Here is a 144179-nt window from a genome sequence, read left to right on the forward strand (position 1 = left end):
AGTGAAACACAATAAAATAATTTTTGGTCTCTCTATTTATCCATTGAAATGAACAAAAATTTTTGTAGTCTTTGGAATTGGGCTTGAATATATTTATTTTATTGGCATTAATAAAAACCCCCACTCATATCTAGGTGTGAACACTGTATTTCTTGTACAAAAAAAGGCTAAAGCAAAAAGGAGTGGAATTCTGCAATCTAAATATCCATGCATGCACGTATTCTGATAACTGTTCTGCTCATGTAAATCCAAAGTAATTCAATATATTGATGAGAGAGAGGCCAGAATTTGCTCTGTGCTGTGTTGATTCTTTGCCTACGTGTGTTTGAAGCCTCACATAAAAGGCTCAACATTACTTTTAGCACCCGCAGACCCCACTGAAGTCAATGAATTGGTGTCTGTCCACATCAGGTCTGAATCTGGATATCACAATCAACTTTTATTAGGCTCTTGACTGTGCATTTAGGTGATCCTGTTGGTTAGTATGAGGACTAATGCATATAATAGACACATTCCAAACCACGTGCTCTATTTACCGTACAGCATGAAATATGCAGTCCAGGGTTGTACAATATAGATAATTTAAGCCACATGTAGCTCAGTGAATGTAAAGTTTGACGTATTTGATCTCAAAACCCAATTAGAGCAGTTTGTTTGCTTTGATCTGTGTGGAATGCTGTAATATACACATTATAAAATGACTTCCAAAAGTTATTGGGGTAATAAACACTAATAATCTGGATATTTTGTATTATTGAGTTCCAAAAAGAAATTGCGCATAGAGTTGCAATAGATTATTGAGGGTGTGACTTTTAAAAATTAATGTAATTCTCACAGAATCCCCTGAGGAGGGAAAATGATTGGAGCGAGGAAGATGTAAGCACTCACGGCACTGACGCCTTTGGAGCTGAGCCTGCTTCTCCTGGAATTCCTCTGTGACTGTCAGGACGTCCAGTCTGCAGTTTTACTTACTTATTAATACACTTCATAAGAATCTGCGTTCTGAGCCTATACTGATGTAGAGCAATAAGGAGCTTGACTTTGAGGATATTTGAAAGAGGGGGAAACAGAGGCAGGCAGGTGGCTTAATCAGGCTGACCTAGGAATCTACATCTACATCACTCAGAAGTCTAGTTTTGGGGCTTGGGCTGTAAGACCACCTCTCCCCCAAAAGGAGGAAAGCTTCTTTTGGTTCTCAAAAAACAAGTTTGAATTGCCAAATTATCTCACAGAAAGCATTGAAAAAGGTAGCCCTCAGCTCCTTCTGAATCAAGGCATCTTTCAGGGCTGCTGCTGGTAATGCGGCAGCTCTAGCACAGGGAAAAGAAGACAACCTCCTGTCTCCTCACTTGACCCCGGGAGACAGCATGCTGGCTGGGTGAACTGGAGAAGATTCAGTGGAGCTGCTGTTAATGGCCTAATAGGTACCATCAATCTCCCAATCTATGCAGATTATTTCCTCAGTCCCACTGTTATAAAAATAAAATAATAAAAAATGACAGCAACAGGCCAGTACTCTTACGTGATCCCTTTTCTTGTGGTTTTGTTTTTTTTTTTTCACTAGGAATGGCTTCCCTCCAGAAAAAACCAAAAACCTAATGTACATAATTCTAGATGAAGCAGCTTGGGGAGCACAGATATAACTGAGATGCAGATCTGCTTAAAGTACTGTCATAAAAATGATGACAGTTAAATGCAACAGCCTCCACAATTTTTGGAGGGGTGTGTTATGCAGAGAAAGATTTACAAATCCATGTGGTAGCAAGCACTCTTCGTAATTTTTTTGTAGCTGATTCATGTAGTACTTACATACCTGTGATATCTATATTATAAAAATGGTTCTGTGTATATGCTTGGCACTTACAAATTGTAATGGAGAAAAGATGATTAATTGCACAGCAGAACTCTTTGACAATTTGCTGAACCTGCGTATCACTGACATAAATCTTTCTCCCAAGTGCCTTGACTATCATTAACTTGAAAAATCAGCCAAGCAAAAGCCTTTACGAGTGGGTTCATGGAAATAGAGACACATATTTTGTAGCTATGGTATGCAGCAGTGATCTGGGAATGGGAGAATACCTGCAGCAGGATAATATGTCTTGCATTTTTTTCAGTAATGCTCTGTTTCTTAGGGCTGGTATTTATCTGGACCCTCGTAGTACACTTAGTATGTCTTGTTTTGCTGGGCTGTGGTGGACTGCTATGTGGAATTTTTTTTTCTCTCATTTGCAAGTACCCTCAAATAAAGCAGATGAATTCATTTCCTTCTGTGGCCTCAAAGAGGCCTGTGCTCTCTCTGCTGCTCCTCAGGAATTCAGCATCCACAAGCTGCATTCACTTAACTACACTTCCATCTGAATAGCAAATGCTAATTGCATTTGTTTCTAGCCTTTTCCTCACTTGAGATGCTCTGTTACACAAGGGGTTGGGAACCTTCCGCCTGAGAGCTGAAATATACATTGAAGAGTCTTGAAGGAGGGGTTCTTGTTTTATGTTTTAAACCCATGTAAGTACTGGAATACAGCTTGTTCTCTAAAAAACGGCCAATTCAATAATGGATGGCTTAGTATTGAAACCCCTGATTGTCTGGGCCAAATCTGACCGAAATCAAAAGGACATTTGACATTGATAATCTTTGCATGAAAATTGACTAATTCAAATGAGCTAAATTATATTAATAATTCAGGTAAAAAAAAAAATCTAGCTGTCATTGCAGCGTGTGCACCATTCGGAGACTCAGTATGGTTTATTCATTGCATTTCTCCATTTTTTATGTTCATGTGCAAGGACACTAGTATTCACTAGAATCGTCTAAATCTTGATTCATTTCTATCTTCCCTTCTCCTCCTGAACAACCTTACTTCAGAACAGAAAATAATTTATGTGAAAAATGAAGTGGTTTGCTGAGATGTAGAACAGAAATTAGAGTATGTTTGAGATGTTTCAAGTATTTCAAGAAAACACTGACTTTTTTTGGAAACACCTAAAATGAACTTTCATCCAATCTGCTTGAGCTGAAAACTCAAGATTAGGAGCCAAGTCTTCTTTTGGCATTGATGCATTGCTTGCTTACTTTTGATACAGCTCCATTAATGTTCTTCCATAACACCATATTTCACTTTATTATGCTCAGATCAGTTTCTTGAGCAAAGATTGCTCAGTGTACAGCTGCTTGTGGAGGGCAAACATTTGCACAAAGGTCAGTGCAAGTCCACTAAAATATCTACATATGCAGATGGAAAAACTGAAAGCTAACACGTTTTCGCTTTTCCATATAAATCCCCTGGATTCAAGACCACTTGCTTCCAGGGTGAGAGGAGACTGTCATTTACAACAACCAGCGTGTGTAGCTAGTACAGAACGTCAATATACTGTTGCCAAGGCTTAAGAATGTCATTGTTTTCAGACAGCATCCTTCCATCATTAAAGCCCATTAAAAAGCGAATGACTTCTAAGTCTGGGTATTACAGAGTTTATTCACTTCTCATATACACTGAACAGTTGAGGTTTACTTATTTTTATATTTACTGGCATATCATGAGCAGAAACCTGGTGAAGGGGTTGGGTATCATTTTTGTAATAAAGAGCATTAAGTAATTAGGGGTATCTGATGGAAAAAAATAGCATTACTTCAATGAATTTCACTTTATAATAAGTGAGAGATTAATTACATGCTTTTATTTTTTATTAGGCATATTTCCTGCCACTATGGATTAGATTTAAAAAATCAAATGTAGTGGAAAAGTATTATGAACGTGAATACACTTCCATTATTTCCACTGAAATCATCTGTAAAACTAAAATGTTCAGGCAACTGCACCAGTTTATCATCAGAGGCAGTCATGTACCACAACTATCTTAGTGTAGAAGTTATTTAACATTTTGTCAAGATTCAGGCAGCAATTTTGTACTCTTTTTACATCTGATCATGAACTGCGAACATTTACTTCAGTATTCAGCCAGTTCCACTTATGAGTCCCTGGTTTGTAATCAGCAATAGTCTGATTTTATAGTGAGAGGGGCCCTTTGTGTGGATGTACAGGCGTGCAAGGATTGAAAACCTCCCATGGGAACCAGCCTCCTAACCTTCTTTCTACTAGCTCGCGCCTATCATTTCCTAATGTGTGATATCAGTTTTACTTGCATCTGAGGTTGGTCTGCTCTGAGCTCCAGCATCCCACTGCAAGTCACAACATGCTTATAGGTTGTAGTCACAAACTCACTATTTACTCTGTAGGATGAGAACTTCGGGTTCATGACAGGCAGGTCCTGCTTGACCAACCTGATCTCCTTCTATGACCAGGGGACCCGCCTAGTGGAGGAGGGAAAGGCTGTGGATGTGGTCTACCTGGACTTCAGCAAGGCCTTTGACACTGTCTCCCACAGCATTCTCCTCGAGAAGCTGGCGGCTCACGGCTTAGACAGGTGTACTCTGCGCTGGGTCAAAAACTGGCTGGACGGCCGGGCCCAGAGAGCTGTGGTGAATGGAGTTCAATCCAGTTGGCGGCCGGTCACGAGCGGTGTTTCCCAGGGCTCAGTTTTGGGGCCGGTCTTGTTCAACATCCTTCTCAATGATCTGGATGAGGGGATCGAGTGCACCCTCAGTAAGTTTGCAGACGACACCAAGTTGGGCGGGAGTGTTGATCTGCTCGAGGGTGGAAAGGCTCTGCAGAGGGACCTGGACAGGCTGGATCGATGGGCCCAGGCCAACTGTATGAGATTCAACAAGGCCAAGTGCCAGGTCCTGCACTTGGGCCACAACAACCCCATGCAGCGCTACAGGCTTGGGGAAGAGTGGCTGGAAAGCTGCCTGTCGGAAAAGGACCTGGGGGTGCTGGTTGACAGCCGGCTGAACATGAGCCAGCAGTGTGCCCAGGCGGCCAAGAAGGCCAATGGCATCCTGGCCTGTATCAGAAATAGTGTGGCCAGCAGGAGTAGGGAGGTGATCGTGCCCCTGTACTCGGCACTGGTGAGGCCGCACCTTGAATACTGTGTTCACTTTTGGGCCCCTCACTACAAGAAGGACGTTGAGGTGCTGGAGCGTGTCCAGAGAAGGGCAACGAGGCTGGTGAGGGGTCTGGAGAACAAGTCTTCTGAGGAGCGGCTGAGGGAACTGGGGTTGTTTAGCCTGGAGAAAAGGAGGCTGAGGGGAGACCTCATCGCTCTCTACAACTACCTGAGAGGAGGTTGTAGCGAGGTGGGTGTCGGTCTCTTCTCCCAAGTAACAAGCGATAGGACGAGAGGAAATGGTCTCAAGTTGCGCCAGGGGAGGTTTAGATTGGACATGAGGAAAAATTTCTTTACTGAAAGAGTGGTTAAACATTGGAAGAGGCTGCCCAGGGAGGTGGTTGAGTCTCCATCCCTGGAGGTATTTAAAAGACGAGTAGATGAGGCGCTTAGGGACATGGTTTAGTGGTCATGGTGGTGTTGGGTTGACGGTTGGACTCGATGATCTTAGAGGTCTTTTCCAACCTTAATGATTCTATGATTCTATGATAAAATATTGAGACCCATCAGAGAAATACTGCTGCACATAAGCCATTACTAAAGGTTAGGTATCATCTCATGTGCATCTTCAAGGTCATAGCTGAGACATTTTAGAGCCTGGGAGGTATTGGCTTTTCTTCCCAGCTTTTTTCTTACACCACACACTAGGACCTCTTTCCAGTACACAGTAGAGAACTCCTAGGTGACTTCATGGTCCATGCACGCAGAGCCTGGTGACTAACAGGAGGGGGGATGAGACACCAGCCTCACCTTTTGATTTGGTGAGGGTGCCTCTCCAGTGAGGCACCCTTTTCACCCCATCTGCCATGTGTCTTGAGCTTCTGTGCCTATAAATTGTCTCTCAGTTTTGAGGCACCTTCTCTAAATAAGTACTAGACAGTAAAAGTGTGTTTTGGGTGCAACTCACCTGACCAGAGGTAGACATCAGTATCTGGTGAGAGAAACTGTGGCCTAGGGATGCTCACACAATTCACTGCATTTCATTGCATAGAAGGGGAGCCTACATTGTCTACCTCAGGTACAGATGTTGACAATGCAGATGTCTAAACTTCCCCACCTGATGCAACCATTCACAGAGGTGTTAAATCACAAGCCCAGATTTACTGAGGAAATTCAGTAAGTTGAGATGCTTTGCTTTCCTCTAACACCTTTAGTATCAACATTGATGTGTCACATACTCCTCTATCCGTGTCTTAGCCAGTCACATCTGGGCTGTGCCTGTACAGAGTAGCAGGTAATAAAAAAAAAATTCCTCATTCCACATCTGTGCTTCTGCCAGAGGCATACGCTTGCTCAGGAAAGCAAATTCCAAGTGTATTCAAGCCTGCCTACTCTGATGGAGACAAGAAACATTTGTTTTACCCTTAACTACTCATCCCCCTCCTCTGCCTGTCTAAGAGTCTTCTCCTTTTGTTGCTGCTGAGACTGAGAACAGGATGTGCAGCACAGTAGTTGCTACTGTATGGGGTGGCTGTCAGCAGCATCACTAGCACTCAAGGCCTCCTTTCCTCTTCTCAACATAAGTAGTGGAAAAAAGCCTTGCTTTTCAAGGATTTCCTCTGGCTCTTCATCCCTGTGACAGTAAGAAAACCCAAGCTTTCCCTCCAGCATACAGGCACATTGGAGCTGGCTATCTATATGTGAAAAATAGATGTAGAAGGGAAAATGAAGTTATTTCCCTGAGGATAGCCAGAGTGCAGTGCAGCTGCTCATTCCCAAGTACAGTTTACCATGTACAGATATGTGTAGAGACATAAACCTAAAAAATACCAAAGCATACACTTAACTTCAGGCATAGCAGTAGTTCCACCGCTGTATATCTGGCCCTAAACATGCCATAGTCTTAAGTCAGGTCTCTAAATCATGCGACTGGCTCATGTACTGGGTGACTAAGAAAGGCAAGAGCTCAGAGATGCTGTTTGATTTTATTTTGTGTTGGTTTGGGGATTCTAACATTCACAGGAAATATTTTGGTCATGGTGTATGCCTTTGCAGCTTTGTATCAGAAACAAAAGCTAAAATGCCTGTGTAGTCCTTTGATTCCAGGAGCTGGGACTTTGAGAAGAACATATGCTGTCAAGAAACTTTTTTATATACACATGTGTATAAATATGTGTGTGTGTGTATGTATACAAAATACAAGATGGTAGTCATGATGCCACAATTCATGTGGGGCTGCTCCTTCTTTACAGATTAAATATGGGATTGTTTTCAGAAATTTCATTACCTAAGTTATACAGCTAAGGTCTATGATGTTAAGAAAGGTCCTTGGAATAGCATTTTGTGATGCATAAATAATGATGTGAATGATTATGATTGATAAAATAACACCATCATACTATTGGACTCATCACAAAATAGATCCAGCAACCTGCCAGTGCTGGTTTACTAACAGCTAGAATACAGGAGGTCAGCATTCATCTCTGTGTTTCTAACTCTTAGAGAAAAGCAGAGAGACAGACAAAAAAAAAATTATTACATAGAGGATAGAGAAAGAATGAGCCTGATGAAAATGCCCACATGCAATGTAATAATAGATATCTGTAGCATCTGTTCTTTCGTTTTTAGAGGTCAAGGAACATAGACTAGAATATGCAAGAAGGTCTGTTAAAAGCTATTGATTTTGGAAAGCACCTAGGACTTAAGAGTGACTTCAGACAGACAGGTTTGGAGCAACTGAGTTCAGGAGAGGAGGCAAATTCCAGGTTGTAGGAAACTGGAATTTCTGAAGAAAAGCAGCTAAGCATCTAGAGAAATCAGGCTTTTAATATGATGAGAAAAGCAGATGATGAAGAAAATGCTTGAGTTTTTCTTTCCATAATAAAAATGTTCTCTTTGGAATCACTTGCTAGACAGTTACCAAAAAAATATTATTTGGAACGTACACACACACACAAATTTATACATATACACACATATAAAGTCCTTGTTTGACTAGAATATATTGGCATCTTGAAGAGTGAATAATACACAAACCATTTACCCCATTGAAGTCCTTTAAGACTTCAGGAAAGCAAACACCTGAACAAAGTAAGCAAATTAGAAAACAGAAGGCAACCTTGTTCTTTTGATCTAAGCTACAATTTATTGACAGAAAAGCCTGTGGTAATGAAATAAAGCAGTTTGTTTCAATATAGTTGATGCACAATGCAAGTGCACTTTTAACACAGATAACTAGAAATAGATATCGTTATTGGTATCTGCATGTATTTCAGCATAAAGACAGAAGAAGAAAGCAGAAGGATGCTGCATGTTTAAGCTCATAATCCTCTTTACCCACAGGACAGGTGCAGCTAAACCTCACACAGTACAGATCACCGAGTGACTTAGCATGCAATCACCATTACCACATGGGACAGCAAACACACTTTAACTGAAGATTTCCCTGTGTCTTTAATATCCCCCTGCAAGTACCCTCAACACGTACGTGCATTTACCAGTTAGAGGCCATACATGACACTGGCGTGGCCTGAGGCATCGTGTGCCAATTTAAACTTTGTCAGTTCTCTGTAAAAAGTTCAAACACTTCCAACACATGTTACTGTACACCAGGTACAAAGGGCCTAATGTCCCAGGTAAATTATTAATCCTCATCTTTCATAAACAAAAATGTTCTGTAGTTTTGGTAAACAGATCTGTAAAATGCAGAGGTAGTAGGGTCAAAAGGCTTATGAACCCTTCGAACTTTGTCATCTCGGGTGTGGTATTTCCTCTCTCTGCCCAATGTCCTCATGTGCAAAATGGAGGCAGTAATACTTAACATAATTGGTTAATGCTTCCACAGTGTTTTGAGCATCGTAATCTCTGTGTAGGCGCTTATCTCTTACTGATACTTTGCAATTAAATAGTTCTCACTATGCAAAAGTTTTTTCTGTTTACTACAAATTTGATATCTGGAGAAAAAGAACCAGCCCTCTGAACAGATCAGCCTGCGGTCCCAGGGAGCAATCTGGAAAGCAGAGCAAGAAACTTTTAGTTATTTGAATCACCTAAATCTGATAGTGGATTTAAAATAATTCCTTGAAACTTGGCCAGTCACTTTTTTCTTCTTCTTTTTTTTTTAAACTTTCTGAGTGTTAATTACTTAAATAAAAGCAGTATCCCTCACTCCCAGCTCCGTTCCACTCTCTCATGGCCGGCTCATCTCCATAGTCCCCTGATCTTTCTGTTTTTTTCTGTTGCACGTTTTATCTCCCCTGCCTTTTTTCCTTTCTTTCTCTTTCCAGGCTGGTCCCTTCAAAGGGGAGCTGCTGCTGTTCCTCAGGCTACTGGAGCACCAGTGGGTTGTATTCAGGTCACTTAACACGGCAGCAGTCGTGTGGCCTGTCTGTGTCTAACCATCTTCTGTCTCTCAGTGTTGTCTGTTCCTGCTACCACAGGTACCCTAGGCCCGGACATACCCCCGATGTATCGTGATATTTATAACCATTTCAGTGAAAGGGATTCTGCAGCTCAGCTGTGCGTTTGCTTTTTTTGATTGATATGTTAAAGAGGTTTCCAGTGACCGATTCATAGCCATACCTAGGTCTCTTCCTAGAGCAGTTCTCATTAATTCAGGTTCAGGTGCAAATATCTGAAGTTTGGGATTTTTCACATTCAGAATGTCAGTTAGTTTCTTTCCTGAGAAGCAGTTCACGGATAGAGTCGTGAAGTTAGTTTCTGCTGAATTATAACTTCTCAGAAGTATTTTCTTTAACCTGTTTAGTTTTCCATTTGCAAAGGCCGTGCAAAGCTAGGCCAAATAAACCATTAATTAAGAGATTACTGGAAGAGAGAGAAAACATGGAAAAGAATAAAAGCTGAGATCATTAGAACTGTTTCCTTGAAATAGTATAAAATACGACAGAGTTCAGAATCTTGCTTTTTCTTAACAATGTCTCAAAAAAATTGAATTTAGTGCCAATGAAAACTGCTGCTTTGGCAATACGGTATGTCATTCAGTGGCTAACAAACTCCGCTAGGTAGAAACCAGTAATCCAGCTGTCAAAGGATACATCTACCTCTCCTTAGCAATCATCCCTTCTAAACCTGTTTGTTGATTCAGGCATAGGGAGTTTGCCTGGGAACTAGTGAATAGATATTCTTTGCCAGGATAATATCTGCAAAGAGAGAGGTTTCAGTTTCATAATTAAATGAGAAAGCTGAAAAGACTCTATTGAAAGATAAATTACTTCATTTTTTGTGAAGGAGAGGTTTCTAGAATGAATTATTCAATACTAACAATGTAGACTTTGGAAACAGGATAATTTCCACAAATGTCATGCCTATCTAAATCTATCTACACACACACAGAGAAATACACACATGTAGATGCAGATGCGCAATCGTGCATGCGCACACATATGTAAGTGCTTTTGTAAAGGTATCTTCATATATTACATATTTTGGCCCTCTAAAAAATAAAGTGGTCATTCTTAGGTGTATAACAAAAGGGAAAGATTCCAAAACACTCAGTGAGATTCTGTGTAATCTTAACATGGCTTTTAACCTTTGCTTGGTGTTTTCTTATGCCTCCTATGTATTACAATTTGTCAAGATTACTGTGCAGGTAAATAGTAAATTTAAATGAATCTGCTTTGGCATGAAATATACAAACAAACTTGCACAAAGTAGTTGTAAGGACAAAATGGTCTCCTCTGGTTCTAAAATGGAATGACATGCATATGCAGAGTCATGCTGCAGAGAAAGGTATTATCAGTTTTAATTAAAAATGGGTCAAGAAGGCCAAGTTTTTCTTTTGGCCGACCTCACTTGCCTTTTCCCTGGCAAAATCAAAGCCACCCCAGTTTCTTCTAGGATGCAGTATGGTCTGCTTTGCATTTCCCAACTCCCTCTTATGCGTTTGTAACCATTTCAGACAAAATTATCAGTCCCTTTCCCCTTCTTTTCCCAGATAATCTCACTCTATTTGTAGGAATACATGTCGGAAAGACATGCTGACAAGCAGGCAAACAAATGAGCAGAAGGACCGCCCAGACCCTGGGGTCAGCAGAGCTTGCCTGTGTACTGTCAGCTGCTTGCAGAGTGAGCAGCAAGGGTGGGAGATGTCTGTGATGCCTCACTCAGGGAAGAAGCTGAATGTTTCATGAGTGGGGAGAGGGTGAGAGGAGGAAATAGGCACCTGTGAGGTCAGTTAAGTGGCTTAAAGGAGGTGGGTGGTGTCAAGTAAGAGTTTTTTGGGGAAGGGAAAAGGTAAGTAGCTGAGAGAGATTTTAAGGGTGGAGCGAATAACAGGGAAGGACGATACAGGAGACATGAGGAAAGAAGTGAAGCACAATGGTGGTGGGTGGGAACTGGGATGACAACTGCTGCAGGGGCAGAATGAAAAAATTGTAAGGTGTTTGATGCAGTTTCCTTACCTTAGGTCCTTGCTGAATTTTAACAGCATCTTACCATAAAATCAGAGCAAGGCATAAAGCTGAGCTGGACTGTGCTCTATGCTCTAGACCCAAACATCCTCTAATGTGAGGGCAGGCATTGCTTTTGAATTTGGAGCTTCAATTGGACCCACAGCCTGTACTACTCCTGCTATTTTAACTGTCCTACTTGTTTTTAACTGCGTAATTGAGAAAGGGCTTAAGAAGCAGTTTGTCTAGCCCATTACCAATTTGTCTGGCATAAGATACTTCTTCTGGATTCAGATCCTGACTTACCTTTATGACCTGGGCAAATGGCTTATCCTTTTATGTCCTGGCTTCCATATCTTTTGAAATAGGGTTAATTATACTTGCCTACCTCATGGGAATGTTGCAAGGATTAGCTTGTACAGAGCTTTGAGAATGCTAAGTACGGTAGTTATATTCTTTTCATGGAATAAAAGCAAAGCAGAAACAAAGCAGTTTCCTTGCTACAATCCCACACTTGAAACCACCACCCATCAACAAAGAGTGACTCACAAGCACCATGAGCCAAGGATATGGTGTTTATCCTGCAGGTTTGTTTGCACAGAAAGAACGATCTATGCTTCCAAGTACGCCTGGCTAACCACCCTCCCAGAACAGCTGAGCGAGAAATGGCAGAGTCCAGAGGTGTGGCCCATGGCTGATAGGTAACCCATATTGCATTGAGTCCTTTCACTAGGGAGCAGAGCTGAGCAGGAAACTGAACCATGGCAAATCATAGTAGGCAATTGCGGCAATGCCATTTGGAGACCACCTTCAGTGAGCTGTGCTGAGGTTCAAGAGTCACAAAAGAATACGATTATTTAAGTCTTGAAAGTGAAATAGTTATAGCTGAAAGATGATGTACCTCAACTATTGTACACACATGTATTGGTGGACTAGAGTAGACATCAGAGATCCCAGACTACTGTTCATAAACCAGAAGAGAAGTTTCCAAACATTGTAAGATGCAGTCCTGGCAACCATGGTCTGGGCAAGCCTCATGACTGACATGCCAGCAGGGTCAGCTACTATCATGAGCAGCGGAGGGCAGGCACCGTTGCTGGGAATGGCTGCTGGAGAATGTGCTGCTGTTGGGGGCTGGGGGAAGGTATCTGATCACTGTAGCAGCCTCATCTCTTTGCACAGGCTGTGTGCACACCCAGGCTTCCACTGAGTCTCTGATCATCGTCCCTCTTTTATAGACTCTCACCCACATCCAGATCTTTGGCCTTGGGTCATCTGCCTCCTCTGTACCTGCCCACCTCTACAACTAAGACCTCAGCCTCCTAGTAATGAACTCCATAGTGCTCATAAAAACTAGCACCTCAGCACCATTTACACTACCTAATAAGCTCCCTTACCCCCAGTACTCCATTCCTTTTCCTCTTTGCCCCATTTCTGAATACTGAGATGGTGCCAGAGCCTGGTGTGGCCTTGGCTTGAGCACACACTGGGGAACAAACACGGGAACTAAGACCTCTATTGTATTCAGCAAGAAGACATTGCTATTGCATCTTCTCCAAACCCATACCGTCCAGATACAGAGGTGCTTACCTTGGCACAGGTGAGATCCTGTACCCGTATCTGCATATCTGGCACCAAAAGTGTCCAGACAGACTCAGGTCTCCAAGCAGCTCCCCCCCCAAGCAGAAATGACAGCTGGCGCTGCTTACTTCAGTGGTATACATACAGCCAAGTACGTTTGAACTAGAGGTTTGCTCTAATGCCCTTGGTCAAAATATTCCTACTGCATTCTCATCCACATTAGTTAAGGCTTAAAAGAGTCAGCAAAATCATATGTTCTGGCTTAAAGGAGTCAGCAAAATCATATGTTCTGGCCTCCTGCTTAATGCAGGTCACAGACAGACTGTTTTTTTTTGTTGTTTGCTGATCCCTTGAAGAAATTGTGCCTGCATGAGACTTGCTTGTTTTAGTAGCTAAATTCAAGCTGCTCAGGGCTTCGCATGTGCCCTTGAGGAGCACAATGAGCTCTGATCTTGTGAGTCTGTTAAAGGTATAACTCTCCACAAGAATGACACCTCTCCTTTCTGTATTATAACCCGGACATACTGATACCGCACAAAAAAATTGCTACCACCAAAGTATAGGGGCTAATCAAATGAACTATTTTTTTATTGCCAGCATAATACTACCCACTATGGTAAAATTGGTATCTTATACACATATTTATGTGTATAAGATCTTTTTATATAAAATTATATATTTTATATAAAATACATATTTTTAGTAAACTTGTAGATTAAGATAACTAAGCAAATATAAAAGATCAATAGTAATTTTTAATGAGTACTCTCTGTTCTTGAATATCCTTCAGTCAGGACATGGGAGGCAAGAGTCAGTGCCCTCACCCTGCTCTGCTACCAACATCCCCCTTCAACACTTTGCTTGTTTTTTCTAATCCTCTTACTCCTTAGTTTCTTGAGGCCCACAGATAGAGATACTTTACGAAGCTTCCTTCAAAAGAAAGTTTTTGTCTCCAGATGGAGAATTATCACATTATCTATGGGTATGCCCACTTCTCCCATTTAAAACCACATTTTCCACATAATTTTTACAGTTTTCCAGCAGAATATAGGTAAGTTATAAAGCCTAGTCTCTCCTGTACTGATCTTTACTAGGTCTAAACTAATCTGATTGCCTTGAAAAGCAAGGCTGTGTTTGCTAGCTGGAGCCTTTATGCAGAGGTTGCACATCAGAATGTTTCCTTCAATCTTACTGTGTGCACTTTTGCAGTACCTGCATGTGTGAATAGAAAACTCATCATGCAGATGTTTGAACTTAATACCTGTGTTTTGGTCCAAGCCTCCTCTTCTTTTAAATGAAAAACTAGTAAAAATGCCATATTTAGGTTTAATTGCCAAAAGGTGATTTGTTTCTTAACCAAAACAAAGCTTTCTCAAGTCGTCTTCTACTTATACTATTCTATTTATCTTCTATTTATATTGCGGTTTTTGTTGTTGTTGTTGTTTGTTTGTTTTGTAGTTGAACTGCAGTGGCAGTATCAATCTATAATGATTTTACATTATTGAGAAGTATAACATACAAAATATAACCCCACAGTTTACAGTACAGTTCTCTTAATCAGTGAACTGACAAAAAGCCCCTTTTGATGTAGACCAGAAAATGCAGTGCATCATAATAGAAGGCCGCATAATTTTACTAGCAAGACAAAGTTAGTATAAGTGCTGGAATGGGGTTTTTTGCAACCTTAAATCTTACAGGAGTTCTATTTGGATGTTCTGTTTACATGCAAACATAGAAATATGCTCTCAAGGCCTGTGGTGACCTCATTGTAACGTTATACTAGATAATAGTACAACTCTTGTGTGACTTCAGCATCAGCCTTGTCCTATACAAGCTGGATATTTATAAATATGATTTTACGTCCAAATTAATGAAAAGAATTGCTAATTACAGTTATTAAGGATCTGGGCCTTATAACTTGTAATACACTTATTCCTGAAAGAAAAAAAGTGGCCCTAGGGAAAATGGCAAATCTTGGAGTTCTAGGAAAAGAAATTATTCTTCTGAGTACTCTTTCCTTGCTGCCTTCTGAGAATGAGAAGTAAAATGGGAGAACATTTACATGCTGCTTAATGGACTATGCGGTGTCACTAGATAAACACTCGCTGTTCTAAAAAAGGGTGAGCTAGTGCACTGAAAATGGATTATCTTTCACCCTCGCTATTTAAAAAGAGGACAGTGCTTTCTAATTAAGGTTTGCACTATGAAAAACACAAAATTATAAATGAATAGTGAAAAGAAAGTCAAAGCAGTGCGCTGCTTTGTAGCCCATGTTGAAGGAAAGGAAGGAGAAAGACACTCCAGGCAGTCAATACAACAGAAACTATAAAGACAATGGCAAAAAGGGAAATAATAATAGTACTCCCCTAGCCTAGGGAAATATGAGAGGAAAGGGGGAAATAATAATAGGATCTTTATTATGCATAAGTAAAGAGGATTTTATGTAGGCTGCACAACCTAGGGACATTTGGTTGTGATTAGCTGCTGCTCACAGTCAGCACATGACTGCAGGTTTCATAAGACAGGATTTCAGCTTAACCTCTTTTTCCATCGAGGTTGTTCACTGCAGTCCGCAAAAGCAACTTGTCCTGAATTAAAACCTGTATGCCTCCTGTCACGAGGAGAGGACATTCATCAGAAATCATCAAACCCTTTGTTTTTCAGGCCAACCTCACATTCCTTTTCAGCAATATTTTGATCATTTTCTCCCTTGTCACTATTACTGATGAGCAATACCTCATGGGGAAAGGGTAATTTGCATTAATCCATTTGCAAGAAGGAAACTTTAGCTTATCAGGTGAGGTAAAAAGAAGCCCACTGAGCGGAAAAAAAACCCCAAACAACCCCCCCCAAACTATACTGGTTATGCAGAGAACTGTAACTGAAGAACATCCTCTGCCTTTTAATTCTACCTGTGCCGTACATGAGGATGAGGGTATTCATTAGTTGAATAAGATGCTTTCCAATTTAAAAGTACATTCTCATTCAATGGGTGGCCATCAATTTTCAACAAAGCAGAAAAAGTGACATCTCTGGTCTTCCAAAGACTAGTTGTTATACATAAAGAATATATCATTTGCCAGGTGGTATTTTTTAGTGTTCTCTGTCTGGACACAGCTGTTCTATGTCAAGTCAGTGACATGCAACACATTTTTTAAAAAGCCTATTAACACAGTTGTCAGTTGGGTGTAGATGGCTGTGTACTATTGTCTGCCAAGTCTCCCCCCTCCCGCCAAATTAACTTTCTTATTGAGAAGATGATGGAAATAAAAATACAGAATCATTATGCAAAACATGTTTTAGTGTTTACCTGGAAGTATAGGGGCTGGATATTCTCAAAGATGGATGCAGTCCTAGAAACTAATCAAAAATAGTTAAATTATGCAGTCTCATACAAACATGACACACAGTAAGACCAGCATTACAGAGGAATTGTGTTCCCTGAAATAAATGAAGTTTTTTGAAAACAGGTGGGAAGTAGGGTGTTACTTAGAGGCAGTCTTCACCACTTCTCAGGAACCCTGTGTAAACGATTTTAGCAACCTTCATTTCGAATAGTGTCAAACACAACAGGAAGCAGAAAGACAAAATGGGTTTACATATTTAATGTTTATTGACTTTTTTGTTGGGTTGTTTTTTAAGATTAAGTGCTTCAAGGTGAACCTACAGATTTGAAAGAATTACTTGAGAACCCCACTTATGTCACTTTAGGTTGTGCTTTTATCCATTAGGCTGTGCACCCCCTAATTTTAAACAAATGTCTGAAGAGCAGCTTCATCTGAAACTAAAATGCCATAGATATAGCTGATGCAGTAATGAGCAGATTTTTCATAAACAAACCTGTTTATCCACAAGTCTCTCTGGAAGAGATCTGAGGATCCAAGTGAATATAAAAACAAACAGCTTAGCTGTTGCTTTCTTTGGGCAAGTCTTTGTTTTTATTTAACATGAAAATACAAGGAACTACATTTTATTGATTTGAAATGGCAATTGCCTCCTTTAGTTCAACGTTATTATTTTTTCACAGAATGTGCTGTCTTTGATTATTTATTTGTTACTGGAAAATGACTGCAGATTTAGCAAATGTAATCACTGCCTGGCTTCTTGGAAAGGCATAATTTTTCCGTGTACATTTAACACCTTCTTACATAACTGGGTTAGCTTTTGTCTGAACAGGAAGTTTCTGACAGACACAGATTTTTAAATCTCACAGAGCCTTCTTGTAACACGAGCAGAGCATGTTCTGAACACCGGGGTCTGTGCCTGCCCATGCCGGTGCCCCGAGCTGTCCCCTTGACCCTCCCAACTAACCTGAAATGCACCTTGGGGCTAACGTGGTCCAAAATGCAAAGTGATTTCTCTGTTTTCACGCAGGAACCTGTGAGACAGTCAGGCCTGGCAGGTTTAAAAGGGGGCAGCGAGACTCTCTGCTGAATGCCTAAAAGGAGGTCATGGGTGTGAGAAGAGACAGGACTTGCTAGCTCTTCCCTCAGGAGGGGGGCCAGGCCTGTTGTGCAAAGGGATGTAGTCTGAAGGGGAGAATCACTCTTGATAGGTTTTGGATAAACTTTCAGATATTTGAATACTTACCTGAATTGAATACAAAGGCCAGAGAGAAGATGGTTTTGTGGTTAAATTCCAGACTATGACTTAACAAATTTGCATCCCATCCCTGGCTCTTTGCCATAGACTTTCTACATGGCCACGTGCAAGTTATTTTCCATTTATATAGCTTGATTTCCCATCCATCAAATATGAATAATAAAGCTTTTGACTAATACCGTTTATTTCTCCTAGTGTATTTACTGTATCAAAGGAGTACAGAAGTCAAAATGATCTCAATGAGTCTTTTAGCCTCCCCCTTTGGAGCAACAAATACCCAAATACTCCCTGAAAGATGTTTGTCTAACTAGTCATTAAAATCAGAATAAGAGCTGTCTTCTCTGCAAAAGTAATAAATTTGATTTATGAATAACTTTTTTTTTTCTTTTTACAGCATGGCAATTAAACATATTTCTTATTTTGTATTTGTAGAACGGAGTCATGTTTCCTCAGGGTAATCTGTACACTTGTGTTTATTGAATTTACCTAGTGATTTGAAGTAATTTCTGTAATTAATTTAGATCATTCAAGTTCTATTCCTCCAACTGCTTTGTAACTCTCACTTCTGAAAATATCTAAGAAATCTAAACGCATACTCAATTTCATTATCAAGGGATTGAATCCAGCTTTCCTGATTTAAACATCTGCAATTTAGATGCTTTGTAAAGTTGTCCTCCTAAAATAAGTGCCTATATTTCCACTAGTCAATGATGAAAAATAGCCGCCTTTGAAAGTATCTGGAGGAAGATTCTCTGTGCCTAACTGGCCAAGGTCTTGTTCTTGAGACCTTTCAAGCAGCTGACCTCTTTTTTTTTTTTTTTTTTTTTTTTGGTGAGACAGCGTATACATTAGAACTACTTTACTAGACAATAAAAATGATGACACAAGAAACTCGTGCACCTGCCCAAAGCAGTACATGAAAATACTGAATGTAACTAGGCTCAGAACATGTGGAGGAGGGCACTATTTCAATGTCCTCCAGACAATTGTTTGACTAGGAAGCAATTTTTAACTACCCGAAATTCTGTTTTCTCCCCGAGCAGTGTGCTCCAATCTTATGACATGGGTTTAATCAAAGCCATATTTCCCAGTTTTCTTCATGTAGGATTGTTTGAAATTAAAGACAAGATAAATCACATATAATGCCTTCTCTAATTAATTCTGAATTAATTCCTTATCCAATAGGCCAGGTGTCCTGGTAAAGAAGAAAATTCGACTAGTGTGTTACAGTTTGTACTGACAAATCGATATTGGATTATCACTTCATTATTTTTCAATCCCTACAAATAAATTGACCGATAATGTGTTCTGATATTTCAGAAGTATTAAAGCAATTTGACAATTTTTCCTCCAAATTCCTTTAACTTTTCCTCAGCAGTTCATTCTCTGCTTGCCTTTCTTCACTTCTTTGGAGTGTCTTCTGCTCCCTGTGAAATCTTAGGGACTTTGCTAACAGTTCAGAGATCACTTTGCCTAGTTTCTTCACCATTCTTGGGTGAATTTCATCAGGCTCTGTAACCATGAATACATCCAGTGTATTTGGCAACTTGTTATTTCTCTGTTCCAGCTTCTGCTTGTTTACTATCTCCCCTTTTTTGTGATAAGGGATGAAATCAGCTGCTATTTGCTCCATTAGTGGAGTGATCTGTTCCTCTGTCTACTCAAGATTCTAACGGAACTCTTTTCCTCGCCTCTTATATTTCCTGCTGCTTGTTGTGCCCTCAACTTCAGTAAGGGCTTCCCTTAAGACTGTATATTTATACCCCTACTATTCCTTTATACTGATCTTCAGTCATATCTTCTTTTTCACTTATATTTTATTTCTGTAAAAGTCCTCAAAGAGCTCTTAATGCACCCCTAACAGCACGTTATGTGACTTTACTTCATCTCAGATTATCAGTATTTTAGGACGGGAAACAATTCCCCTTGTGATTTGCAATTTCTAGATGTTACCATAATATAAACAACAACCTTGTGAAGTTTACGCATCTCTACCTGAATCTTTGCCAAGAGAAATCTATTGGGTTTTTTTCCAATCAAGATTCTTTTGACTCCTCTGGAAGTATCATAAGGAATTTGCAGTTTAGCAGGGTTCAACTTCTCCGATTTCCTAGTCTGGATTTCAGTCTTCTGTACATCCTCACTTATCTTCTCCTGTACCCAGTCTCTCTGAGTGAGTGGATATTGCTCATTAAAACGTTATATGGCAGGGAAGAGAACATAGGCCCAAAGACATGGCAGAGGGAGAATGAATACAACAAAGGACTAATCTGAATTAAAGAAGGGTATACAGATTTACAGGACACCTTGATGCAAACCTGAGGCTTTCTTTATATAGTAGGTACGAAATTGGAGATAAACGGATGTTTAAATTTCTTTTGAAACTTTGGTAAGCTGTACAGGCTCCTTAAACTAGAAACCTCTGAGGAAAAAATAATGTCTTGAATTCTTGGCCCTTCTTATTCTTTTCCCTGAATCAACTCAAAGTTGTAGTCATGCTTTCAGTTCAGATCAGGTTTCAGGATTTAAAAATAAAAACAAAACTCAAAAATCCCCACAACACTTTCTCTCTGTTACACAGTTTAATATTAAATTCAGCTACTAAACCTTCATTTATATCAGGCTGTGTTTCTTCAGCACAGAAGACAGTTAACTTGAAAAGCCTCACTGAAAGATCACCTGACCCCTCCCTTACATATTTATGTGCATTTATTATATAGTTAAAAGGCATAAACAAGGACGTGCTGTGTGTGCGAGTTTCTGAAATCTCTTGTTTTCCTTCCGTAGTACACAAACAAGTCATTTAGGTGAACAAAGTCTGAAAGTGAATCATAAACTTGTGTTGTTGTTTTTCTAAGAGAACTTTCTCTGGTGGCTGTGAGAACAGAGATACGCTGTGTCAGGCCAAAGCACTGGCTTAGCCCCTAGAATTCAATGGTATTGCAGAGCTAATCTTTGTGGGCAGGCTGACAAAATTTTCTAGTAGTTCTGTGCCAAGGATAATGACATTATGGCTTGGAGTATACCAGAAAGCAACATTAGACTCTGTTTTGAGGGGCATAAATAAACAGCTTTATTTATCGCTACATTAAGAAATTTGATATAAGCAAACACCTACACTCTACCTAAAAGCCATACCAATGAAACCTTGGGTAAACTGGTGGCTTGTCTTAACACAAATGAACTATTAACATTACAAAATATAATTTTTTTGTTTAAAAAAAAAAGTTTTGATCATATTTCAATGATTAGATTGTCACAGACCAAGTCCTTGAGAACTTTGTACTCTTCAGAGACAGTTCTTGGACAACCTGAGCTTTGACGCTCACTCTATATGATTACATCTATATTACACCCCTCAGCTTGTGGGGCTGGGTGTTGTGCCTCAGCCATGATGTAAGCAAGACTGAAGGAAAGAAAAGCCAGGCATATGAGTCAGACAGGCACTGAGGCATGCCCCACCTGGTAAGTCTAGACACAGCCCATGTGCCTAATAGTGCTAAGATGAAACTAGCAGATAAAAACAGCCCTGTGATTGGAGCTGTTTTCATTTGGACTCAAACTTAGATCTGATGTTTAAAATATATTCTTCAAATAAGACTTCTTTTATGAGTCTGTTGAGTCATAGAGACCTGAAATCAATTCACCTTTCTGCCACAGAATTTCTGTGTGACCTTGGACAAATCACTTAATCTCCCCGTCCTTATCTACAGTTACCAAATATTAAGCCTTCTTCTTGCTCAGCATCTTTTTAATGAGGATAAATAAGGAGTGGAAAAAAGATGGCAGCTTAAAACAGATACAAAAGACAGGAAGATGAAGAAGGGAAGCAAATGGAAGAGACAGAAGCATGTGTGGGATATAGGAAGTGGACAAGGATGAAAACATACAGTAGGAAGAAGTGGACAGGCAGAGAGCCTTGGAGGTGGCTAGCTCACACTGAGCAGATGTGGTTCTGCAAGTCATTTGAGAAGGAAAGTGGCAGATGCACTAGCTAACATCTGCTTGGAATAAACTGTACATATGTGAGGGGGAATGTGGGAGAGGGGGAGGATGGCCAGCAGTGCCTGAGAAAAACAACGCTCAAGTGATCAAAGGGTATCGACTTTCTCAGAGTACAATGACCCTTTGATCTGTGACTCTTCCCATAGGTAACTACTTGGATGGAAGATTGAGGGGTTAAAAGCGAATGAAGTGACAGAACAGCACCAGAGTGTCCTAAGGCTTCAGTGTTTTCAGACTAGTCCAGAAAATCTAGATACAAATCTCCCATGTAAATTAATAGCAAAAGGAGGAATTTTGCCAAGGTAACCCAGAGACAAAAAACCAGTTGAGACTGAATGTGTATAAATGCAGTGCCTAAGTAACTTCTGATATTCAAAACTCTGGTTTTGAAAATAAGTGTTACTAATTGTGTAAGTTAAAAATCATGAGTCACTCTTGCAAAAGTAATAGGGAGGATTAAATATCTTAAGATTTGAACAAATGAATGCCTTATTCTTTGCATTTCCTTCTGTTTTCATAAGTCCTGAGAAGTAACATGGTTCCAGTTTCACAATTTTTCTGTAATCGTGATTTCTAGGAACTCACTTATTTAAAATGAAAGGTGAGATTCTTATGCATTCCTATAATTCGCCATTCCAGCAGCTGGGACTTTGGGAAAAAATGTCATTTACTGTGAACCTTGCAATAAAAAATCCTGGGAGTTAGCCTCCTTGGAAAATTCTCCCCAAAATCCATTGCTCTTCTCCAAGTGGCCCCAGCCTAGATTCCTTATATATTGTGAAAACTGTGATGAAACCATGTCCCTAAAAGCAAGAAAAAGTTCTTTCCATGTGTATTCCTAAGCTGAATTGTTTATGGTCATAAAAATCCCATAATGGTCAATAGGAGAGTTAGAAAGTACACTAGACTACTTGGTCATCTAAGAATCTTACTCAAATGATTCAAACATGGATCCTCACCCATATTTAAGCACAAGAATCACTTTAGCCTTGCAAATGGTCTGAAAGTTGAAATACCAAACTTTTTGATGAGATTTCTAGAACTTAGCTACATCTCCAGAGCACCATTGATTGGACTGTAACTCCATCGTACAAATTAAATGATAACAGCAATAAAACCTGGAACTGTTGAGAAGAAAGCAGTCTCTATTAGCTTGTAAAGGCTTGAATTAAGGTAATAGAAATAAACATATATTTAAACAAAAGTCACTACCACAAGACATGTCGTCTAGGTATGGGAAGCACTAATAAACACCCTTTCCTGGAATGTCATATTCACTCTTCTGAGGATGGTGATGACAATCCAGAGGCCAGCTTCTGCTTTCAAACAAGCAGTTCCTTGCCTCAGACCTCGTTGCTTTCCATTGTTGTTGAGTGTGTGAGCATTAGAGTTCTTGGCACAAAGAATTACGCTAGTGCCTGGTCCCTGAGATTGTCTCTTACCCTTGAGAACATAACCTTTTAGAAGTCTTCTGCTGCTTGGCAGTCTTCGGAATTCCTCATGTTGTAAAAAGGAGCATTTGAGTTAGAACTCGGGAAAATGGCATTGGCTATCATGCAAAATCCCACAGACATGAATTCTGTCAACTTCCATAAATCAGGTACTATCCCTCCTTCTCTGGGGTCATGAAGCCTCTGGTGAGTTCACAAAGGGCATCCCTTTTGAGGGAATATACAGGAAAGGTTAATAGAACTGCAAGAGCAGCATTTTTTTTTGTCCTCAAACTCCCACAAAACTAAGGAAATGACAAACAGAAGGGCTCAGAAAAAGAGTTAATCAATCATATTCAAACTTAAGTGGATTCAGGAAACATTCAATTATTTTATTGGTAGAATTTACCAACTTGACAGCTCTATGGAATTTAATTTCCTATTTATCTGAAGACAAACTAATACTCTGGAGAAGTAAGTCAAATTTTCAGTGCTTCTATCTTATCATGCGTCAAGCTTGACTTGCAAATATGATCACTAGAAGATGGGAGAGAGGACGTGAGTTACCATATTCAAGAAGTCCTTAATCTAAAAAGTCCAGACATTGCCAACAACAAACAGAAGCAATTCTTACTGATTAAAGTGCTGGCTTTTTTTCCTTGCTTATTTCTGGTTGTGTACACTAGGGATGCCTACAACAATAGAGAAACGATTGATGCCATTTGTTCTGAAAGCCAATGAGAGGTTAAGGGTAGACACAGCTTTGGTCCCAAGGCAATCTGAAGCTGTTCTGAAGGAGAGAAGCCTGACTAGCAAACAAATCAAGTGATTTTCGAGCACGTGTGTAACATGAGACAGTGCTTATGGGGGACCACAGCCCCTTTACTTCCCTTCTCGGAAATGCACATTTGGGATAGTACAGATGAAATAGTTTGAGATGGTGGGGAACTTGGTTGGACCATCTGGTAAGTTACATCTGGTATTATGTCCCCACCATAAGCAGAAGATAATAAATACCTGTAATATGGTCAAAATTTTTAAAGGCATTCCTCATTCAGATACAAAGCATTGATCAAATGCTAATAGTAAGTGATAGAATGGAAATGCCATTAACTGCATTAATGTTGTTTTACTGTCATCAGCTTTTCCAAAATTTAGGGGGTGGTATGTGTCTGAAGGATTCTGGTAGCATCAGAGAGGTATGTGATGCTTGCAAGTGCTTCTGGAGAATGGGCCACTTTTTACATTTCATAACTGAAATAAATGAAGTAATTTTAATTGTTCAATGTGTGTGGCCTGGCTTCAAATGTTATCTTCTTTTCATACACAAGCTGAGAGTAGGAAACCAGACATCAACGGATTGGTGCATATGTCATGTTGTCATGTTTGAGCTCAGGATTTTTTGAGGAAAATTTAGAGGATTTTTTTTCTTGAAATTTTCTATCTCAGTTGAAAAGGAATGCTCTGGGAAGAAATACTCAGTGGTTTCTGTGTGTATGAAGGGAGTTCTACAAGAGTTTATAAACCTGCCTGACACTTGAGCCATAGATGGATCGCCAAATTAAGCATTCTCCTTCCTGTGTTGCCTCTAGGACATGAGACAGATGGTGTTTTTATGATACGCTTACCAAATTAAACTTCATTCAAAGAAGCAGTACCTTCATTGGATTTCCCATCTTGCATGTTCCTTAGACCGCTAGTTTCATTCTCCAAACTGGGAGATGACTTTAAAATCTGCGGTGAAACGATGAGAAGCTAAGTGTTGCCCCCAGGTAATCACCTGTGACAGCCAGACATACAGTTCAAATAGTGCCGCTCTTAAAGTGTTTTAAGCACACATGTTCTCACCACTCAGCTCTTGACGCGAGTCTCTGCTGTAAAGGTATTTACCATAAAAATATGGCCATGGTTTCTTATCACCCCTTGATTTTGTTTGTTTCCCTGTAAATTCTTTGTGGACTAGCTTGCCCCCTGTGACCTTAAATGGCACTTCAATTAAATCCAGTTTTTGTTACAAAAATCTGCCCGTTACTTTTTCTTTCCTGCCCAGTTTTGAACTTCGCTTTAGTTTTTGTCTAGCTCAGTGGATCTCTTAAATATCCTCATTTCAACACTTTGAGGAAAGAGCTTCCTGTTCCAAAGTTATTTGTCTCTCAGTAGATCACCATTAAAGATTTAACATCCATCTTTCATTTCCAGTCTGTAGTGTATGTGCTGAATCTCCATCAACAAAGTGGAAAGCGTGTTAAAGGAGGCAGAATTTCAGAACTACAACCCCACAACTCTTATTATCAGATACAATTCTGAAGTCGCACTCACAGCTCCCTCAGTTGTCATGTTTGATTCTTTTGCTCTCCCTGCAAATGTAACACCCCTGCCATGATGTCTTGAAATACTGAGGCTAAGTCCTTTTTGTGGATTCAGTGACTGTTGACTTTGTAAACCATGTATTTGTTACCAGAAATAATACATTTATTCTCCTTTTTTTTTTAAAAAGAAAGAATTACTACTTCTTACTGGCAAAATATAGCATACTAGTATAAACAGATCTGGAAATAGGGAATCAATCTAAACTGACTTGTCTACAAACTGAAAATAAGTTTGTCCTATAAAAGAGTACATTGGTTTAAAATACTAAATTTCTTTCCCTAACATTTGTGTACACTCATGTAATAAACTAAAAAGAAGTATTTCAAGAGGACTTTCAGAAAATAAGTTACTCTACAAAAATGTTTACTTAACTGAAGCACCACACATACAATGATTTGTAATATTTGGTAATCAGGTATAAAATTCAATATTTCCGTTTTCCACAGTCAAAGACAAGTTAATGAGAATTCTTGATGAGCAGTAAGCGATTTCTTAAAGTTTAAAATTCCAGAATACCTAATGATGTAGGGCCAGAGTCATGTCTGACTAACAGCAGTGCATTACAGTGGGAATAATTATACTGAAGTAAATGGGGTTTGGCTTACTGTCAGTTCTTCTTCTCGTTCAATTTATTCCAGCATCATCAGTAATAGTGGGACCGAGATCTCCGCCACAGAATCATAGAATCATTCAGGTTGGAAAAGACCTCTAAGATCATCGAGTCCAACCGTCAACCCAACACCACCATGACCACTAAACCATGTCCCTAAGCGCTTCATCTACACGTCTTTTAAATACCTCTAGGGATGGGGACTCAACCACCTCCCTGGGCAGCCTCTTCCAATGTTTAACCACTCTTGCAGTAAAGACATTTTTCCTCATGTCCAATCTAAACCTCCCCTGGCGCAACTTGAGGCCATTTCCTCTCGTCCTATCGCTTGTTACTTGGGAGAAGAGACCGACCCCCACCTCACTACAACCTCCTTTCAGGTAGCTGTAGAGAGCGATGAGGTCTCCCCTCAGCCTCCTCTTCTCCAGGCTAAACAACCCCAGTTCCCTCAGCCGCTCCTCAGAAGACTTGTTCTCCAGACCCTTCACCAGCTTCGTTGCCCTTCTCTGGACACGCTCCAGCACCTCAACGTCCTTCTTGTAGTGAGGGGCCCAAAACTGAACACAGTATTCGAGGTGCGGCCTCACCAGTGCTGAGTACAGAGGCACGATCACTTCCCTACTCCTGCTGGCCACACGATTTCTGATACAGGCCAGGATGCCATTGGCCTTCTTGGCCGCCTGGGCACACTGCCGGCTCATGTTCAGCCGGCTGTCAACCAGCACCCCCAGGTCCTTTTCCGACAGGCAGCTTCCCAGCCACTCTTCCCCAAGCCTGTAGCGCTGCATGGGGTTGTTGTGGCCGAAATGCAGGACCCGGCACTTGGCCTTGTTGAACCTCATACGGTTGGCCTGGGCCCATCGATCCAGCCTGTCCAGGTCCCTCTGCAGAGCCTTCCTACCCTCGAGCAGATCAACACTCCCGCCCAACTTGGTGTCGTCTGCAAACTTACTGAGGGTGCACTCGATCCCCTCATCCAGATCATTGAGAAGGATGTTGAACAAGACCGGCCCCAAAACTGAGCCCTGGGGAACACCGCTCGTGACCGGCCGCCAACTGGATTGAACTCCATTCACCACAACTCTCTGGGCCTGGCCATCCAGCCAGTTTTTGACCCAGCGCAGAGTACACCTGTCTAAGCCGTGAGCCGCCAGCTTCTCGAGGAGAATGCTGTGGGAGACGGTGTCAAAGGCCTTACTGAAGTCCAGGCAGACCACATCCACAGCCTTTCCCTCCTCCACTAGGCGGGTCACCTGGTCATAGAAGGAGATGAGGTTGGTCAAGCAGGACCTGCCTCTCATGAACCTGTGCTGGCTGGGCCTGATCCCCTGGTTGTCCCTCACATGCCTTGTGAGCGCCCTCAAGATGAACCGCTCCATAATCTTCCCCAGCACCGAGGTCAGGCTGACAGGCCTGTAGTTCCCCGGATCCTCCTTCCGGCCCTTCTTGTAGATGGGCGTCACGTTGGCAAGCCTCCAGTCGTGCGGGACCTCCCCCATTAACCAGGACTGCTGATAAATGATGGAGAGTGGCTTGGCGAGCTCCTCTGCCAGCTCCCTCAGCACTCTTGGGTGGATCCCATCCGGCCCCATAGACTTGTGAGCGTCCAGGTGGCGTAGCAGGTCGTTGACTGCTTCCTCTTGGATTATGGGGGGTTCATCCTGCTCGCCGTCTCTGTCTTCCAGCTCGGGGGGCCGAGTACCCTGAGGATAACTGGTCTGCCTGTTAAAGACTGAGGCAAAGAAGGCATTGAGTACCTCAGCCTTTTCCTCATCCTCAGTGACAATGTTCCCCCCCGCATCCAATAAAGGATGGAGATTCTCCTTGGCTCTCTTCTTGTCGTTAATATATTTGTAAAAACTTTTTTTGTTGTCTCTAATGACAGCGGCCAGATTGCGTTCTAGCTGGGCTTTTGCCTTTCTCATTTCTTCTCTGCACGACCTAACAAGATCCCTGTACTCTTCTTGAGTTGCCTGCCCCTTCTTCCACAAGTGGTAAACTCTCCTTTTTTTCCTGAGTCCCAGCAAGAGCTCCCCATTCAGCCAGGCCGGTCGTCTTCCCTACCCGTTCTTCTTACGGCGTATGGGGACAGCCTGCTCCTGCGCCTTTAAGACTTACTTCTTGAAGAATGTCCAGCTTTCTTGGACCCCTTTGCCCTTCAGGACCGTCTCCCAAGGGACTCTCTCAACCAGCGTCCTGAACAGGCCCAAGTCCGCCCTTCGGAAGTCCATGGTTGTGGTTTTGCTGCCCCCCCTCCTTACTTCACCGAGAACTGAGACTTCTACCATTTCATGGTCGCTAAGCCCAAGACGGCCTCCGACCACCACATCTCCTACCCGTCCTTCTCTGTTTGTAAACAGCAGGTGGAGAGAGGCACCTCCCCTGGTAGGCTCACTTACCAGCTGTGTCAGGAAGTTGTCTTCCACACACCCCAGGAACCTCCTAGACTGTTTCCTCTCTGCCGTGTTGTATTTCCAGCAGACGTCCAACCAAAACAAGGATGAAGAGCTTTTCAGGTTGTTACTCAAAAGAGAATGAAAGTTCAAGACGTGGAGGGAGACACAGGGGAAAATTAAGAGGGGATCAACAGTCTAGGTGGGTGGAAGTATTATTACAGAAAAAAAACTACTTTGAGACCTAGTGCAGGTGGCGATTAGATGGATGGCCTCATATCTTGGGCAAGGGTGAAGAAACACATTTCAGACCATCTTCTTCCTTTGTTATTGGTAATTTATTGCACACATGAATTTTTTCTTTTTTAATAGTGTAGTGTGCTGGGTCTGGCTGGGATGGAGTTAGTTTTCCTCACAGCAGCCAGTATGGTGCTGTGTTTTGGATTTGTGACTAAAAAGTATGGATAATACACCAGCATTTTAGCTGTTGCTGAGCAGTACGTGCACAGCATCAAGACTTTCTCTTTTTCCCACTCTGCCCCCGCAGCGAGTCGGCTGGGAATGTGCATGAATTGGGAGGAACACAGCCAGGGCAGCTGACCTGAATTGACCAAAGGGGTACTCCATACTATATAACCCTGTGCTCAGCAATAAAAACTGGGGAGAGGAGGGTGGTTGGTGTGGGAGGTAGCCATTGCTCAGAGACTGCCTGAGCATTGATCTACTTGGGGAAGGCAGTGAGTGATTGCCTTTGCATCACTTATTTTTTCCCCTCTTTCCTTCACTAATTTTTCATCTTGACCCACAAGCTTTCTTGCTTTTGTTCTTCCTGTTCTCTCCTCCATCCCACTGGGGACAAGGATGAGTGAATGAGTGGCTGTGTGGGGCTTAGCTGCTGTCTGTGGTCAACTCACCACAGAGTTTAAAACTAATCTTGATCCTGCATGGAGAGAAATCTCCTACTTATTTCTGTGACAGTTTTGCATTTGCAAACACATAGGGTGCTAGGTTTGTTACAAGCTCCATGCATATATGAGGAGTGATTCTCCATCGCAAGAAATCGCCATGCGGAGTCTGATCATACCATGCACGTGTTGCATCATCAGTCACAGTGGGTGGGCTTGGGTGTTAGCTGACACCTTAAGATGGCTCTGAACAGAGGGCCAGGCTAATACTTGTGCTATAGCGATGATACAAGCTGAACTGACTTGTCATCCCTTCCCTTGCTGAAGCAGTAGCTTTTTATGACATGGTGAATCTATTCATTTACAAAGGAAAGAGCTGTGAAGGAAATAGTGTTGCATTTTCAAAAGCTGCTGGCTTTGACGTGTGCACCAGGCCAGCTGAAATCATCGTGCTTAAGGGGAAACTGGGGATTGTGCTCACAGCTGATAGATGATGTTTCCACAACTAGCTTAGTGCAAGCTTTGGTCCTGCACTTCTATCACTGTCCATTTAATATAGATGTGTTACTAAGCTTAATGCCTCAGTGGCAAACCAGTACATAATACATAGGCGAGCATGATTAGAAAATTACTCTGTCTTCATGTCTTCAGGCTGACAAGAGCTGTGATTCTTATGTGAATGATGCTGTTGGTAGCCAGAGAGAGGTCACAGGCTTTTGCTGCTGCTAAGGCATCTTTAGATGCTCTGGATACCATGTGGGAGGTAACAGAAAATAGGGGAAGAATGCAGATGTCATGTATAGAGATGGTGGAAGTTAGGCCTAAAAGAAAGACATTAAAACCAATTCCTCGACTGTATTTCTTTGGGGCTGCTTCTCATCTGTTCATGTGTGGTATTCTCGTGTGCATAGTAAGGGAGCACACCAATGTCTGTTGTTTAAATATAGAGAAGAGAAACATGAAAATACAGAATGCCTTTTTACTGCTTCTTAAACCACATCTACTGGCAACAAAGACACCCATTCCATTTCTGAGCTCAAGAGAGAAAGTGATATATCACATCAATCAATAAACCCAAATCCGCTGTAACCTTCAATAGATGACAAATAACAGTAGCAGTAATCCTTACTCGATAGACTTGTTGTGAAGTATCATCCATTAGTCTTCATAAAGTGCACGGAGATCCTCAAATTTAAATGTACTACATGCTGTGTGTGCAAAACATACGTTTGAGCAAGGCAGAAAAATGACCAATACAGCTGAAGGCCCACATATCTGCCAGCACTGATCATGTGTTGGTCTGATTTTCGTTTAATTTGGATTGGTGTTAATCAAAAATGACTTACATGGAGTCACAGAAGTTACAGTGCTATGATATATGTGAGATTACAATTAAATGCGATACATTTTTTAATGTTTTAAATTTATAATACCTATTTCATGATGCCATAAATCTATAGCTAGTTCTTCTATAGGACATTTACAAATCTAATATAGACATGGGTCTGATCCTTCAACAGAATTATACCAACCAACATAAGCTGAGGATCTGTCATGAAAGGAAATTGGGTACAGAGTATAATGAGATTATTCATTGTGATATGGATAGAGACTGTGATGAGATATCAGGACTATATTTCATTCTGCTGAGAAAGGACTCGATCTATAAGAAAATTAATCTAGTGGAGTAATTACAATCTTCTTACCTAACCCCCCTCCCCCATACAAGCACTTTCATCCTGATTAGGAAAAAAAGAGGAAATACAACCAGGGTGTGTCAGAAACAATTTCAAAAGAATTTCAGATTTTTTAGAAGGAAATACACATATTCTGCCAATTGCTTATTTAGTTGACAGCAATAAGTCAATGTACAATTAGCCAAATGAAAATCACACATATTACTTAAAATTTATACTATTTTCTTCTTTGTTTCTCCATCCCTCCTCCCTTATCTTTTTGTTTTCCCTCATTCTCCTGTGATACCCTTTCTCTTTCATGCACAGCTGTGTCTCTTGCCCATTTGTTCCCCCTTCACCACATCTGTAGAAAGAGCAAGAGAATATCCTGGGAAGACCATGAGCAGGTTAGGGATTTTCTGAATTATCCTGAGCTTGAATCTGTGCTGTTTAAGCCTGCAAAATGTTCCCATTGACTTAGAAAGCAGAAGCATCAGTCATTGGAAAGGCAGTCAGGGCCTCTGTTTCCATAACACTGTGTATTACTCTCTTTTTTGTTTTGAAGAAAGGATTTAATGAAAACTAGCAGCTGGCAAATCTAATGCATTGAAGAGGACAGGAAAATTAACCTGAAGATTTGACCACCAAAGCATGCCCTGGTTTGAGGCATGCAGGAGTAGGGAAGTGATCGTGCCCCTGTACTCGGCACTGGTGAGGCCGCACCTCAAATACTGTGTTCAGTTTTGGGCCCCTCACTACAAGAAGGATGTCAAGGTGCTGGAGCGTGTCCAGAGGAGGGCAACGAAGCTGGTGATGGGTCTGGAGAACAAGTCTTATGAGGAGGGGCTGAGGGAACTGGGGTTGTTTAGCCTGGAGAAAAGGAGGCTGAGGGGAGACCTCATCGCTCTCTACAACTACCTGAAAGGAGGTTGTAGCGAGGTGGGTGTCAGTCTCTTCTCCCAAGTAACAAGCGATAGGACGAGAGGAAATGGCCTCCAGTTGCGCCAGGGGAGGTTTAGATTAGACGTGAGGAAAAATGTCTTTACTGCAAGAGTGGTTAAACATTGGAAGAGGCTGCCCAGGGAGGTGGTTGAGTCCCCATCCCTGGAGGTATTTAAAAGACGAGTAGATGAGGTGCTTAGGGACATGGTTTAGTGGGCATGGTGGTGTTGGGTTGACGGTTGGACTCGATGATCTTAGAGGTCTTTTCCAATCTTAATGATTCTACGATTCTATGAGAGTGGGTCCAGCAGATGATGATGCTCTTTTACAAAGTTGAGCATCATTTACTGAGGTCAAACTAAGCATTTTATTTTCAAAGTTGACTACCAAATACTCGGCAAAATACACTGGTTTCATTGACTAGATGCTCCTCTCTAAAACAATTTGTACAGACTTTGGAAAATATTAAGTCTGTTTTCTGCAAGTACAAATAATGAACGAGTTGTAAGAACACCTAGAAATGAATGTGTGACAGCAATTTAATGAACAGACACTAAATCCTGGTGTTTTGAAATACGAAATAGGTGTTGGTAACACATTTTATTTTCTTTCTATCTTTTTCTTTAGATATCAGTTTCAACCTTACATGATTTTTTGTCCCCAGTGTAAAATCAAAAAGAGTCCTATCTGAACTTTTGGATTTAAATGACTTTATAAGTAACTGAACAATGCTATTGTGTGGCTCATGCTTCATGCTTGACCTTCACTATGTAGGTGTTGGTGTTCAAAGTAGAAAGCTTTTTCCATGTAAGAGACACAAAATACATTCCACTTAATTTGTTTTCTGTTTCATAGGCCAAAACATTTGATTTCTTTCCTATCTTATTGTCTTACTAATCATAAGATGACAGTGATTCCATAAGCAAATCCCTAATAAACCTGAGAAAATATGACTATGTTGATATTTAGTGATGTTTTGGGGTAATCTTGCATAAAACACTAGGAAAATATATTGAGCCTTTACCTTCAAAACACATCAAAACTTTGATCTCTAAGTGAGAAAGAAAATGTGTGTAACTTCTGGCCTTACATGCTCATTTTTGAATACTGTTTTGTTTTCCAATAGAATTAGCAGACAGAGTTTACATATCACACTAAATATCTAATTACATGCACATATGTATCATAACTAATTACCTCCCCTTTAATTTCTTTTCCCTAGGGCAACTGAGATAATAATAGCAATTTTTTGTATATTTTTTCAAGCTTTCTTGAGAGCTGCAAGGCCCTTGGGCTACATGAAAATTAGAGAATTACATTAATTTATTTCTGTTAAATTAAGAGGATTTGAAAAGACCCAGGCATGACATTTAAGATCACCCTCACTGTATCTTTATTTTAATAAATGAGGGCTTAGTTTTTCCTCCCTCATGAAATGCATTGAAAAGTTTATCCTAGTGTCATATATCTCCTGGGATACAGCTGTGAAAGCTCATGATTCTCAATTGAATTTTTGTTGTAATAAGGACGAGACCTTCCTTACTGGTAGGTGAAGACAGGACAGCAATCACTTTCAGCTTCTTTCTGGCGGGAAACTGTTGGTCCATTGCTCTCTGTTTCTAGAAGGAAAGAAAAATTGCTGGTTTGGAAGGACCTTTGGAAGAAAAGCCAACATGGCAAATCAAGGGGCCTGTGAAAGTGCTTCTGCTGTCTTACTGCGATCTGTGTGATTTCTTGTACAAATACAGTGGTCAGCACGTGCAGAGATGAAAAAAACAAAACTGTTTCTTCCTCTCTGCAGTCTGATTCATCTTATTACATGCAAGATGCAAGATGAGTCTAAAACCAAGCAGGTCTTTGACTTTCACTAAGGCCTCAGCATTTTGTCAGGAATTACAATTCTAGGGTGTCGATACAGGTGTCCAGTTCAAACCACACATCTTCTATGTGTTCTTCCTCGTGGGAAAACAAGGTCCTTTCTGGTGTCCTAGGTAAATTTATACTACTTTGAAACTGATGAATTGTACCTCAAAATTTTAATGGAGTTTTCCAGATGAAAATGAATACCACAAATTTATTTTGCCTGTAACTTTTGTCTTGTTTCCCGAGCAGCTGTAGCCAGCGGTGCCATTGTTTTGGAGCTGGGGGAAAGGAGCGTGCTCAGGGCAATGTGATCCCGACTGTGTGTGCTGTTGCTTCAGTCAGGTAACTGTGGTCTGAACTTGTTTCTGCTCTTTTAAGTCACTGGTCTACTAGCTGGGCACAGGGAACAACAATACATGCACTTCTGAAAAACACAAGTCCATGGCTTTCACCTTCATGACATCTAGGTTTATGGAGGGAGAAGAATGAGCCATATATGAAAAATAGTTTCTTGTGTTAATAGCTTATCATCTGGGATGATCATTGAGGAGTCCTGTTCCACTTGTGAGAATGCTGATGTTGAGAAAGACGTGCAATATTGCGTGGACAAGCTCATATTCATACACAAGACTTACAAAGTCAGGATCAATTCTGTCTTCCAGGGAAGCGGGTAGCAAAATTTCCAGTGACTTCCATAAGCATAGGCTCATGACCCATGTGCTTTTTTTTCAGCTCAGTTCAGCATGTTCAAATACATATTACAATAATCTAATTGCAGTGTAATTCCTTCCAACCACCAAGTGTTACTTTAATTGCATAGCTCATATTTACCGTATGCTACAAGGCCTTAATTTCCTTTAGATCTGTGACTTTCAGAGTGACAAGGCTATTGTTTTGGTGTGCCGGTACATCTACCATGAAAGAAATGGCCCTTTGCATTTCTGGCAAAATGGCAATGCTTTGCCAGACCAACTATTTAAAAGAAAAGTTGTAAGATGGCAGAAGAGCTGCTGGCATATATTCTTGTTGAAGGAAAATTAATCTCCCTATTCTGATTTGGGAGATGACGGCTTAACAAACAGCTTGAAATAACAAAAGTCCATTCACTGCTGATCCTAGCAGATGAAAACAATAAAAATACTGAAAATAAACCAAGCACTCAATCTCTAGAAATAAAGTTTTGTATTCAAAGATAAAAGCTTAAGGAACTGGCTAGTTGCCAAAGAAAAAAACAGAACTGCAGCTGAAAATGTATATACTCCTTTCAAGCTCTGTAGTCAGGGTCATACCATTAATTATAGATGACAGTATGAGGTTTAAAAACAAATGGTTTCAACCTCACCTTTAGGCTGAAATGAAGCAAATGTTTTATTCTCAGGGAGCACTACTCTGGCATGTTCTAGAAGGATTAAAACAATCAAAAACTGAAAGCGGGTGGCCTTTCAGGGCAAAGGTGGTTCTTGACACTCACTTTAGTAGTAGCAGAAATAGTCTTCCAGCTTAAAGATACCCTATTGGCATCATCATTTCTGTTGTTATTGGCTCTTTATATAATGGTAAGCAGGATGGATAGTAGTGATTTTAAAAAATTAAATACAATACAGATTCTGAACCTGTTTCTTTACCCTATTTCCTTATGTAGCTATTTACATTTAAATTACAAATAGCAGACTAAATAAAAAGATCTGACTTTTTTTGTGTTATATACCTTCTTTTTCTAAACCTAGGAGACTGACTCAATTGCCTAAACATAGGACATAGTGCCCTTTGATCTGAGGTATCTGTATGGGGCTGGAAGATACAGGACCTGTGCAAGTCCCATCTCAATCTGATCTGGCAAACCATGCAGGAGGCTAGGCAGGACTACCTCAGATATCTCAAGTGCCAGTAGGTGCTTGTGTTTAGACCACTGAATCAAGCTCCAGCAGTCTACACAAGGTACAAAGAAGTGCAAAATCAGGTCCACTGTGGGTACTCTCTGAAAACTATGTAGATCTACTTGCAAATGTAATTTAGACTCTATTCTCAAAATTGTCAGCACAAAGAGATTTATGTCTTAAAGACATTCTTCAAAGTAACAATTTTGAACAAATTCTCATGAAACAGTTGTTCTAGAGAAGTACCTGGCTGTCATTCACTATAGGTCATTGCTTCCTCATAGTATTAATTCTTCCGAAGTATGAATTCAACATTAGGAGTGGATATATTCTGTACTTCCTGCCCTCAGTCCTGTGTAATTTCTCCTGAGGTACACCGTATAATAGCTAGGGGAAATTAGCCAAAAAGAGGACGGTAAAACCCTTTAGAAAGTTCCATAATTCTTCTCTCATACTCTCATGATCCACTTCTTTCTGGAACCATTTTTTTTTTTTTATTAATATCCCTAAACAATCAACATTCATGAGTAAACTCTCTGCATTCTCAACTTTGTCACCAGGTACGCTGAGTAACTGCAGCATCTCCATTCACTATTGAGACATGAATTCTCCATGTGGAAACTTGCAGCCCTAGATGCTCATCGAGGGCCTGTTCATATGAGCATGCGCAGCATTATTAAAAAGGCTCTAAAGTTTCAAAGTCCTCAGGGAATTCTTGATGGCTTTGCATGACTAGTGTTCCTCACTGTGTGAAAGGAAATGCAAGGACTTAACTTTTGTTTTCCACAGAGGGCGGAAAAAAGGATTTCTTCCCTGTTGTTCTGTAAGACCAGATACCTTAGTAGATTTATCAACATGAAGACAGGATGCATAGGAAAACTTCCTAATAGTAGGATAGTGGACTTTCTAGGAATCCAGTGAGAACAGGATGATTTGCCTTGTGCGGTTAAAAATGTGAACATAATTGACATCATCGTTCTTTTCTTTCTTTATCTGGGAAACTCTCTTTACTATCTATAACTGCAGGTGAAGAACTTCTTATTGAGGATGTTTTTCTTAGGAAAGAATTGCTTCCATCTGCAGTCTAGGCAGAGGTGGCATGAGACTGGAGTGTACCTTTGAGAAATTCAGAAGTAGATGGCAGACATTAGCCTTGAGATAGCTGAATAACACACGCTTCGAATGATTACTGTTTGTTTTCTACACAACAGCTGTGAGAATAAGGGAAGGAAAGGCTGCCAAAGATTTGCAAGCAGGGAAATAGAAGCTATCAAGACATCCTGAGCACTGTTTTGGTTGCCAGGACACAGCATGAAGAACATCTTTTTCACCTGCTTTGGGGAAGGGTGAGAATTTTTGGTTTTTGCTGTACTCAGAGGATATTTTTGGCTGTGGAAGAGGGTATCAGTCTATAGGAGGCATTGTACATGGTCTGTGTGCTCTCACGAATTCTAAATGTTGTGGATCTTTAGACTGAAAGGCACAGACAATTTCAGCACCTGGGACTGCAGAAGTGAATGCTTTGTCTGCCATCAGGTAGGTATTTGCTGTGCCTGGTTTGTGGATACCACAGCAGGGCTTTAGCTTATAGGCAAAAATTAATGTGCTCTGTAATTTCACAAAATGTGACTTTATTGTCCTTAAAGTGCAATCAGTACAAACAGTGCCAAAACTGCAAACACTGAGAACATTTAGAACACTGAGAACTGCAAACAATAGGAATTTAGATTAAAGGATGAGGGAGATTTAACTCAATAGCTTGTAGCCAAGAAATGGGTCAGAGCTGCAGTGAACAAACATATTTCCTCCTGGTAGGCTACTTGAAAACCAGGATGGTAAAACGCAGTGTCAGCACTGAGGTCTGGTGGGTCCTAAGTGCTGTCCCAAGGGTCTTATTGGAAAACATTTTGCTCTAGCCAGGCGATTTCTCCACCATGTATAAGGTGGAGCTGGTCAATCCTGTGTTTGCTGAAGCAAATGTAAAATGCTATTGGAGGAAGCAGGAAAGGAGTGACAAATCCAAGACAGCACTTCCTGTCTATTTTTTTTTCTTCATGTGCTGGCAGTTCATTTTTCATACTTCTTTTTATTTGTCCTCTCTTACAGTGAAAATCTCTTTCTGTTAATTCTTGGGTCAGGAAGTTTTTTACCCCTGAGCCACCCAGTCATGTTTTGCAGGAGCCTTTAGAAATTCCATAAATGTTTCCTCTTTTTTCTTTTTTTTTTTTTTTTAACTCTCACGTTACAGATATTAGACAAAGGCTGACTCTGGTGTTTTGAATGGACTGAACATTTTAAATACAGATCCTGTAAGACAGGAAAATCAACAGAAGTTTATTCTTATTTGGACTGTTTTCATGTTAGCAAACATAATATCTTCATTTGAGAGTTCAGGCATGTCTTCAGAGTCTCCTAGTCTTGGGAGACCCTGAAGATGGTAGGGTCTTACCCACCAGTCATTCATCTTGTATTCCTTATGTCTTCACATTGCAATCTGAGTTTGCTATCAGAATATCAGAGTTACTAGTGGTTTGCTGCTGCATCTCATTTCTTTCAGTGGGGTCTGAGGCCTTGTGACCACATGTCTATAAATAGTGTCTTCCTTAAAGAGGTGAAGCTGTAGAGGGAGTTCTGATGAAACCAGGCAATAGACTTCCTCAGGGAGTTCTGATGTCTGAGAGTAACCTCTGTGACAATATAGCAAGCTAATGCCTAAGAGCAATCCAGCAAGGTATGTGCTGTTGCTATTAATTAAAACAATCTGGAAGAATGCAGCCACCTTTTTGGGAATCAGAGAGGAGGCAGCAGTAGCTCTGTTTGCAATATTGGTGTCCTACCAGAGAACTTTTTATGCCTCATTCCCTTCTGTGTCAACTATTCTTAGCCCAGAGTTCATGGAGTCAATAATGCTGCTTTGTAATTAGTTTTAGGCAATGTGCCTCTGTGTGTGTGTATGTCTATATGGGTGTGTGTGTAATTACAATGTTTGTGCCTTGCTAATTGTGCTGGGCAATATGTTGCCTAACTTCTACTTTGCATATTCCTGCAATACATTTTTTTGAGAATGTGAAAATCATATTGACATAGGTTTTACTGATAATAAAAAAGAACCTAACTAAGATTTATGGTAAACATAAACAGATTGGCTAAGATTTTGCATTGATGAGATTTCTACTGAAAAGAAAATACTATTCTAAGATCCATCCTGGTAGCAAGCTCACACTGACTTTCTGAATTAATTCCCTTGGTGAAAAAACCACAGTGTGTATTTTGTACATAGTACAGAATGAGACATTCTCAGCTCACAAATGTCCTCCTCTGATAAGGGTTTAGAAAATTCTGCAATGTGGAGGTGAAAAAATGGGATGGCTCCAGGAGGGGAGGGACACCTGGAGTTAGAGAAATAAGGGTAAGGAACCGAATGGCAGGACTGAGAACTCAGCAACATACAGCATGCACATTTTGCAATCATGCTGAAATGCTCTGAATAGACAGCTATGATCATTATGCAGAGTGTGATTTACTCTTGAAAGAGCAGAGTGAATCTCAGAGGAATCCACATGAAAGAACAGCTATTAGGCTCATGCACAGAGGAGAAAGAACCCATCTATATCCCCTCTTGTATCAAATGGCAACGTGCAGTCAAGTCTGAACTGTTGAACAAATAAAGTGTTAGAGCAGATTACCACAAGGGACAATGAATATGCTGAAAACAATTTGGGGAAATGTCTTAATGAACCAGCAAAGCATGTGGAAGAATGAGGAAAATAAGATGAAACCAAAGAATCTAAGTTAGCGCTAACAGGGACTGTGCCTGTACTGAGGGACCTGGGAATGAGTCCCAGCTCCAAGGTCACTTTGGCTGCATCCCAAATTCATGTCGGGGTAAGATCTGAGTGCATGTCAGTCCCCTCCAGCGCTCTGGCTTCCATGTGAGGGAAGCCCTGGTATGCAGGCAACGAAGGAGACACAAAGCACAGTCAGAAGGAAAAGGAGAACTGATGTGTGGGGCCCAACTGCTCTGCAACCTCGGCCCAATTCAACGGCATTTGAGATAAATGCTGGTAACTTTCTGCAAATGGATTCACTTTATGAAAACCTCAATCTCTCTGTCAGCTAGAGTTGTTAACAGAGTTATTAATAGCAAGTTATCAATAAAGGAGTGATCTACTGCTGTCTGGCTTGATTACAACATTTCCATTGTATACTAATTGCGTTTATTACAGATATGTGATTTTTATGTACAAGTCTAATCAGGCTTGTAAGTTTAATCCATTGAGAATGGTCTTGACAAACAAGATGAAGTAAATATGGACACCTTTTAGTTTTGAGATAATCCTTGAATTATGGCTGGCCAGGGTAATATACTTAAAAAATGGCCAAAATTATGTCAACATAGATCATGTGATATATAATCCCACAGAAGTGTGTAAGTTTAATGAATGGCATCGGGTGTTCTAACATCTCTTGCATTCACTCCTATCAATTTTTGGCTCCAAACATTTTCTTTGTCTTTCTGAAGATTTCAAAATAATTGTGCAAAATTGGTCTGTCCAAAAATATTTGGCCTGATTCTTCATTACATCATAGTTTTGGTGCTGGATGGTACCTGTCAAATTGCTTGCGACACGTTCCTATTCTAAGTAGCATTTCACATAGCAAACTCAAGTAGAGTACATCTGAGCCCTGTACAAAGAAAAGCATCCAACTTCCTTCCTGATTCCAGCTGAGACTGTAGCATTACACTGGTTCTGTTAAAGATAAGAGTGCCAGGCTTTAAATAAGTGATTTAAGAATAAGGGTTGCATACTTCAGTAAAGTTACCTGATATGGAGGCATGATTCTCTCTATTTGCTGGTAAAAACAAATAGTACATTGAGTTTCTGTTCTACATATTGCAACAAATGCAATTCCTAGAGAGATGTTTATTATTTAAGTTCTGATTTTGAATAGACAATCGAGAGTCAGTGAAAACCGTAGATTTCTGTAGACAGATCTTTTGTGCTGCAGCAATTTTTTTACAGCAAAAAGAACACCATGAAGCAAAATCCACTGCAGTCACTGGCAACTAAGATTAACAGCTCAGGTGTCAATTGCACTGCTGACACATTTTCACTTGGAGCTTGGCTGAATGCCCCAGCTCATTTCACAAACTCCTCTTGAACAGTAACATTCAGATTGTAACAGCTTTCACCTTCTATCCGTCTGGTCGAGATGATGAATAAGCAACCAGGAAGGTAAAAGCCCCCAAAACTTTGAAACCCACTTTTGATCCTCTAAGCTGTTCGGCCCACTAAGGGCCTCTTGCTGGGTGAGTGAGCACATACCCGGTAGGCACAGCCCACTCACCATTTTACAGAAAGAGATGCATTTTCTCACGTGATCACTTTGCCATACAACCGCTGCATCTCTGCTGTAAGCGAGCCTGTTTCCAGACACACCAGATGGGAATAATGCCGTAGAACACTCAAAAGGAGCCGTGCATTGAATAAAATGGGGAAATGCTTCCACGGGCATGCTCTAGACAGCCCTATGTGAATATCATGCAGCTGTGCAAGTTGCTGGCAGATTAAGATATTGGGTGTGGAAACTCATGACAAAAAATAAAATCCTCAGGCTGAGGCACGGCACACTGTATTTGGCAAATCTTAAACACTTGTAGTTTAGTCATTCAGCTTCTTTCTCCCACCCCCTCCCTGTGAATATTCATGTGTAGTCTTAGGCTTGCTTACTGCCTTTTCACGTTCTTCATGGTGGGTGCTGTGACTCACGTTGCCTGCCTCAGACTCCTTTCTCCTTGTTCCCCCACAGCCCCTCACATAACCTCCCACGCACCAAACACACCTCCCTCCATTCATTTCCTAGAGACTTCTGTGAGGAGTTGCTAGGCTTTTTCTTTCGCAGAGGATGCAACACCCCACAGAACCGTCAAAACTTGCTGTCCTCGTTCCCTGCTGAGCCATCTGCAACGGGGAGCTCCTCCCCTGCTCACTTTACTCATCCTCTGCTACGACACAGCCATCTCTGACCTCACTCCTTTCTCTGCAACAACACCTATGACACCTACGTACAGAAGCTGACGCAGCACTCCTGACTCTCCTTCCTGTGACACAATCATCCGGTGCTTCATCCCTTCTGAGTTAATTTTATCATTCAGCGTTGCTGGTGTTGCTTTTCTGGAGAAGAAAGCCCTCTTTCTCAAGCAGGGCTCTTCCTCCTTGTTCGATCTCCATGTTTACAGAGGGTTTGTTATCGGCTGGGGTGTTATAGGTGCTCGGAGTGATGCTGAGCTCCTGACCGTGAGCAGAATTCCGAAATGGTGTCGGACCATCTGCTACCAGATCCTTTTCAGACAGTGTTGATGTGTGCCAATAGCAATCTGGTCACTGATCAGAGGATTATAAAATGGCCCTAAATACATGATCTGTGCTGGAGTTTAGTATAGGAGAGCACAGGTTAAAAAAAAAAAAAAACAAAAAAACAACTTACCTTAAAAATATGAATGTGGTTATAAAAACATTCATTCAGTCAGTGCAGTTTTGTGAGTGCTTTCTAGAATATATAAAAGGCTGAGCTCAAAGCTCAGTGACTCAAAAGTAACTTGCTGAAGAAAACTGAGCTCTTCCAATGTCAGTGAGGTCAGAAATAACCACCGGTCACTGCCTTAAAGAGAAATGATCCAAGCTCATACAAAAACAGACAAGTAGTTAAAAGATGAGACTGGGAGAAAGCAATGAAAAGGTAGGGCTGATTTATTGGATTTAGCACAAACTATTGTGGCTATTACATCTCTAAAAATATTTAAAAAATAGGGTGGTTTTTTTGCTATACTGATTTCAAGAACTTCAGATACCTTTAATTTAGTTAATAGTTTGTGTACGGAACAGTCTCAATAGCTCAGCACTGGAATGGTCCTCGTGTATATCAAATGCTTCCTTTACATTTTATTACACTAGGTAAAATCACTCTTGCTTTCAAAGAAAAAAAAAAGAAGCTCATTTTTTTCAGAAATATTAACTGAAAATAGTCCCATTTCTGTGAGGTCTAGTTTATTACACCAGTGCAAAAGAGACCAGTGGGTAAAATGGTAAACTTGCACCGTTGGTTTTTATGCTACACTTATATGTGCATGTAGCTAATTGTATTTATACTATGAGTCAATGCATGAGCATTTTGGAGAGAGTAATGACATAAATATTTTTTAAAGCATAACTTCTTGAAACTTTTTTATTTTGGTTAATTCCAAGCTCTATTGTACAGTGCTTCCTCCTGGGAACAGGCTACTAAAAGCATACGTATTCCGTAACTCCTACGCTTCATGCTATAAAAAGCTACAGAACAGCATCCATGTGATGCTATCCATAGGGATACTACAAGTGCTTGCTGAAATCTTATATCCTATTTTTATTTTGAAATCTCCAGTAGGAAAGATTTGTACATTTTATTTTCAACATTTTCGTACAACTTCAGTTGACCTTGCACTAACAAAAAATGCACCTCTTGTCCACAAGAAAGAAAACAGAAAGAGCCAGTTGCATAATAAGGCCATATTTCTTCTGATTAAGGCAGTAGACTTTTATAGTCTATCTCATCTGAGACAGGTGCCTCTTTCTGCTGTATGATGAGAGAGCTATGCTCTGAATCAGAGGTTTCTGCTAGATGGCTATGGTTACACATGGAGGTTTGGGCATTTCAGAGTAGAAATTAAAAAAAAAAATCAGTGCTTTGAACAGGTAAGTGCTTAAAGTGAACACTACACTTCCATCAGAAGTTAAAAGGCACGCTAATGTGAAAAGGCATGGAAAATACATAAATCCTTTAGCTGTCAGGACAACCAGTGATAGAGTTTAGGATCAGATATAGTAGGACTCAGAAAAATTTATCACATGAACAAGATATAAATTCCTGAAGCGGTCTAATCACTCAAGAAATGTTTGCAAAGCTACTAACTTCTGTAAGAGTTGCAAAAGGAGCTATTCCAGTCCTCTGAGTCCATTTACAGTCAAAAACAATTACTTAACTATGTATTCCCTTAAAAGGCTGGCCATCTTCCATGTTTCAGGTAAATTTGTGTTTTATTATAGCTGTGTGGCAAAGTCTATGAACACCAAATCAGCTTATATGGAAGTTCTCATGTAGTAGTATTTTTTTCTCCCCCACAACTTCATTTGTAAATACTTAGTAAAATATTTATGTGTGAAAAAGAAAAATCTAAGCAGCACCTCTCCCATGGATCTCCCATGGATAAACCCAGTCAAGTCAAAATGTTCTTATATGATCGCATTATGTGTTTTTTGTTTATAAGCTGACACAGTCAAGGGTGTGTATGATGACTGAGCTGTTTGTTAAGTTCACCCAATGTTCCTCTGTTTAGGGATGGTTGATGCTATGGGCTTTCCAGTAAGCTATTATATGCATATATCTGAATGTCATTTATGGGAAGATGAACAGCATAAAATATGAATTGTGTTTTTACACAGAAAATATTTAGTTTATTCCTATTCAAATATAGGCATTCCCCAGAACAAAAATCCTCTATCTAGCTCCTACCACTACCATCCTACAGACTCAGCTATTGCAATCAGGAGAGTAAAGGAGACCTCCTGTACCAATTAGCTTGTGCTTTAAAAGCAAAATGATTCACTCCAATTTGTCACACAAATGGATGCATCAAGGTCCAAAAAGTTTCTCATAAAGTCAATAGCTTTTCAGGCTAGAAAAAGAATTTTAGGGAAAGATCCAATGAAGGTTTAAAGACCTTCAAGTTTTGGCATAAAAGAAGTGTTATCTAAGCCCTGGAAAACATTTCAGGGAGAATTTGTGGATAACTGAGGAGCTAAGGGCAGCCTATGCTTAGAAAGCTCTGTAAGCACCTCCCAGTAGGTCAGAAATGAGTTTTAAATCTTGCCTCTCCAATGCTCTCTACCTGCATACCTGAGATCAGAGGACTCCATCCATAGAGTTTCTTTCAAAACTTAAGCTCAAGTCTTTCTCTTCTCTCAGAACACACCTGATGAGGCAGCAGAGTGACAGGAAAAATGAGTACCTTGATAACTGTGGGATCAGGCAGAAAGCGCAGGAGAAAGTATCTGCCAGGTCCATGTAGGGAGAAGGTCTGATGTGCGTACAGTTGTAGCAGGCCTGCTCCAAGACATCCATCTGTTGAGTCTATGCCCTCAAGGGAGGTGAGTGAAGTTGTAGCACTGCAGCCCCCAGCTCCAGCCTGGACTCCCAACGTCTTGACAGTGGTTTTAAATTCCAGTCAGTCTCACTTCTGGAGTCTAAGCTTCCGTCTTTGTTGTTGAAAAGCGGAGTAAATTAGCTTGTTCAAAGCTCAATGGTACTGCAAGAAGACGGATATGGGTACGCAAGCTGGTTTACTGGAGCTAGCTGAGATAGTGCTTCAGTCACTGCAGTGGCTGCAGTGTTGGTGTGTTTTGGGGTGTCACTTTAAATTAGAGTTAATAAGAAGTCACTAGAGTGAACAAGGGGTGCTTGCATGTATGTGTGTAAGGGATTGTTGAAATAAGACACCCTTTGCTGTGTGATATATTCGTACCAGAGGAAAGGGTGAAATTTTCAGATGAGCTGTTTTTTCTTGTTTCTTAATTTTCTGAGTCTTTGCCATGCAATCGAAATGTTTCTTTAATTCAGCTTTTGACGGATTAGCAAGTGGTTTGTTATCCTACTGGCATATGCTTAGGTCAGCACTAGAAAGCAACATTTAAGAATATTGATCTAGCTTTATGTATTCTTTAGATTCCATTTATACTACTTTTGGGCTTTAAAAATAAAGTATTTCAGTATGTATCAATTACAGGAAAAGCAGAAGCTCTGTGCTCCTATCTGGACATCACATGACCACATGAAAGAAATTATAACATTCTCCACTCCCAGAATTAACTAGAAATGGCTCTGAGTCACACATTTGGCATAAGCACAAATGTTCCCCAAATTAGGAAATATTGAAACTCTGAGTTTTCATTCAGCTTGTTATAAAGCTGTGAGCTGGCTGTGAATCTCAGATGCGGATCCAAATTTTACCAAGTTCCAGGAATGTTCAGGTTCTGTTCAGGTTCACATCTAGAATAATTAAATGTCTAATCTGGTTTCCTAAGGAAATAGAGCTTATGTGATCACACTACCTGTCAGTCCCTACCTAATGAATTCTGAATGAATTGGCCAATTGCAATCAGTCTGGAAAGAGTGGTAGTCATCTCTGAAATGAGCATATACCTACAAGCATTGTGAATGCTGGATGCTTCATAGAACATTTCCTACACTCTTTGCATGAAATAGGTATTCTCCGTTGCTTAAAGTGCCAAGAGACTTAGATGCCTAGCTACATACATTAAGCAATTTAGGGCATTCAGGTGCCTACAGAATTTTTCTACTAAAAATCTACATGGTTAGAGGTGTGAGCACAACCAGAGTGAGGTGGCAGCATAGGAGGAGCTACAAGTAAGTTTTGAACTCAGGTTGCTCTCAGGTGGAAATCTAATGCACGTTCAGTGGGTATAGTCCAAAGTTTTGCTGCTAAGGATTAAAAAACCTGCAACAAACATTCCAAGCAACTGCTTCTTACAAGAGGAAACAATTCCTACCTTACCACTGGCTGGGTTGTGCAAAGTTACATATGTTAAGAGTTGAATATAGGTCTTTGAAGAGATACAGGTATGAGTTTATATCATACCGGGTTCCCAGAAAGCTGTGAGGCTGGACAAGAACTCAAAAATTCGATAAGATCATAATTTCTGCCTCTGAACAGCCTGTACTCTCAGCACATAAGTATTGCAACTCATATGTCCATGTACAGGCAGACTTTCTTCAGTTACACAATTATCATTATCATTATTACACTTGAGAGCACAGTAACTTGTTCCAGTGAAATAAAACCCACAAAAATATTAGTCCTGGAGAAACATAAGATAACTGGGAAAGGGGAAAGTCCTATCAGTAGTAATATTTGCAGAAGAAGCTCCAGGAAGGTAAGAGTGAGCAAGGGATATTGGAGGACAAAGGTCTACTTATCAAAATAACAAATTACCACATTTTGAAACAATGGGCAATATAGGAACATTTTAGCATACCAGTGAATTTACCAAAGCTCCATCTTAATTTTCATGGTTTATAGCACAGGTGACTAACCTATTGCCTGCAGACTGATTCCTGCCTGCCCAAACAACTTATCCAGCCTCTAAGTAGCTATGCAGTTATTGGGAGGGATAGGTTAAAAATAGGCCTAGTAGACGGTTTCTAGCCATTCTTTCCAGAAGTCCTTTATCCATATTCCTTTTCTGTGTCTAGATACATTCTCATGAAAGAACAAATTAGCTTGGCATATGACAGTGGTCATCTGTATTTTAATCTTAGGTAATACAGGCTCTGGGAACATACTTTGGGAGAAATTGTCTACCTGGCAAGAACAACCTCCTTATATGCTCAAAATCTTCCCATCAAGCTCATGATTCTTTGAAGGATTTCTGTGTTAATCCTTTCAGATTGATCTGATTTTGGAAGCAGCAGCAGCAGCAATATTGGGTTTCTAGAATTGTCTCCTCTGGAGCTCTCAGTAATATCAGTGTTACAGTAGATTGGTGAATTAGATAGTTGAGTAATTGTCTCTGATGAGCCTCCTCTACAGGAAATGAACAGCAGCACAAGGGTTTTCCAAAATATGTCAGAACCGTTCCCATTCATGTTTTACCCAAACTTTTGTTCCAACCTTTCCAAAGCCTAGCAAAACATCAACATTGCTTTCTTTTTCACTTTCTAAGGAGGCATAGTAGTGGCACAAAAAGCTGTTACCTCACACAGATGTGTTTCTAATAGGGTATACTTGCTGACTGACAGAAAAGCCTTCAGGCAGGCAAACATTATGGGCTGACTAATACATCTGAGATACAGAAGGTAGGATTCAGTTGCCAAAACACAGGTACATAGTGCCATTTGTGACATCTGAGGATATTCAAGACAGTTGCATGGAGCTGGATGATACAGGATATAAGGAAGATTCACACCCTTCAAAAGTGACATACTAAGATAACCGTAGGCACCTACCTTTGGGCAATTAAGCCTCACTCTAGATGTTCCTTTAGTATTATAGAAAGGTTTTGGATTGCATATAGATAGCCATATATAGGTAAATGTGTATAGACAAACACAGGAGTCTGAATATAGTGCTGAATTTTAATTGTGTGGGTCTATTGACAATACCCTCACTGTAGCTATCTAGGGATACTTCATTTTAGCCTAAACATCTGCTTTCTGGAATCCTGTCTGGGTTTCAGTGGCCTCTTCAGAAAGGCACAAGACTCATCTGGGTCTTTTGTCATACTTGCAGCACCATATGGGTGTTTTGCACCATAGTGCATTTCAGATGACACAGCCTCAATGTTTAGCTGACTGAATTGACAGATGACACCTAAACACGAGTATACTGCTAGCTATCTTTGTACTGAATGCCCTTCTCCTTTTGTGGCAGCTATCTCTTTTTTCAATGGTAGCATATGAAATAAAAATCCAGAAACATTTAATTATTAGGGTATAAACAATGCTATTAATGCTTCCATTTTTTTTTGTGCCCCAGACTGCAATGAAACCTGACTTACATACATGTCTTGAATTTCCATTTTTCCTCCTAAAAAAGAAATTGAGAGGCATTCTCCATCGGATCAATTGAAAAATGTAAGTGGTGTAAAAATTGAAATATATAAATGGTAATTCAATGTCTCTGATAATGTCTTTCGCAATCAAATATTCAGGTCTCCAGCTAATGGTATTTGGTTAAGAATAGGTTGAATCAGGTCGATTTACCAGCAGAGGATCCAACCATATGATCTTAAACCAAGAGCAACTTTGGTTTCTCAAATGTATTGAACTTGAAACATAGTGAGCTAGAACTGGAGCTGTTCAACCAGACTGCAGCAATGAGCAGTGGACTCAATTTCGCAAAGCTGGCATCCTAACCACCAGGATATCTGCCTTTCCATCCAAGTTTACGGTTCTTTGAGCATTGCCAAGAGAAGTCTTCTGCTCATGATGGCATGAGAAGCCATCATCAGGTTCTCCAGAGCCATTCAGTCGAAGTCTACATAGCTCATTTAATGGACAATATTGTCAGTGGTTAGGTGATTTTGCAAATGCAAACCTGCGGAAGTTTCAACACTTTATTTGACAAAGTGGTAAATGACTAGTGATTTTTAGTACAACAGTGGTGCTTGACTAGTAGATGCCATAGAGGGCTGGGCCATAGAGTCCTATTGAATGTACTTTCAAAACTGAAAGTGTCTAATTATACTTTCCAATTGGTTTTATCAAGATTAATTATCATGATTGTAAACAATTTGTCTTTGAATAACGTGAATGTAAAGTGACTTCTTGAAATTCACACACTCTAATAAATAGAGGGGGTCAGCGCCAGTTTTCATTTGTATATTTGGAGCATTCATCAGCCACGTTACTGACATGTAGTCAGTCCTCTGAAACACAACACAGCAAGTTCAGTTAAATTCAGATTGACAGCATGAAAAGAAAGTTGGCAGAACACAGGGTCCCGTTGCTAAGCAATGCTTGGCAATACAACACATGCACATTATGGTGCTTGTGATGACACCATGAGGAGAGGAGATGTTTTCAATTTAATGAAAATCCATCATTTCAGAAGAGGTGGGGCGGAGCAGTAGCAAGCAGGGTGAATGGATGGGAGACATGTCCACAGGGAACCAAATTTTGCTATTAGTTACATCAGCATGAATACATTAACTTCATCAAAGATACTCTGGATTAACTGTGGAGTCACTGTAAAATATTCCAGGCATTATGTTGAAACTGTTTGTAAGGTTTTGTTACAAAACAGTCTACATCTTTTACAGTGCTTCCATTGTGCTTCTTTGTCACTTCAAGTCGGTGTGAAATTACAGATAGTTCCACCTGGCTGTGGACTTCACAGTTGGAGTCATGCTCCTTCAGGCGACTGCAGCCCTTAGTGTGCCCAGTCCTTGAGCTGGACCCAGAATGGTGACTCTGCACTTCCCCCGCTCCCACCCATTCGCAAGCGCACATTGCCCCTTGGGCCTGAGGGTGAACTGCCCCCAGAAGCGAGGAAGTCCTGGGGCTGACAAGGTGGGGCAGGAGGAGGTGGAGGAGACCTTTCTACCCACTGGGGAGTGCCCACCACAGCCTGAGTCTGACGGATGTCTTCTGCCTGTCCTGTCCTCCACCTTCCTTCTATGCTCCATCCTTGGCTAGACATCTTCCCTGTGCTTCCAAGTCCATCCCTGCCACCATACTTCCTGCTATAGCCCTAAATAGCTTTTTAGCATTTTGAGACTTTGCCTGCTTCCCCCCTCTTGTCCATCCTACTAGTCTAGGGGGATGTTTTCATTCAGTTTTTTGTAAGGTATCATTACCACTCTAAGCCTACTATTTCAGATTTTGTAACAGGACAAACCAAATTTACTTCAGCTCTGCAATTGTAAAAGTTTACTGTAACCATTCCCTGATTAGTCACATATATATGAAACTGAGTGAAATCTCGACTTTTATTAAGTCAATGACAAAAATTACGTTGACTTTATGTCTATTGTTAAAAAATAGAAACCAAGAGTCCTTTATAGTTCTGGACTTTTGTACATCTTCTGGGTATATCATGACAAAAATTCCTAGTGCATTATTCTCATCATTTCTTTGCCCTTGTTTTCACTGGGAGCAAAGTCAGACATAAGAACAGGAAGGGGTCAGTGATCTGGATGGCAGGGAACTGCTCTGCTGTTAAGAAATGACAATGAAGGCCAAGTTTTCATCTGCATCTCCCACATAATAGGATCACAAAATGGACAGGGAGGATAGCCAGGAGGGAAAGATCTGCCAGCCATCAAATCTGTGTTTCTAAATGGTAGATGACATGTCTATTGTGAAGCCGTTACTTGAAATATGGTCAAATCAGTATGCAGATTTCAAAACCAGCTATTGTTCTGTGTTCTAATGGCTGTAGGAGAAGCCATTTTAAGTTCACTCAAGGTTTGCTCTTGTAGGTGCCGAAAGCTCTGGGACGAATCAAACAAGTGTTGAAGAGTGTAACAAGTACAAAAGAAAAGCCAGTGAAGCCCAGGAATGCATGTGTGTGCTTTGCTGGATCAGGTCAGCATGTCTAGTGTGTCACAAGACAGAGACAGATGTCTATATTTTAAAATACTCCAAAATCTATGTTTCCATAAAAGAGGCATCACCAATGGCAGGAGAAGTTAATTGGTATTAGAGAGACAGGATTTTAAGTCAGTATTATTTGTTGTCTTTGCTTCACACTAGTTTGTTTTGAAGATATTTTCCAAGCAACCTATTACCTCTCTCTGTACTACAACATCCCTATCAGGATAGAATGTCCTTTCCAATACAGTATTCAAATATGGTTTTAATATGCATTATTTCAATGAGAAAGCACAAACTTTCAGGCTGTGGGCTGATTGTGCACACTTAAATTTCTTGTGGAGTGAGTGTGCTCTCACAGAAGTGAGGACACGTGTACATAGATGCACAATCACCTCCCACTCCCCATACACTCCCTTTCAATTAATGGATCTTCCTTACCTGCAGCAGGTTAATAAAGTGAGTTTTGGGGCTTATAGGCCTTCCTGTTGCATTTTTAGAGAGTGTGTTGGTTTTGTCTGGGATAGAGTTAATTTTCTTCATAGCAGCTAGTATGGGGCTGTGTTTTGGATTTGTGCTGGAAATAGTGTTGATAACACAGGGATGTTTTCGTTACTGCTGAGCAGTGCTTGCAGAGTCAAGGCCTTTTCTGCTTCTCACCCCACCCCACCAGTGAGTAGGCTGGGGGAGCACAAGGAGTTGGGAGGGGGCACAGCTGGGACAGCTGACCCCAACTGACCAAAGGGATATTCCATACCATATGACGTCATGCTCAGCATATAAAGCTGGGGGAAGAAGAAGGAAGGGGGGACGTTCGGAGTGATGGTGTTTGTCTTCCCAAGTAACCGTTATGCGTGATGGAGCCCTGCTTTCCTGGAGATGGCTGAACACCTGCCTGCCCATGGGAAGTAGTGAGTGAATTCCTGGTTTTGCTTTCCTTGCGTGTGCAGCTTTTGCTTTACCTATTAAACTGTCTATCTCAACCCAAGAGTTTTCTCACTTTTACTCTTCCAATTCTTTCCCCCGTCCCACCAGGGGGGAGTGAGCGAGTGGCTGTGTGGTGCTTAGTTGCCAGCTGGGGTTAAGCCACGACAGAGAGGTAATAAAAGTCAGATTGGATCAGGGAGCAAGTATTCGTACTAGGGAAAAAACATTTTTAAAAAGTGAGGGTGGCATGTGGCTTTTAGCTAAATAATCTGAAGAGCAACTAAGTCTGAAATCCTACTTTTAATATCAGATTTGTTATGATATTATATTATTAAGAGTCATGGTAGTGATTCTCAAACCAAGCTAAGAAAGTACTTTACTCTTTACATGGGACTGGGACTGCATTTGAACTAGTCATTTAAAAACATTATTTTTTCCTGCATTTCTGTGGAAGACCATACCTCAGAAATACAACTTCTATTCAAACTCATCTTTAAATAAATCAATAGTGAATTTTTCCTGTTATTTTGACAGCTACATAAAGAATACAGTAAAATTAGTCTGATATTACCGCAATTTTTATGCCTCTTTAGCTTGCTATAAAATAGAGGAAAGATATTTGATTAGTTTATTTTATAATTAATTACTTGTGATTACATAATTAATTAATGGTGATTACTATCTTTAAAGAGCATCTCATAGGAATAATAGAAAGCTCTGTGTTCATACATTTTATAATAAGATCTTACTTACTGGATAGAAAGTCATAATTCAGAGGTAGCAAGTTCCAATCTGAATGGTCAAACCCTGTTGTAGGGTTCTGTTTCTCTTTCAGAGGCAAATGTGCTATTTCTTCACTTCCCACCACTCTTCTCTTTTCAGTCTACTAACATCTTTCTGTTTCTTTTCTTTCCTTTTGTGTTTTCTACCATAGCCTTTTTTTTCTCCCCCCCCCCCAACACCTACCTTAACATACTGTACTGGTATCTTCTATTCATTCTTTTAAAACTTGATACAGCCTGTAGTCAATAATTAACATATCATCGTTAAAATGAAACAGAAAAAAAAGAGAGAAGAACAAGAGATTCATCCCTAAATAAAAGCTGGAAAAACTTTGGAAGTTATTTGCCTGCCTGTGTTAATCCTAAGCAAACTGAGGGGGTTTTTGTATCCTGGACAGTACTTTCTATGTTGTTAGTGATGACCAAATGAATAACTGTTATGTTTTCACAGAAAGAGTTTTTATTTTTTCAAGAAGCCTATTCACAAAACTTAAACTAAATATAAAGAAATCCTAGATTCATAAGAGTCCTTCTGGGGAGGCCTGGTGAAACTGTGCCTAGAGGGAGTGCCAAAGTTCACAATGCTGTTAGATAGAGATAGAAAGGTGCCCTTATTTAACTGATTAATTAAAACCAAAAGTCAAAGGTGGGAGCTAGAGAAGGATACCTATTTAAGGTTAGGTACTCACCTGCATTAGGTGAATAAGATGTCACTCTGGATGCAGTTGAAGGTACCTCCATTGAAATAAACTGACACTTCCTTGTTGAGGAATGTATCATGAGGCACTTAAAAAGGAGGTGAGAGTGAAGCATCTCAGTTGGGGGAGCTGGATGCCCTTCTATTTGCAGGACACAGTTATGCTCCATTTCATGAAGAAGTGGTACTAGAATTATGCTAATTTTTCATGTACATATCCTTTACTGCAGGCTTATAGGAGACAGTCAGAAATGGTAAAAAAAAAAGAAAGCAATGATGTTCTGCACTGCTGCTCACAGTCTAACCTATCTCATCCCTGGAAAAAACCTGTTTTCACTAGGGACTTCTTGTATCCTTCTCTACAGCTGGAAAATGCATCTGCATTGTAAATAGAGTACAAAACCCAGCACAACCAGAGCAATAGGTAGATATTGAGCAAGTTGCAGGGTTGCCTGAAAAAACAATGGCACTATATAGCTATATTAAATGAAGCTATTGCTCAAAAAAGGACATTGATATTTGACAACAGTAGCAAGCAGACTTACAGACTCAACAAATTTAGGGCTAATTCCATTTTAAAAAAGCACATCCCCTAATCAAGCAATGAACTAACTAGAAAAAACCCACAGACAAGAAGTGAATTAGTTCAGGATCATGGTTACCGATTCCACAGCTCTGAACCAAATAATTATTTTGAGCCAAAAGAGAACAGCAATAAGCCATGAGGAACAAACGTAAATATACTCTGAGAATCAAAGAGCAGTCAGAACCCAATTGCATCTTTTCATCTTTACACAAAATTTATGAAATTCCACATCAATTTTTGGTAGAATCTGATTTCTAGGAAAACATATAAAATAAGGTTTCAAGCTTCTCTAAGACTGCCATTGCAAGGAATCCTGCTTATTAGCCATTGAGTAATAAGGATACAGGTTCTCCAGGCAGTTGATTCTGGTAGCTAATGAGTCTGACCTGAGGCATATAGATGGTGAACCAGGACATTGTCTGAATAAAAAACCTCTGCCCCCCATATTCTGAATTTTTAGGCAGGCTCACTAAGTGGTTATTTAAATGCCATAGCTTTTGTAAGGCTCTTCAACGCAGATTACATTCTTTCAACAGTAAAGTAAAAGTGAAAATAACGAGAAAGTGATCTGATAAACAGTTACTGTAAAGACAAGCACTATTTGTCCTTTATCATATTGTATACCAAATCAAGACACAGCTAAACTCAGTTTCTATATTTTTTTCCACTTAGTGGATGAAAATGCTAATATTGTTATCTAGGCCCATTCTCTAGCAGACTAAGAATATTATGCATAATCCAGATCCTTAAAAGGGGTGAGTTTCCCTAATATGTTGAAGTTTCCAGGAGTACAAGTTGTGCTTGTTGATGGAAAAATAAAATCCCTTGTTATAAAAGGCAAACATTTCTACCCAATGCTTCCTCTGTGAGTGAAGGTGGCAGGAATCATGTTCATTGAACATTTCTGACGGTGAGGAATGCACGCTTCCTGGAATACATTAGGAGAAGGGACAGAATTCAATATCACTAGTGAGAAAGTGCCTACACATCTCTTTAGATCAATAACACACAAAGAAGTAGGTGTAAGTCCATCTTAGAGACACAAGGTAAGACTGATAGCGATAAAGAGAAAGACATCCGATAAATCTCTGTAAAGAGAAAGATCATCGCCAGGTATCACCATCACCTTAGTTAAATCAGCAAATCAAAAACTTATGTCGGGCAAACTGTAACAACTAGACCCCTTCTGCAGCTTTCTGGATACTGATAGGGACCTTCCTTGCTACCACTTAGACTAGCAGATGGGCAGCACTGCCGAAGAACTGTATGGAAGTCTAATACATTTATTTGTGTGATACATCATGAAGAGCTTAATCTTAGCAATAAGGACCAGATTTTTCATCTGATGAACTTAATGTCTTGCACTTTTACCATTATTTGGGATGGGGGAGGGGGATACGTCTACCTAGTGTAATAATAATAATGCAGTGAAGCATCTGAATAACAGATGTTTCATCATCAAAAAGGGTAGAAGCAAGAGAGGTGCCAGGTAGGTCCAGGTGAAGACTCAAACCCCAGTTTAATTGGCTTTTATGGGAGACGAAGTGGAAAGCCACATGAAAGCAGTAACTGGTTCAGCCTGCAGCAACTTGCCTCCTAAAAGTATTAGATGGTAGACAGAACATCACACCAGAGCTCTGCTCCTTTCCCTGGCTCCTGCTGGTAGCTCAAAATTGCTTCAAGATGTTGGTTCTAAAACTTTAACGAAACCTTTCCTGTGCCCCACAAGGCAGCTGGGATTAATGGGAATGCTGCAGCTGAGGGAGCCCCCAGGGGAAGCTCTCTGCCACACATGGCACGGCACCCTCAGCTGTGGCACTGCTTAATCCCAGAGCTCAAGGCGCATTTGCAGTTTGCCACTATTCAGACAAAATGTCAGGTTCACTTCTTTGTGCAAGCGCCTTGTAATAGCTGTGTTTGTTTACAGAAGGGCTTGGCACTATTTTGCCCAGAGGTAATCCAAGGCATAAACTGGCATAAACAAGTGAGGGAGTGGAAGGCACAGACTGCCTGAGTTCTTACATATGGTGCTGAGAACCCATCTTGAAGAAACTGTTATGAATGCCAACCTGAATTAGATTAGCTAAACAACCAAGTTTTCATTGCAAGGAGTTAGAAACATTCCAGCCATGCGCGCACATTAACAAAAAAGCGGGCACTGCACAGCTCGAGTTCTCCTTGTGCTTTGGAGCTGGTCTGTGTCAAGGGAGAGGGGACACCTACACTCTTCTACTCACTCTGGACTTGAGCTTCAAGGGAGGCAGAACGATGTCTGTCTTGGTCAGCTTCATTCGAGCCATCAAGACAGTGTCCCTTCAAACTACTGCCACAGACCAAGAATTCAGAGGGTGGGATGAAAAAAAAGGTTTCTTTAACATATTTCTCCAGTATTGTAATAAACCCCCTCACCGCCAGCAGGGAAGGATTAAAATTCTGTGTTAGTGCGGGTGGAATGGAATTTGGAAGGAATAAACAAAAATAATCCTGGGCACATTTCCAAGGGAGTTCATAAGAAGAATGCCACAGGAATAAGTGTCTGTCAAAAGACAAGAGTCTAAAAACGAATTGATTCAGCTTCTGGTGCCAAGATTTGACTGTAGAGAAAAGTCTTCATCTTCTTGAGTGAAGTTACGACCATAGATTGTAAATAGTGAACAAGGCTTTTAAAGAGCCTCTCTCTGGTAGTGACAGAAGTGAGAATACCTCTGCAGCTAGCAGAACATGGTCTATGTTAGGCTAGTTAAAAAGACAAAAGTATTGAACTCCCTTCCCCATGACATTTTGAAGTGCCCAAAAGCAAAGCCCTCAGGCTAATCCCACTAGGTAAATGTAATACAAAAACTAAAGCTAAAAAAAAGGAAACAGTCTAACACAGAGCCAAGGGGGGCAGACACTGTCAAGCTGGCCAAAAGCTGGAGGATGTCATTATGGATTAAGATTTTAATATTTAAGATGTATAAGTGGCTGTAAAGATTCAAACAACTCAGTCCTGTGATGATTTTTCATGTGCCTTTCCAGAGAGATGGTTTTCCTGTAGAAATAAAAAAAAAAATACCCAAACCAACAAAATTTGCAAAAGAAAACAAAAAAATTGTCAATATGTAAGTCATTAGAGCTGAATAAAAAAAGAACCAAATACAATATGTGCTTTATTTTATTAGGGACTCAACAACTATTACAATAAATTTTGAAGAGAGACAGATGTGGCAGCAATTAGCAGATAAAAGCTTGCTATGAGAATACACAAAAGTGTGGACTGGGGTGTGATCCAATGGACTTGGATGAGGCCCCAAATATCTGCAGGAAAAAACATGAGAATTTTCCTCCAGCCCTCAAGGGCACCAAATGCTCAGAACAGCCTTCAGCAAGCTGGGGGATACTAATACCATTAGTGAAATAATATTAAATACAAGGAGGATCAGCTCTCCAGAAAATGTTTTCTTTAGTGGACGTAAGATACCAAGGACATCTGATGTGGCCTACAGCCCTAGTTGTCACACTGAAGAAATCATAATCAAGATATGGAAAAACATCTCAGATCACTGCTAAATTTTGCATACAATGCTTTTTGTTGAAGTGTTCTTGCATGGCTAAGCAAACCAGTTGTGCGCCTGAAAGTTAAAGCAGGATAAAAATAATTGCTTGTTTCAATATGTGTGTGTCCTGAAAAGGAGAATTCTAGAGAATTGCATAATTGGAGGGGTGTCCCAGGGTGTTAGCCAAAGAGCTGGATTTAGTTGTCATCTTTCTATATATTGTATTATTTTATGTTTAATCTTGTTGCATCTGCATTCCCTATATGTAAATCAGAGGGTTTGTACTACCGTGATAGAGACTTTTTGAGGATGAAAATCAGGAATGATTATAAACTACTTCAATTCTGCGGTAGTGGAGAATACACAAGGTTCAAAACTTCTTGTCAAAAATAGGTCAGATTGTTTGCCGATACCTAAAATTCAAAAGACAAAAAAATAAAGACTTTCGATTCATCAGTAGGCCAGTTCTAAACAACAGAAATTATGACAGTGGCGGATAAAACAGTGCACTCACAGGTTGCCCTTCTTCCACCTCAAAAATAATGCTGCAGGAAAAAAAAATCTACTCTTTTAGAATGCTGATTCTTAGAAGACAGCAAAGTGGTAAGATGCAGAATACCGGCAATTGTACAACCTTAGGGAAACAGAAAGTCCAGATGAAGTTTTAAAAGAAACCTTGGGACATGTCAGGATCTTGGCCATCATTTCAAAACTTAATGCAAAGGTTCAAGGTCTACTGATTGCATCATTGTTTCCTTCAACGTGTTCTTTTGTCTTACGCCACTCGAAAATAAACTTTCGTTGATTAAAATCCAGAGATCCTATTACGGTTCCTCAGTTCCTGTACCTCATGCTGAGATGTTGATGTTTTTTAAGTACAAATTTCATGGCAAAGGACTGTGGAATTACAGAGTGCTTCTGCATCATCCACAGTATATAAAGCAAAGATGAAGAATATCTTGCTATTAGATATCCATTTTTCTACCACTCACCATGTGTTGTTTGGTTAAATCCATAGAAATCCTTTTTAGCACTGGTGTATTAAGCCACAGAACCTCTTCCCATGGGATGCCTTCAGGATTAAAGAATATGTTATGTGCAGTCTATATTTTTCACCTGTCCCAAAAACCATCTCAGCTTCGACCACTTCTTGCCAGTGTGCAGAGCCTGGGGAAGATCTCTCATTCTTCAGCATTTGCAGCCACCCCCACTTGCAGCACCCACGTTTCTGCTTTGCCACCGGTGCTGTGTGGGCAGGCAATTAGTATATGGCTTGCGATCTCCATCTACGGAGTGGGTTTCTGAAGCTTCATGTGTCTCATCTACTTCATTCTGCAATCCACCCCAAACCTCCCACCAGCCAAAAATCAAACAGCTTTACTTAATTCTTTCCACACACCTCCTTCAGGCAGACTAATGGTCTGGTGCTGCTTGTTTCTTGGTAGGAGGGTGCAGCTCCTCCAACACAGTAACCATTTGATTATATTGAGTAGTGCCTTTCAGATCCCAAACCTTTCACTGCCTTTTCTGCAACTCCCTGTGAATTGCTCTTCATTGCTGGTAAGCAAACCCATCAATGTAAAAGCTGAAAAAACCTCCAAGCCTTCATGTTCTCTGTGCCTGTTTATGTCAGGTCTCTCTTCAGTGAGAAGAGTATTTTGCTTTACAAAGCGTCTTGGGGTCAAGAAAGTTTTGGGTGTAAGCAGATAAGATATATTAAAAGTGCCTCACTGAGATTATAGGTGCCTTGTATATCAAGTCTGATCAAATTATGTTTTGAAATGTCCAAGACATTGCATTCTGTAAAAAGTCATTGTGAGTGGAAACTTTGAGCAACTTGTAATAATAATAGCGCTGCTGAGTGCCATTATGTACCAGTATATTTTCAAAAACAATCCTTTATGTGTCTATTATTCTTATCACGGTTTCTTTGTTTTCCGTTTCTTCAATAACTTGCAATTTCTGAAATGATAGTATGAAACCAATGCAAACATCATTTTATAAGGAATTGTTTCCAAGGACAACCATAAACATTTTTATCCATGCTGGGATTACTCCCTGGGTAAAACTGGAGTGTTACCAAACCCAGCACATCTGTGTGGAAAAAGGCCACTCCTTTGCAAAAGTCTAGCACAGATCCCGACCACCAGCTAAGTTACTCTCTTACTGTCAGCGTATGCAGCTCCAAGTCTCTGTTTCATACACACACACACGGTCGTGACAATGCTCAGCTGGGATCATGCGAGACTGTGGGAAGGGACACAATATCAAAATAAGATGGAAGTAGTGGAGGAGTAGCTGAAATGAGCCTGGCAGAGGGGACACCCATGCTGAGAGTGGAGGAGGAAAGCATCTGAGCCGGCCATATCAGGAACAGGGCAGTGGGCACAGCCCTGACACAAAAATATCTCCTTACAGCTCTGCGTAGAAACACACACATATGCATGTGTAAAGCAGAACCGTGTAGGCAGAAAGTTTCATAAATAATATAATAGTTGTAATATTTATAGATGGAAAACATTTTTGGGTGCAGATGAACCACACAAAACTATACCAGACTCGCTCCCCATTCCATCCTTGGTCGTTACTCTATGCAAAGAAACATCTTTCCAGCAACACACATATTAGCAATGTATGCAGGTCTAAACAGGATCAGTCAATCTTGTTGCTGGCTATTTAAATACATTCTCAGCGGTATATTCTGTCCATAAGCTTTCTGACAGTCATCCAGAAATTTAAAATGTAGGTGGTAGGAAATACTGAGTGTTTCTACTGTGCTGTAGCATTTTAAACTAAATATTGGTGTCTTATGATCCGTAAGAAAGACAATTGCATAAAATAGATGATGACTGTACTTTAATGGCAGTTGAGATTGACTCACCCATGGGCTTTGCATGCTTGGGCACCGATATGTGTGTGGGATGCTTAACAGGAAAGATTCCTTCCCCATACATGAAATATAGATGTCAAAGGACAAGAGCGTGAAAATCCTGCTCACACCCATGAACAATTTTTCACCTCAGAAGACCACTGCTGTGGTCCAACTGTGGGTGGACTAAATGATTATTTAGTAATAGGATTACTAAGGTGAACAATTGCTCAATGATTACAGTAAAGAGTTCACTACTGGCCTAGAGGGACTGATTGGCACACTCCTCTGGCTAAACAAAAGCTGACATCTTCTTTTGGGGGTAAATTTGAATACAGTCATTTACTTAATTTGTTCCATGACACAGTCATGTCATTGGAAATTAACATCTGTCTTCATTAAAAGGAAAGTGTTTGCTTATATTAACAAGTTTTTCGCAGCTAAAGAAATCTACTCTGCTTATTGCCTTACTAAAGATTCAGAATAGAGTGGTGATGGGTTTGTATGAATAGAATCCAAATGTGATAAAAAGCACTATTAACAATATTTGATAGTTGATGTAAAGCTGAGGACTTGGCTGCATGGTCCACTCATACTTTTGCAGAAGTAGGATCTGTTAATCATGGCCGAATTACAGTTTGGAGCTATTCAGATGGATTATTATATATTGCTACTTCAAATGTCCTCTGCAGTTATAATTTGATATAATTTTCTATACTTCCTGGACTGAACTGTTGGAGTGAACTGCTGGGTACTGCTCTGCAGCTACTAGTTTTCATCTCTGCAAGAGATTAATTTGAGATTGGGCCAAAAATTGTATGGATGAACATATGGCCAAATTCCAAGGCTGTTATGCAGCCTTCTATAGTACTTTCTTCTCAGACATAAATATAGGTATGTTCATAGTTATGTGCCATCTTGTCCTGTAGGGGTAAATGAAAATGCCCTCCTTTCTCCAATAGTACACATAAAGGTCTAGCTGATGGAAAGTGTCATCATAATATGAAGTGAAGGCCTGAGGGAGGAGAGAGTGAGTCGGTTCTTGAAGGCTCTGGTACAATCAGGACAAGGAAGGAATGAGGTTCAGAGCCTTGGGCAGCAGCATGTCCTACAAAGGCAGCTGAAGAGTGGCACCTACTTGAGCCCAACCCAGGGGAAGGAGTACCTTTAGGGCTGTTGCTATCTCATTAGTGCAGTGGTCCCCTGGGACAGTGGAGGTCACCATCCTGCTGGTCTTTTGGGCATACACTCACCCTCCCTGTGGTCTTTTGCCAGTAGATCTCACTGTCTCCCTAATCATGTGAATGAAAATATAGGAAGCATGAGAGGACAGTAAGGGTTAGAGGGACAGGGAGTGGTCAGGCTGAGTGAAAGCCATACCCCAGTTTTGATTCACATACTGAACACACAATGAAAATTGGAATAAAAGTATCCTGGAAGTTGAGGGAATTTTGTGTATGGATGGGAGTGAAACCAACAATAACAGCAAATTCTTAGTTCTGAGTGGATGCCTACCTGCAGAATTTGATCAAGTAATGGAAATGAAGACATCTGTATCTTAATTCAGAATAGCCTTCTAACTGTGTTCTGAAGTCTACACTTGATACTCTTCTCTAAAAAGATATTTCCTACTAGTCTGAGTGCAGGACCAGAAACAAAGAATGCCCAAATTCTAGTGTTATTTTTGCCACCTATGGTATCTACCAAATGCCTGAGAGCATCTTGGTTTTGCCACAAGGTAACGGCTGTGGGAAAGGGTAATCAAAGGTACTGATTAGTAAAATGCATAGGTGCTTTGCAACTGGACAGCTTCTTGTAGTTGCTAGGCATAGTGTTCACATTTTTGCAAGCAGGCAGTTAAATCCATGCACCTTGAGATGCTTAAGCAAAAGTGGCTTGATATTTCCAGAGGTGCAGAGAACTCTCAGCTTCCCTTCTCTCCAGCAGGAGATTCGGTTGTTGAACACAACTGGAAATCAGTCAAGCATATAAAGAGATAGCTTCTTAATATTAACCATGGAAATATGGATATCTAATTGTAATCTGAGTAAATAATAAACATGATAATTTAGTTTATACTGGATTAAGATGGCATGTACTTTTTTGCTTTTCTTCATATTCGAAAACAGTCCAATACCAATAATAGTGGACAACATTCATGACTGAATTAAAGGGAACGATGATTCTTCATTAGTCATCTGAAGAAAAGCCTAAAGAATCGCTATGTCTGCACTCTTCCTAGCATAAGAACAGGAACCTTAGGTTGATTACACAGATCACTGTCATGTCCCTATTGTATATTTTACCCTAGGCACAAACTAAGTTAATATTTTATTAGGCACTCATCAGATTGAAGAAAAGTAATGGTGGAAGCAAAGTGATGGAACAGTCATTTGCATTCCTATGAGAATCTTACAAGTAAACAAAGTTGCTTCAAAAGGTAAAAAAAAGGTGAGAGTGAAGCTCTGTGTTTCTGGAGTTATTCCCAGGATACTCTATCTACTGAAGCACATGCTGTTATTAGTTAAATTTAATAGACATGTAGCTTTTGGCCAGCAACTGGGTGCTCATTTCATAGAACAGAAAAACATAACTTTCACCTGGTCATAAAAAAGGTAAATTAGTGGAAAGCTGTTAAAATCATAGCTTCCAAATGCACACAAAAAATGTACGCAATTAGAAAACTGAAGTGCATGCTTTCATTGAAAAAAATTTCCGTTTGTGTAAAATCTTTAAACAGCTATTTTCCTAGCATGACTTTTTTTGTTTTCAGATATCGTATGGAGTCTTCTGTGGCAGACTTCCACCCAGCTGTAATTTTAGGTGAATTTCTTTGGCAAATAAAACTAGACAGCCAGCGACGTGGCTATAGACTTTTAGAGTTGGAAATGAGGCTTTTTTTTTTTTTCAGTCTAAGAGTTAGAGCCATTCTGATCTAATTTTGCATAGTATTTGCTTGTGCTGAAATGGACAGGGCTTTGAGCAACATAGTTTAGTGAAAGATGTCCCTGCCCGTGGCAGGGTGGTTGAACTAGATGATCTTTGCTGGTACGTTCCAACCCAAACCATTCTGTGATTCTATGAAGTTAGGTATGAAATACAGGACATTGTGCCCATCTTAATTTCTCACCCATCAGATGCATTCCATTACCTTCCATTTGCACAGCCTCATCTGCAGTTGGTGTGAATTGGATGGGAAACCTATTTGTCAGAAAGTAAAGAAATCCATGCTGTCACAGTCATTGTATGGCCTTTTAAACAGCTGCAGCTCCATGATACAAGTTTTAGCCCAAGCAGCTTTTTAACCGCAAAGCCTGAACAACCATAATCATTTTAAAATCAAATGCAGCAACAGAATGTCAGAGTGCTCTGACAAAAGTATAGGTGAATAATAGCAAGGAAACATATTTGATGACACAGAAAGAGTAGGAGATTAAACCTAGCTGTAAGAGCCTAATTGCAAAAGGTAACAAATGTATTCCATTGTAACATTTGGTGTGAAGATTGTATAGAATTTATATGCTCTTTAAAGTGCTTTGAAGTTCCTGGTCAACTTAACAGAGGGGTGATACTTTTACCCTAGGGCATCAACTATATAACCACTGTGCTTGTCTAGCTTGGGATGTAAAAGTTAGAAGAAGGAGGAAATAATTTACTCTGTGATTTTTACCAGTCGACTCAGTTTTGAAGTTTCAGTGACAGGCAACCTTTTCTTTACAAATTCTCATCTGGAATTTGGCTGTGTGGAAGTAACTGGTCAACTTAACTTGTACCTCTTGGCCTCTTAATTATTTCTATGAGAACAGGTCTCCTTCACATCAGGCAGTTAGGTTTTAGCACCTAACATGACAAGAGAAGGCTGCTGTTTGATGACTCAGTTTCTACTTATTTTCCTCTGCATCCTGTGATGACAGTGGCATCAATTATCTTGACATCCTTCTTGGCCTCGACCCGGATTTCACAGAGAAGCTGAGCTGCTGAAGGACTGTGTTGGCAATCGTGATTCATTCATGATCTAAACTGCCTCAATTTTACCCTTCCTTCATGGCCCCTGTATGCTTTAGAGGATGGTAGGAATCCTTTGATGCCAGTTTTTACAACGAAATGGCTTCCCGCCTACAAAATCCCAGTAAGCATTTAAAGGCAGAAGCCAGGGCTGATTCATGCAATATGCACACAAATACAAGCCTCAAACATATGTCAAATTCTCATGCTCAGTTTACAGATGACCTGTTGTAGGGTGAGAAGGGGAAAGAATAAGTAAAGCACCTTCCCATTTATTTGGATCCTCGTTGGTCTCAGCTCTGAATTAAGCTCTCCAAGCCTGTCTCCCACCTCATTTATATGCCTGATTCAGCTTCCATTGAAGTCAGTGGAGAGACTCCCATTGAGTTTGATGGAATGTAGATCAAGCTCTTATGCTACCATAAATCAAAAGTGCAAGGCTTGTTTATTGCTGTTGTGAGCACCATAGCAAAAGGCTGTGTCAGCAGACCTGCTAAAACCTAACATATTACATGGCTTATAAATTTGCCATAAAGTTTGATGGGAGACTAAAGCTTGGCAACAAAGCATATGGCCTTGGTGAGCATTCAGTTTTTCTTTGTTTTTTGCAAAATACAAAATAATTAGGTGTGACTATTCGTTCAGTTTAAAGCTGCAACAAAATAAATAGTGGATTTTGGTGAGTTCTTTTATTTTTTTATTTTTTGCTTTGTTTGAATCTGAACCAAGAGGTTTTCTTAGATTTTAACCTTGCAGGCCTGTAGCACCATTTTGCCTTCAAATGTCTTAAGAGAAATGAGATGATTGTTTGCAAGAAAATTTGCCTGCCTGAAGAATCCATTTGGTTCCTCATGAAAGAGGTTGTGAGACTAGTTGACATGCAGTTATGGAATAATTTTCCTGTGTTCTCAAAACTGCTATGTTTGTGTGCATCATGTATTCACTGCACTGTCTTACATTCAGGTTTACCTTGTTGTCCGCAAAAATGTGATCATGAGCTAACAGACTATGCCAAATATGTTTCAGCTGTGGATGGGACTGTATAGTTTTGCCCTGAGCATGTGCTCTGATCAGACACTCCAGAACACTAATAGCAATCTGTCAGTGTATTGGTTTAATATTCCCTTTCATTTTTGAGGAGAATATGCTTCATCCCTTTGTCTCCTAACATGTGCTTATATCACAGTCTGAGCTAACATATTGACAGGGTATATTTATTTTTCTTTTTGAGATCCTCTGTGAAAGATTTTGTGATTTTTGGTTTGTTTCTTGCACAGACTTACGTCTCATAGTAAACTAATAGACAATATGCATAAAGAAAGGCAAATCAAGTCTTCTGCCCAGACTTATATAAAATTACCTTGGTTTTATGTATTTTTTTATGTATTTAGAACTTCACAACAAACTCAGCTGCCTTTCAGGAGGGTGCCACCTGGTTAAGAGGTGCAGAATGGACACTGTCTTCGAGGGATCATCAGGAAATGTGCTCATGAAGGAAGCACAACGCCCCTTCAGATTTCCCATATGTGCTGTGCGTTTCTTTCCTACAGTCTCCTAATGAAAGTGGCATACTCTCCCCTCCTCAGCAAACCAGGCACAGTGCCTGCCAAAAGACACAAGCAAAAGAGCAATTGCTTTTCCGATTGCACTCCCTCCCCACACCATTTTTCTGCTGAGGCACTCCACACGGGAAACAATCTTTCCTCTCTTGAAGGCAAGGGTTGTTCTCATTATCCCCTTTTATGCTGACCATGTAATAGGATGAAGAAGGGACTGTTTGGTTCTTCCTTCCCCACGTGTCCAGGATGCTGGCCCTCAACCTATTTCTGCATAAAGCTATTTTCACTTAAATTGAAACGTAGTTGATCATCCATCTAAACACAAGCCAGAATTGCTGAAGGTTGTAAGAGGTCATTTTTTTCCTGGCAGCTAAAACCAAAACAATAGTAAAAGCTCAGCTCACACTGAAGCTCTCCTCTGGTCACTATAAATACTATGGGAAAGAACACTAGCCCCAGCGAAAACGAATGTTAAAAAATGCAGTCTGCTACATAATGGTTAAGATCTGCTTTCAATTTTCACCATGCAACCACCTGAAAACCCAATGACAACAGGTGGATGTAACAGAAGTCTTTCACCATTGCCAAACATGCAGCGTATTTCAAAGGATGTCAGACCTTCACTCCGAATTTCCCTAAGAACGCTTTTCATGGCGACGCATTCCTATTCTCTGACTTGTCTCTTTCCAAAGGTTTTTGTCCCCTTCCCTTTTCCCCTCTCCACTTTTTAAGGGCCTCAAATGAAACTCAGTCCATTTCTTTTACCTTTTTTTTCCCCCTGAAGACTGTTGTGTGAACTTGTTTCATTTTGACATTTAAAATCAAATGATGAATACTGTCATTATTATTACCAAGAATAACTGAGTAAGGAGTTCTCCACTAGCTATCTAGCCTTTGTTCCTGGGCCTTTTTGTGCTATTTGATTAAAATTTACCATTATGAATATGAATGGCATTATTCCTTTCTAAAAAGATTATTGTTGTGTCTATTTTTCGTCTGTATTGACCTTGTCCTTTCTAAGTGACAGGGACTTCATTCATATATAATCACACTGAGATATAAAAGTGGCCCATGAAATTAGGTCCTGGAAAAAAAAGGAAAAAGGACTGTGACCTAGATGTTAAAAAAAGCAGCTTAGTTTTATTCTTGGCTTTTTGTTTGTTTGTTTGTTTTTATTTACTGCAGCACAATGAACAGGCTGACAAATTTATCACTCCCTCCTGAAAATCTGAAAAAAAACCCAAACCCAACCAAAACCCTGGTGGGAAAGTTGTTATTTGTAGCAATGGTTCTGACTTCATCACTGTTCCAGTTTGCTTCTGATCTGCAGACAGTAGGGATCTATTTACCACTTATAAGAGGAGTTCATTTTGGTGCTAAATCAGTCTTCACCTCAACAGAAAATGCACCTGTAAGAACAGAGACATTTTTCTCAGAGGACTCCATACCTATGTTTTTTTACAGTTTCTCCAGTAAGCTGTTTTTCTTTTCTCTCCTGCATCTCTGACTTGTTTCAAACAATGCAAAGAGGTAACAAAATAAAAGTGATATAATAAAGGCAGAATCCCCCTTGCTAAAACTTTTTAATAGCTTAATGACCAGAATAACTGAGAGCACTACTGATGGGGCTTTGAATTTCTACATTCATTCATACATTCACAATGAAAGAGTTTCTCAGCTTTTCTCATTATCATTGAACAGTGCATACACATGTCCTCCTACTAATTCATAACCTATGTTTGCCAGCTAGTCAAAGCATGAACCAAGCTTATTACAATTTTAGCAAGCCTGAAAACAGGGCAAGATTTTCTCCAAGCTATTTTTATTTTGGAATAGATTTGCCTCACTGGATGTAGGATGTTTTAAGTAGTAATCCAGTATCAACCCATCTTTCAAAACAGACAAAAAAAGAGCTTTTGTGAGTGGAGATGGTAATTAACATGTATTCCACATAAAAATTGTCCAGTTTTATTTTATGTTTGCACAGGTTTACATAGCTAGCTTAGAAGCTGTGTCTGGAAGAAAATCAAATCACTTTCTACACTGATGATTCATCAGCCTTCTGCTATTGGTTATTTTAAGTGTCATCTTTACAGCTTTCAGGTGAAAATTGGAAAGAATGGAAGGAAGGAAGGAAGGAAGGAAGGAAGGAAGGAAGGAAGGAGGGGGGAGAGAGAGAGAGAAAGAAAGAAAGAAAGAAAGAGAGAGAGAGAGAAAGAGAAAGAGAAAGAAAGAAAAAAGAAAGAAAGAGAGAGAGAGAAAGAAAGAAAGAGAAAGAGAAAGAGAGAGAAAGAGAAAGAGAGAGAAAGAGAGAAAGAGAGAGAGAAAGAAGGAAAGAGAGAGAAAGAGAGAAAGAGAGGAAGGAAGGAAGGAAGGAAGGAAGGAAGGAAGGAAGGATGGATCTATAAACCCCTAGAGGAATGTTTAGTCCTTTTTGCTTGGGTGTTTTTCATTTCACAAGCCACCCAGCACTATTTTATACAAGAACTGACATAAATGCCACAGTTCTACTTTGAAATAGATCATGTGTTGAACAATTCCCATTTACCAAATGACGTAGTTATATGTCATGAATATATATTATATGCTGAATATATGTCTGTATTCATAGCAGAGCACATAATTAACACACTGAAGATGCTGATCAGTTATGCAACCCATTAGACCTTTCTGGAATCTCAAGAAGGTTCTATTACGTGGATGGGAGGACTATACTTTTGTGCAGTCAAAAGTCAGGAAATGCCAAAGAAAAGGTTTCTGGTACAACTGTAACTGAGTGAGACAAAATGGACAGCCTACTGTGCATGCCAGGTATGTTATTTTCAGAATCTACTTCATCAATATCTTACAACATTCAAAAGACCTGTTCATCAAAAGTCTTCAGTATGAAAAACTTGAACTCACAATGCTCCACAGGCTTTTATTGTGTAGAGCTGCTTGATTTTATTTGTTTAATTAGAATAGCCTACACTTCTTTCTTAGCTGCACAATACGCAAGCTCTTTTTCTTTCTTGAAAGATAAATGAAAGTGAAATGATCTTCAAGGAGACAACAGGCCTGGAAGACACAGCTTCCAAAAGACATAATGTCTGGAGTGATATAAATGGTTTATAATGGGGGATTAGAATGGAAATAATTATGAAAACCTAAATACAACAGGCATGGATGTTTATTTCTCATTATCGATGATAAACTAGCTAGGTAGCAGGCAGCTCCTTTGCATTAATCATATCCATGAACTAATGGGGGGCCAAGAGACACTCTATAAAATCAGATATTCAGAGTCTACAAATAGATAGCGTTGTTCATCCACTATGTGTATAATATAGAAGCTTTATGAAATTTAAAAGTCTTTTTTACACCTGTAATTATATATTTTTTTTTTTTAATGTGTACATGTAATACAACTGCATCTCACTCATCCAGTTTCACTATGACTACATCTATACCAAGAAACTAAACAGTATCAGCAATTTTGCTGGGCACTGAAATGCAGTCCTCTATACTGTTAAATTGCCTGAACAGCCCTTGGCAATGTTTTTGTGTTAGCCAAATAATATTATTCCAAAAAGTTTCTGGGAACAACTGAGTGTTAGTATGGGCCTGGAACAATTACCAGGAGGCAGTTTAGTCACTGTTAGGTGTGCTAAATGTACTAGTAGAGATGTAAGCTACGGGGATGCTTTGCTGTGTAGTATTAAGAACTCAGAAGTGGGATCTCAGAAAACATTTCTTAAAAGAAAAAAGCCAAAAATTGTCACTGCTACTGACAGAAGTGAAATTCAGCTATTGGTTATGCTTGAGCATCCAAAACTTCATTAAGAACAATTGCATTTATCCCCCTAACAGTACATAGAAAGGAATTTTTTAAATTTTGGCTACAGGTTGGATGGTCATTTGACAACTATTACTGTTAAAATAATACATAAATATTGAAGTAACTCTGATGACTGAAACCTCTATGTCTTAGTCTCTATTATGTGAATTTAAATGAAGAGTGCCTCATTTGAAGCTAATGAAGTTACACAACTGTGAAAGCAGGATGTGAGGATTTAGGTTGTTTGGGTACATTTATGTTGCTAACCAAAAGAGGGTCTGAGGGTGAATGAAAGTATTGGACCACTGATCTTCCGCACAGTTTATTTGTTGGCTTTTTCCCTAGCTCTGTTCTGCTTCCAATGGCTCCAACCAGCTGCTCACAACAGTGCCGGGACATGGTCTTCAGCTCCATTGACTTCCAAGACTGCTCCTGGAAATGAGTGTGGACAAGACTGCCACAGGTTTGTCTTCCTTGCCTTACATCATCTTCTAACAGTGTTGGGCTTTGTGTCTTCTCATGTGCTTTTGTGCATCCCAAAGCTGAAGCACATATTCTTGGTTTCATGCTATTAAAAACACTGTTCCAGTGGTCTACAGCATAACCCTCACGTTATTTTAGTGAGTTTGAACAGAACCTCCTCCCCCTTAATAACAAAAGATAATAATTGCATCGCAGGCCAGAGGGGCAAGAGAAGACAAGGATAAGCCATACATTGGAGATGTGGCCGTTCTCTCTGGATGAGATAACCCTATCCAGTAGAGAAGTGAGCCTGTCCATTTCATTTAGCCTTGGGTCTATGGACTAGAGCTCTGTAACTTAGTGACACGGACAGTTCAGCCAGAAGAACAAACGTTCAAGATATTAGCACTGGGACACACAATATATGGTGCACGACAGACTGAGAGCAAGAGAGATCAGGAATAGAGAAGTGAAGAAAAGATTCATAAAAATGGAAGGGATATGTTTATAGCAGAGGGAAATTTTTACATTAGCTAAGAAGGAAGGAAACAGATTGCAAAGTGGAGGCAGATACACACCATAATTAAGGAAAGGAGTCACAGAAAGGAAGAGGGATTATAAATTCCTGACTGAGCACAGAATTTGTATAAATTATTTTTAAGAATACTGATAAAACTGGGATAAGCAAATGCATGCAAGTATTTTACTGCATTGTGTAGACCGACATATTTCTTTTACCAGCTTAAGTAAAGACTTAGCTAAAAGTAGATTTTGGGTTCTTTGCATGTTTAGTGACTGTCTGTATCTGCTGCCACATAATCCTTGATCTTACAGGTATGGGAGTCAGTGGGCTTAAACTGCTTGTAAATCAGCCACTCAAAACTATTGTGATGATCTAGGGCAACTGTTCTGTGGCATCCCATTTATGTGAAAGGCTAAAAAAAAGAAAGAGTACCAGAACATGTGCCAGAGAGACCAATGGATCAGAGATATGCAGCCAAAAGAGGCTTCAGAGCACATAATTCAAAGGCAGAGAAGGACAGAGAATTAGCATGAATGTATCCAATGGATCGTCCTTTTATTAGGATTTTTAAAAAGAGTATTAATCATTAGCTTTTGAAAGCTAAGTGTTTATTAAGAAATTCTATTATTTATTGCAATAGCCTTGAAATATTGCAGATATTTGCAATGTGCAAAGAAAGTATCTGTATTCTTTTCTGTTTAATGAGGAAATGAAGCTAGAAGAGAGAAAACAATTTCAGATAAAGAGCTTTGTAGACTCAAATTCTCAAGATCCACATGGTAAGAGATAATTTACAGTTTCCGTGTAGATCAAATCCCACACATTCAATAGAAATAAAGTGTCTGCTGAAAATCTTGTAAGGCATCTCTCTACATCCTTAGGAATATAAATACCTTGAAACTTTGATGCCTAGTAAACATACATGCAACAAAGAAGTCCAACAGCAACAAGAGGCTCTAAAAGTCACTGTGTCTCATCTTCATCAGAAGGATGTCAATAAATTAAGGCTTTGGATTCTCAGGCTTGTGAGCAATACAAAGGGCTTTTTGTGTCAGCACAACTGCCTCTGAGTAGAAACAGTAATGCAAGCCACACACACTTCTCAATGCCAACACAGGCTTACAAGAGTTACCTTTGCATGGATACAATCAGAATTTACCGGAAGACGCCAGGATATTCCCCACTGATTATTGTCAGCTATATTAATGCAATTACAATGGCTTGAACACTTTGGTACTTTCCAAGGACCTATTTATATAGCAGTCTATTACTAAACTCTGACAACAGCAGCCCAAATTATGATGCACTTACTCACTCTGGAGAGTACTTTGTGCCACGAGCAGTCTCACTTTGAATAAGGCATTCACGATCTGGCCCATCACCCTTTAATTATAGATGTTTCAGAGAAGAGTGAGCATCAGGGTTTACTGCACTATTTATAAAACAAGCTAACAGCCAAACGTTGTAGGGCTTCTACTGCTTCAAAAAAACCACTTTCCTTCCTTTTATGAGCTCTTCCGCTGTGCACTTTAAGGTCATTTGAATGTATCAAGAACATCATTGTAGTAAAAGAGGCATCCACAGATGAGAAATAATCCCACTCTTGGAAAAATCCAGCAGTTAATTCAAACAGCTGATTTACAGCGTCAGTTTTGGAAATTAAATACAATGTTTTTATTAATACTAGCAACAAAGCATTCTGCAATCATAGCGTGTCATCCTACTGTAAAGCGTTTTAGGTTACACTGCAATAGCTATCATTGTGTGAGCTGAATACCCTCTGAAATACAAAAAAATCTGTCTGCATTGTCCCTTATACAAATGTGACCGCACCTGCAGAAACCAGCCTCTATGTGGCAAAAACTAGGAGGAAGCACTTTATCCCTGTCTTTCCATTAATGGAGTGTGAGAGCTTTCCTTTGAAGTCTCTACCACTAAACATTGTCTGTGGTAGGACACGAGCCTGAAAGAAGCAGTGCCTGGATTCAGTAGCACAGGTGGGATTTTCCAGTGTGTTAGGGGAAACATACAGGGTATTCCTGGGCACCACTGGGAGGATATGGGAGGAGTTTCCATATCCCACGTACAGGTGAAAGCGATGGAAAGGTGGCAGAGAAGGTCTCTGACTTTTGCTCAACGGGAGGTTCAAACTCTGTGTCTTTCTTTTCCTGTACCACTACTCTGACCTTACTCAGCAGCTCTTGATTCTCTGCCGCTATATCATAATGTAAATTTTGCTAGTTTCCCCAGCTGTGCACAATTCTAGAATTCACAGGGGACGTACCTCCCCTGTTAAACTTATTCTTTGTGTTTCAGAACTAGTACTGTTTTTGCTGGATTGTCAGTGCTTTTGTGCGTTATACAGAGGCTGCAGATTATATACAGTTATTAAAATACATACATACCCCATGCAGTTTTGTCTTCATAAAATCTATTTTCAGCTTTTACCCAGTAAACATTCCTCCCCATGATAGTTCCTGCTCTCTAGATACTTGTATGGCCCTTTTCACTGTAGTTTATGAGCTACTCATTATCTAACATGTTCCCCTTATCTTTATTTAGCCTGGCAATAGCCTATCAGGCTGAAAATTATTACCTTCCATCCAGCAGGGAAGACATGGTGGGCCTGTCAGTACTTCCTAAGGTTTGCATGGCATAACTGTCCTAACCTTTACCTTCCTCCCCCACTCCCAGAGGAAGCTGTTTACAGAGGCAAAAGAATTCTTCTGCAGAGGTAGCTTTAACAGTACCCTCCAAATGGAGTAACTTACCTTTGCTAAAGGAATTTTTGCTCGTGTAATTGCTTCTATATAAGAGTATTTCACTCTATAGCCATGTCAGTAAAGGACTGGTTTTTTCACCCCATGCTTCTAACCAAAAGAGTTAAACTGGCAAAACTTCTAAGTGTACAAACAACAAAGTCAGAGAGATCCATCTCCGTGGATGTAAAGAAAGAGCATGACAAAACAGAGGACTGTTTCTTTGGTTACAAAAGGTATTTGCTTTGTGTTCTAAAGCAAAGCTCAGTTGATGCTGTGAGCCTTTATCAGATGCTACTGACAGAATCTTAGGAGATGCGAGAATTTCTTGGAGAAATAGCTGGAGAACTCCACGGTGAAGGGAAAGGGGAAAATCACACTTGTGTTCAATATGTTCCCACCGCCTATGAGGACAGGTGCATGGAGAAAACTCTTCTCGCTTGTGCCAAGGTTTCATCTTAAATGGAAGCAGTTCTTTTGCTCCAGGTACTCTTTGTGGAGCGGAGCAGACTGCTCTACAAGGTCACAATATAGGGATCAGACACCCTGTAATAAATGGTAAATATCTCTTTATGAGAAAGATGAGAGTCCCAGACCCAGTGCTATGCTTTCTGGACTCTGTATGTGAGGACACATTGCACCGTAATATGAAGTGGAGTTCAGAAAGCCTAAGTAAGGTGCTGAATGAGTATCAGCGTAGTGTCATCTAACACAAAATATTAGGCACAGGGGCTTAGAGGAATTTAGGTCATCTGACTCAGACACTCAGTTCACTGAGTCCGTCATAAATGCTGCCTTTTAAACACCCTGTTTTGGAGAAGAGCTTAGAGTGTGAAATAGAAATGACTTGATTTCTAATAATAGTCAATTAGAAGTTCTCCTCTGTAATTGTATTTGGAAATGCAATGTAAGTGCTTCTGCTGGAAAAAAATAATTTGTCTTCATTTTCCTATGGTTTCTAAAAATAGATTAGAATTAAATGTCATGTACCTTTGGAATGTGTATGTTTGGTAACTAACAAACTCACTTTGTCACTGTTTATGATCTCAGGATTCTTTCCATGGAAACTATTATAAGGTCACTATTATCATCAAACAGCAATGAATGCTGTTCATATTTTAGAGAGTCATTAGGGAAAGGACAATCCTAAGGCCTTAAAACCCATTTGTGTGTTCAGCAGGAAAGGAATGTATAGTACTTTTTTTGTGTATATATGGTTTTATGTGTTTATAGATAGACATTTTTGGTTTGAAGATTCAAAGTCATGCATACTACCTCTTCTAGAAAGCTCCCTGTCAGTCAGACAAAATTTGCTGGGTTTCTAAGTTACATCTTCATAAACGGCGTGCGTTCAGATGAAGACAAAACCTATAAGGTACTGTATCTTCTCAGTTTCCATTAGCACCTTTTAAAGGCATCCATCACCTTGCAGAACTGAGGTGTTCGTTCACTGGAAGCCTGATTCTGAACTGTCCCCTCTAGGAGTACAAAGAGGTCTTAAAGTGAATGTAGCTGTACTTTACTCCCACTGGAAGATTTCATTGCACTGCCACGCTGGTGTAAAGGAGTCCTCAAACAAAAATACGGTGCAGGACTTGTTTTTTAATGTAATGTAAGCTGTCTCTGTGGAAAACTCTGATATTTACTCAAAACCAAATAGAAAAAAAAAAGATATTTTTTCAATATTTCACTGTGTAAGGGACTCCTGCTTATTTCAATGTCTCATAGCATTTATGCTACTGTAACAGGGGACTCCATAGCATAAGACTTCACCAGTATACTGGAAATGTAAGCTTATGAGAATGACTTAAAAAGCTTTATTGCATATACATGATTGTATGTATAATTCAGCTAATGAGTCTAACACAGACTCTCTCTGAAGAACTGCCATTGATTGATAGGAGCAGCACTGGAAGCAAAGGAGAAAACATTGTCAACAAGGAACACTACTCACACATATGCACACAGATATATATCATAGTCAGCAGAACAAGACGACTTTCATCAGTCAAGGCATTTGTTCACACTTTTCTACTATTAATCTGCTAGCAGGTTTTCACGTTAGTTCAAACTCTTCTCTAGCATTTGAGAAGATTTAATTAAAATAAGGAAGCAAACAGTGAATTTCAAGATCTGTGTTAGAGCAAAAAAATATAAACACAGGGATGGATTTGTGATGACAAATTGAACATGGAGGTTTAAAATTGTTTTACTCAGAGTTGAAACTGAAAAATAATGGATCAACAAAGGTGCCTAAAACCTTGATTTGTTAATCTAATAGATAAAAATATAGATGTAAATACTTGTAGCTGTTTGCTAATACAGGTAATATTAGTTGGCAAAGATAATGATTTTATAAATAGGTATGATATAACATTCACCTTAGGGTGCCAGAGTACCTCAGCTAGTTATAGCAAAAAATGTGCATAATTTTTTTTCCCCCCCTTACCTTTCTCTTTTTTTCCCCCAAGTAGATTTCTCTAGTCTTACCAAACTTATCTAATGATAGTGAATTTTCTGATGGCTTTGCTCTAAATAAGACTATCTTTTTACTCATTTCTTTTTCTATAAAGCTTGAGAGGCATATGACTTTTCTTTAGGTGGCACTTCATATTACAAATCTGGGTGTCTCTGAGGTATGGCTAGTTTACTGAAGATGAACTTATCTCAGCAGTTTAACTCCTTTAATGTTTCTTATGCATGTCATCTTTTGATTAATTTCTGTATCTTTTTGGAAAAAAAAAGGTTTTCCCATTTTTTTAAGTAAGTGACAATGAAAAATTGTACTTATGTGTCTCATTTCACACACACATGTATATACAAGAAAGCTTAGAGGGAAACATTTTTATATATCTGAAATGATAGTCCAGAAGTTTAATCTAGTCTGATGCAGAAGTGAGTGGTGCTGTTTGTGAAGAAAAGTGACTCTATCTGGACTACCTTCTTTGCTACACATGAAATCTTCTGTCAGACAAAAGTAGAAGAAGGAGCTCCTTTTTTACCTGTAGTAACACAACCTTCAGTTGTCCTATAGCTCCACAAATTACTACGGTTCCCTGTGGTATCTAATAATTGGATGACATCGTTTTATCACCAATGTATTGTCAAGCTCATGAAAATATTTTTTCATTTTTTTGGTGCCGATCATGAATTTATAGTTATTTTTATTATTTATCCTGCTATTTATTTTTTTCCAGGCTTCCAGGCATCTTTGTGGCAGCAGTAGCTGTGTTCTTGAGAAAGTAATTAAACCTGTGGCATTACTCAGACAGAGATGATCAGAAGTTACATGGGCTTCCAGACTTCTTGAACAGTCTGCCATAGTCAGAAAGGGGCAGGATATCTTGGACTTTGTGGAATAACTGAAAACTAGGTGATAACTCTCTGTGTGCTCTCTGTTGGGAGTTACCATAATACTTAGGAAATATCCTATTCACACTGTGTTAACTTTAGCATCTATTGGCTGATTTTATCAGATTTGGCACAGAGATGAAGACCTCAAAGATAAATGTTTTTCTGGAAGTGTCATTAAAAAACAAGAAGAGGCAATTTGAAGAGAGATGACCTAAATGTGAGTTCAGCTTAATTGCAGACACCTTCATTTAGGAGCTTGCAATGTATGTTGTGTGTTTGTCCACCAGACACCATCTCAGACTACAGTCAATGACAATCTGATGTGGCAGTCACCTGTCTAAATATAGGCATCTAGTGCCACATGAGATGCCCTAATGTATTTCTCCTAGCCTCCAGCTGCCTTTTCAGAAGACCATGCAGTAGGCCCTTATCATACCACAAGGATGGTTCAAATACCTTATGAATTACAAAGGGCAACTAAATCAAGCTCTGGATCTCCACTGACTATAGTGGGCACTTAGATGGCTAAGTCTGACTGCCTGAATTTATACTAAATTCCAGCCCAAGTGGGGGATGTGGTTGCCTCATGTCAGTGCCATTGTAGACACTCTCTCCTCACTGCTGCTCTAGAAGGGTGTAGGTCCTATTAATCCTGTCTGCTGGTCCTGTTTCCTTTCATTTGGCTTCTTGACTGAAGAAAAGCTGCAATGTAATTTCATAGGTTTTGAAATCCATGACTGAAAGGAGAATTATAAATGTCCCAACTCTGAAGAAAGTGCCCATAAAAGTTCTCAACCAACAGTGAGGCCCCCATGCAGAGGGTGCTGGGATTTGCCGATCCCAGAGCTCACCGAGCAGCTTCTCTCATGAAAGTTGAGATTCTGGAGGCAGAGTAATGCCACTGTAGAAAGCCACGGCATCCCCCAAGTGGCCCCTTTTAAAATAAAACAGGTGTAAAATAAGAAGGCAAAGAGTACCTTGGTGGTTAGCCAGCAAGAGCAGACTTTTCTTCATAGTCTTGGCCATCACCCTGTCTTCAGGCTTTATTTATTTGGGCCTTAATTTTGGATTTTCCCCCAATCTCACTGGATAAACTGCACATTCAGACTATTCGGTCAGAACAACCGGCATGTGAGGAGCAATGAGATTCTTCTGGGCTAGGACTTTCCATTTGAACTTATCTTTCAGAGTCTCTCTCCCGCCCCTAGCAAACAGCTAAGGGTGGTTGCTCTTTTAGCAACCATTGAAAAGTCACTTCAGCAAGCGCCAGAGCTGTGCAGGAGGCAGTCTGCCTTGGTTAAGTTGAACTGGCTACTAGCAAGTACCGTCCTCTGCATTTTGCAAGAGGTTTATGAAGCCTTGACTCTAGCAGGTACCAGCCCCCTCCTGCCTACCTTTGCTTCCTTCTCCTCCTCCTCTCCAGGCCTGAGTCTCACTCAGGCTTTGAGCTGAGAGCCCTGCTCCAGATCTGCCTCCTCACACCCGTTCCCTCAGACCTGGATGTTATTTCTTGGTAGTACACCCATGGCAAGGGGAGGCGGTGGGTGATTAATTTGCCTAACTGGCAATCAGACAGACTGCCTTACTGGCAGTTACATTTTCATTTTGTAGTAATGGTCAATATGTGTCTCATTGAAATCTCTCTGGTATGCCTCTCCAGAGCTGCCAGAGCTGTTCATTGAACTTTGTGCGACGCTGGCGTTTCCCTTCAAGCCAATTTTCATTTGTAGCTCAGTGAAAGGAAATTGTTTCAACTGTTTTGTGGGGAAAGCAAGTATTGGCATATGACCCTTCTGCTTCCAGCCTGATTTCCCTTCATTAGTGTGTCCTAAGTGACAGGCACAGTGACAATTATGTGAACATCTATGCTTTTGAGACAGACTGTAATTCCAAGGTATGTGCTCTGCTATGACCAGAACAGTCTGCGTATGTGGGACATGGGACAAATAAGAGAACATTTAATTTGTGAATCCTGCCAAATAGTAGGGAAAAATTAGGTTGCTTGTCTGGCAGTATTTGAACATCCCTGGTTGTTCACATGTCCCCATGACCTTGCCAGTGTACATATGGTCTTGAAAGAACACCAGACAGTGCTCCCATACAGATGTCTACAGCTACAAGAAGTCAGTGTAGACTTCCCTGAAAGTCAGTGGAGCTAATGGATGTTTTGCGGATGTGATTCATCTGACTTATTTTAGATGTCTTTTTTAAAATGAGATGAATGGCTCCCTACAAATACCTGTTTTTCTCTATTAACTATGAAGGATGCTGACCAACTCAGATGTTGATGTCTCCACCACAGATGTCTTTGGCCAGATGAATGCCCCCTCCATTGGTTTTATAGATGAGGTGAATGAGTTTTTTGTGAGTGTCTTGGTGGGCACTGAAATATGGGACAGGACAAGAGGCAATGGGCTCCATCTGAAACTCAGGAGGTTCCCTCTGAACACCAGGAAACACTTTTTCACTGTGAATGTGACCAAGCACTGGCACAGGTTGTCCAGCGAGGTTGTGGAGTATCCATCCTTGGAAATATTCAAAAGCCACCTGGACATGGTCCTGGGCAACAGGCTCTAGGTGGCCCTGCTTGAGCAGGGGAGTTGGACAAGATGACCTTCAGAGGTCCCTTCCAACCTCATCCACGCCGTGATTCTGTGATTCTGTGAACTGCCTGTTTAGGCATCTCAGTCCCCTTTGTAAATCTAGTATCAATTGTTGTCAGTTCTACTGGTGAGAAACTGTCCAAGAAAAAATAGTGTAAAATCACTAATATCGTTTCAAATAAGTTAGCAGCAAAAATTTGTGTTATTGTGTGGCCAACTTTTTATTTTTTCTCCTGAAAAAAATGCAGAACAGCTGAAAAGGTCAAGCCTTCTGATTTTGCCATATTTTAGAGAATTAGTACTCCTGAGTGACCTTGATTGGCGCTTTAGGAACATTAACAGCCTTGATAGTCTTTACTAATTGCCATGCTTTTCAACTCTGGGAATACTGGAGACCCATTTCTCCCTTTATTAATTTATATATTTATTATAGTGTTGTTTCCTACACTATAATGTTGAGAGAACATTCATGAAACTGTCCTGTGGGATCATCTTTTGAGAATAGTTTTTCTCACTGAGGAAAGACTGTTCTGTCCTACATGTTGGATTTTCTGGCTTCACTGAGAAAATGCTGCAAGGGAGGTGGGGGTGGGGAGAGAAGGGGTACCTTGCATTCATCTAAGAAAAAGAAAACCCCAAACTAACAACCTTTGAAGATGTTTTGTTATAATTGTTTTATGTGAGTAAGGTTAGTTCAGTATGTAATAACAGGCTGTCTTGACAACAAAAGGCTGAATCAACACAGAACATGATTGGAATTATGCATGTCAATTATAATGAATCTCATTATGCAACACGAAAGTCTAATTCTATTGTAAAGGCCTTCAGTCTGCAGTCTTAAGGCTGATGTCAATGCTGAACAATAACTGCCCTCTCCCCCACATCATAGCCATAAAGAATAAATATAAACCTCATTTCTGTAGCTTTTTAATATGTAAATTTCCTTGGGGTAGGAGAAAAGAGAGATTTCTTTTTTTAATTAAAACCAGAAACCTGCCCTGGTCTTAAAGCAGTCCATCACGTCCATGGCTTCTTTAGTTTTAACATTTTGCTTCCCACAGGAAAAACTGAAGTGGTGTTATTAAGTTCTCTCCTTGTATCAAAATAAAACCCAAGAATGATAATTTCCCATATGGTACCAGCCCAGTATTGTGTTTATCAAAATAAAATAAAAATTTACATAGCTGTAGTGATTAGGCTCTAATTTCTAGCAAGAAGGTTACAGTAATAAATGTGATTAGCAACACCTTTATGGAATTACAGGGTAGTAGGGGTGTTGCTCTGTGTTTTGTTACAATTTGCTATTTCCCCCCATTATTTATTGCAAGTATTTTGACACTTGTGGTTGAAATGTCTAGGTTTGGGAGTTTATTTCACAGAAATAAATACAAAGGTGGATTCTCCTTTGTGAACACGTGATTGGAATGCCGCTTGAGCTCTTAAATACTGTTCCATAATTCATTGTTAAATAGCTGATAACTTCAGCTGGAAGCAGGCATGTAACAGGCATTTTTATTTGCTGAAAGAAAACACTGTTGTGACACTATGTGACTCCAGTGGATTTGGGTATGTCAGCATATGGTAGTCAAATAAAATTCAAGACTTAGAGTCTTCAAACTGCCATGTAGCAGGATTAGGTGAGCACATGACAGTGGGGAAGCAACATCTGCATGCCTTGCACCGAAACTGGCCCATGGCCATCCAAGAATACTTTGCAGAATGCAGTAAGACTAGTCAGTAACCTCTTGTGTTACTGGTTATTTTCAACTGACATTATGAAGAGGTGCTGTAGTTGACAGCAAAGCTCATAGGCATGAATACCTCTACTCTAGTAGATAGGACTTTTGAATGCAGAACAGTTACTGGGTCTGCATTGCAGTTCTGTATGAGAATTCATGGCTCAGGGCTAGTTTACAAACAGACTTGTACTAAAATATCCATTTGTAGCTGGTGTAAACTGAGTTTTTAAACTCGTCATTTAAAGCAAAATTGAAACAAGACATGTCGATTTCAAAAGAGTTGACCCAGAATTGCTTTGAACTCACACCTTTCTCACAGATCATGGTTATTTATTTTTCCTTTTAAAAGACAGATGATAAACAAATTTTTGGGATCCTGAAAGAAACTTGCAGTTATTAGACCTAGGACAGTTATTCAATATGCAATTACAACAACATGCTGAATTTTCCTCGTTTAGAATTTCTAGCAGCTTTCATGGGAAAAGTATGATTCAGACAGGTTTAGCAGCCTGAGAAAAAGCAGTTCCTAAAGCTGGCCGTGAAATTTATTGTCCTTTCTGACTATTTCTGAGAACCAACTTTACATTTGTAACATCAGAATGTTACTGTAAACATGAACGACACAAGAAATAGTAGACCCGACTGGAGAAAGGATTAAAGATGGTAATTTGACAAATATACAAAGAATACTCTCTTTTAGGTAAAAGGTAGGTTATTCTTGTTATTATTGCTCTTATTGCTACTGTCATCCTCATTTTTTCCTGCATTTTCATGCATCTTTCCTGAACCAGTATAAGGAAAAGAAAAAAAAAAAAAGAGGACAAACCAGCGTCCAGGCCATTTCCTTGAAGACTGTGATTCACTTTCAACTAACTGCAAAGATCTGCGGGATCTTTGCTTACCACCAACCTTTTTGAATTAGTTTTGTGCTGTTTTCTTCAGCAAGAAGAGGATAGGGCAGGAAATGACAGAAAAAAGACTAGCTGCTTTGCAGGGTCGGGTGAAAGACCTCCTATTAGGGAAAGAAAGGGAAGGGGGAGGTATTCCAGTGCCAGAGGCACAAAGGGAAAGCAGGCAGCTGGAATTTATTGTAACCAACTCCCAACATAAAATAAGGGTGCCTGGGCTTGTTGTGGAAAGGGGGATAAGGGAATGGGAGGGGTCTGGAGTGTAGTGAACTTTAGGTCCATTTTGCATGGCGTCCTCACAACCATTTATACACCACTATGGTATGTGTAGAGTGCGTCAAAACTGAGGTGGGCTCTGTTCACGTAGGAATTTGCACAACCGTTGCAGAGTGTATAGGTCAGGAGTCAACACTCCCTCTTGTGCACTCACAAGAGTGATATTTGGAGACCGGTAACTAGCGATGTACGTCAGGGGTCAATACTGGGTCCAGTCCTGCTTAACATCTCCATTAATGATCTGGATGATGGGACAGAGTGCACCCTCAGCAAGTTTGCAGATTGCACAAAAATGGGAGGAGTGGCTGATACGCGAGAGGGTCGTGCTGCCATCCCGAGGGACCTCAACAGGCTGGAGAAATGGGCTGATGGGTACCTCATGAAGTTCAACAAGGAGAATTGCAAAGTCCTGCACCTGCGGAGGAACGGGCTGGGAGGAACAGCTGGAACAAGCTGCTGTAAAGCAGCTTGGCAGAAAAGGACCTAGGGGTCCTGGTGGACATCAAGTTGAACTTGAGCCAGCAATGTGCCCTTGCAGCAAAGGCGGCAAATGGTATCCCGGGCTGCATTAGGAGTGCTGCCAGTACGTGGAGGGCAGTGATCCTTCCCCTCTGCTCAGCACTGGTGAGGCCACACCTGGAATACTGTGTCCAGTTCTGGGCTCCCCAGTACAAGAGAGACATGGACATACTGGAGAGAGTCCAATGAAGGGCCACGAAGATGATTAAGGGACTGAAGCATCCCTTCTATGAGGAAAGGCTGAGAGAGCTGGGAGTGTTCAGCCTGGAGAAGAGAAGGCTTGGGACAATCTTATCAATGTATACAAATAACTGAAGGGAGGGTGCAAAGAAGACAGAGCCAGGCTCTTTTCAGCGGTGCCCAGTGACAGGACCAGAGGCAATGGGCACCACCTGAAACTCAGGAGGTTCCCTCTGAACATCAGGAAACACTTCTTCACTGTGAAGATGACCCAGCACTGGCACAGGTGACCCAAAGATGTTGTGGAGTCTCCATCCTTGGAGATAATCAAAACCTGTCTGGCCACGGTCCTGGGCAACAGGCTCTAGGTGACCCTGCTTGAGCAGGGGAGTTGGACAAGATGACCTCCAGAGGTCCCTTTCAACCTCAACCATTCTGTGACTCTGTGATCCTCTGACTGAATCAACCAAGAGCTCTTCCTAACTCAGCTGATTCAGCTGGTTTTCTTTATGCCTATGGGGATTATGGTCAGCGTCCCGCAACTGTCTTCATGAAACTCAGAAGTTACAAGCATCATTCGAAGTCTGGATTTACTTGGGAAAGAGGGGATAGAGGTGGGTAACAGTACACTTTTCTGATGTGATTACCAGCTTTGTATTTCTGAGGTATTGTTTGTGTATGTAGTAGTGCACATACTTTCTTTTCTAAACTCTGCCTTATTTTTCCACTCTCTTCCCATGGGGAGCGGCTGGACTGCATGCTGCCTGTCTGTCCTAAATTTCACTCTCTGCACACCACATCACTCTGTGAAGACATGGAAAAAATGAGCCACTCAGTTTACTGGCAATCTCATTAATAGATCTGTGGCACAGTGTGGGTGAGGACTTCACCTCACAGCTGGCACCAGTGTGTGACGCAGTCTGTCGCAGACCGTAGTGAGTGTGCTTCAGGAGAGGCAGTCAAGAACAGCAGCAATCACTTTTTTTTCTCATGCTTTGCCTCTGTATATAATACAGAAAATAGAAATATCAGAGACAGTTATCGTGTCACTTCCACTTATAGTTAATAGGCTGCGGGGCTAGAAAACCAATTTGACTTCAGCATGCTCCCAGATGCAGTGCCAGAGACCTGCATTGTCCAACAGACTCTGAAATCGTGACAGCTCCCAAAAGCCAAAGGAGGAGGATGGAGGAATACTAGGAAAGCACTGGAAGGTCTTCTTGGTCCATGCACCAAGTAGGTTCATGCTTAAAGGCAGCGAAGTCCTCAGATTCCTTAGATGGGATGATCTGAACGTTGCCTCAAGAGCTGGTTGGGTTTGCCACCAAAAAGCATCACTGCATGACAAGTTCAGGCCCAAGCCCATGTTTGAAGTGCAAATGATTAGCTAGCCAGAGTATGGGGAGTGGATTGGAGTGTAAGAAGGGCATGCTCGGATTATTTTTTTTTTTTTTTGGCATTTCTGTATATCAAAAAACAGCTAAAATAATGATGTCTGCAATTCTCTGGGATTACTAAACTGTAATATCTCACTTTGGAATCTGGAAAGCTATTGTTAGCACACGAATCTTTAGGAACTGTAATGGGCACCTGGAGACATAAGTGCTCTCCTAGAAAGGGTAGCTACTACCTGAAAAAGCCATTATAATTTTCTGTCAAATGGAAAAGTAAATAGCGATGTAAACTAATATTATCAACCAGTGAATGCTTGCATTGTCAGCAGCAGGTGTCAGGTATTGTACACCCCAATCCTCGGTTGCTTTCCCAATGCTTTCTTCTCCTAGGCAATATTTTATTTTTACACACACATTGTTGAACTAGAAATAAAACTAGACTGCAGGTTTCTCTAGTCTGTGAAGCTTTTCTTCCGCTGCATAGACAAAGAAATGCATAAGCCAGGCAAGTGACGATAGACAGAGGATTCCCCAGGGAATACCTTGTGCATGGAGACTCTCTCCCAGGGTCAGGCTCCCAAGACTCATGGTTTCCTGGACACAAGTTGTAAAAACAAGGCAAAGGCATAACAGTATCTGCAGTGACAAAGAATGAAGAAAGGACAGACTGTAATGAGGCACCAGTGCAGAGAATTCTCCTTGCTGCAAAAAGCCATCAGACTTTTGGGTAAGATAAATTTGCTATCCCTGTGGGAAGCAGGATGCCCCAGTAATTAGTGAGCCCCACACTTTGGAGAACTACATGCCCATACTTGTTCTGCCACAGACCACCTCTGTGACTTCTGGCATGTCATTTAAGGCCAAAACCCTCCAAATTTTTTATACACTTTACCTTCACTGAACTCCAGTTCTGGCTGGCCCATCAGGTAAACAGAGTTGGTATTTTGGAAGCCTGACAGCTTGTATGTGTAGTCTTAGCTCTAATAAAAGATCTTGGCCAGTCAGTAGGGAAGCAGAGGGTGTCTGTCACTTTCTAAAGAGGCAGCACTTTAATACAAAGCTGGGTGCAGCCTTGAATGGGAGGGATGGGTGGGGATGGACTGTGGGGCAGCTCCGCTGCTTCCCTCCCCTAAGAGTGCAGACCCCTAAGAGGGCAGTGGTAATGGGGAGGAGAGGGGGAAAAGGAAGGGGGAAAGAGTACAACCGCTTCCTTCTCCAAGAAAGCCTAGCTCAGTTCAATAGGCTTTAAAATATTGTCCACATGAGGACGAGAAATACATTTGCGTCCCTGAGTGTGCTCTCAGTTTATAGTGAGCTAACTAGGTTTATCGGTGACATTTTTCTATCAGACATGTGGTGCATTGCACTGCTATTCAGAAAAACCTATTACTTCCATTACAGTGTATATACATACACGCCTGTGGACTCTTCAATGTGCAATTAAATCTTTTTCAGTTTAATAAATAGCAACACAAGAATTATCTGCTCTTTGGGTTTTAATCTGTGAAATGCAGTTGGCAGAAGTGCTTAGCACAGGATTTTATTTTTAGTTTTATGGATATTTGATTATAGGCAAATGAAGACCATGCAGTACATCAAGGATATATGTATGATAATTATGGAGATGAAAAATTTTAATCTGAGAAAATAATCTTTGGTTACAAAAAATTGCAACTTTAACATTCTGATTAGGCAAAACATCCTCATGATGAAGCTCTTGGTGTCCATTTTATACAGATGGAACAAAGTGTAGGTACTTAAGAAATAGTAATTATGAAGACTCTGAGCTCAGACATCTGCATCCAGCCCTGCAACAAAGCAGAGAGTTTAGGGTGTGTTCTGTGTTAATCTCTTATAGGGCAAACCAACGAGTTCTAGCCCGCATTTGGGTCTTGCTTTTCAGAAATTAGGGGACATATTTTGACAATTGTTTTTAAGAAACAAGCTGCTTGTAAAACAAAATTGTTCTCACGGAAATGGTCACAACATAGCTGTAAAACTGCAGATGGGAATGTTCCTGGAGAAAGGGAACAGTGGGTAAGTAAAATGCCCTTCCATATAGGTAAAACACAAATGCATTCATTCAATATATGAATAATTGCTATTACTGACAGCTGTGCTGTTCATAATTTCTCAAAGGTACTTCTCAAATCAGCAATTATTTTTAAACAAAGTATTTACTAATTCTGATCTCCCCTCACAATTGCTGTTAGATTATGATTTGCAAGCAAATAGTACAGTACAATATATGAAAGTAAAAAAAAAAAAAGAAATCCCTACAGAACTGGTGTGTGAACACGGAGCTATTGAATGATGATTTACGCCTGGAGTAATCGCTGCCACAAGCCCCTTTGGAGCGTGCAGCTGGAATTAGAATTCCTGAGGAGGAATCCTAAGCGAAGGGCTGCAGCAAGGTCTGTCTTCTTTTTTTTCCTTCCCTTTTTTTCTAAAGAACAAAAAAACCCCGTCTCTCCCTGTCTGGACGGAATGGTACTGTCCCAGACAGAAAGGTCCCCGTAGGCCAAGCTATTCATGTAGCACCAGGCTGCCGGGAGTACCAAGTTGCGGCAGGGACGGGGAGCAAAACCAGGGAAACAACTGCAGTGCCCGCATGACAATTAGCACGATACAGATTGCTTTTGCTTGCTGGTTCTGAAGGAAAAGAGAGAGAAGGGGAGGAAGAGAGAAAAGAGAGAGAAAGAAGAAAAAGAGAGAAAGCAAAGAGAGAAAGGAAGAAGGAAAGGAAAAAAGAGAGAAAGAAGAATTAGGACTACATAAGGCCATATTTCAAGAGTTCAAAATGAATCATGAGTAAAAAAGGCGAGGCAGCAAATCAGTCTTTTTCCCGAGTTTTGTAAAGTGATAAAAATGTTATTATTTTGCTTTAGAGAATATTCAAAATCGTTTGCTAAATAAATGTGTGAATAAATTCACTGAGCGTATGCAAGGTTCCCTGGCTGACTGTGTCTCTCAGTGCCTTTCTCTTTTTTCAGGCCTTTTTTAACTGTTTGTCCATAATGTTTATGAAGACCACAATTGCACTTGTGTTTCTTTGATCAAAGGATTTATTTTAACGGATTTAAAAATCCCCTATAAATGAGGACAACACCAAAGAGAGCAGGTGTAAGTGAATTCACCGAATATTCTCCAGCGTGTCAGTAATAAAAACATTTTTCAGGATAGCATTGCAGGGTGATGTATGGGGTTTTATGCACATCACTGCTAGTAAAACCAGCAGGAATAATCAATGTATATATCTGCATGTTGAAGGGGAATAGGAATGGTTAGTAATCACCCTCGTATCATGTCCCCTGAAAAAGCACATCATTTTTTCAACAAGGGAAAGAGAATTTTTATCATCATGAAAAATCATGTATATAAGAAGTGGCTCCTTAATTCTAATTTGGATTATTTTAGTGGTATTCCAGGCTGGAAAACAGTCATCATTCCCGTGTTTCTCCCCACCCCCTCACACTCTGCTATTCATGATTTTCCTGTCATACAGACATCCCAACTGTGTTCTCTCCTTTATTATTTTATTCCACATTTTATAGAGCACTGTATTTTCAGTTTTGGTTAATATAAACAAAGAGATCAGCTTAAATTTCCTGTGATCAACAACAGTTTAAAACATCCTTACGATGGGTTTCTTAGTCTTTAAAAGCTTTCGCTGTTTATAATCTTTAAGACTCACTAGCCATTATTACCCTGCATATACAATCACAATAAAAGCTTTGCAGAAAGAAGAGTACCAAAATGCTAGGCAAACCAAACCAACCTAAGAAAATAATCCTACTAAATAATATATACGCTAAATATATGCATACAAATTTATATGCATTCATATAAAGATGCATTTATACACGCATATATAGAAGTTTATATAGACATTTATACATAAAGGCTTTTCATTTTTTGTGATTGATACCTTAAACCACTGTTGGTTTCGTTGGGGATATCCAACGATACTTGGCAGCTCTCTGAATTTCGCCCTTCATGACATCTCAGATTGCACCTCCTGCTTCATTTGGTTTCTCTGCCCCACGTGGAGTGAGTTGCTCCAACTGGTCTGATTATCTCAATATTTACCCCAGTTAAGGCTCGGCCTCCATAACCTTCAGCGGGGAGGCAAAATAGGAAGCCTTTTTGAAAAGTCAGTCAGACTGATGCTCAGAAGCCAAATGTCTTAGTGTAACACAGTGTTATGCTGCATAAGGGCAGGTTCACACGGTTAAGCTGACAGGACTGGCTGGCTCACTGACCCTGGGCTCCCCTTCTCCTCCACCCCAGGTGCATGCTGATGTCCCCTCACTCAGGCTGGCTCTGCAGCTTGTCTGACCCTGCACCGAGACCACTCTGCTGGCAGGAAAATCCCCAAAAGTAATGGTCTAGCTCAGAGGGTCATGGCTGGTGGGTCGTACTCTCCCTAGAGGATGCAACAAGGAAAGTACCGCAGGGGTCTATGCTTGGACCTGTGCTGCTTAACATCATTATCAATGACCTGATGGAGGTGACAAAGGTGATTAAGTCTGCAGATTACACGAAATCAAGGGGACCAGTCAATATGCCTAATGGTAGGGCTGCCGCCCAGAGGGACCTAGACAGACTGGAGGGATGGGCCAACAGGAACCTTGTGCAATTCAGCAAGAACAGGTTGTGCACCTGGGAAGGAAGAGTCTTTTGAAATGACAAAGGCTGGGGAAGAGACTACCTGGGAAACAACTCTGGGGAAAGGGCACTGGGGGCTCTGGGAGCTGGGCAGGAGCCGGCAGTGAGCCCTGGCAGCGGAGGTGGCCAGCAGCATCCAGGGCTGCATCAGCAGGAGCACCATCAGGAGCTTGGGGGAAGTGGTTGTCCCCTCTGCCCAGCACTCACTGTTAGACCACATCTGGATAACGTGGACAGTTTTTTCACACACACCTCCTCCCCTCCTCCCCTACAGGAGAGGCATCTAAAAACTGTAGTGAGTTCAGAGCAGGGCACCCACAATGGCTAGGGTTGGAGCAGTTGCCCCGTGAGCAGAGGCTGGGGGAGCGGGGTTTGTCCAGCCTGGGGCAGAGGCAACTCGGAGAGGAACTATTAGTAATCTGTCTGTATCTATGAGGTCTGAAAGGATGGAGCCAGACTCTTTGTAGTGCTGCATGGCAGGAGGACAAGAATCAGTGGGCATAAACTGAGACAAGAGACGTTCAAGCTGGATATTCTCACCATGAGGACAGGAAGGCGCTGGAACAGGCTGCCCAGGGAGGTTTTGCAGGCTCCAGCCTTGAAGGTTTTCAAGACCTGACTGGACAAAGCATCCTGATGTGATCTCAGAGCTGACCATACTTTGAGCAGGTTGTTTGACTAGAGGCTTCCTCAGGTCATTTAACATCTAGATTATTCTGTGATCCTATGAAAAATGAACAGTTTTCTACTGGTTTAATGGGCTGAGAAAGACTCAGTTCCAATAAGCATTAAACTCAAGACACAGGGATGGGAATTTTGTAGCTGGCAGTTGAATCAGTTTAGATTGCTGTGGGACCACAGCCCACACAGTTGGAAGGGTCTTGAGCCAGCTGCCCTGTATGGCTCTTGTTTAACTTGTGGGGGCATGGAGTGTTTTTTCTCCCCTATCTCATCCGGTCAGTGTGAGTTCAAATACAACTTTGGGAAGAGATATGGAAAAGAGAGAAACTGAGAGGATGTCCACACACTGAATCAGCCTCTGTGAGTGTGTTGTACCTTATTATTTTTATTTTGGAATGGATGAACTTGGAACGGCAGAACATACAGGAGGTGTTTATGCTGTTTTTGAGACAAATTATGCATGTGAATGCTTGCTGTGAAGGAAGAGGTATGGAGGAGTAGATAGGTGATGGAATTGGGCTGCAGTGAGGGGGACGAGGATTATTGGGGGGTTGAGAGTTTACGACTGTGAAGACGCTGAACTAGAAGAACTGGGCAAGTGACATGAGGATGGGCAGACTGGGTAAAAGTGTGCATCAGCCCCACTTTCTTCTTTCCCTTGCAAATGCCAAAACTGAAGTAGCCCTCTGCCTCTGAGGGAACCCAAATGCCTTGCATTGGAGCCCCTCATTTGAGATAAGGCATAGGGAGTCTGGGCATCCCTGGTGAGTTTCCTTTCCCTGTTCCCTGGGATACTGGTAGCTTTGTCTGAGCCAAGAATGGCTTTAAACTAAAGGGGGGTAGATTTAGACTAGATAGAAGGAAGAAATTTTTTTCGTTGAGGGTGGTGAAACACTGGCAGAGTGTGCCCAGAGAGGTGGTGGATGCCCCTTCCCTGGAAACATTCCAGGTCAGGTTGGATGGGGCTCTGAGCAACCTGATCTAGTTGAAGATGTCCCTTCCCACGGCAGGTCAGGTTGGACTAGATGACCTTTAGAGGTCCCTTCCAACCCAAACTATTCTATGATTCTAAGAATAGGGAAAATCTCTGTCCATCTTGGGGCTAAGCATCTCTATGTGGTTCTTCTATGTGAGATGGTACGTGCTGAGGGAAAAGGTGAAGGTATAGAAAAAGGTTTGTACATCTTTTCAGAGGCATGAGCCCTTGGCTCTACAAGGATGACAGGGTGGAGCATAGAGCTGCTAATATGTATCCTGAATGCAGAAAAGCACACCTTTAACTATAGCACTGTGATCCACATACATAAATCTGTACAAATACCCTAACAATACAATCATAAAAGACAGGTACACTTTGCTTAGGAAGACTCCGTTACTCCACTACACCTGTCAGGTACCACCTACACATATTATTCTTCCTGCCACAGGATGGGAATAATGACTGGGTGTTTTCCTGGAGTTCTTTCTAACTTTATGAATGTAAGTGCAAAGAAGAAGGAAGATCTTAGTCCCTCTGTTGTTCTGTAGTCTTTGAAGACCATTGAAGTCTTCACTGTTTGTTTGTCTCCACCTCATAAACAAACCAGGTTGTTCTGTAACTGTAACCTGTTGTAAATTATTATTTAATCAACCCTTATTCCACCTGCATTTTTTTTCTCAGGTTGCAATTTAATGTTTGATTCCAAGTCATTCATAAAAATACTAAAAGAGAAACTAGGCTGAAAATTGACCAGCAAGAGATAAGCAATTCTACTCATTAATATTTTCTCCCTATGTTCTGTGATGTCTCAGCTGGTTTTTAATTCATTTCATACATACATATTTTATGAAATGCTGATTTTTAATCAGAATATTGTGTAATACTAAGTTGAACTAAGTCAAACTCCCAAGAAACTAGAAAAATTATATTATGCCTATTCAGTTTATTATGCCCATCTGTACAGCTAAACTAGAAATTCTGTCAATGAATAGTATCTTGTCAATATCAGACATATCGTGTGGTGATGACTACCACATATACTAACTTTGACTTTTAAGTTTAGACTACACCTTTTCCCCCCAACATCCACACACACAAAGAACAGCTTTTTTCCCTTCTTCAAAACTGGATACTTGAAGCCCAACCCCTCTCTGTAAGGTTGATGGATGGGATCTAAATGGAGTTTTTTGAGCTATAGGATTGCCACGCCAGCCTCCCGCCACCTCTACTCCCAGTAAGTTTTTCTGCACAAGAACATTTTCTTCTATCTTAACATGTTGTAAGAAATTAAGTCAATTAGAGTAGCACAAAGAGATGGGTTAGATGTTAAGCTTGTGAGGAAATATTTTGATATGGTTCCTCTCTTCCAAATTACCTCTCATCTTCCTCTTTTCTTTTCATCCTCCTCCAAGCAATATGATACACAATAGATGAAACAGATGAGTAGGTTCTTTGTGACTCAGAACCTCCCTAAGAGAAAAGGGAAAATGTCTGTTTTAATTTGCTGTGGGGATATAGTGACTCAGCACAACCTCATGCCACTTCTCACTTCTTGCCTGGCCTATGTTCCTCATCTAGTCACTCCGCCACTCCTTCCTCCTGGACTGAGTTAGAAGCTGTTAGTACTGCATTTCCTAATTAGAGGTTTTGTGGCACAGCCTACAGTGACAGGAACTGGCTTGTATTTACTCATGCTATAAGTAACACACCTGCAAAAGAATCTGAGAGACAACCTGTCATAGCCAGACTGGTTAAACATGGGCACTTTCAGGGCAGCCTCGTCTGTCTTCCACAGAGACTTGATGGTCATAAAACACATTGACAACAGTGGGATACAATATAAATTAAGAAAGCTTTCCATTGTAACCAAATCACATCCCTTTAGCTGAAAACAAATATTTCGATATTTACATCTTATAACAGCCAAAAGTCCACAGGCATGTTTTTCCATGTAAAATCTGGAAATATCTCCATTGGAAAATGGCAGTGTGGGTTAGATTCAGTATCTGACATGGCATTTTCACTGATGGTGAATTTAAGGGTAAATAAAAATATCTTTTTTAAAGTTTTGACAAAATATTACTTATGCACTTTCCACTGTCCAGCTCGGGACATCAGGGAGGGGTTCACCCATTATTTTATTTACCACCATACCACTGATTGCCAGAGGCACCATTTCCTAGTAAGACAACTTCTGAAAGCTAATTATGGGTGATGTGACAAAGACTAACCCCCTAGTGACTTGGATGCCTCCCCTAGGAAATAACAATTTTGTACTATAGCAGGCTATTCTGTGCTAATTGTCTTGGATCTAACTACAGATCCAAGGCAATGTGATGTCTGTGATTACTGAAAAGACTTCTTTCAGATTCTGCAGCAGGTTGATCTGAGACCCCGGCCTGTGGCTGTTTAATGAAATCACTTGCTGTTGTGGTCTCAGTCCATTCATCATTTAAAAATTGCTGCAGAATTTGCACCCCAAATGCTTTTAAAGTCAAGTAACACCAACCACTTGAAAAATTGCTGCTCTGACTTCCTTTGAAGACTCCTATCAGCACAGAAACAACGATGACTTAATCACAGTTTTATTTGAAAAAGAACACATATTTACTTTGATTACACTTTCGAGTTCCCAAAGGCCAGATCCTGTTCCCACTGGTGTCTGTGGCAAAACTCCCATTAACTTCAATGGCAACAAAAGCAGCCATTTAGTTTGCATAATCTGCAGAAAGTAAATATTTTAACACTTGTTATCTGTGATATTTAAGTAGCTAATAAAAATGTGCGTGTAAAACTGGTTCATATTTATTTAAGCTGGTAAAAAAGTGACTTTCAAATAGGACAAAATATAGGACAAAAACATTCTGTAAATGAAGGCTCAATAAATAAAGCAGAATTTTCTTCTTTTCCTTCCCCATAGTAAAGCTTATGCTTTTTAATAATGTCACAGGAATATAGCTGTGAACACTGAAAACAAATAAAATGTACTTATTATGGAGATAAAATGACACATAATGACTTCAAGTCCTGAATTCTTCCACTACAACACATGCATATATATTTATATAAGGAGAGGGTAAATTGACAAACTATTCTACTTCAGCGTATTTCTGCAAAAGCCATCTCAGCCCAGTTGCTAATATGCTATTTATCCATTAAAGAATGTTGCTATAGTTACAATATTTATTGCAAAAATAGTCTGGTAATATGAGAGAGTAGATGAAGAATGTAGAACAAACAAGCTTTCATATTTCTAGCGCTTGTATTTTTTTACTTGCACATGAAAGTTAAAAACATATAGGTAGAAAAACCATTACTGCTGGCTCTGTTTTGAATGAAAGCCTTAGAACAGTACCTTTGCACTCAGTGGACCTATTTTCTTGTACATATGGTGTTACAGGAGCTAACTTCTATGACTCAAATAAAGACTCCAGTATAAGGGTTTAACTAAAATTTTCACTATAGGAATTTTATGAGTGATTACATAGGAAGATCAAAACATCAAGATTTGACTTAGTCATCCCAGATCTCATTTGGAAAATCAGGAAGTGGAAACAACATTTTTTACTGATAAACTGAGCAAAAGGGGTAATTGCACAATGTCGATTTTACACAGCCGTATTTCAGCCCAGAGCTACACCGTGGCTGTGTTTCACATGAAGACATACTAGGTCTGTTTGATCTCCCCACCCTAAATTAGCTTTGGTGAAATCCTTTAACTGTATAGGAGAGTACCTACACCACAACCCAACTCCTTTTTCTTGTGGTAGTTTTGCACCAGAATTATAATGCGCAGTGTAGTTATGTCTCAGCAACATGTAGATAGATGCAGTGGTTTGCCAAACTCCTGCTAACCTTAAAAACCCCTCCTGCCTAAAGAGAATTTTTTAAAAAAATAAAATAATCCAAAAGTACTAATTCCTATCTAAAAAATTGTGTAATTGGACTAAGTGTCTTTTACAACTTCTGGAGTAGAATCATAGAATCATAGAATCATTGAGGTTGGAAAAGACCTCTAAGGTCATCGAGTCCAACCGTCAACCCAACACCACCGTGACCACTAAACCATGTCCCTGAGCGCCTCATCTACACGTCTTTTAAATACCTCCAGGGATGGGGACTCAACCACCTCCCTGGGCAGCCTCTTCCAATGTTTAACCACTCTTGCAGTAAAGACATTTTTCCTCATGTCCAATCTAAACCTCCCCTGGCGCAACTTGAGGCCATTTCCTCTCGTCCTATCACTAGTTACTTGGGAGAAGAGACCGACACCCACCTCGCTACAACCTCCTTTCAGGTAGTTGTAGAGAGCGATGAGGTTTCCCCTCAGCCTCCTTTTCTCCAGGCTAAACAACCCCAGGTCCCTCAGCCCCTCCTCATAAGACTTGTTCTCCAGACCCTTCACCAGCTTCGTTGACCTTCTCTGGACACGCTCCAGCACCTCGACGTCCTTCTTGTAGTGAGGGGCCCAAAACTGAACACAATATTCGAGGTGCGGCCTCACCAGTGCCGAGTACAGGGGCACGATCACTTCCCTACTCCTGCTGGCCACACGATTTCTGATACAGGCCAGGATGCCATTGGCCTTCTTGGCCGCCTGGGCACACTGCCGGCTCATGTTCAGCCGGCTGTCGACCAGCACCCCCAGGTCCTTTTCTGACAGGCAGCTTTCCAGCCACTCTTCCCCAAGCGTTGCATGGGGTTGTTGTGGCCGAAGTGCAGGACCCGGCACTTGGCCTTGTTGAACCTCATACAGTTGGCCTGGGCCCATCGATCCAGCCTGTCCAGGTCCCTCTGCAGAGCCTTCCTACCCTCGATGTGGATTGGATGTAAGGAAAAATTTCCTTACTGAAAAATTTCTTTACTGAAAGAGTGGTGAAACATTGGAACAGGCTGCCCAGGGAAGTGGTGGAGTCCCCATCCCTGGAGGTATTTAAAAGACGTGTAGATGAGGCGCTTAGGGACATGGTTTAGTGGTCATGGTGGTGTTGGGTTGACGGTTGGACTCGATGATCTTAGAGGTCTTTTCCAACCTCAATGATTCTATGATTCTAACAAGACTGGCCCCAGTACTGAGCCCTGGGGAACACCGCTCGTGACCGGCCGCCAACTGGATTGAACTCCATTCACCACAACTCTCTGGGCCCGGCCATCCAGCCAGTTTTTGACCCAGCGCAGAGTACACCTGTCTAAGCCGTGAGCCGCCGGCTTCTCTAGGAGAATGCTGTGGGAGACGGTGTCAAAGGCCTTGCTGAAGTCCAGGTAGACCACATCCACAGCCTTTCCCTCATCCACTAGGCGCGTCACCTGGTCATAGAAGGAGATGAGGTTGGTCAAGCAGGACCTGCCTCTCATGAACCCGTGCTGGCTGGGCCTGATGCCCTGGTTGTCCCGCACGTGCCTTGTGAGCGCCCTCAAGATGAACCACTCCATAATCTTTCCCAGCACCGAGGTCAGGCTGACAGGCCTGTAGTTCCCCGGATCCTCCTTCTGGCCCTTCTTGTAGATGGGCGTCACATTGGCAAGCCTCCAGTCGTGTGGGACCTCCCCCGTTAACCAGGACTGCTGATAGATGATGGAGAGCAGCTTGGCGAGCTGTAGTTACATCAGTCTTAAAATCAATTTGATATCAAAGACATTTTTTCTCTGTGAAGTTTTTGCAGTCATTCTGTTTATCAGCCAAAAAAAAGTGGTTGAGACAATGTTGCTCTCAAAGTAATCTTGAGTACTTTGCCCCTTCCCAGCTGAAGAGAGAAACTAGAAGGCATATAGGTAACATATCACCTTTGGATAACCCCAATAAAATTTAATCCAGAAAAGGCTACAGTAAGCATTGAGGATATCTGGCTTTTAAATACTAAAACTTATGGCCCTGACATAACACAGGAAAAAAAAAAGTCCTAAAGTGAGGTTGTGTCTATGTTATCAGATAATTTAGCTGTTCAGTTCATCCCCTGGTGCTTGACCATCACACTGCATAAATGTCAGTACCACTGTGGTCTCTGTCTTGGAGAGATCCAACTTAGTTCCCTCACAAATAAAGTCCATGCTGGGTTTGTGTTTTCCTCAGGCTCCTACCACTGGGTGTTAGGAGCAAGAGTGCACAGGAGACAACCCAGGGCAAACACTAGGCAGCGAGAAAGCAGCAATCTGCTCTACAAAAGGACACGCTTGCACTAATGGGAATACATGCCTCTCTGCAGCCCTTGTTTTGGAGGTATGATCACTTGCTGGGGCAGATGCATTTAACGGTATAGATGTAAGCTGTTGATGAGTCAGAATTTACTCTCTCAGGGCTAAGAGACTTATGCAGACTGCTACCTTAGCACCTGCACCTGCTATTTTTGCCAGCAGCTGTGTCTGAAGTTTGGCTGTTGTGACTACCCCAAGGTATTAGCTCAGCTGAATGGAGTATCTTTTGCCCAGATCCTGCCCAAGCCCGGTTGGAGTTCACAAACCCCTGCCTATATCACCAGAGAGGCCCAAATCGTAGTAACTATGCCACGTGCAGTGGCTTTGGCAGAAAGAACAGCAGATGCTCTCATTGAGGAGTTTACCTGGTTGTGCCTGTCTCTTATAGCTGCATGGTCAGAGGATTTGGACAGAAAGAAGGGAATTTTATGCCTTTAGTTTCTTATGCAGGTGCCCTAACCATGAAGCAGTGAACAAAGCTTAGATACAAAAATGCTCCACCACTGCTACTGAGGGGGTGTCCATCACGCCCCTGAGAAAGGGACAGAGCAAGCTGGAAGATGCATAGTTAGATCTCAAGACATTTGCTTGATAGAGCCTGACATAATATATACATTTTAGCAGCGGGTTGTATAATGCAAAATGCATAAGCAGTCTTGAGGACAAGGTTTAGAGCAAGAATAAACATCTTTGGAGGCATTTTGTGTAGGAGAAAACTTGTCTGCAGAAGGGGACAGACAGTTGTTTCCTCACTAGTAAAGACATTGAAATAATAGTATTGTGCAGGATGGCGAGCCATTAGCCAAAGATGTTCAGTTATTAAGTCTAAGTTTGTATTTGGCTCTAGGGATTGGAAATGTTTGTTTCTATTTTATCCGAGGAAGTCAGCATAGCCTATAAAACCCCAATTAACCAATTAGCATGATCCTGTATTACCCTACTGTAGTCACAGTTTGGATCATGCAATGGAGTGCTATACGGAGATCCTTCAAGCATCACCAGTGAAACTGAGGGACAGTCTGCTTAGCTTAAAGATAGTAGTCTGCTAATATATCTGCACAGCTTTTGGAAACTATGCAGATGTCTCTGGATGGTACTGTATGGCTCTCCTTCACTGGCCAGGTTCTCTGTTGTGTCGCCTCTGTGGTATTTTGAAGTTGCTGGATGGGAGGAGAAAATTGTGAGATAAAGTGAAACCAGCTATGAATGCTCTTAAGCATCTGCTATTGGTCCCTGCTGGTGGACTGGTGGTGTCCTAGGTAAATCTGTCCTCAGGTATGACAGTTTTTGTGTTCTCTCCCTGAAGTCTGAATTCACCAAAGTCAAATCATCAACAAACCTGAACAATGGCACACCTCCATTGTCAAGCTTTGCAGGCTAAGCTTCAAGGCTCCCGTCAGGCTTTGTCCCCTGTGTGATATCAACTAAATATATATGAATGTTCCCTCACCACCCACCTGTTGACTGCCTCACCTCCCACTAATCCAGAAACTACCCAAAGGACACTTCATTCTCTCTTGATATATTAGTCATTTATTACTAGTTTAACCTGCACTTAGAACATCTCAACATATCTAAAATCCATATGACAGAACTTCTAAGCCATTTCAAATTAATTTTTTTCAAATAATAGCCAATGTTAGACAAAGTACTAAGAATTCTGTCAACTTCATATGCCATGTGTTCCTGCATTTATTGATTACTTAATGTGAATAAAGCAATAAATGCCAATAAAATAATTCTTCTCTGATCTTTAATTTATAATTCTTTTGTCTTAGTCAGATTTACAAGATTTTTCTTGTAGTATTTGCTGATCTTGTTAAGGAAGCGTGTAAACCCAGTGAATGAGAAATACAAACTCCTCCTATTTTAATATGAAATTCTTTTACAGAAGTATTGACACTATTTTTAATGATTCTGAATCACCTAAATGATTGTCTGTGAATTTGACAACATATTTCATATGAACTGAATACACTCACTGTTTCACATTAACATTCAGGAATTGTGACCTGTATTGTTTAAATGTACTTAGTAGCTACTTATCTGCTTTATATAAACCATTACCTTTAAGTCTCAGATTTTCCCAAACCAGCATGGTTTCATTATCATCACAGTCTACTATTTAAATACTGCTTTATTATCATTGCCAGACCTCACCAGCTATATATTCTCATTTGGTTCCTTTTCTTGATCTCCAGTCTCAGTACCATCTGAGGTGGGACCCAGCTACCAAGAAGCGCCACTCTACGAGCGGTTATTAAGTCTGATTTCTGGGCCTGAGGCACCTCTGACCACTGGACAGCTCTGAGCCATCTTTCCGTGCTTAGTACCTCTGACAGCTATTTCTCACAGAAATGCTACTCTGCTGTGGAGGGCTACAAAACCCACCCGGGAGTGATGTGTGTTAAACCTCCTTCTCCACCTGAGAGGTTGTGTTTGGGAGAAGGGAATGGGTTCCTTTCTACTGAAGCAGATTGCTAGACTGCCATATTTCACCATTATCTAACAAAGACCATATTCTGATGAGAATCATCGTTGGAAAAGTTGGGAAGTGGCTGAATCAGGGATACTGTGGGGGTCTGGGAAGTCTACTCCAAGGTAGCTGGTGGCAAGAGCAAACTACTCAAAAGGTAAATCTACATTAGGCACCTTTTATGTAGCAGTATAGACATAGACAAAGAGCCACTGGGTCAAAGAAAGTGAACAAAGATTCACTGGAAACATAATAGGAATTTACGTGCCTGACAGGAGGTGGAAATCCTGGCTTTCACTCAAAGCAATGTATCATACCAAAATGCACACTGCAGAAAGGATTGCAACCCAGCCTCTTACCTGGATGAACTTCCTTCCCAGAGAGTCTGGGACAGACAAACTTTGCCTGTCGGGCCATGCACATGTTCTTGTTCCTTTCTTGATACCATGTATTGCAAGTAAGAGTGGGGCTGCTGCCAGGTAACTCCTATTCCCCTCTTCTAGGAGGAACATTGGCAGCAGTGGCAGCTAGCACTGACACTGCTGGACTACTGTGTGACCCAGCTCATGTCCAGTCCCCTTCCTTCAGCCTTCATCCTGCGTTGTGACAATGGGATAGCTGAGGAGCTGGTGCTATCTCCTACGCTCAACTATTTCCAGAACTCCAGTACTGGAGCACAGGTTTTTTTAGCTCTTAGCACTATGATCATTCTGGCACGCTGCTAATAGTGTTAGAAAGTAGTCTCATATGCTGCCCTTCCCTTCAGCTCAAGAAGCATTCAATTATACTCTTCAACAAGCTTGAACAAAAGTATTTAAGAACAGTTAGAGAAATTAAGCTTACATTATAGAAAACAGGCAGAAATAAAAATGAAAAGCTAATGCATGAAAGCTTCCTAAAGTCAGGACAGACTATCTATGTACTTTACTTCAATTTTTCTAAAAGAGGTAAAAATAATAGAAAAAAGTTTTCCAATCTATGAAAAAGTAGCTTTCCATTCAACTGTTGTCATTAGTTTCCTGTAGAGCAATAAAGCCCTTTGTTTGTTTACATGAGCTAGGTAAAGAAGTTATTTAACATCGGCATATGGATAGACCAGGGTTTGACACCATCCTTTCAGACAAATGACCATAACTAACACCCTCCTTGCCAACCATTTACTACCAAAAATATTTTCAAATAAATCTATTATTTAAATATAAAGCAATTAATCCTTTAATGGTTGGATCCTTGAGGAACCTGCCTAGTGATTTTCATCAGACGGTCTCTTCTCTTTCCCATGTAACCAAGCATCCTCGCTGGCATTAATTTTGCATCAGCTTCCTGATGCTAGCTGTCCCCTCCAAGAGTCACAGACTGCTGCAGAGGTATAAAGGTTTACTCCTATCCAGCAACAGTCAGTGACAGCGTCGCTGTCATTCCCTTCAGAAACTGTAACCGACTCACAGGGACCTGTTTCTACCTTGACCTCGCTGTGAATTGTTTTTCAATTGTATCTAAAACAGTTCACTATATAGCATTATTGCTAAGCTTTACCTGTGGCAGTGGTAATTAAACTTTTACACTGCACTGCAATTCTCTTTGTAAGGATACTGAAAGGTGGAGAAAGCAGGTGATACTGGGCTTCTCCTTCTCAGTCAGATGAAAGGTTAAAGATTTCCCTGTCCGTTCCCTCTTGGCTGCGTGGGCTACAAGTTTCTCCAATTTTTCTGGCAAATATTTTTTTATGAGATTAATAATGGCCATTGGTTTTTGAGTCATTGTGTTACGACAGCACTGCAGTTTAGCAGGACTTTGCTATTGCCATGAAAGTGTGGGAACATCAGGAAGATCAGAACAAAGGCGGATTTAGAATAGACTGAGGATAAAAAAATCTATTAAAGACCTTCTCTCTCTTTTTTCCTCCAAGTGAAAAATCAATCAAGTGGTATAAGCCAGATAGCACGAAATGTACAACTCCTAGACCTCCAATTTATTCACAAAGTGACCTTGACCTATTCTGCAATTTCCTATCATTAATTTATTATGTACCTCTCCTAACTATATCACTACAAACCACAATGAAAAACAAAACTTAAGAGCTGGATGTGTTTCCTTTCTTTTAAAGAAGCAGACTTAGCATGGAGTAAAAGAACGTAGGTTATTATTTACAACAAAGGGGGAAACATTTTTTTTTCACTATTCACAGTCTGACTAAATAATGATTTACTATCTAGAAGCTAGCTGCAGAATACATTTAGGAATCATATGACTCTGAACTTTCTGAAATGTTATTACTGTCTGTACTTTTCTACCTTTAGCCTCACACTGTTTTCTGTGATATTTTCATGAGTATATGATCATAATGAAAACAGGAAAAAGGCAATGTGAAAACAGTTTGCCAGCCACATTTAGTTCTTTTAAAAGAACTAAATACATCACATTGTCACTCGTAGATCAGTCTATTATATAAACTGCAATCAGAGGGAGATAATAACTTCTTCTTATATGGGCCAGGTAAGACACAGAAGTTAACTGTGTAATTCAGGCCATACAGTAGGGAATCAATTGAGTTTGAAGTAGACCTCAATGCTTCAATGCCAATTATAATGAGCAGGCTTTGAATGAACGTATGGAAAAAAAAGTGGGAAATTCTGTTTCATAGAATCGTAGAATTGTAGAATGGTTTGGGTTGGAAAAGGCCTTTAAAGATCATCTAGAGCAACTCCCCTGCCATGGGCAGGGACATCTTTCACTACATCAGGCTCCTCAAAGCCCCGTCCAGCCTGACCTTGAACACTTTCTGGTGATGGGGCATCCACAACTTCCCTAGGCAACCTGTTCCAGTGTCTCACCACTCTCATCATAAAACATTTCTTCCTTATATCTAATCTAAATCTACCCTCTTTCAGTTTAAAACTGTTGCCCCTTGTCCTATCACTACACTCCCTGATAAAGAGTCTCTCCCCATCTTTCCTGTAGGCCCCCTTTAAGTACTGATAGGCTGCTATAAGGTCTCCCTGGAGCCTTCTCTTCTCTAGGCTGAACAAGCCCAACTCTCTCAGCCTTTCCTCATAGGGGAGGTGCTCCAGCCCCCTGATCATCTTCGTGGCCCTCCTCTGGACCCGCTCAAGCAGGTCCATGTCTTTCTTATGCTGGGGGTCACACAGCTGGACGCAGTACTCCAGGTGGGGTCTCACCAGAGCGGAGTAGAGGGGGAGAATCCCCTCCCTCGACCTGCTGGCCATGCTTTTGATGCAGCCCAGGATACGACTGGCCTTCTGGGCTGTGAGCGCACATTGCTGGCTCATACTCAGTTTTTCATCCACCAGTACCCCCAATTCCTTCTCGGCAGGGCTGCTCTCAATCCATTCATCACCCAGCTTGTATCCATGTTTAGGATAACCCTAACCCAGGTGCAGGACCTTACACTTGGCCTTGTTGAACTTCATGAGGTTTGCACAGTTTCTCATCTTCTAGTCAAACCTTTTCTATGCTGTCTAAAATGCATCTAATGCCCAGGCAGTAGTCCAGTCCATTCCTTTCCAGGGCTGATCTAGCCCTGTGAGTGCCTCTTTTCACCAGCATCTACCTTAATTTGCCTGTTTTGGGCAGCTGAGTCCTGTCCTGTCAGTGGCATGTCTGTTGTGGGACAGATTTAGTCATCTATGTACCCGTTTTTCCTCGAGGAGCCTTCCAGGTGACTGAAATCATCAGGAGGTACTACCTTTTGCACATATTACTTGAACACGGGACAAAAAGAAGTGGAGACAAGGTTTTAAATCTATTCTTACTCACAGCCAAGTTCCCTAGCCATTGGGAAAAGGCCTTCAATATTTTTCCTTTTCAGTTGTATACCTGCCAAAACAGTGGCCGAGCTTAAAGAAAAGAGGTAAAAATAATATTCATCCAGTACAAGCTGTTGGTCAACAGAAGAGGCAGATGCCTAACAACGGGCTGGACCACCCTCTTGAGCTCCCCAAGTTGCCTGCACAGGTAGTACCAGGGAAGTGCCAAGGCAAGGGATACCAGCACTCTCTCTGCTGCTTTCCACCTCTCCCTTCTGACAGACTGGAGAATCTGGACAATTCTGTTCAGGCAGATTAGATGCTTCCTCGCCCTCCCTTCCAACATCCACCCTCTCCCAGGGGCACCTGCCTGAGATGAGGCAATGCCTAAATGAGGTTGCCTGGATTATCACCCTGTTCAGGTTATTCCGCTAAATACACTGTCATGATCTTACAACAGCTCCGGTTCAATTTGAATATCAAAAACTCTTGACACTATTGTGCCTGAGGGTGACAGAAGCTCATATTTATCAAAACCAGGTTTCTATTTTCAAGCATGAGCGCTAAAAGTAACTGCTTGGGTTTTATTCTACAGCATTTCAAGTTTTTCATGAAACTGAACAAGCAGGTAGTGTAAAACACAGGGAAAGGTATTCTTATATTAAGAGCGATTATTTCCCAGAACAAGTTTGCAAAAGTAAATCAAAATCACTAGTAAAGAGCATCTCCAAAAACGGTTGCCTGTTACTGATCCTCTGTTCTCTGCAGATGGAAGGCTGACAGGGAAAGCGTCCCCCTGTGTGGGTACTGTGCTGTCTCAGATGCATGGGCACAGAGAATTGTGAACTACAGCCAGCTTCAAATCTGTGCTGCGTGAATACCCATCACTTCTTAAAATCCCCAAATCTGCTTGGAGGTTTGCCCTCGATTTCAACAGGAGCAGGATCATGCTCTCTGAGGGGGCTTGAGAGCTGCTCTGCACCTCGGGTACAAAGTCAGTGCATTCATAAGGGGAGCCCTGTCACTCCTATTCACTGCCCCTGCTGCACTAAACCCCAGGGAAGTTGTTTCTGGGTCAGTGTCTTGTGCAGTTGTTCCAAAGTCCCGGTCAGGAGTACGGAGGGGACAGGCTCAAGACTTTCCCAATGTTTTCAGGTTCCCCGCCTTTTGCATGCTGGTTAAAATCTGTAGGGGTTTTACCCCTCAACCCAGCCTTCTGCTGCGGTATTGATGGGTGCTCCCCTGGCATTTGGGGATCTATAAATCACGCACACCTTGCACTTTTTCTATTCAAATGTAAACAGCATGTGAAAAAGACAGTGTTGCTTTTTGCCTGACCCAAATGGAGCTTTGCAGGAAGAGCAGCATTAGGCCCACACTGCTTACATTTTCACACCAGCAGGATGAACGTCAAAAACTAGTTTTCTTCAAAGCTAACCACATGCAAAAGCAGGGCTGCTTTGGCTGACTGGAAACAACAGGTATAAATAACCTCCCGCGCCCTAGAAAGCAAGAGACTGGAAAGGCTCCTTGGGTTGTTTTCTGCACATCAGCCTATGAGCTCGGGGTGTTTTAATGCTCTGTTGATGCCACAGGAGTGGATAGAAGCAGGGACAGATTACACTGAGAAGGAGGTAAACAACTTGTTTACAACTCAGCGGGGCTGCAGCGTATCCTCCTTACATCGGCTGAAAGGCAATGAGAGCATTGGACACTGGGCTGCTGATGGGAAAGGATCCCTGGAGCTGCCAAGCTCTGGCTCCAGAAATGTCTGTGGGGCTTCAATAACAGGAAATCACGTGTGCTGTCATTATCAGCTGCTGAGCGAGACAGATGCACCCAGATCAATATCAGTGTCCGATATCAAAGAGCTATTGTGACGGTACCCAGCGTTTTGAACTAAGGAGAACAACAAAACTATTTTAAATTATTAGGGCTGGCAAAAATCCCCTGACTTTCTCTTTTCTGTTTTGTTTTTGTTTTTCCTTTCTGAGGCAGTGGATTCATCACCATTAAAGGAACTGAAAGTCCTCTCTGCCCAAAGTAACTTTGATCATTATTGATCTAATTAAACTCTGTTTGCTTAAGGTTGCAGTGGGAAAGGGCTGCAAATCAGCAATCTTCTTGATCTCTTTTAATAGTAAAGAGTGTCTGTTCACTCAGCTTGGGAATCGGCATGTCCTTCAGCACAGCTGAAACTGGAGTAAGCTTCCCTTATTATGCCACATTTTATGCTGTCTAAAAATACAATTTAAGAACAAAACAAAACAAACCAAAACATCTTCAGGGCTCTTGTTCCAAGCAGGACCTGGGGAGTGGAGAATTCTGCACGTAGAGGAGTGTGCTCCCTGCACTAATGTTAGAGCTGTGGGGGTCTTGATCACACTATCATTACACGACACTGCTGATTTCTGCAATGGGCTTTCTGTTCCTTGTAATTTGTGTTGTCAAATAAAATAAGTTTGTAAACAAGCAAGCCGTTTTAGCTTTGTGCAAATTATACACTAAGAGGTGAACTCTTTTCGTGGAAACATGTCTCTCCTGACATCTCAGCCTTTTTTTTTTTTAACAGCTGGTAGGTTAGGCTATTTTTGAAGGATCTTTTTCTTTTGTGCCTTTGAAACCATTGCAAGCTTTTGCAGAGAATTCAGTAGTTTTCAGGCCCGGAATGTTCAAAGGAAATCCACAGGTAAAAGCAGGGAGCTTATTTCACAGTCGAAACAGAGGTACTTTTGTTATGCAAGGACAGCCCCTGCAGAAGGATTCCTGGGATACTTTGGCCCCTGTGTTTTCAGATAGGGAAGAATCTGTGACACATGAGAAATGCAGTGAGGTGAATCACACACTTCTTTCCATTGCTTCAGCTGGGTGACTGCTGTGCTATTGGTACTTCAGAAAAGAGCCAACAGCTAAAACAGATACTTGCCTTCTGCCAGTTCTGCTGGTGGCATTGCACATTTTAAAATCACAATTTTAATAAATAAATAAATAAATATTACATATTGTAATGTGAAAAGTTCAGCATATAATAGCATAAAAGTTCAGCATATTATATATATATATAAAAATAAATATATCACAAATAAAATTGCACATTTTAAAATCACAAAAACAATCTGTTTGCGTTGCACACTCTAGCTTGTAATTGCATTGCTGTATGTTTGCGTGTGTGTCTAAACTGCTCACATGATCTTGCATATCCTGATAAAAGCGGCGTATAAGGATGAGATGGTGCAGTCTGCACGCTAGCCCATATATACGCTTCTCTTAAGTGCAAGTCAGGTGCTTGAAGGGAGATAAGCAGATTTACAACAGGAAAAGGTCCAGCCTTGATTTTATTCTCGGCTGGGGAGCGGCATTGGGCCGAGGGAGGTTTGCAGGTTTCATTCCCTTCGGCTTTGTACCAGCAATCAGTGCATGAAAAACTGTCTCCTTTCAAAGCTGGGAAGAGCCTTGGGGTGGCGGCAGGGTCTGAAGCACCGGCTCCTCTCATCCTCCGCTGAAGCCCTCCTCCGCTACTTTTTAAGATTGTGCCTTTGGCAGTGGCCCTGAACGGCCTGCCTCTAAAGCAGGCCTGCCTACTTTGTCCAAGACTACTTCAGCCAGTGACAGGATCGGGGGCGGGGGGCTGCTCTTTCCTCTCTGGCCGAGAAGCCTTCCGCGAGGAAAGAGTTAAAGCGAACTGTTTCCAGCGCTGCCTGCAATCGTGCGGTGCCTCTCCCAGAGCCTCCTGCCGGCTCCGGGGCCCTGACGGAGATAGCCTCTGGAGTATAAAGCTTGTCTCCCGCGATAAGATAGACGAGTCCTTAATGCGCTTCCTCAGATCCCCAGAGGCATACCCATAAACGCTGCAGAATAAACAAACAGGGGAAATAATGAATGGGAGCAAAGCGGCAAGGCGACAAAACAGGGCGGCAGCCCGCAATCCGTAGTAAACAAGCGCACACGCGGCTCTAGAACCGCCCCCGGCCCGGCGGGCCGGGAGCTGCAGCCTCCAGCGCCGCCGCCGCCGCCGCCGCGGGAGCCGAGGGCCTTCCCCGAACCCCTCCTGCCAGCCTGCTCCGAGCCCGGGCTGCGGGGTGCTCGCTCACGTGCTCTGAATGCACCCGTCGATTTCTACAGCTGCCTGAGCGCCCTGGTTTCCCCTGGCAGATCCGCCGCTAATACTACTACCCGGCAGAGGAGAAAAGGAACGAGGCGGCCGAAATAACCGTGCACCACCGAAAGAGGTGGAAAAGGCGTTTTAGGTCGTGCAAGCCGTGCCCCGGCCGGCAAAGGTTGCTCCCTACAGAATAAATCTGAGTGCTCTGTAGACCAGCTTTTTATCGATGTATGAGACTCCCTGTTGCGGGTGGTTCTTTTTCAGCCCAAGTTTTGGTGCTGGGTTTTTTTGATCGTGAGAAACCTTGACCAAAGTCATAGTATAAACTGGCACAGCTTTGGTAGTAACTGTTTACCCCAGGCAAAACTTAGTCCCTTTCCCCTTTTCCCTTTTCTGATTGGTTTTATGACATCAAATCTTACTCCCTGTGATACAAAAATGTTCTACAAGGTCACTTGCACAAGCCTATTGTTTCCCAGAAGAAGATTATGTTTGAATTTCTCTTTTCTCCTCGTTGTATTTAAACTGCTGTCTGGCTCACTTTGGCAGGGTTCAACTGTGAAAGTCACACACGTCCTGACTGCCCTCTCATAATATTGGGTTTCAGACTGTTAACATGTGTTTCAGTCAGTGAAGCAGATATTCCATGGCTTCTCTGACCTTCTTTAAATATTGTAATAACTGATGGTCATCAAGTGGCCCTGTCATTCCCTGGGTGCTTAGGTAGTTAGGTATATCCAGGATGACCTTCAGTGTGTATCCTACCCTTCTGACCATTTATTCTCTTAACTCTTCGTATGGCAGCTTGGCGATCAGATGGGAGCCGGCCAGCCTGACCAAGGGGGAACCCTCTCCATGGTGCAGCATAGCTGGAACCCTCTCAACTGGCGAAATAAAATTGGAGGGAGAGGTGGAAAATAACAGCTGAAATCCTGGGGTTGCCAAGAGTCCCTGCACCTCAGCTGAGACAATTTCACGGCTGCAGTTACACCTGCATTACCAGATCTGAGAGCATTTCCCTGTTTCTGAGCCGGGGTGTGTGCTCTGGCCACATCCTAACTCCCAACTGCACCAAAGCCAGATCTGCACACCAGCCTTCTCCAGCCTGCTCCTGCGTGCCCATGGAGATGAAAACTTGCGGGCGAGGGCTGGCCGGGAATGGTGGCACATTCCCGACGGCACTTATCCACCCCCATGGAGCACGGGATTGCTAAGTCTGGATGTGAGCCTTTCCTTCTGTCCCTTCTGATCCAGTGCAAAGGCAAACAGATTAGCTTAAATAATTGGCTCTTTAGAGCTGTTAGACTTCAAAATGAAACAGAGGAATAGTGCTTACAGGTTCAGGAGCAGGTAGGAGGTAGTTTTAAGAAGCTGCTTCTTATCAGCTCTCAGCTATTGGTTTCTGCCTCCCAGCTGAGACAGTGCCTGACTGTGTCCTAATTCTGATGTGGTAAGATTGGGCCAAACATGCAATCCAAATGTGCAAAAGCCATCAAGAGAAGGGTCTGCAAAACTTTTTTCATACAAGGGTTTAAAACCTGTATCATCAGCAGAGGAGGGAGTTTTGAGGAGAGAGCAGGAATAGATTACAAATAACACACCTCTGCCATTTGAGATAAGGTGAATACCCTTTGTTGTTTGCTCTTTAATATTATAGTACCTATGACAGGCAGCAGAACATTTCTGATTTCTTCTGAGAGCGCAATGGTAAACATACTATATAGGTAGTATGTTAGAGTGTTTACCTGTGTGATATGTTTTGCAGTTCTGAAACAAAATACATTTTTTTAAAAATATAATCAGGTTTGCAAATGAGATAACCATGTTGGGGATGTTCTACTATGGGGGCGGAATATGAATTAAACATCTTTACAATTAGGTAAGGAACAATAGCCAACAGACTAAATTTAAATGATAGTTCATAGTATAAGCTCTATGGAGTACCTAGAGGAGGTGGGAGGGAAGCAACAACATTTCAAATGAGTAAAGAGGAGAATCAGGAGAAGATAGCATGGGGGTCCAGAAGTCAAGGAGAAGGCTATGACGAAACAGCTGCTGAAAGCAGTAAGGTGTTTGAATACGCAGGTGATTCCTTCAGCTGGAGACTTCTTGAGACACTGAGATATCGTTGAGGGCACTGGTAAGAACAACTGGAAAGCAGGTAGAAGGCAGGAGGCAGGTTGGCCTGAACCCTGTTAGGAGGTAAAAAGCAGAAAACTGAGGCAAGAACTGTGAACAGCAAGGAGAAGTCAGGACACCAGAGCATGCAGAGCAACAGGAGAGCTAGAAAAAGAGTTGAAGAGGAGGAAAGCAGTGACAGCAGGTCTATGCTGAACTTCTCAATGAGAAGTTACCAAGGTCCAACCAGAGAGAAAGAGAGCTAAGAATAAGGCGGCTGAAGAGGGCAAAGAAACTTACAGAGGCTGGAAGAAGGCAATGGGGGTTAGCTGCTACTGTTGTAGATGGAATGATGAAATAGTATTGATACGGCAGAAAAGGAAGTGCAAAGACATTTCTAGTGGAGGAAGCTATCTGATGCTGAACTTTTCACAGATGCTTTCAGTGGCTCAGCATTTGGCAGAAGAGGAAATTGAATATTGCTGATATTTATTATAGTCCTTGTTCTGCATTTCACTTTCACTTAAAAAAATGAAAGAATGGTATGGAGAAATGTATTTATGCCTTTTACAGCCATTTTGTCTGTTAAAAGTGTGACTTTAGCCCTTTAAATTTCTGTTTGTAGCAGCACTCCAATACCTCACAGGGTCCTTCGAAGTAGCTACTATGTAATGGATCTTTACAGGCATCTGCTCAAACTGTATCCAATTAAAAAAATACATCTGGGAACAAACTGCTCCCAGTTTTAGCTGGTTGGCAGGTATGAATTCTACTTTCATAAAAGGTTTATTCCTGTTCTCAGTTCTGTTTATGGCTATCAGGCCAGGAAAACTACATCATGTAACTTTAAAGTCATATGGCCTTTAAATTTATCTAACGTTGTCATCTGCAAATAGCATTAGAACAATATGAAGTCAGTAAAGGAAACAAGACAGAACAGCTCGGAAACCTAAAATGTGGTGACATACCTCATTATGAAATACTGCCAAGAGTTTTTGGGAGTTAAGTGTGTCACATTTCATTGGTTTTGGGGATAAATCTTATTGATTTCTGCCAACATCAACAGACTTCTTGTTTTCAGTAAACACAAAACAAATACAAAATCTCTGTCAGTGGTGATACCTTCTACCTCATGAGATCTGGAAAAAAGCTTACAAGCCTGTCTTGCTTAAGACCTATTCAGCATGAGCACTATTAGCATCGGTGTAGAATGGCGCGAGGCGTGGAGCTCTAATAATGGCATTACAGCAGAATTTTTGGCACTGGGTTGAGCATTCACTCATAAACCTGCTACAGCAAATTTTTACACTCGAACCTCCTCGCTGGCAGTGCAGCAGCAGCAGGGCAAGCAAGTGTTAGAATTTGCACTTGTAAAATTTATAGGGACCAACTGGTTTTGCAGGTGTACTGCCTAACACTTGTGTGCACCCAGTTGCTGGAGCACGTAAAGTGTGAGCCGGGGGCTGGAATGCTGGTTGGGGACCGGGGAGCTGGTGCTCACCCCGGGGCTGCTGCGAGGGGCCTGCCTTGAGAGGGAAAGCTCTTGGCTCCGTCCGTAAAACAGACCCTTATATGGTATCAAGTCTGGCACTCCGAAACATAGGTATCTCTAAACACTGCACTTTCTTAAAAGGTTAGTCAGGAAAAAATGTTCACACTTAGAAAATGTAGGCATTTAAAATAGAAGCGCAATATGAGGTCTTTAGATACTGTAACTCATAATGTCGAGTCAGACACTTTTATTTTAATTGTCAGACATAATCTCCAGCTCTGTATTTACTACCCATCTGCTCAAAGCGTTGGACGTGCTACCAGATTTACTGGGGGAGAGGAGCAGGGAAGAACAGGAGTGGGAGAGGTGTTGGAAGGAAACAGGAGACCCTCCTGTGGTTGCTGGGACCGAAGCAACTCTTGTCACTGTACGGAGCTCCTTTCACCCTTCAGGCCACAGATGCATGGGAGTGTGGCTTCTTTTGAAAATCACAAGATGAAACTTTAAAAAGTAGATACTATGTGGTCCCTAATTAATTATCCTTCATTTTTTAATGTCCTCAGAAGCATAGGTGAGTAAATGGATATATACAATAATTGACACATTTCCATTTTTAATGATGACTGCTATTAAGCGTGATGCAAATTGATCGTTGATATAACAATATTCAGAAACAGTATTTCATTAGAGTTTACCTGCTGGTGACTTTGTTTCCATTTATGCTGTGCTTTCCTAGTAATTCTTACCCATCATAGAATGGGTAAATCACTCACTGATTTCCCCCTTTCAAGGGGAATTCGTGAGCATGGCTTCCTGTTATAAATATATAAGTATAAAATGCTTTATTGTTGATTCTTAGAGCTGACCACATAATTTCACTCCATCTATCAGTGCCAAACAAGATGCATAGCACTGATAGCCTTTAGGTATCAGAATTAAAGAATTTTTGGTTAGGTACACCTTATTTGCTGAGTTATACCTTACTGTTTCTGAAAAGCCGTGTATCAAAGGTCATACAGCATAAGAAAGAAGAAGGCAGAAGTGCAATCATTTTAGACACTTCTCCGGAGGACTGAACAGCTGAGGACACCAGCTATAACATGCTAATTCTAATAGTTCTGCATGAGAAAGAGCTACTTTAAGATCCGTTGCAACCAGGCCTCCATGCGGAATATAGCTGTGAATACAAGGATCCAAATGCAGGATATACAAACCCTGCTGCGTGGAATGCTTTGTCACTTGAACCTCCGTATGCTATAGATCCAGTTTGGGGGCTGGAGGGGGGGAATATGTTATCTATTTATATTCTAAATAGATACCGAGCCACTGAGAAGCGGAGCATAATGACTTCTTTTGTAATCAGGCAAACGATTTTGTGGCAAAACCTGTCCTGCTCGCAGCCCGCTCTGAGCCACCCCTCTCACTGCCGATAGTGGCAAGGAGGCAGAGCGGGGCATGGCTGTGCCCTGGCCCCCGCGCTCCCGGCCCTCCCTCCATGTAAACACCGCGGGGTCGGCATGCCGCAGGAATTTGGGGTCGGGAGCCAGGCTCCGAGGGGAGCGGGAAGGAGCAGCTGCTTTGTGTGACGGGCTGTCATCCAGAGCTTACTTAGCTCATTTGAAGCCAGGGAACCTTCTAAGGCTACGGAGAGGCTCCCCAGGAAGCTCACAAGGCTCAGGAGCGAGGCTTGAGGGGAGCTGCCAGGCAGCTCCTCCTCAGCGCTGAGAGCAGCCGTGGATGCCACATGCTCGCAAGCAATACGATGCCGACACATCTCGCCCTTGCCGTCGTGCGGGGAAAAGCAGACTCAAAACACATATGGCCTCTGTTCCTCTTTCGGAAGGCAGCAGTTCTCATGCAGAAGCGCCATGTGCTGCTAAACTCATGGTAATTTAATGTTTTTAAATTAATCTTAAAACCGTTGTAAGTGCATGGTGGGTGAAGTCCTGCTCCTTGAGTTACCGCTTAGTTCGACACAAGAATCCGACCTAGGCTTTCATTTACACACTCATGGCCAAGTTAGCGATCAGGATTGAGTTAGTTTCTAGTGACCACGTTTTGCTCAGAGCGCGTTAATATACCCACAGTTCCCAGCTGTGCTCTATGGACATCTCTATGCTGATATTCACCAATAGACAAGAATTGAAAGTAACTTTCTAGCTGGGTGCTTATGAGGACAAGTCAGAAAGCCGGTCCATAAATCAAGTTAATACTTTCACCTTCTTTGCAGATTTATCTCATTTTAAGATATCCTGTGCTGCACAGAGACTTCCTTAAATTGATCAGCGAGAACATCATATTCCTTTGGGACAGGAGCGAGCGTCTCGTTGTTCCTTCACTACCGGTCTGTGTCATTTTGTGAAAATGCAGTCTTAATTCTGAGTTTCCTGGAGCTCTATCACATAATGTTTGTCACACATTCAAACTAAAGCTATGCACCTGCAAATTCTACTTAAAAGCAAGAGTTTTCTTTGCTGAGGAAAAATGCAAGGAAGCCTATGTGACACACACATTAACCTGGGAGAAACAAATTTGGCTAGATTGCACCGAACTGTCATCCTTTTGTTACCAAATATACTTTGCGCCTGAAAACAGACCTAATTGTCAGGACTCTCTAAGCACAGCAAATAACTCTTTAAATAGCCACTGATCTTCGTATCATTAGTTCCCTGTTCTGAAAACTGAAATGCCCTTTAATTATCCAGCTGTAGGAGCATATAAGATGGTACTAAATTTTACTTAAGTACAGACTATTGCCAAAAAGGAAGCCAAAATACATAATTATGTTGGCATTAGCATTCTATAGCTATGTGATATTAAACTGCACAATGGCTGGAACATTCTGTGAAGGGCAATGCTGTCTGGGTAATGTAGCAGAAACACTTATCTAATAGCATGCCCTCCTGTGCCCTCTGTCAGGACGCCAGCACATTAGTCCTATTATCAGCCTGCAAATACTGGAGGCTTCCACATCGTGGCTGCTGCCAAAAGAAACAGTCTTCCCTGTTACAGGAGCAAATGTCTGTGCACATAAATGAAACTGAAGAGTAATTAGATTACAGGGTTTCCAACTGACCCCCGTGCAACAAAATATTCCGGCTTGCTAATTTACACTAATAAAGATCCCACTATTTTTACAGCATGTTTGGTTTAGTTCACAGGTCAGGCATTTTCCATAATACATTCTAAACAGACTATTTCAGTCGAGTAAAGAAGAAATGTCGAGGTGACCTCTCGTAAAATTATCTTTAAAATCACTGTTTGTCTTTTCTTTTCCCCTACATTATGTATTTTTTTCACATGGGATTATTATTTCATAGGTTCAGGGTTTGTTTGTTTGTTTGTTTGTTTGTTTCTGTTTTACTTGACAATTTGAACTGAATTGGTAAAAAAATGAGAAACAATAACAAATACCTGTCCAACCAACCAAAAAAAAAAACCTGTCAGAAAGCTATTTAATGTATTTAGCTCCTTCATTAGAAGCATATTGCAATAGTCTGTCATCGCGTGACAGGCACATTTGAAACAGTTTCATTTAGTACAAGAGAAAGAGAACCAGACTTTTATATGGAATCTAAACCACACAAACAAACAAACAAACAAACAACCCCCCCCCCCCCCCAATATTAAAAGAAATGTCTTGCTTTAATTATTTTTAATAAAACAAATGCCAGAATGCACTTTTCAGGAATAAATCTATCCATTTATTGATGAGCATTCTCATCAACATTGCAGAGTAAAAACCATCTGTTCATTGAAGCCCATGTAGCTGAATTCATATTAGCTTGTATAAACAATCTATGTACTATTAAGCCCATCAAGTTAAAAATAAATCAGGCAATGATCAAAGGAGGTAAGAGCTAAGGGAGGCAAGTTTTGTATATGGTTTAGATTTTGCATTTATAAAATTCCAAAGTATTTTCCTGAAACCTGAAATAATATCGATCCCTTCTTCTTTTGGCTCAATTTAAATGACTCTTCATAATTTGAAGAATTTGTAGGTGAGGAAAAACAAAAGAAAATCCTGCTATTTTACTCCTTTGGATTAAGCACTGCCATTTGTGTAAGATGTTTCTGTCCTACAAACCATTCCTGGAACTGCTATCTGGAACTGCTCATGGGAAAAATGGATTCTGCTGCGAATAAAAGCTGTCAGGTATCAATCTGTAGATTCCTGTCACTTGTCAGAGATCCTAAGGAGCACTCCGTTTGAGGCAAGAAAGCTTCTTGGGATATTTGATGGGTTTATTATAAAGGAACCAGGGATTCAGTGACTAATTTATTTACAATGGTGAATTCTGTTTCTGCAATTTTATGAAAAAAATGCATTCAAAAATAGTGTAATATGACATTGCAACTTTTTACACACAGTTATGTTGTGACATTAAAACAGTTCTTTTGTATGGTTCTGAGTGTGTCATTATTGACAATACAGGTTACCACTATTGCCTTGCGTACACGTGGCTTCAAACCTGCTCTTAAAGTAACTGAGAAACGTATTTCTGACTTTTTGCCCTAATCTGCTTCTATAGTGTGAACAAGCTGTGGGTATTGGAGAACACCATCTCCTTCTCTCAGTCACAGGGAAGATGAGTAAGATGTCAGAGAGAAGTTAGCGATAGCTATCAGACCTTGCTATACTCCAGTGGTCTGGAAAAGCAAAGAAAAATGCCGTGAATTACAGGTTAAGAGCAAACTCTTCCTTACCTGAGCAGCAGTGACTCTGGGGAAAGATAGAAAAAAAACCCAACAAAAAAACCCCAACACATTTATTTGCGTTTAGAATATGTATCATTAGCTTTCTTTCCTCTGCATAGAAGTAATGCATCAGCACTAGATCAGCACCCCCAGTCAATCAGTGTTTCAGAAAAGTGTGCAAGCACCTCACTTTTTAACAAATAGTTCTGTGTACACCACAAGGGATGATGCCTAATTTCCAGTGATTCCTGCTTATAGTCAACTAATGTTTTAGTTTCCTATACAAAGGCTGCGCTGTCAGCGCAGTGCTACATCCCCTTCTCTCGGTTTAATTACCTCTAGCTGTTTCTATACCACTTCCTGCACTTGAATCTCAGGACCACTTGCCTCCCTTGCACTACATACAGCATCTTCTGGTATTTCCTATGCACACCACAATATCTGCACACTTGTTTCTCGTACTGCCCAGTAAAATAGCTCTGGCTTGCTGGCTCTGGAAAAAGACTGCTCAGCAGAAAACTGTAGAGTTTGATAACTTTAGCTTTGGTAGGATAGCAAGCTAAAAATGCACTTTATGTAATTTCCCTTGGCAGAATAAAGTGGCGGGGAGAAAGCTGAGGTCTTCTCAGATACTAGATACAATAAAAAAATTGGTGGAGATGTCACTGACAGGGGAAGTGAGAGAGTTGAGTTTAATTCCTTGTTCTGCTCCAGACATTCAGAACATCCTTGGACAAGTCATTTAACATCAGTTTCCTGTATGAAACATGAGCATAAGAACAATTTTATGCCTGCCATGCTGGCAGTATGGCATGGCATAACGCAGTGATGACTATAGTGAAGGGGGACGCATCAGTGGAAATACATACAGGGAATGTAAGATTAGCAGATTTTTATTATGGAAGAGGGAAAAGAAGAGTGATGATTTTAGCTTCTCGAGAGGAACTGGGTTAATACTTAGGAAAATCTATTTGCAAACAAGTATGTGCAATCCTGTTATGCATAGACTAATGTTTTTTCTTTGCCTACGAATATTCATGCAATCAATTTTAATTCACATGGAGAAGTGCTTTCATTAGAACAGAGATGGAAATTCATGCGTGAAGGCAGTATTTCTAAGCAAACAATGGAAAGCCGCACTCAGGCCGTTCTCACCTGGACACTGTGTACCGCTTGGTTGCGTGAGTTAAGTTTGTGGATATTCTGAGATAAGAAAAAGAGCAAGTGTGAACGCCAGTGGCTTTCAAAGAACCTCAGATACATCACCCAGCACAGACAGGAGCGGCAAAGAGAGGCGGTGTAACATAAGGACAATGCTGACATAGTAGCAAACTCCCTGTCCCAATGACACATTTAGTGTGTTTCAGCCTCAAAAGGCAGCGCGATCTGCCCATAGTGTGGGACAAAACCTAGGGGGAAGGATCAGCCTCTGAGTACAGCCGAAGGGGACGTTGTGTGCCGAGGTCTTAACTGATCTTTACACTTCTGTGTCTCTCTGCCTGCAGGGTGAAATTGCGGCTAGCCCTGCATTATTAAAAGGCACAAGGTTCTGAATTCATCTTGTGTAATTATGGGATTATCGAGGATGCCTAAATTAGGAATGTAGCCACTTCACACTCCCTCTGTGGGCCTCTCTAACTGTGAGATATAGGCACTGTCGGTAGGCAATCTGTATACATAGCTTTCTTTGCTGTATATTGTGTGGTGATTTTTATGGACAGTCTCTTTTCATCTCACCCTTGCACAGTCCACACTGAGGATGTCAGCTTTCATACTGTCTCTTTTTGGCTGGTTTGAAACCTATTTCTATTCTTTCTTCCACACTCCCCAAACCATAGTGTTTTCTCTATGCTAACCAAGCCCCCTAGTTTTTATTCTTGCAAAACTTACCTATCAGTATGTAAAATCCTGAAACAGCCTTGTGTTCTGCATATTCCTTTTAATTTACCTACAGAAATAACCCATCCTGTTGTGTCCCGTATCTTACTGGTGTTTCCTCTGGTCTATTGTTTTGTCAAGCCCCACAGTTACATTCCCATCGGAGACTCATTCATAAGCTGGTTGAGGCAGGAATTACAGCATTTATGCATGTCACATCTTTGTTAAAATAGCTAATGATGTGACCAATCACACAGCGAGACATGGGGATGCTGCAGCTGAATAGTGACGTGAGGAAAAACACTCCGAGACCCACATTTGCACAATAACATCCAGCACAAATAAGTCCAGGGTTCTTATTTGTTAAGCAATTACTGCAAATCCATAAAAATCATGATCTGTGCTCACCTATAAACAGTAAAGCAGGCATACCTGATCACTGTTCAGAATGAATAGTCTGACCAGCTGCAATCTGAAGTGTCTAGACTGGAAATCAAAGGTGGTATTGCGACCGTGTATAATGTCTTGAGATTTGTATTTAGAAGCTGAAATTACGCAAATTCGAATAAAGGTTAATATGTGGGTTGTAACAGTGTGGATAATCAATCATGAGCACAACTTGCCTGTGGATACAGTTGCTTCTCCATCACTGCTTGTTCTCAAATTGGCCACAGACAACTTTTTTGAGCAATATATCCTATAGTTCAATAGAAGTTATGATTAAGATAATTATGGATGATCCAATCTGTTTTATGTGGATGGTCAGACTGAATTACCATAATGGATTTTTGCCGTTTGAAAATCCACTTCTGGACATTTTTTCTCCATTTTGTGCAAAAGACAGTTGTTTCTTGTCAAATAGGTGAGCCTACCAGAAATTAGAAGATGTGAAGGGGAGACTAAAAAATCTCACATTCTCACTACTGAGCTACACTCTGTTATAAAGATATATCCTCTGCGTACTTCATGAATAAAAAAGTATTTTCAACAAATGGTTGTAATGGTCAGATACTTAAAAGGCACTAAATAAAGAGTTTGCAAGGTTTTTTTTTGGTGGCTTCTCAAATTCTACTGCCTGCTGGTCTATGACTGAAGGTAATTCTCGTTACTTTGTTGCACTGTGCTGACTGAGTCTTCCAAATGCACAGTACTGCTTTCCTAGTCTTTATCCAGGTTAACTATTTTTTGAGGTCATAACGTGATAATGCTTTGATTTATATTGAAAATAGGGATTAATACTACTGCATACAAAAAGGAGAGGGAAAAGAATGAAAAAACCCTATGTCTAAAATATCCATCATTAGGTTCCATTGTCTAACATTATTTTTATTAAATTCATAGTATTTGAACTAGCAGATCGCTACACTTGGCAAAAAGCAATAACAGAAGTAACTAATTTTTATTCAAGGACTTGAAATATACCAGCAAAACAATGAAAAGAGAAAAATGACAACAGGAGAGAGAGACGGTTCAGTGCCTCCAACCCTAGAACAGGAAGGTTTTTCCTGTAAACTGTTAGCATTTTTTTTTTCAGATAACTGACATTATAATGTGTACCAACCACTGCTTCGAACACATTTTAATCATCCTTAAATTCCTCCAGTTCCCTCTGTAAGTGTGACGTATGGAAAACAGTTTCCAATATACATAGATTGTCAGAGACGCTGTTCAAGCTTACAGTTTTTTCTTTTTTACTGGAAAGACCGCACTGGCTTCTTATCTGGAGCTGTTATTAGAACTTTCAAGTACTTCCTAGTCTAAAATAATTCACAGAGGAAAAATTTAGACTTTCTAAGTCTTGAAGGTTTCTAAATTATGCCAACGAAAAATGATCCAATGTGTTCTGGGCTAATCAACGCTAGTCAACGGTGCTTAAATTGGCAGTGAAAAATGCAGCAACATGAGTTTTTATTAATATCATTAGAGATAGTTAAAGTTGACAGAACAACCTGGCATTCAATTTAAGAGCAGTTACTCATATATTCTCTTAAAATAATTCTGTTCTCACTGCTATCTAACCTAAAATTACAAACTCTGGACAAATAAATAACATTTGGCATATCTATCTTTTATATTCATTGCAGGGTTTCTCTTCCCAGGAAAAGTATAGCAGAAACCTGTGACTTTACTAGCCAAAAACCTGGAACAACTTTGCCAAAAAACATTTTTTTTTTTTTTAAATTTCATATGGAAAAGCTGACTTATATGACTTGTATGAGACTTATAACTGTAATCAAATCAATCTTCATTTTAATACACACACATTTTAAAAAGTTTTGTTTTCCTTTATTCATTTCTCCATTCAAAACCCATCAGAAGCAAGGAAACTTGCTGTACACAAGCAAGGAGAATACTTCTTTCTCTGCTTAAAGCAGGGAAATATTGCAGAATTACTAAAATATTGCAGCAAGAATATTTCTTGCATAGCAACTAGACCTTTCTATCAAGACATTTTTAATTGGAGTTTGTTTCCCTTTTGCCTTGCAAGACATTTCAGGCCTTTTGACACAGTAGCCCCTTTTCTTCTGAAAAGAATACAGAAAAATGTGCATCTTCCTTAACATTTTTAAAAATAGGACTGATTTTAAGATGAAAACTGAAACTTACAACTAGAATGATGTGAGACTATTTTAAAGAAGTGGATTCTCTTGTCACTGGAGTTTTCCAAAGCTGTAAGCTGTAGGTCTGGTGACAAATGGCTGCAGAACCATGACCTGATGTCGCGTATTTCCTTCCCTTATTCAGGTAAATGGTTCTTATTAGTCACATTGAAAATAGTGGACTAAACCCTGAAGCTTTTACTCCATGCTTAATCAGTTGTCAGTCAGGCAAGCCTCCTGGGAAGTCGATGGGCGTTTGCCTGGGACATGGCAGAGTAGGAATTTATTAAAGCCCTTAGAATTGAAACGTATTCATAAGATTTGCAGGATCAGGCCTCTAATTTAGCATGAACTAAAAATGTTGATGGAAAGTTGGTCATTGAAAAAGCTGTAGAAAGTCTGAGCCGGGGGAGGCAGAATTCCAGGCAGTGCCTGCCGTGTCTCTATTTGTTGTGGGAGTAGGGTAACGCGAAGTGACTGATGTAGCTTGACAGAACACTTTAAAATGACACGTTGAGCTAGATTCAGTGAAAGGGTAATGGACAGATGGTTTTCATTTTCAGAAATTTAATGGCTATTCGATATTCTTTGTCATTAGTGATCCTGTTTAAAACTTTATTGAATAGTGATAATTTTTGTTTCCTGTTTTAACAGAACAATAGCTTTGCTATCGCTACAGCCAGCAAAGCACGCCTATTGAAAACCTCTACTTCTCAGCAGAATGACTGAAAGAATGACTACTTGCATACAAAATAATTATTCATACTTATTTTCAACAAAGAAGTTGTGTGAGGGGAGAATTGGTCTTTTTTTACTTCCTAGGTATAAAAATAGGGAAAATGCATCTTGAAACCCATATCTGATGATATGTTTACTCACTACTCTACAATAGTTGAATTTGAATAGCTCTTTCAATTGTTACTTTAAAGTTATTTTTAAAAGTGAGAAGTAAATAAACATATTCTCTTTGCTCCTGAGGCCTTCTATTAAAATATATAACATACGAAAGGAAACTGTTTTCAAACAGACCTCTGGAAATCAGATAAAATGTTATAAAATGTTTCCTGTTTCTTCCAAAATGACACTCCCCTCCACAAATCTAGTCATTCCTTTTAAACAAAGATTCACATCCATATTTATCCAATTTTCTGTCTCAAATTTCAATTTTACAACAAAATTCAGGCTACTAGGTAGCAGAAAGATAAATAGCTTATACATTTGTGTTATTTATTTCAGCCGCTAAATAATTATATACTCGCATACTCCCAAAGTGCTCCTAATTTACATTTTTGGTCTTTATATTTCATCTGCAGATTTCTGCCACCCTTAGAAAGTGCCAGAATATCAACTCCATTGCGCTCAGAGGAATGAGATTCAGAAGAAGACAACTAATGCAGTGTCCTTCTTTCATGAAGACATGAAAACCCACTGCTTCTTTCATGAATCAGATTCAGAATGGGCATATGTACATGGCTTGAAATATGAAATTAAAGTTTGAGCGAGTAACCTGAAGTCCGTGAGGAGGCATTTTATTTGTACATTTTTTAATCGAGTAAAAATCTGGATATGATTTTTTTAAATATCATTTGCTGATTTATGCTTTATTCATTATTCTGTAGGAAAACTCATGATTGCAGAAATGTTAATATTGACTTATCTCTTCTTTTTTTCCTTGCAAACCCAGTGCTGCTTTATTTGCTACAGAAAGATAAGGTCGCTCCAAACATGTAAGTTGATATTATGAGATCTACATGCTCTTACAAACAGAGACAAGAATAAAGTTCAGATTCGTGGCCTATTGACTCTGGCAGTGTCCTTTTAAAGCATTATTGTTTACTGATGGGTTCACGTTATCAGGCACATTCCATTTTCATTACTTATAAATGGTACAGGGCTTATTTCATTATTTATTTATTAAGATCCCATGTTGTTTTTCGAGTTAGTGAGTATCCAGGTAACTTCTGGAGTGTCATGCAAAAGGGCAGATTATCAGCTCCACTTAGCTCCCCTGTTTTCACTGAAATGCATCAAAGCCCCTCTTGGGTATATGGTTGCTGGCCGGCTGCTGGCAGGAAAGCCTTGACACTGTAAAACTTGCTTTTGCCCCTCTGTATTGAACACCCCCCACCCCCACCCCCAGTTAGCTGTGTTGGTGAGGGGAGGGGGAATGCCTTCCCAGCAGTAGAGCAGATCCAGCCCATGTGGGCATTTTTGGGTGGCCCTGAGGCTCCTTCAGCCTGTGCAGAGGAGGGAGCCGGGGGGTGAGCGGCTGCAGGGAAACCTCTGTCCTTTCCCACCCCCAGCACAATCGTGGCTCCCAGGTCTCGAACAGACTGCACCTCACTGCACTGTGGAGCGTGACAACCCGGCAGTGTGTTTTTGGGAAGAAACCCCTTCCTCCCAACCAAGACACCGTGTTCGCATCCAGGCTGCTTGCCATTAGCCCCCTAGGATGGCTTTTAGGCAGGGGGCGATCCAAACCGGTGTGGCAGCCTGAGCACGTCGCGCTGGCAGCTGTGGGAACCAGGTGCAGGACTGGCCCCAGCTCAGCAGAGGCTTAGCATATTGCCGAAAGGATATCCACACTCCCGAGGGGGTGAGGGGTGGGTGGCAAGTGCCAGCTGTCCCCTTACCCCGCACTGCTGCAATCACGGCCTGACATTGGCCTCACCTTTAGGAAGAGGCGAGCAATTTTCCGTTCCTGCTACCAGGTGTCACGACAGCAAAACTACACACCCGTCGGGAAGTTAAAATATGCACTAGAAATACACGTGTTAAAAAAGAAAAAAGTCTCCAGGTTTAATTTGAGGCGTGAATCTGACAAAAAGGGTTTCCTGCTGCCTAGGCAAGTGCTATGAAGATTAAAATTTCCTCTAAGAGCAGACACCCCTCCAGGTTAAGAACAGTCACACAATAAAGCTTGTCAGCATTTACTAACCTAATCACCTGCATGACAGAAATCAGTCAGATCTTGCTTGCCAGTGTACCTGGTTGGAACCAAAATATTAGTGTAGAACAATGATTTTTTTTAAAGCAAGGAAGAAAACATTAAAAGAGAGAGTCATTGCTGATGTTAGAGATTTTTAAGTACTTCTTTTTAATTTCCAGTAATTCTTATTTTCTTTAATGATTTGTCATGGCTGACAAGTCACCATTTTACTTATAAAATTTAATTTAAAAATAGATTGCATCTGTAAGCAAATAACAATTGCGAGTCATTATCGGTGCGTAGATTAACTCTTTCACTTTTGCAGTGAAAGGCGTATTTATTTTTTTCCACAGTGCTTTTATAAAGGCATCGCAATTCTCAGTCCTGACTTAGAGGGATCATCCTGTACACCTCTTCAGTACTGTCTCCAGTGAGGCTGGTAGGAAGGATGCCAAAGGAACTGCTATTGTTTCCAGGTAGCATGACAACCTCTTCAATAGGAAAAATCGGCTCGGGCCAAGAACTCGTTTCATGTATATGGCAGAATTACTGACCTAAGCTGGATTTGAACCAGCAGCCATATGATTTAAATAGGGGATGAAAACTGATCTCAAAATAACCTCCGCAATCTAAGCCAAGGAAGTGACAAAAGGGTGAATGCTTAGCACTGCAGAAAAATAAATATCCTGTTTTAGAAAACAGACCTTGTCACAAGAACCGAACGCTCGTATATCACCTGGTATCTTAAGTTGAAGAATATGCCTCTGCTGGTAAACATAAGGAAAACAATAAGAGAAAACCTTTAATGAACCTTTGCTATAATAGTATGACCAAAACTACTGGAGTGAGAGGCATATCCCTTTTGTTGTTAGACTGATGAATACTGATTATGACAATGTCAAGGATATCAACTTACATATTATGTTACAGAGAAAGACTAGCTGAAAAGGAGTACCAGACTAATAGAAATGAGGCCCTTAGCAAAGTCCTCTCTCTAGTTTACATGTATATATATCTATATATATACACACACACACACACACACATATATATTTGTATATGTAGAAGATCGATCTATCTATCTACATAAATGTGTATTTGGGAGATGTGGCTTACTGTGTGTATATATTTACAGTATCATGTACGATGTATCACATATCACATATATAATGTGTCGTATCTCCCAAGTTTAGCAAGTATTCATTGTGATCTTTAGCGAAACAATAGCTTCCTGAATTCCTGCATTGTATTCTTCATGGAAAGTTAGGGTCTCCAGCAAAATTTACTTACCAGATGGGTAAAAGTCAGACTGTGGAAATGGCCCCACATTCCAGCTAGGAAAATAGACGGAGTGAGTGAAAAATCATGTCAGCTTGTTGCCTGCCTGTTTCCTTGCACGGTCTGGAGTGTGCTGCTGGACAAGCTACGCTGGCACCAGGTGTTCAAATAGTCTGTTGCTGAAAATTCAGAGCAGAAGAGATTTTTCTCACAGAAAGGGTTCAAAAAGGCCTTTGAGAAGAGCAGTAGGTTCTTTTCAGAACACCTGCCTGTGTGACAAGCATTTTACCTGTACAAGAGGATATGTTCTGCTCCTGGAATCCAGTACATAAATTACAAAGAAAATAATAACTTCAGCCCAAAGCACCATCCACTAATCTACTTGTTTATATCACAGGTAATATGTAAGTGCTTTTCAGAGCTAATCCTGTCAGCCATAGCATAAATGCGAAGGCCAATAAGATTACTTGGAGATGAAGCATTTTAATAGTATCACACAGTCAGGGAGTAAACAGATTATGAAAGGCAGCAACTGGCATTGATTTTATTTTGCAGCTTGGCCCAAATGTCCTAAACTTGATGAGTCTTGTAATCAATCTTGTTTGAATTTTGCATAAGATTTTATCTCATCCAGAGGGTAAGGAAACATGCAATTTCACAAATCAGAACATTAAAACACAAATGACGAGAGAGAAGAAAACCACAGTGTACAACCCAAGAGTGAAATCCTCTTTGCCGGCTCTCAAAGGTACGTGACAAGGTTCAAAGGATGAATCTGGGAAACAGCTGTGCAGGAGATAACTGTGACAGTGCCCACCTGGAAGCACGGGCTCTCCAGAGAGAAGTCAGATTCTGTAGGTGTGTTGCTAGACAGTCTCCAGGCTTCTCCATCTGCGGGTTTGTTTTTCTCTGCTATCGCTCTGGACCATTCCCAGTGAGGACTGCGTTGTTCTGTCACGGTTTTAATATGAAGATGTGCCTCTAGAACAGAGATTCAAGCTTTAATTCTTCTGAAAGGAATCTCACTTGTGCAATAAAACCGCTTTGCAAATCAAACTGATACAAAGAGACAATCAAGGATATAGTCAGTCAAAACTGCACTGTTGCTTCAAATCGAAACACTGCTGTAGAGGAGGGAATTTGGCCTAAGTTGCCAATTCAGTGAAATTAATGCCCTGATTGTGATCTATGAGGTCTCACTGAAAAACATCATACTGTAAGAGCTGTTTTTCCTTGCTCTAATACTACCGTGAAAGTTCTCTACAACCTACGTAGAGACAGAGAAGTATTTATCTGCAAGCGTGACTTTTTTGGAGGGCATGGGGAAAGTCTAGATCAACAGACTGCATACCAGCTCTGATTTTCTGCTACAAAAACCTTGAGTATGGTGGAAGAAAGCACTGTGTTTCATGAAGTTGGCTAGCAAGACTAAATTAACAAGAAATTCATATATGCTCTTTTCATAGAACAGGAGCATTTGACACATCTTTTGCCACAACTTTTTTCTCCCCAAAGTGTTGAATCGTGTTCAACATTTTGTCATAAAACACATAAAGCCTGTATCTGAGAGGAACCCACGCCTTTCTTCCTGTGTAGGTACAGCCCCACATTTCCACTGGTGTTTGTAAATCCAGTAGATTTTAATATATTTTGAGTCTATTCAATTTGAAATTCAACCCTTCCACCCTGTCCCTGCAGCTAGATAATTTGTTTCTGTGATAATCAGCTTTTACCTAGAATTTATGCCAAATCTGCCACTGCACTCATTTTGTGCGGTTATACTTCCATTTCATACTTCCAGGCTAAATGAGAGGGCAATTACATTCCCCTTAGGTTAAGAATAGCTGAAACAAAAGAAGCTACTGCATAAGAGTGGGCAGGGACTAGCTAATACAATTCAACAAATACCTTTTGGTGCTGTGAAGTAAGAGGGATTGGTTGGATGTGAATGTGAAAGATAAACAGCAGAAACATGTTGAGTGCAGACAGAGAAATAACAGCATGCTAAGAGGAAAGCAAGAAGGAGGACTGGATGCTGGTGAGACAGTCAGCACAAACAGTACAAAAGCAGTTCAACACACTCCTGAAAAAAATAAGTCTTTTGGTAGAAGTGGAGAAAGTCTTGCAACAGATGACAAAGCAACTGCATCCTACTGACTTTGCTACAGAGTTCAGGGGGATTGGGCCATATGAACTTTTTCTGCCTATACAAAGGATTGCATAAAAAAAGTATCTGACTCCACCATCAGTTTCTCCTAACACAGAGCGCCCTGAAACACTGGCTAACTGCTGGGGACAGACATACATTTCTGTACACCACTGTTCTCAGATTGCCCTGTGAGTCACCGCCATTTGCACAGGTTCAGCTCTGTCCCTTGGGTCACTCTCTCCTGTGAGGGAGTGGCTCAGATTTGGCATCATCCAGATTCATAAGGCATTTCAAAGCATAACTTCCACTGAAGCCTTAATTTCATAAATGCCTTTGGGATTTTCAGCTTCCTCAAGTTTTTGAATCAGAACATCTGTATTTTTTGCAATGCACTACCTACTTACCTTGAAAACATTCCCAGAACTGGTGTATAAGTTATCATGCACAACTCCTACAAATTATTCTCAAACTTTATTTTTCCAATAGATGTGTAAGAGCAAATGAATGATATGTCAGTTTTGTGGGGAAGAAGGGTGGAGGAACAAGGTAAAGCTGCTAGGGAAGGAGTGGAAATCCAGGGCTGCATGAACAAATATTTTTTTCTGTGGATTTGAAGTAGACACGTACCATCTGAGAGTCTGATTTTCTGAAAAGGGAAGGAGTAAAGGAAAAGAGTCTTCTGTATCTGTAGATTTTTGGAGAAGTGTTTCTCTTTTAAAGCTTCAGCAGACAATTCATGGCAGGTGTGTAGTATGATTCTGTCCTAAAGATCACCTCATTCTTTGTGAGAATCCTCAGGCAGGGAATACATGGCATGTTATACAATAATATATGAAGAAAAGTACTTTGACTAATGATTATTTCATAAAAATTTGCTTTCAACTGACCTTCCACTGGTTGTTAATTTAGTGTATGATTTAGCCTGGAGACTTTCTAGTTCTCTGGTTGTTTTTGCCTTCCCTACATAGTCACCTCTTGCACAAATTTTCTGCCAAGTGTGTCAGTTTTTCGATTCATCCCCATGACCCTGTGACCTGACTCATCGACCAAGAACTGCATTTCATGCAAATTGCAGCTGAGCATTCAAGGATAAGACAAGGGTTTCCCCTTCTACTCTATCAGCTGCGCTGTGGGCCAGTGGCCACACCTGAGTGACCCAGTACCTCTGTTGTAAACATCAGTGGGGAAATTTGGGACAGATCCCTGGCTGCTGTAATGGTGATTGCCACCCTGAATTTGGTGTTTTACCATTCTCTACAAGGGCTGTGAGTTTGTCCCCTGAGGGAGATCAAAGCTGTAATTTTAGCTCCATAATTTTATGGAAGCTTTTCAGCATCACTGCTTGATTTTCAAAACTAGTTTTGAAAACTGAATAGGAAAAGGAAAATAGCCCAGAAAAATTAACCTCAAAATTTACTTTTTGTTTCTCTTTTCTTCCAATTCTGAGGAATCATGTAATCACTCATCTTATGCTTATTTTAAGGAAGGCACCTTCCTTTTGAACCTTTTAAAGATTCTTCTGTCTGAAGTCCCTTTTACTTCCTCTCAGCAGCTTGTCTCCCCTACCATCTCTCTTCATCTTTTTGGGAAGGTTGCAGAAAAGCCTTTCCAGCTGACACAGACCCATATTAGCATCTGTGCACTCTAACAGTACAGGCCACCAGCTACTGTCCCTTCCCAAGAGCCTAGGCTGGTGTCCTGGCACCCAAAAAAGTGGGTCAGAGATTTTATGCACGTGCTGACCTGCTTGACAATGTCAAATGAGCTCTCAGTTCTACCACAGAAAACTCTTCCCACTGTTCTCCACGGTGGAAAGCAGGGGTAAGGTGGAAAACCTCCACTGTAGCCTCCTGTTGCTGGCCAGAGGTTTGTTACTGGACTGGGCATTATCCAGTGGTATCCACTGCCTGGTTTATTCCAATTTATTCTGCTAAGCCCCTGTCTGGGTCAGTCTACTCACCCCTCCTTCCCTCTGTGCTGACGAACAATTCACCTCTTGTCATCTCTCAGCTCGAAACCTGCTTGCTTGTGCAGCCCACAGAGAGAGGTTTGAGAGTCATTCTAGTGCATTCATAATAACTTAAAGGGAAAAGAATGAGCAAATGCAAGCTCTAATGTCTTCCAATCCACCATATTAATGGAATACCGGTTTAAGCCTCCAAAATTAAAAACAGATAGGTAGCCACAGTACTATTAACCACTGCTTTGTAACACTTCTCTTACAGTCTAAAAATGTCATCAGTGTTTCAATATTTATGTTATCTATGTTAATGTAAAACAACAATAAAGCTATCAAAACAGAGAACCACCTCTTGAAAACCTCCATAATGGCTAGTCTATGCTCTGGACTATATAAATCATACCATAAGAAAATATCCAGGTGAATTATGGTTGCTGGGAACTGGTTCGGTCCTTCTGAAATTACCCGCCTTACCAAGTAAGGCGGTAATTTGCAGCACATAGTGTTCTAAACTGTGGATCTACCTGGGAAAATGCATACCTCACATTGCAGTTATAGGCCAAGAAGATCAAGTAGCTGAGTCTCTGCGTAAAGTGATCGGCTGTCACTGTGATAGGTAAAGGGCTATTCTGAAAAGTGATGTAAATTAGCTCCTTTCTACCTATTAAACTTTAAGTACTGCACAGTTGCTGATGGAACTGCAAGTCTACAACAAGGTAACAAGCTGTCTATATTATCATTTATAACACTAGTGATGCTCTACGAAAATGTAAGTATATTGTTTTAATCCTCCCCTAGTCCTGTCAGGTATACTACTAATTATCCTGGTTTATGCTGTTGGAAGAAGGGCTCATACATTCTCATGTCAGATTGCTGAAACAGCGAGTTTTACAACATAGGAAATCATCCATTGTTTCCTTTCATTTCTAGAAGCGTATATGAGGCATTTCACTCTAGCTGCAGCAAGAAAATAGGTGAGCTGTTTTAAGTATGTTGGTATAGTAACTATGCTGTGGTCTGGTACCTTACTTTCAGCTGAGTTGAGAAAACTTTCTCAAAAAACCCTTCATGCTTCTTCAAGTATTTCTGTGTCTACCTCCATCTTCTTGCAATACAATACTCTGCGTATTCTCTAGAGAAGAACAAAATTACACAGAACACAGATCGTGGGTCTGCAATCTTTTCTTTGTTTTGGGTTATAATTATTTTTGAGTGTTTTCTTTTTTGACTTATATTTATCTTAGGATAATGATGCTGGGACAGACTTTAGTGTAAGCTCCAATAAAAAACCTATTATGTAGTTAATTTCTGAGGTTGAATTTAAGCCACAAGCAATAATATTTATGTATATTTTAAAATAAAAATAACCATTTTGAGAAAAATGGAAACCTACATACAATGTTTGATATGTATTTTCCCTCCTCCCCCCCTTTATTTTGCACATTCATGAAAATATAAGAAATAAATAATACTGAGAATAAACAGTATTAAGCACAGTGTAGGAAATATTTGCACTGAATTAAAAAGCACTGGAAATGATATCATTGTATTAGCATTTATATGACATCTGTATACTCAAAGTATTCACTTGAAAATAGTTAGCATATGCAGAGTAATACTGGAAGCCCTATGAGTTTAAAAAACTCATGGGACATATCAGGAAAACCCAAAACAGATGGCTGTGAGTCTAAAGAATGTCAGATCTCCTCATTTTTAAATGTACATGGAACAAGCTTTTCCAGCAAAACTTGTATTAATTTCTGAAGTTGAAAGTCAACTTGAAATGGACTCAAAATGCAAGTAAAAACATAAATGAAATTTAGGATCACTTTAGGATCAAGTGGCTACTTACTGAAAAGAAAAAGTAAATGTGATTCCATTTCATTAGAATTTCAAGCAAGTAATGTATACAGTTCATTTACGTATTTAGCAATAATTTGCCCTGAATGACAAAATCAATTTTTACTGTTTAAGACACATGAATTTTATATTGTAAAAACATTAAATATCCTTGTCAACAAATTCTTTTGTTGCTACTCTACAGGGTAGCAAGCTAGAATAAGCTTTTCTGTGTAGATCTATTTCTGAATAAATGCTCTTATTCTAAGCATATTAAGTGTAATATCTTCCTCCTACTCCCCCTAGTTCTTGGTCTTTGTGCAAGGACCAATTGGTGCAAATCAGGGAGGCCAGCTGCAAGTCTATAAACTCATCTTACAGAGCAAATAAAAATTGAAAACAAATGTCTGCAAAAGAAATTCAAAGTTTTGATTTTGACATATTTCAATTGGGCTGATTTTTAAGATATTGTAATTTACAAAATCTAAAAAAAAAATCAAAACTCTTCATGAATATATTTATTCTAGAGAAATATCATTTAAAAAAATAATTAGTTCAGTTGTGATCCCTCTTCCTCTACAAATTCTTCTCGCTGTTTCTGGATTTGCAAGGAGAGGCTGGGACTGTTCAGCTTGGAGAACAAAGGGGTCAGGAGGATCTTATCAAGGTGTATAAATACCTAATGGAGCAAATGAAGATGAGTGAGCCAGGCTCTTTTCAGTGGTTCCCAGTGACAGGACAAGACGCAATGGGCACAAATCAAAACCCATGAAATCCAGTATGAACGCAAGAAGAAAACTTTTTACTGTGAGGGTAGTCAAACGCAGGAACAGGTTGCCCAGAGAAGCTATGGAGCCTCCATCTGTGGAGATATTTCAAACCTGACTGGACACAGTCCTGGGCAACTGGCTCTATCTGATGCTGCTTGAGCAGTGGGGCTGGACTAGATGATCTGGAGAGGTCTCTTCCAAGCTAGACATTTCTGTGGTTGCAGCACTCCAGCCATGGGAGCTATCCCATCATGTTTCTGTGGTCCCAATGAGATTGTAGCTCTGCAATTGCATGTGGATCTTTAATTTATCCTCTAATTCTATAGCACTGCATGCTTCTGGATTATTGGTTTACCTTTGGGCTGCCAGTTTGAACTCATTGTAGGGAATCAGGATCGCTTCTATCTAATAAGTGTTTGGCGACTACTGTAAGATGGATTTTGAGTTTTGCATTTCCTTCTGTAATGCATCTCTAATAATTAAAATGAAAAAAAAAATTCCAAGAGATTTTTTACAGCTGTGTATGTGATTTAATTACATTAGTCATACAGAAGAGATTCATATTGTCATAGTAATTAAACCAAGATTCTTTTTTGCCTCTTATACTGCCATAGTATATTATATAAATATAATACTTCATCTTGTTCTTGGAAAGGCATGTCTGAACACTTCTCAGGATATTTTTTGTTGGGACATACGTTCTACAGTTTGCTGTTCAGATGTAGTTTCTCATTTCACAAATGCTGTTGCTTGAGCTTAGCTTTAAGCAAATGAATATGCCATAGGAGCACAAGAGCCTACTCACCTGTGCAGAATTAAGTATGAGTGTAAAGATTCAAGTCACTAGAGCACTGAAACTCATACTTAACTTTAAGTTGGAATTCAGGCACATACTGGCATTAATCAAATGATGGACTGCTTCACCTAATTTAGGGCCTAAGTCTTTGCAGAACTGGGGCCTTAGGATTGGAGTTGCAAACAAATCAACACACCACCTTCTATGTCTTGGGGTTATTTCTTATCACCGGTTCTGTGGGGAAGCACCTTTGCTACAGAACAATCCATTGATACTGCAGTGTACTGCAATGTACTTTTTACTCGAATAATTAATCTTTGTTCATCTTTAAACTTATAAGGAGTTCCTCTGAAATAATTACTTTTGCCAAGTGTTCCTTTATATTTACATTGTACGTTGTTCAGAAAAAAAAAATGTAAAACTGATTATAAACCTAGCAGACCATGTCTTGGATTTTGATTGGGTAGAAAATCAGTCATTAACCCAGGAAAATCAGTAATTTTCCTGCACAGCTGCTCAAACATGCTGGGGCATTTACTATGGAAAAAAAAAGGGGGAAAAAGACATTATCAGCATTGTAAAGCATTGGTTAGAGCTTATTATACAAAATAATTACATTTAATCAATTATCACAGTTAACAGGTGATTTATTGGGGATTATTATTACCTAATTGTTATTAAAGATCTGACTACAGATGGCATATGCAATTCATTGCTTATTATTACTTTTACAAGCACAGATGGCACAGTACAACCAGTAAGACTAGCAGACAGTGATCTTTTTCCTCATATAATAACAAACGAATGTGCTGAGTGATTTTTTTTTTAGTTTTGCTAAAGTGCTGCAAAATAGCTAATGGACTCAACTCTTCAGATCATTTTGTCTCAATAGCAATTCCTACAGATTGCATGTAGAAGCCTGTTCAAGAGATTCCCAAATTAACGTTACAGACTCAAAATATTTGCGTTATGATGCTCATTCCAACTTGCCTGAAACTACCCTTTGCATAAGACTCAGTTTAACTTGAACTCTGTGAACTCTGCTGGCAAAACTTCTAAGGCATTAAAATATCAATAACAGTCATACAAAGAAAGAAAGAAGTTAGCTCAAGAACATTTTAAGGCTATTTATTTAAAAATAGAGTGATAGGTCTTTAAAAAATAGAAGAAATAAAAAAGATACTTATGTAAGAGCCAAAAAAAAATCCTTTTAAACTAGCAAGAAAGAATTATTTCAGCAAAAGATCAAAAGTTTGTTCAGAACAAAAACACAGCATGCATGCAATACTTTCCTACCTTCCTTTCCATCTTTGGGTCCTAAGTGAGTGGGTGGGAGGATAAGTGTGTGATTTTACTGACTGTTTAGTTAGATTAAATGGATCCCTAAAAGCAAGACAAGTGTGCTGTGATAAGTACAACTTAATTCTTTTTGGCCAAGTCTATCCAGCAATTATATCTTGGAGTTACATTCCCTCTCCAGGTCTCTCTCTCTAGTAAGCAAGCCAATCATGTCATTCACGGTTGAGTGGAATTATCAAAATATCTAAAAAACGTTACACTCCTAAGACATAATTATAGTACTCCTGCATGAGAGCTTTTATAGTCAGCAGTTGCACAAAGCTGGAACATGTTTTCACTATTCATCTTAGGTCATATTACAAATGTATTCTTTGCTCTTCTTAAAAATATCCTAATCACATCTCAGAAGAGGCAAACAACAACGCTAAGTGTTATTATTAGAGAAATGTTATTAGAATACTTCAGTTTTGAAATAGGATGAAAAATATATCTCATGAAAAGGACAGCAAACATTACATCATGTTAAGTATAGATAATACAAAAACAGAAAAGAAAATGCAGAGCCATATACTGAAATTAAAAAAAAATAATCACCAGATAAATTGGTCAAACATGGGAATAGACAACTTTTTTTTTCAGAAGACATATATCATAATAGCTACATCCCTAAGTATGTAGCAAATAAAAGGAGTGAAAGTAACACTATTTATTTTTAAAATACTTGTATGCAGGTTCTGCCATTACACTAATTCTGCCATGCACTGATTATGTCTCTAATTTAAATCTGTAGAATGACACCTCTAACATTTAAGCTTGTTATTAAAACCCTCCAAAGATAACATTCTCTACTTTCAGGCCCTTCTAAGCATGATTCAACATGCCAAGGCATCAACAAAAGCAATTCTATCTGATCTTCTGAATAAAGTTTTTAATAATGAGGCCAACATCTATCCTTATATATGGTATACTTAGAAGGTCAAAAATGACTTAATTACCTTGTCTTATTGAATTACTACTCAACAGCTGAGGTGTGGTAACTGGCAAAGTGCACACCCTAGTAGAATCCATTTGGTAAATAAAATCCATTAGCTTAAACCACTATGAAACTGTGCATAAGAAAATCACCATCAAGGAGCTGTGGTTTAACTGGTGGTTTGATCTAATGTGTTTCACTTATCACAGCTCGGCAGAGAAGCAGTCGCTTGTTTAGCCACAATAACATGATTGCTTCCATTCTACGGCCATTTCCTTATACATTTTCCATTAACTTCAACAAAGAGGGGCCTGGTTCTACCTGTCTTATGTTAAAAGGGTGCTATTCAGAGTAGGCATGGCAGAAAAGCACTCACATGTAATTTCTTTCCCCACGGCTTACTTTAATTGAGAGTAAAATAATCTTGCCTTTAAGGCTCTAAAGAATACTGGAAATAATACAGACTGTTAGGTGAGTTGAAAATGGCAGATATGTCAGGTTCAGAGGGTAATAATCAATGGTTTGATGATTGGTTGGTGGTCCGCAACTAGTAGAGTACACCAGAGGTTGATACCGGGGCCCTTGTTGTTTAGCATATTCATCAATGACCTGGATGATTTTGGAGAGTAGCCTCAGCAAATTTAAATTAGAGGGTATGATTACTGTAACAAAGAGCAGGCCCTGATAAACTGGGGGACTGGACCAGCAAAAACCTTATGAAACTCAACAAGGAGAAGCATCAAGTTTTGCGTGGCAGATGCAACAGCCCTGTGAAGTGTTACAGTCTGGCGGCCAGGTGATTGAGAAGCAGTCATGCTGAAAGGGAACCTGAACTGAGTGTGAACCAACAGTTCACTCTCGTCATGAGTAAGGCAAATTGCGTGCTGAGCTTGTGCATGGTTAAGGAACATTGATCTACTCTGTAGATCTTGTACTCTTGTACTCTGCTTGCTGCTGGTGAGGTTGCATCTGGAATATTTTGTCTAGTTTCGGGCCTCCCTATTGAGGCGAGGTGAAACTGAAGAGGGTCTAACTGAAGGCTAGTAAGTAGGACATGACGTAGGAGAGGATGAGGGAGCTTGGCTTCTTTAGCCTGGTTAAAATGAACTAAAGATGATCTAAAGGAACTGATTATAAATAACTGAAAGGTAACTACAAAGATGAGGGATGAGCTACTCTGTAGTACCAGATGATACAACAAGGGGCAACAGCCACAAGAAATGACGCGGGAGGTTCAGACTGGACATTAGGAAAGACTTTTTCACCAAGAGGGTTTGTGCAATACCCATTATTAGAGAGTTTCATAACTTGGCTGAACAAAGCCATGGCTGACCTGACCCAGTGGCAATCCACTTTGACTGTGACTTTGGAGTAGAGCCTCCATAAGTCCCTTCCACCCAGCATTTCTGTGGTACTAGAATGCTATGGCTTTATGATGTGTCCAGCATAGAAACTGTGTGCAATTCAGGTAAATATTTTGGAGATCAGTAATAGCAATGGTATCAGTATCAGTAACACAACCATTTTCAATGCATAAAACTCACAGCAGCCAAATGCCCAACACCAACTGGTGGAAACACAACGAGAAGGGATTGGAATGGATCATATACTCCATGGTCATGGTTCAAATATAAGAATAACCCCCCCAAAAGTAGCCTTTTAAGCATTAAATATCAAAGTTTTCAAATTGGAAAAAATAAAAGAAAAATCCCCAAAGTCTTCTGAAGTTTATTTCAATTTTTTTTTTTTTTAAATTCTACCCAGCACTAAGCTTCCTGTGATGACAAAAACAGGAGAGCAAACCCTTCATTAGATTGTCTGTGGTCTAAAGATATTCACTTTCTTCTCTTTTCAGTATGGATTTGTTAATATAGGAAACACTAATTCCTGGACTTTCCAAGACAAAGTTCATATAACTGTACACAAAATACTTAAAAACCTCTGTTGCTTTCAAATAGGATGTGACTGTAGAAGGATGTTTAAATTTCTTCTTGTTTCTGGGCTGTAATTGTCTCAGTACAATATGCTTTTCCTCCCTAGTTCCTGTTTTTTAGCTTTAAATACATTGTGTAGTGTAGAAGAAATAATTCTGAGTTTGTATCATAGAATCAGAGAATGGTTTGGGTTGGAAGGGACGTTTAAAGACCATCTGGTTCAACCCAGGTTATCTAGTCCAACTCTCATGTCTCTTTTAATATGTTTTGTGAAGTGCTTTATTTTTAACTTTTTCTGGTCTTTGCCATTTAATCACTTCCCTGCTTGGAGATTGCTCTGCCTGCTCTTCTCTGCACCTTGCTCAGAGAAGTGTTACACTCATGGAAGCACCAAAACCTGGATATAATCACTGAGAATGATCACTGTTATTATACCAGCCTGTGGGAAGCATTGATGGAGAAGGGAGAAAGTGGATCCTCACGCTTTCCTTCACCATGCTCCCCCTGGTCTGTCATGTTACATTATTCTCCACTGCTGATGTGAGGAGGATTTATTGTACAGCTGCCATGGATCTCTGTGGCATGGATCACTTTCCTGTCTCTCTTTTTCTCTAACCAGTTCAATGTCAGCTACAGTCATCCATCCCCTAGCCTCTCTATATCCTTCCACACAGGCTATTTGAAGCCTGCATGCAAACGTATCGTGCAACGTTTTCCTGAAACCATCAGCCATCTGGACAATAGAATGCAATCAATAAGTTTCTATAAAAGTTCAGATAGTGCTGCCCTTAGTCAAAACATCTGTCATAGAGAGTAACTGTGAGTTAAAATCAGAGCCAAAACTTCATTGCCTTGATCTGGCAGTGAATACTTCATTGGTCCTTCTGAGGAAAGTATTTTCATCTTTGGTGAGATCCTGCAAAATATCTTTTTATTGTTACAGATGTTGTGGCTCAAGGACAAAACTAACCTTCGTAAAAGTAATAAAGAAAATGTTGGCTTTTCAAAAAAATGTTTGAAATTGTGAAGGATTTGAGACAAACCGGTGTTTATTGGAAAGCCAGCACTCCTTATAAGAGCTAAGATGTAAAGCTTTCAATATTCAGATGTGATTAGAAAGCAAGCCCATCTTTTTCTATGGTTCAAGTATTTCTGGAGCAAATGCTCTCTCCCTGTGCAACAGAAGCTTCCAGCACTTCAGAGAAAAGTGGCCAGAATCCTGCTGTAAGGTTTTGGGTCTCAAAACCTGGTATAGATTTATAATCATTAAAATAAAAATAAAAAACCCAAACCCAACAAACCATGTAAAGTAAAGCAAACACAAAAGATCCCTTTGAAATACTTTTTCAAGAGCAAAAGTAATGACCTAGATTCCTAGCACACGCACATGTTTAACAAGAAACAAAAGAACGTGCATGTGTATAGCTCCACAGGCAAGCATGGCAAGCAGTTTTATGTGACTGTTTGCTTAGGGTTTGTTTTCTTTTCAGCTGTGCTTTTTCTCCTTTTGTATTCATTTTCAAAAAGTACGGGTTGTTATCATGCATCTTGGGCTTGAAGCTGCCAGAGTAAGTATTAGCAGAACTACTTGACACATGAGAGAGTATTTGTGTGCTCTTCTAATCTGAGAACAGAAACAACACCATATGACTTGTCTGACCAGTCACAACTAATCAACACAACAGAAAAACAAATATCAGACATTGCATAAATACAGAAAACTGTTCACAAGCAGTCTCAGCATTGCTGTTGCATAACAAACCCTTATGATCTGCTCATAGATTGATCATAAGCATGAGGAAGAAGGAGGCTTAGGCTGATTGAGAAACAGTATTACTTTCTTTCTGTCTTCTTTGATTTTGAGCATGTACACGTAAAGGAAAACTGCCTCCTTCTTGAAGTCTTCTCCATTAGCAAAATAACAATTCTAAAATAAGCTTCATACTAAGCTTTCCATTTCATTTTGCTTAAATCCAGTGTTCCTTGCATTGAAGATCACCTAGCCCTAACTCTAGTCCTTACTTTCCTCAAGTTCTGTTTTTATCTGTATAACTGTGTATACACAGTATGTGTGAGTGAGTATACCAGTCTTGGTGTGATGACCAAAAATATAGCAGAGCCGCAGCTTTGCTACAGTCAACACAGGGAATTCCCTTTTGGAAAAAAGGGATTCTCCTAAGTACTCTAAAATCCACATGCTTCCTCAAGTCTTCCTCCTGGAGTCAGTGAAAGGCGGGGATAGAAAACCAAAGATGAGAACATCTGAAAAAGAGGAACAAGGTAGCGAAATATAGCTTTTTTAATGCTTTGCAGATTTTCTTTTCTTTTCTTGGCTTTGCTTTGATTTTCTGTATGGAGATTACAGTACTATACTGGTTGTTCCTAAAATGGTCTCACTTGTTGAATATTTACCTCATGCTTGGCATCAGTTGCTCCATTGGGGAAATCTATTAGAAAATGGTATTCAGACACATATTTTTCTACTAAAGGAAATCTAAACCTAACTCTTATGAACTGGGTATTCACTTCAGAATAAAACTGTCCTTTTCTTGAGGTCTCCTCCCTTTTGAACCAGATGTATCACCTGTGGCTTGGGAACTGAGGACCACACATGAAATGAGGTAGATTACTCGTCTGTGTTAATCTAGAAGCTGAATTTACTGATCTCAGCAGACTTACATATTTGAGAGGAACAGGGGCAGATACTTGGAAGGTCTGGGGACAATCTCTGAGGGCTTTGCAGCATTAGAGCTCACCGTTCAGCAAAGGGAGGCACTTGTTATTTCCACCTTTCCTCAAGGTCTGTGTGAAGTATTTTTATAGCGCTCCTGACTATCTTCCAAGACAGGGAGAAAATACCAAGACAAGAAGTCAAGTGGCTGTTGCTTTTTATACATACAAGAGAGGCATAATTGCTGATTCAGAGCTGTTTGCAGTCCAGGGAGCTGTCAGTAGCACATTATCATTAAACACATTTAATATGACTTGTCATTAACAGGATGCTGAATTTCCCCTTCAGCAGCACCTCTCTCAGATTCTACTTCTTTATACTCTCAAATCCAGTTGGACAAGTTGCAATTTCCTATTTTTAAGGAGAAGACAATTGCACCTTTTCAGAAGCGAGTAACTCAGGCTTCTGAGTGTCTCCAACAGATGAAGGAAGCTGACAACCAACTCATGAGGACCGAAAAGTCAGTAGACAGGAACCAGTATGAAAGAGCTTGCCGGCCAGCACTTCTGTCCATCACCTCGTGTTTGTGAGTACATAAACCTAGACACCTAAGCGTTTGGCATTTACTAGGCTACTACAGATGTCACCATCTTGACTAACTTTCCCTATATGGTCATTTGGGATTCAAAATCTAGATATCCCTGTGTATGGGTTTCTTCATGTGCCTAGTTCAATAGACAATGTCCCTAACAACTCTAATACAACTAATAAAACCCAGGCACTTTGATTTGGAAGCAAGAGTGTTCACTGCCCACATTTTTAATAAAACGCTAATTAGAGCACTTATCAATAGAAAACTTTGGACAGAGAAAACTTAATACCTGTGCTTCCTGTTTACAATAATCACCAAGCTACGGAGCATTGACCATGTGCAGCCAAAACCATAAAGGTCATGAGGTGATCTGGTAGAAACCCGGAAGCCTTTGTAACCTTCAGTTAAGCGTGAAGCTAAAGGCCTGCTATTATATTCACACTCACGTATTTGGATCTACTAATTGATGTAACTTAAAAAAAATCGTAAATGCAGACAAATTTATCTTGAAAATTGCTATGCTATCTGTTTTCGTCTTAAAATATCTTCCTGTGACTTACCTAAAATGTTTAAACTCTGTTTTAATTAAGTCAGTACAAAATATAATGGTTTTAGCTTAAATGAGCTCTGTAAAACAAAATATTTTTTACTCACACATCTGATATTGAAGCGTTATATTCTAAAAAAAGGTATCAAAACCCCATTTAAAAGTAAGTAAAGCATTTAATTTTGAGATAACTATTTAAGCTTTCTTAAAGAAAGAGATTTGTTTCTAGTGTGAATCAGTATACAAACAATAATCCAGCTTTTTCTGAGTTTTGTATATTGATTTCTACAGGTGACACATATGTAGTGACGTTAATAGCCCATTTCAAAACGTATTCAGTAAACTGATTTTTTGTAAACAGGCACTTAGCAATTATCCCTAGAACTAGTTGTTACACATTACAAATAAATGTATTATGGTGCCATTTTTCAAAAATAGAATGCCTATGTCACTCACAGGGGCGATCAGCTCCGGCGCAGGCGCGTCCTGCAGCGGAGCAGCAGAATGCGGTGTACAGGGGGGTTCCTGAGCCGGGGAACCCACAGGGGAGTGCAGAGACCCGCCGGGAGCCGGCAGCTCTCACCAGGGCGGCTGACAAGGTGCGGGCGAGGCCAGGAGTAGCGGTGGCCACCCCCTAATCCCACTAAAGGCAGCCCCAGGGAGCGCTAGCCACCAGGAGCGCTGCCAACAGGACGGGCAACAGGGTGTGGCACGGGAGGGCGTGCAGGGAGAGCGCCTCTTTGAAGGAAGGGCATTCCATGGGCCAAGTGGTAGACATGGAGCACACATAACCCAGCAACGGGGCACCATTCTGTGACCATTGGCAAAGGTCAAGGGCACTCATCCTACCGGACCCTCGAGGCAGAATGGCGGGCACGCATCTGAGAACAAAGGCCGCAGCTCTGGCTGGGGGGTCTGCACCGTTTACCCCAGTGGTGGCCGATGCCTCCACCCAGACGGAGCTGCTGAAGGGGGAGGCTGCAGCGCAGACCTCAGGCTGCAGGAAGCGCCTAGACCTTTCTCCTGGGGCAGGGACAGGCAGCAGACCTGCCTGCAAAAGGTGTGAGCAGGCCGAGGACCTCCTGCAGCAGGTGGCTGAGCTGCAGGAGGCAGTGAGAAGGCTGCGTAACATCAGGGAGGCACAGAAGGAGCTAGATAGCTGGTTCCAAGTGCAGTCTGCAGCGGACCCGCAGCCCACGGCCAACCAACCAATAACTCCCCCGCTGGCATATGCAGAAGGGAGCAGGGGGGCCAATAATGCAGAAGAATGGACGGTTGAAAAGGCAAAGACCAGCAGGAGGAAGAGACTTCCCCCGAAGCCTGAGGTGCCCTTGCAGAACCGCTTCACCACTCTGCAAACCAAAGAGGAAAGTCCTGTCACACCAGGAGAAGTGATGGAGCTGAGTCATGCAGCCCGATCTGCCCCCCGTATAACAACCAGCGCCACTCAGAAAAGGCGACGGGTGATAGTAGTAGGCGACTCTCTTCTGAGAGGTACGGAGGCACCCATTTGCCAACCAGACACACTCTCTAGAGAGGTGTGCTGCTTACTGGGGGCTCGCATCAGGGATGTCACCGAGAGGCTACCAAGCCTCGTACAGTCCACTGACTATTATCCGCTGCTGCTGTTTCATGTGGGCACCAGTGACACAGCCAGGAGCAGTCTGAGGACTATCAAGAAGGACTACAGAGCACTGGGAGTGGCGGTAAAGGACTCGGGAGCACAGGTAGTTTTCTCATCAATCCTGCTGGTCAAAAGGAAGGGGTTTGAAAGGGCCAGTCAAATCTGGCGAGTCAACAAATGGTTACGGGACTGGTGCCACAGGCAGGGGTTTGGCTACTTAGACCATGGGACTTGCTTTGAGAAACCTGGTCTACTGGGGGCTGATGGGGTCCATCTGTCAGACGAAGGGAAGAGCATCTTCAGTCATAGGCTTGCCAAGCTGGTGAAGAGGGCTTTAAACTAGAGGTGCCGGGGGAGAGGAACCTCAATCCATCCCACTCCTACCAGTTTGGTGCCAGGGCCAGCAATAGATGCCCAGAGCCTGGAGAAGGAACACAGGTCAGCAGGAGAGCACCTGAAGAGCAGCACAAAGGAACTCCAGCCAGTGAGACAGCTTCATCGGGGGCCCAACTTAAATGCCTCTATGCAAACGCACGTAGCATGGGGAATAAACAAGGGCAGTTAAAGACATGTGCACACCTGCAGAGCTATGATCTTATTGGCATCACGGAGACATGGTGGGATGGCTGCTATGACTGGAGTGTTGGGATGGAGGGATACAGGGTCTTTAGGAAGGACAGGCAGGGGAGACAAGGAGGGGGTGACCCTCTATGTCAATGACCAGCTGGAGTGCATGGAGCTCTGCCTGGGGGTGGATGAGGAGCCGACCAAGAGTTTGTGGGTCAGGATTAAAGAGAAGGCAGGGACAGGTGACATTACGGTGGGGGTCTGCTACAGGCCACCCGACCAGGAAGACCGAGCGGATGAGGCCCTCTACAGACAGATAGGAGCAGCCTCACACTCACAAGCCCTGGTCCTCATGGGGGACTTCAACCACCCCGACATCTGCTGGAGGGACAACACGGCAGGGCATAAGAAATCTGGGAGGTTCCTGGAATGCGTTGATGATAACTTCCTTCTCCAAGTGGTAGAGGAGCCAACGAGGAGAGGTGCTATGCTGGACCTTGTTCTCAGCAACAAGGAGGGGCTGGTGGGGAATGTGAAGCTCAAGGGCAGCCTGGGCTACAGTGACCACAAAATGGTGGAGTTCAAGATCCTGAGGGCACCGAGGAGGGCGCACAGCAAGCTCACTACCCTGGACTTCAGGAGAGCAGACTTTGTCCTCTTCAGGGATCTGCTTGGTAGAGTGCCATGGGACAAAGCCCTGGAGGGAAGAGGGGCCCAAGAAAGCTGGGTAATATTCAAGGATCACCTCCCTCAAGCTCAGGAGCGATGCATCCCAACAAAGAGGAAGTCAGGCAAAAACACCGGGAGGCCTGCATGGATGAACAAGGAGCTCCTGGACAAACTCAAACACAAAAAGGAAGCCTACAGAGGGTGGAAGCAAGGACAGGGAGCCTGGGAGGAATACAGAGAAATTGTCTGAGCAGCCAGGGATCAGGTTAGGAAAGCTAAAGCCCTGATAGAATTAAAACTGGCCAGGGACATCAAGGGCAACAAGAAAAGATTCTATAGGTATGTTGGGGATAAAAGGAAGATGAGGGAAAATGTGGGCCCTCTCCGGGATGAAACGGGAGACCTGGTTACCCAGGATACAGAGAACGCGGAGGTACTCAATGACTTTTTTGCCTTGGTCTTCACCAGCAAGTGCTCAAGGCTCACCGCCCAAGCCGCAGAAGGCAAAGGCGGGGACTGGGAGAATGAAGAGCCACCCACTGTGGGAGAACATCAGGTTCAAGACCATCTAAGGCACCTGAAGGTGCACAAGTCCATGGGACCTGATGAGATCCATTCGCGGGTCCTGAAGGAACTGGCGGATGAAGTTGCTAAGCCACTATCCATCATATTTGAGAAGGCGTGGCAGTCCGGTGAAGTTCCCACTGACTGAAAAAGGGGAAACATTACCCCCATTTTTAAAAAGGGAAAAAAGGAAGAGCTGGGGAACTACAGGCCAGTCAGTCTCACCTCTGTGCCTGGGAAGATCATGGAACAGATCCTCCTGGAAGCTATGCTAAGGCACATGGAGGACAGGGAGGTGATTCGAGACCGCCAACATGGCTTCACCAAGGGCAAGTCCTGCCTGACTAACCTAGTGGCCTTCTATGACGGAGTGACTACATCGGTGGACAAGGAAAGGGCTACAGATGTCATCTATCTGGACTTCTGTAAGGCCTTTGACATGGTCCCCCACAACATCCTTCTCTCTAAACTGGAGAGGTATGGATTTGATGGTGGACTGTCCAGTGGGTGAGGAATTGGCTAGATGGTCACATCCAGAGGGTAGTGCTCAATGGCTCAATGTCCAGATGGAGACTGGTGACAAGTGGTGTCCTGCAGGGGTCCGTATTGGGACCGGTACTGTTTAATATCTTTATCAATGACATAGACAGTGGGATCGAGTGCACCCTCAGCAAGTTTGCAGATGACACCAAGCTGAGTGGTGCGGTCGACACACCAGAGGGACGGGATGCCATCCAGAGGGACCTGGACAAGCTCGAGAAGTGGGCTTGTGTGAACCTCATGAGGTTCAACAAGGCCAAGTGCAAGGTCCTGCACCTGGGTCGGGGCAACCCCCGGTATCAATACAGGCTGGGGACTGAAGGGATTGAGAGCAGCCCTGCCGAGAAGGACTTGGGGGTACTGGTGGGTGAAAAGCTGGACATGAGCCAGCAATGTGCGCTCGCAGCCCAGAAGGCCAACCGTATCCTGGGCTGCATCAAAAGCAGCGTGGCCAGCAGGTCGAGGGAGGTGATTCTGCCCCTCTACTCTGCTCTGGTGAGACCCCACCTGGAGTACTGTGTCCAGCTCTGGAGCCCTCAGCTTAAGAAAGACACGGACCTGTTGGAGCGGGTCC

The 144179-nt window shown here is 41.0% G+C and overlaps 1 long non-coding RNA gene across 1 annotated transcript; it reads left to right on the forward strand.

Moving 5' to 3' along the window:
• Nucleotides 1-68477: 68477 nt before the first annotated feature.
• Nucleotides 68478-121346, forward strand: LOC143155963 (uncharacterized). The gene is made up of 3 exons (XR_012994525.1): nucleotides 68478-68530; nucleotides 69882-69999; nucleotides 121218-121346. It is a non-coding gene; the product is annotated as an uncharacterized LOC143155963 (long non-coding RNA).
• Nucleotides 121347-144179: the final 22833 nt, after the last annotated feature.

This window comes from Aptenodytes patagonicus, chromosome 1, assembly GCF_965638725.1.
Source record: "Aptenodytes patagonicus chromosome 1, bAptPat1.pri.cur, whole genome shotgun sequence".
In the NCBI taxonomy this organism is placed as follows: domain Eukaryota; kingdom Metazoa; phylum Chordata; class Aves; order Sphenisciformes; family Spheniscidae; genus Aptenodytes; species Aptenodytes patagonicus.